At 46.6% G+C, this 142,547-nt stretch overlaps 6 protein-coding genes and 1 non-coding gene across 14 annotated transcripts in view; 3 read left to right on the top strand and 4 right to left on the bottom strand.

Annotated features, from left to right (window-relative positions):
• The window catches only part of igf2bp1 (insulin-like growth factor 2 mRNA binding protein 1), a 59,519-nt gene extending 31,246 nt beyond the window's left edge, over nucleotides 1-28,273 (top strand). Inside the window, exons 3-15 of one of the 4 annotated variants that reach the window (XM_086184890.1) lie at nucleotides 6,607-6,655; nucleotides 9,047-9,098; nucleotides 11,637-11,700; nucleotides 13,018-13,311; nucleotides 15,790-15,924; nucleotides 16,323-16,445; nucleotides 17,457-17,592; nucleotides 18,275-18,391; nucleotides 19,613-19,729; nucleotides 20,301-20,375; nucleotides 20,498-20,629; nucleotides 21,056-21,169; nucleotides 21,658-28,273. In XM_086184890.1, coding sequence (XP_086041016.1) covers nucleotides 6,607-6,655; nucleotides 9,047-9,098; nucleotides 11,637-11,700; nucleotides 13,018-13,311; nucleotides 15,790-15,924; nucleotides 16,323-16,445; nucleotides 17,457-17,592; nucleotides 18,275-18,391; nucleotides 19,613-19,729; nucleotides 20,301-20,375; nucleotides 20,498-20,629; nucleotides 21,056-21,169; nucleotides 21,658-21,807 — 1,558 coding nt within the window. In that variant the 3' untranslated portion in view covers nucleotides 21,808-28,273. Of the gene's footprint in view, nucleotides 1-6,606; nucleotides 6,656-9,046; nucleotides 9,099-10,489; nucleotides 10,786-11,636; nucleotides 11,701-13,017; nucleotides 13,312-15,789; nucleotides 15,925-16,322; nucleotides 16,446-17,456; nucleotides 17,593-18,268; nucleotides 18,392-19,612; nucleotides 19,730-20,300; nucleotides 20,376-20,497; nucleotides 20,630-21,055; nucleotides 21,170-21,657 lie in introns of those variants that run through there. The other 3 variants (XM_086184888.1, XM_086184892.1, XM_086184891.1) reach the window with 3 other exon arrangements.
• A 2,672-nt stretch (nucleotides 28,274-30,945) lies between these two features.
• On the bottom strand, nucleotides 30,946-38,943 carry prr15la (proline rich 15 like a). Of its 2 annotated transcripts, XM_086185077.1 has the most exons (3): nucleotides 38,825-38,943; nucleotides 34,193-34,473; nucleotides 30,946-31,655 (listed from the first exon to the last, which is right to left on the bottom strand). In XM_086185077.1, exon 3 carries the CDS (start codon nucleotides 31,644-31,646, stop codon nucleotides 31,308-31,310), a length of 339 nt encoding a protein of 112 aa, XP_086041203.1. In that variant the 5' UTR covers nucleotides 31,647-31,655; nucleotides 34,193-34,473; nucleotides 38,825-38,943; the 3' UTR covers nucleotides 30,946-31,307. The 2 variants fall into 2 exon arrangements, with proteins under 2 accessions (XP_086041203.1, XP_086041202.1); XM_086185076.1 differs by lacking the exon at nucleotides 34,193-34,473 and having other exon boundaries at nucleotides 38,825-38,893.
• A 42,145-nt stretch (nucleotides 38,944-81,088) lies between these two features.
• Nucleotides 81,089-81,161, bottom strand: trnak-cuu (transfer RNA lysine (anticodon CUU)). Its single transcript has one exon. It is a non-coding gene; the product is annotated as a tRNA-Lys (tRNA).
• A 677-nt stretch (nucleotides 81,162-81,838) lies between these two features.
• On the bottom strand, nucleotides 81,839-100,839 carry copz2 (COPI coat complex subunit zeta 2). Of its 3 annotated transcripts, XM_086186046.1 has the most exons (10): nucleotides 100,755-100,839; nucleotides 94,081-94,149; nucleotides 92,654-92,738; nucleotides 92,003-92,094; nucleotides 90,584-90,639; nucleotides 89,499-89,576; nucleotides 89,283-89,334; nucleotides 85,561-85,599; nucleotides 84,833-84,865; nucleotides 81,839-82,789 (listed from the first exon to the last, which is right to left on the bottom strand). In XM_086186046.1, exons 1-10 carry the CDS (start codon nucleotides 100,770-100,772, stop codon nucleotides 82,742-82,744), a joined length of 570 nt encoding a protein of 189 aa, XP_086042172.1. In that variant the 5' UTR covers nucleotides 100,773-100,839; the 3' UTR covers nucleotides 81,839-82,741. The 3 variants fall into 3 exon arrangements, with proteins under 3 accessions (XP_086042172.1, XP_086042175.1, XP_086042174.1); XM_086186049.1 differs by lacking the exon at nucleotides 84,833-84,865 and having other exon boundaries at nucleotides 81,840-82,789; XM_086186048.1 differs by lacking the exons at nucleotides 81,839-82,789; nucleotides 84,833-84,865; nucleotides 85,561-85,599 and adding an exon at nucleotides 85,611-88,212.
• Nucleotides 100,163-109,248, top strand: praf2 (PRA1 domain family, member 2). Of its 2 annotated transcripts, none has more exons than XM_086186044.1 (4): nucleotides 100,163-100,373; nucleotides 102,162-102,447; nucleotides 105,602-105,819; nucleotides 107,193-109,248. In XM_086186044.1, the coding sequence occupies exons 1-4, from the start codon at nucleotides 100,352-100,354 to the stop codon at nucleotides 107,330-107,332; spliced, it is 666 nt and encodes a 221-aa protein (XP_086042170.1). In that variant the 5' UTR covers nucleotides 100,163-100,351; the 3' UTR covers nucleotides 107,333-109,248. The 2 variants fall into 2 exon arrangements, with proteins under 2 accessions (XP_086042170.1, XP_086042171.1); XM_086186045.1 differs by having other exon boundaries at nucleotides 100,164-100,373; nucleotides 102,264-102,447.
• Nucleotides 109,249-111,547: 2,299 nt separating this feature from the next.
• On the top strand, nucleotides 111,548-127,830 carry nfe2l1a (nfe2 like bZIP transcription factor 1a). Its single transcript, XM_086186043.1, has 9 exons — nucleotides 111,548-111,708; nucleotides 113,603-114,246; nucleotides 114,324-114,509; nucleotides 121,670-121,819; nucleotides 122,502-122,567; nucleotides 122,643-122,792; nucleotides 122,894-122,987; nucleotides 123,732-124,388; nucleotides 124,493-127,830. The coding sequence occupies exons 2-9, from the start codon at nucleotides 113,965-113,967 to the stop codon at nucleotides 125,476-125,478; spliced, it is 2,571 nt and encodes an 856-aa protein (XP_086042169.1). The 5' UTR covers nucleotides 111,548-111,708; nucleotides 113,603-113,964; the 3' UTR covers nucleotides 125,479-127,830.
• Nucleotides 127,831-128,612: 782 nt separating this feature from the next.
• Nucleotides 128,613-133,192, bottom strand: cbx1a (chromobox homolog 1a (HP1 beta homolog Drosophila)). The gene is made up of 4 exons (XM_086185034.1): nucleotides 133,051-133,192; nucleotides 132,664-132,835; nucleotides 132,419-132,513; nucleotides 128,613-131,694 (listed from the first exon to the last, which is right to left on the bottom strand). The coding sequence occupies exons 2-4, from the start codon at nucleotides 132,772-132,774 to the stop codon at nucleotides 131,544-131,546; spliced, it is 357 nt and encodes a 118-aa protein (XP_086041160.1). The 5' UTR covers nucleotides 132,775-132,835; nucleotides 133,051-133,192; the 3' UTR covers nucleotides 128,613-131,543.
• Between the last annotated feature and the right edge of the window lie 9,355 nt (nucleotides 133,193-142,547).

Here is a 142,547-nt window from a genome sequence, read left to right as displayed (position 1 = left end):
TCCTCCCACTCATTTTCGTTACTGTCTATTTAAAGCTCTCCTGCGGCGCTCCTTCCAGTACAGCTCTCTCTCCAGCAGCCACGGCCGCTGTGATGGATGCGGCCACTCCACATCCTATGGAAATATGCTAATTACATTCAAAAGAAAACATACACCAAGTCTCCCTTTTCATTTCACTGGATTAATGTGTGCCTTAATAATCCTGCTGGTGCAGTTGTGGCGTTAAGTTGCGATCGCTCCAGGTTCTGATAAACGGGTCGGACCTGTATCGCCCCGGTAGAATCTGCTGGACGCTCCTGCATCCCACAGCTGACCTTTCATTACCTGACCACAAAGCCCTCCACCTTGCACACATGTTCATTCATGCAGCTCATAATCTATCTAATTCATCTGCTCCCGCTGACGTGTCCAGGCCAGCCGCTCTCGGTGGGAGGGTGGCAGGACAGGTAGGTGGGGTCAGATGATTGGAATGTGGCTTGTAACCAGGTCCGTATAAATGTTGGATAATGGCGTCTGGTTGCTTCTACCCACTTGCTCCTCACCATTATCAATAAAAAATGTATCTGTGATTTTATGCTGGTTGGATAGCGCTCATGAAATATTAAGCCCCTGCACCTCGGTGCTCCTCGGCCCTGCCTCCAGTGTTGGCTTGCTGCTGTGAAAGCTGAGCGGCTTTGCTGCAGGCCGTCTGTAATTGAAGCAGGTGTGTGTGCTTGAACAGGACAGCACTCCTGTGTGTTACTAAACAGTAGTTGGAGACCAAACCATTAAAAGTATCCTGGAATTTTTTCGCGGGAAATATAATTGTTGTTCAAAGGATCAGTGGGTGCAGGAACGAGTCCTCAGACCTGGAAATAAGAGGAGTTGTTAACTTTGGGTTCCCTCATCTCAAAGTCACCAGGGTTTTTATACGGGTTTGTGGTTAAAGGCAGGAAGTGGGTCTGTTTCAATATTTTTTAAAGTTTTCTTTTATGGCAGAAATTCATCAGTGTCTAAAATGGTGGTTGGTGTCATGCGGCTGAACGTGCATCGGTTGTTGAGGGCCAGCGTGTTGGCGTGAAGACTGAGGCTGAAGAGGCTCTCCAGCAGTCTCAGGGATGAGTTGCATAATGGCTGCAGGTCACATGGTCACATGTGTAGATAACATTTTTGGCGATGCAGATTTTTTTTGCCAGCTGCTCGCTGCTGACGTCACGGCTGAATGATTCACGCGCTTTAACTTGAGCCGGTGGCTGAAAGAGAACGGGCCAGTTAGACCAGAGCGCTGCTCTTTCTCTGTTGACTGAGTCTGCGATGCTCGTTTGTTAAGTCTGGTGCAGGCAGGACGCCATGTTTGATTGTACTGAGTTTTGGTGAGGTTACGCGAGACCCTGGCAGATGTCAACCTGTTGTGGACATAGAGGGCTTTTTGGGAGCTGGGTACCGAACAGCTGGAACAGTTCGTGCACTTTGCACTCTTGTGTGGCGGCTGCAGCGGCGTCAGCTGTGGTTTGGTCCGTCTGTGTGTCTAGGCTCCTGTGGAGAAGAACTGTTCACCGATGACGCCCAAGTATTCATTGAAGTCTTTTTTTTGTGGTCCTTTCCATATTTTATATATGACCGTTACAGTTATGGATTCTTTAAATCAGCATTTAGAGCAGAATTATAGGTTATTGGCCTTGGCGTCTTCTTTTTCTGTCAGGTGTGTTTCATTCCAAGGAATGTGTTTTTATTCTTCTAATACAATTCTGTGTAAACACACGTAACCAGTAGAACAAGACAAATACAGAGAAAGTAGATATCCACCATGGTTTCCACACCGACAACACCACTTTTTCCTACTTACACAAAGGACTTGTATTTTTACTCGGTATAACATGTAGAAATACCCAACACCTGCCATCTGGGTTGCGTACACTCGGCTCGTGAGGAGCTGTCAGTCAAACCCGTCAAATATGCCTTTTTATTTGGCACTGAAAATTCCCACCGGGAGCAGTGAGATACTGCCAAGACACACATTATCCCTGGTTCCCATAATCATATTTGATCTAAAAAATTGGACGGCATGCGAATGGCATGAAGACTGTGTGTGTGTGTGTGTGTGTGTGTTTTATTGTATGAATGTGTGTCTCTGTGTGCTGCTCTACCAGTCTGCTTGGAACACTTTTCATTGACTTTGCAGTTTGTAATCTGTTTCCGTCGGACTCTCGAATAAACCCCCCCCCCCCCCACACACACACATTCACAAGTGGCATAGATGTTTATAGGAAAGCTAGTAAACCACAGCTAGCAGTTACCAGTGCTTTGTTGCGTGTTCACTGGATTAATAAGTCTTGACCAGAGACTCAGGAGTACTGTCACTGACATTTGTAGTACAACGGTACGTCCTAGTAACAGTACATAGTTCGCTACTCTCTCTCTCTTCATGCTGAAACCAAAAGCACACCTGAAGCCTGTTTTTATCATCACCTGTAACATTCAAATCACAGGTGATATTACGCCTGAGTTGGTTGGCAGGAAATCCCACGTTTGTGTTTGTGAAATTTGGTTCCACGCGATACATGAATAGAACTCAAAGAGGAGAGCTTTACTAGAGTCATAAATAAACTCTGATCATGTTTTTAGTGGCATCATTCATGTTCACTCTTTATTGGCCCTTTTAGTGCATCTCTTTGTGGGAATTTCTAAGTATCCTTAAATTAAATGGTTTATTCAATGTTCAACCACAAACGAGCCAAGATTGTTGGTAGCTGTTTTAATTATCGGTGGAGGCTGAAGCTCATGTGGTGCTGGGCTCTGGCTTCACCCAGCAGCAGCAGCACCCAGCAGCAGCAGCGCCCAGCAGCACCAGCGCCCTCCCACGAAAACGGAGGAACATTCAGGATCTCATTGCTTGGGTGTCACTGGGTGCGGTCAGTCTGCCACTCGTCTTTTCTTCCACTGTGGCAGAGGGAAATAAATTCGTGAGCCGTGTCTGACAGCAGGTCATCAGGAGGAGGAGTCAGAACGTGAGCATCATGTCAGAAAAAGTCTAATTCTTGTGTTCATCTGTTTACAACTGGACTTAAACAGCACATGGGACCTCATTAGACAGAAATCCTACTTTCCAAAGCCAGACATACCTGGATAACATGCTTGGAATGACCCCTGCGTGTGCGTACATTGGTACCTCCCGACCCATTCAGCTGTTACCCGCCATCAAGCAGCAGATAGAAGGTAAAGTTGTCCTCCCCTTCTGTCCAGAAATGTTTTGTCCACCACGGTTATCCCCCTTTGACTGTGCGCTGTTGGGGTTCGGGGTCTGGTACCACCTAAACCTGTAACTACGGAACACGTGCCGACCGCAGCGTGTAGATGGCGGAGGTGTTCAACCCCCCGCAGGTACGGCAGCATGATTCGAAAAGTACAATTTCTGTGGAACGAAGGTTTTTCCACGTGTGGATGGTTGGCTTCTCGGGGAGGCGTGTTTGTAATCATGACCAACAGGACGTCCCTTCAGTGTCTGTAGAGTCTGAGGTGAGATGACCTTACATTTGTCACTTTTTATTGGATCTTTTCTTCACTGGCGTCGTTAGGTCTTGTCTTTCTGGTTGTGGCAACAGGAACCTCAGCTGCCTGTGGGTGTGGCGACGCCCCCTGACTTCAGACAGCTGCGTGTGCGTCTCATGTTTGCAGGACTCTTGTTCTGGATGGATTCCATCTCCTTTTTCTCCCTACTTTCACTATCTGCTTCATCGGCTTCACAGTCAACAATGTTTGTGCGCTCAAAAAAAAGAATTGTCTAATTCCTGTCCCTATCCTGGTGTTGTCCCCGTGTCCTCTTCTTTCTCCTCCCCCTCCTCTCCTCTGTGCCGTCACGCTCTTCTCTGTGTGTTTTCATATTTACATTTCACTTTGTTGTTTTGTTTTTTTGGGTCATGAAAGTGTGAGGCAACACCCTCCCACACAGACACACACCTGGGTCCTGGGGCTCCCCTTGCCTGGGCTGAAAGGGCTGACCCTTAACCTCTGACCCTCTTTCTCATCTCCTCACCTCCTTGAGGACCACACTCTTTCCATTCTCTCATTTCTTTCCTTTCTTCACCAGGTCTTTGTTCCTCTGCTGGCTGGAGCTTAGCGTGGATTTAATGCCTTCACAGCTGAGGGAACATCAACAACTCAACAACGTTGCTCTTTCTTCTTTGCATATCAACAATTGCTTTTTATAACGGCATGATGAGACACTTTGGCTGAAATGAGATTTATGTCTGATTCTTCCAAACTCAGTTGTCACATCATCCAGTAAACAGCACGACATGGGGCTCCGTGTGAAAACAGCCTTGTTAATCTGAGTGATCAGGGATTTGCTGCTGTTTTTTGTTTTGTTTTTGCTTTTTGTGTTTGAATCAACGCCAAAGTTTCATGTCCAACGAGTCTTCTAAATTATAAATTCTAATTCAATCATTCTAAATTACTCTGTATTTTAATGTCACGTCTTTATGGGATGTCTGACTGCTGAGGGCCCGGCGGTCTTTGACCAGTTGAGTGAACAAGTGGGTAAGCAAATGTTGCTGGTTACTTTGTTATCCGTCCGCCTGCCCATCCATCTTCTTTGCCCGCCTATTCCTAACCCGTTGCCATGGTTTCAACCAATGGAGTTGCAGGCGGTGACAGGAGGGGTCAAATAAGTTCACTGATGGTGGCTTCATGGGGGTTGGGACGTGAGGGTGTGGGGTGGGCAGGGCTGGTGTGAGGAATGGCACCGATAAATATAAATGGGGAATTCATGTGTTGATAAGGTGTGTGTGTGTGTGTGTGTGAGTGAGTGTGAGGGTGTGTATGTGGGGGGTCATAAAGGTTTTGGTGTGGACGGGGGAAACGTGGAGGTCTGCATCAGGGGCCTGTAATGTGTCTTTAGAGGCTTGGGGGCGGAGTCAGTGACGGCCTGAGCATTGATCGAGGATCAAAGGACCCTCTTTTTTGGTTGGGATGGGGGATGTCAGGTATTTTGGATGCACAAAGGACTATTCATCTGTGCTGGAGCCTCCTGGGGGTTTGGGTGGGGCCTAGTATAAGATGGGAGGGGGGGGGGCTGGTTGTTGTTGATGTGCTGGGACTGTTGACGCTCAGTTGGGTGGGTTCCATGGTAAAGAGCCATAAAGATGGAACGTCTGTCGCTCCGGTTCGTTATTTGAGGGGCGTTGTTGTCCAGAGCGACTCCCAGCGAGGCTCACAGCTGAGCTGCTCACAACTGGAGACGAGCAGCTTCACGCGTCAGCCCAGAAATTCCAGTCAGGTTGTGTTTCGCATGTATTGACCAGTCCGAGGGTGGGAATCAGGAACCAGAATGGAAAGAGAATCACCATCTTGAGCTGTGACGACTGACCTCCAAGCTCATCAGTTCCTTTTATCAATGCTGCTGTTTTTTTCTGACACCAGGACGGCGGTGTCGTGTGTCCACGCCGTAGAGAGGGACGAGTTTGGCAGCAGTGCTGTTTGTTAGAACGCGGGCAGACCTCGGATACATTTTTATTCCACACGAAACATTCAGAAACCTGTGTCGCGTCCTCGCTGAAGGAATCGGAAAAGACTTCAGACGCTAAGCAGAGTCGAGAACGTCCTCAGCATTGTTTGTACTTGACAGGCATTATTTGGAAGTGTATGTAATAAATGTTATGAGTCAGGGGTTTCACAGACAACTGGTCTGGAGGGAAACAACGCAGCTGACTTCAGTTCCGCCCTCTGTCCTTCTGATAAACAGAATTATTAACAAAATATAATTCTTCCTTTACCATGTAAACAGCTTAGTGGGAGTATAAGAAATCAGAGTAGTAGTGGAGTGTGTGCTGAATGAATCATTCAGTCTAAGATGTATTTTTCTTTGACATGAAGTGTACAAGTACACATTTGAATCCACTTCTAGTACTGCTGCAGCACGCGCCCAGACCTCTAGCTCCTCCCCAAGGCCTTTTGTTTTGTGTTTGTTGTTTTGGGGTATGGCAGTGCTGTCCTCACTGGTTCTCACATGTTAAGAAAGAACTGGACGGACAGTGAAAGTCTGTACTTGTGTTGAGAAACCAGTTCATCTGGAGTGTATCTGCGATTTTCCGGGATGTCTGGGAGTTGTCCTGTGACTGGTTAAGGGTGAGCTCGGGCTGGACAGTAGCCTCAAGCTGCTGTTTAGGGTTTCCTCTCAGAATTAATGAGCCGATAAAGATGATGCATCAGGAGTCCGAGTGAGGGTGCAGTTAGAACGAAACTCTAAAAAGACAAATATGCTCTTATATGATTATAATGCTTTTTACAAGAATGGAAACAACAGACACTGACACCAGTGAGAAGTGGAGCGGCTCCAGATGCTGGTGCTGAGTGTCCGGCGTCAGACATGAGGCTCGTGTGTGAGGAGGGTCAGGACACTGTTCTGATTTAGTGTTGGTAACAAGGGAAGTTACTTCAAACACACTCGCTCCCTCTTGCTGCTTGTTTGTCTCTCAAGACACGTTCTGACCCCATTTAGTGTCCTCGTCTCCTTTCACTCTCCCTCAACCACCAGCCTCACACTGGCGCAGTCTGCTCAACTCCTATAGACAGACACACTCTTTCCGTTTGCATTTTATTCTTAAAATCTTTTCCTCTTTCTCCCCACAGGACCAGGAAACTGCAGATCAGAAACATTCCACCTCACCTACAGTGGGAGGTGAGCTCTTCTTCTACTATTATATTTCCTGCAACGATCATGAACACATTTCTTGCAATGACCCTTCTCCTCCTCAGGTATTCATTTTTTTGCTGCCTCACGGGAGTAGATTACTGCCGAGGGAAATCCAGATTTGCACATTTCCGTCACACAGGCTGCATGTGATCTTTAAGATCATAAATATCTACACTGCAACACAATTCCACAGTGTCGAAGTAACTTGGAAATCATCTCATCAGGCTTGAGGTTTTGCCGTTGCTTTACCAAGCAGGTTCCTCTGAGGAGATGGCGCTCCAGCGAGCGTGCTGGTCCAGAACCAGCCGGGAGGTCGCTGCCGCTTTGAGACTGTAGCGCAGAACCCACTTTTTTACAAGTGAAAGAATGTGTTTTCTACCAACTTCAGCTTTTATACATTTTGTTGTATATTTTTGTTGGATCTGACAGTTGGCTCATCCCACCGCCTGCCGTGGGTGTTGGGGAGAGTAAATTTAATAGTGTAGTTCTGTGAAACAAACCATGTGATACATCAGGTTAATAAATTGTTAGGGTGAATGCAAGATTAAAAACAAAAAAACACCAGTGGAAAATTTGAGTCCTCTAATTAATATCCAAGCTTTTTCTTTTAAGATTTTTTTTTCCAATAGAATTAATTAAAAAAAAGCGTACTTGCCGAAATGCCTGGGTAAGAATTTGCTGTGGTTTAACTAACAATAGAATTTGATTATTTTATTTTCTATATGATTATTTAAAATGATTTAAAAAAAGAAGGTGGTGACAGGTTTATGTATTTCAATAAATGAGCATTAGCAATCGAACCTTCTCAGTTTTAGGTGACGTTTCTCTGCCATGCCAGATTAAAGTGTTTCCCTGAACTTACTGGCACTGCGTTGTGACAGAGAACAGAGTGACCAGGAGCTCCACGCACAGACTCACCGTCTCCATCGCTCCGACAATTCCCCCCCCAGATGTCTTCATGCCAGATGTTTTATTAAGCTGCTGTTTAAGGGTTACCCTCCAATGTGCCATGGACGACTCGTCTCCAAATGAAGAATCTGCTTGTGTTTGGCGCTGGGCTGGTGTCAATAGTGGCTAGCATGCTAACTCTCCCCTCTGAGTGTGAGCTGTGCTCCGGCTGCAGGAGTGATGTAAGTTATGCACCTGCAGATATGGAGAGACGCAGCACGTCGGTGATATTTACTACGAGTCACTGGAGGACAAGAACAGGAAGGCCGTCTTGTGTGCTGGCGGAGGGAGATGAATGCATTACCTCCATGTAGTCCGTTTAGTCCTGGGAAAAAAAACGACATGGCTTACACTTCATAATTTTGGTGAGACATGAGACAAAAAGACTAACATTTTCATAAATACAAAATAAACCCCAACAACAGTGTCCCCTATCACTGTGTGGTATTACTCTCTATACAAGAAGCCAAATGAAACCCGTAGAACTTTTTGTTCTCAATCTCTTCTTGAACGCACACGACTTCAAACCAGCGCAGACCAAACAGGTCCGGTGTGCGTGGACGGGAGCAGATGGCGTTAAAACTCAATCATGGTCTTGCCACCAATCTGCACTTTCATGTAAAGGAAGAGTGGCGGCAGTGCAGGCATGGCTGCTGAAGACCTGAGATGTGCAGGAGAGCAGGCGAAGCAAAGACGTGAGAGGCCTGACACTCAGGCTCCTGAAGGGTGGTGTCCCTCCACACTCCAATGCATTCAACAGCTCAGGTTGATTAGTCACTGCTGCTCCGCCCTGAGAAACCACCCATTTGTTCCAAATAGGGTTTAAAAAAAACCAAGCTTGTTTAAAATGGTCACCATGGTGTTGTTGCTTGATATCAGGAGTGAAAAAGCGGGGATCAAATTTGCTTCTGTTCATCAAGTCAGGAAGGCCGTCTCAGAAGCGCTGCGACCTGTTTCCATGGCTCCTCCTCCGGAGCCCTGGTTGGACTGGCTGAAGCGCTTCTGCGTTCCCACTGGCTCCTCGATATGAATCTGTGGATTCATCAAACACGGCTGAGTGGAGGAGACGGGAATCGATAGGTGCAAGTGTGGTGTTTATTTTCTGTGTGTGCAACTGTACTGTTCTTGTGTTTGCGAGGGCGTGGTACGCTGCTTGGCTTCTTTGGCAAGCAAATGGCTGTGGGATTGTGTGTGTGTGTGATTTGAATTAGTGCCAGCTTCCGTCTCCGCACAGCGCCGCCTCCATCCTGCGGTCTGCCTCCACACGGGGGCGACAGCTCTCTGCTGAACTGCATGAAACGAGTCATTTACGTTCCTCTGTCACCATGAGAGGGTCACCCAATCCCAGACAGGCGTGGCGACGCAGCAGAGGGAGATGAGAAGATCCCTCACATGAACTCACCCCTCTTCTCTCTCCTGCTCTGCCAGGTGCTGGATGGTCTGTTGGCCCAGTGTGGAACCGTTGAGAACTGTGAACAAGGTACCGGCGTCACTCACGGACCTGAAGGTCTCCTTCCTGTTGCTGTGAAAATTCCAATAGAACTTAGAGAACCTTCAGAAAGTGCACAAGTCCAGATGCAGAATATAAACATTTTCATCCTGATTGCCTCTTGGAGTTAATCACGTGCTCCTTCTAACATAACCTTGTAATCTTTCCTCTTCATTTCAACAAAATCCGTTTGGCTGGTGTTGGCCTCTTTGGTGGAGGTAGAAGTGAAAGGAAGCTGAGGCTGAAGCTCTCCAGAAACGGTTGCTTACCTTCTCAAAACCGCCAGTCGATCGGTTCGGCCGTGACGGGGCTGTGGTTGCTGCAGGTGTCTAAATGTAAACGAATCAACTCAACAATGCCCTCAGTGACTCCTGCTCTCACAGAGGGAAGTTCCTGCCTGCCGGGGTGTCGGAGCACATTTATGTTCGCTAGTTCTCTCCTTTGATTGGTGTTTTGAACAAATTATTAATCACAGATAATTATTTGTCTTGTCGGTGTGGATGTGGCTCATTTTTTTCTCTATGATTTCACGCTATTTTATACATTCCTCCGGTGGCTACATCCTCCACTTCATCATATTCTTATTGTTAATGAGCAGAAAAGTTTTGTAAATTTACATCAAGTTGAGTAGATCTCTGCAACCCCCCACGTCCACACGGAGGCGTCCTCTGGGTTCACACCGAGAGGCAAATTCTGTTTCCAGACGGACGTCAGCGTTTTCATCTTTTTTTGGGGGGGGGCAATCAGACACATTTATTTGATTTAATTAGATTTATTTGAAACAAAAAAAAAAGCGTTGGTAGGGCAGGTTTTTATGGATTCACACAGTATAAACAGTAAGTATTTGCTAGTCATCGTTTCTGAACAAAGGTGGTCATGTGACCACGTCTATTTATTTCAAGACTGTTGTCGTCAGTCGCTGTGAGTTTAACACCTTTAAACTTTGAGTTGAAACGTATTTTTCTTCAAGTAGGGCTGAAAGGTTAAATGGGTGGCAGAATGCAGCGTAGCCAACTGTTCCTCTCAAATTCCTCAAAGGTGCCGTATTTTTTGAAGATCTGACGGGGGTAAAAATATCATTTTGATTCAAATATATCATTATTATTATTATGATATAATACAGCTATGGTTTCAGTGTTTATGTGCATGTATGTAGAGCCTGTGACACGGGACGTATTCCTGGTTGGAAAGGGTTGCCTGCTCCTCAGGAGCGGAGAACGCCAGCAGGTGACTGCGTTTGTCAGCGGTGTAATTAAAGACTGCTCAGTACCTCTGAGTGACAGCTGCCACTTTCCGTGACGGTTGCTCGTTGCAGGGTTAACACCCAGACCGAACTGAGCGAGGGAGCAGCAGAGGAGCGGAGTCAACACGAGTCCCGCTCATGGTCTCGCCTCGCGTCCATTCAACCTGTGGTTAAACGAGCTGAAGGCTAATGAGGCAGAATCGAAAGCATCGAGGACCCTGCAGGTCTGCTGCATTGATAGGCAGCAGAAGCTCAAACGTTTTCTCATGGCACAAACAGCGAGCACAAGCATTCCTCCTCCAATGAGCGGAAGCACCAGAGCACAAGCTGGACGGGCGGCCATCTGCCTCCACCGGTTTGGTGAAGAGGGGGCGTATCTGGCTATGGCACCCTCAAGCAGCATCTCTGTGAGAGGAGAGGGCACAAAGACTCAAGGTAGTAACATATATGTATGGAATATGATGAGTCCAGAAGGAAAGAGAAGCCCAGTGCATCATGGGAAATCCCCCAGCAGCGTAGGCCTTTAGTGGCATAACAAGGGGGCGGGGCTAGCCTGAACCAGGCAAAAATTGAAGTTTGCTCTCAGATGTATAGAAGGAGCTGCCGGAGCCCAGGAGGCTGTAGGGGGTCTTCCAGTTGTATCTCGCCTTTACTTAACCAGAGGGGTCGGTTAAGAACAGCTGTCACTAGTAATGAGGACGGGCAGCAAAAGACAACCAGAAGGAAACATTCATCTAAACAAGGAAGCCAATCTAGTCCATGATTAAAACAACGTAAAATGTACAGAATATTAAACAACAATAATCCCAGCAAAACCAGTTCAGAGGCGGGTGCAGAGTTCACGTTCAACTGGCTACTAAAGGTGCGAAACTGGCTGACGAGGAGCAGCAAACTGGAAGGAGCGAGGCCCAAAGGAGGAGCTTGTGCCTGACACCTCTGGAGTTTGAGCTGTGGAGATCTCTCGATCCACTCACCACCAGCGGCATCTCGGTTTGGCGCTGCCGCCATTTGTGTTCAGCCCCAAGTTGGTCAAAGTGACATTTTCAGGTCTCAACTTCCTTCCATTTCTCAGCGACCACCAGGCATTTAGTGAAACAGACCAAATCCAACTGTAGAGCGCGAGGAGGCCACGAGGACATCTCCCTGTCTCTGTTGTCTTTTAGTTTGACTTGTCTTTTAGTTTGACTTGTCAAGTATCAAAGAAAGCCTCACAGTAACTAAATATTCAGCTGCATCGGACCAGGGTCTCCGCCGCCTCACACTCCGTCTGTCTCTCCTCCTCTCAGTGAACACAGACAGCGAGACTGCAGTGGTGAACGTCACATACGCATCCCGGGAACATGCCAGGCAGTGAGTTTTCATCTTTTATGGACTTTTTCTCTTTTGCTTTTTCTTTCTCTCTAATTTTCTTCTATTAGTTTTGCTTTTCTGCCTCCTTGTGGAGTCACTGTCTCTTTTAGAATCGTGTCAGCGTCCGACCGTCTACGGCAGGGTTTCCAAATGTCTCCCTATTTTCAAGTGAATTAGTTCTGTTCTAAAGAGACAGTATCTGGAGATATTTGGGTTCCCTTTCATCGTTTTGTTGTTGTAAATTCTTGAGTAATTTGAGATTAATTTGTCGATCACCGTTCCTGAAGTAGATTCAGTTGGCAGTGAATGAGCAATGAAGTACCCTTCTATTAAAATAGATTTGTATAAAACAATAAAAGAAAAAAATAGTCCTAAAGTAAGAAACAATTAAAAATAACAAAAAAACAAGTTGATTGCATTTGTAGCAATTAAAAAGCTGTAGTTAAAGGTCAGATGAGTGATGCTGTGTCACGGGTTGTGTTAAATTCTGTTAAATGCCTTAATAATGCTTTGCTTCAAGCAGTCGTGTTTTAACAAGCTTTCAAAGAAGAGCTAAATTCTGCTGCCGAGCCCGGCGCTGTTGACAGCCCTCCTTTCACTGAATACCTGCTGGAGAATGTCTTGTATTGTCATGTTTTTTGACTTTGCGGGCCAGTAAATCTGTCTTAAATTCTCTCAGAAAAAATCCGGTTAATAATTATAATCAAAAAATATAAGAATTTAATCACAGAATCAAATACTGCTACTACATACCTTTTTAGTTATTACTTTTAACAAACGTTCATAAGTAAATGTCGTCATTAAACTGGTTTTACATTTCCCACCCACGGGTGCCATCTAGTGGTCATTTGGTATAACGGCAGATCGTTCAGCTGCGCCCTGACCAGCTGCCATATTTGGTTAATCTCGTGTTGTGCGTGAAGTTGTAAAGACAATTTCCATATTAGCGGGTTGCACTTTTATTCAAAAGCGTAATCTTTGTTATTACATGATGTAACCCTGAGTGAAAGCTTGGCCACCACTGTCCATGTGTCCTCATTTTCTACTCAGAAATTCAAATGTACACATTTGTGAAGAAGATGATTTGGACGTTCACAGACAAAGAGTGAGATGCAATTTGGTGAACCTGGTTTATTCTCTTTCACGTCACCGTGATTCTGCTTCGCTCGGTGTGATGACGTTGTCGTAGCTGTGAGCAGGAGCTCGCTGCCAGTGACTGTCACCAGGTGCTGAGAGTCTGTGACCACTCGTGCTGCGTTATTGATCAGGAGTCTGGTCAGAGCGCTGGTGTGATATTTGGTCTGCTGCTCCTCTCAGAGCCATTCAGAAGCTGAATGGATACCAGTTTGAGAACAACGCCCTGCGCGTCTCCTACATCCCTGATGAAACCTCTGAGCTGGAAGGAGGCCACCGGGGGCCTGATAACGGCCGGCGCCCTGGTTACGGCCCCCGTGGCGGCCCTCGTGGTGGGTCCCCGAGCTCCGGGATGCCCCCCAAACCTCAGCACGCTGACATCCCGCTGAGACTGCTGGTACCGACACAGTATGTGGGAGCCATCATTGGCAAAGAGGGCGCCACCATTCGCAACATCACCAAGCAGACGCAGAGCAAGTGAGTGTCCATCATCATCATCATCATCATCAGACATGTCATCATCATGTCAGCAGGAACACACCCTTTTCCTTCACCTACAACATAGTCTTGAGACGGTTTTCAGAATTTGGATAAATGATTTCTATACAATAAAACGGCTCGTTTGACAGCGCAGCTCATCTTGGCCATAAAGCAAGTAAACGTTGCTTCTGCGTGTTCATCTTCCCTCCACGATCTCTACTCAGGCTCATCTGACGGACGTCCAACCCTGCAGACATGCGTGTTGCTGCTGCCAAGCAGATTTAGTTGAGAGTGTTTCTGTCTGCTTCTGAATGTAATTGACATTTGTAATGAGACACAAAGGTAAACTCCTTGTGGAGAGGAAGCACTGGCGGCGCCAGCGACGCTAGCAGGTCGGTGCAGTGGAGGAAACACATCCTGATCCCTCAGTCCCAAAGCTGACGACCATAGATGAGAGTTGGAATGTGAATCCGAAATACTTTATTGATGCGTGCATGGAAAGGTTGGATTATTATTATTATTATCGATCAAGTCAAGTGAAGTCAGGTCAAGTCAGTTTTATTTCTTCAGCCCCAAACCCCAACCAAAGTTCTGTCCTGACTCTGTCCAAGTAGAGCAGGTCCAGCACCTCCCTCCTTCAATGAACCTCCACCCAACAATTCTCCATCAACAAGCACATCCTGCAACAGCAGCCACCAGAACCTTCCTTTACCAGCAGGAAGGTGGAGCAGATCCAGGATCAGTGGGGACGGAGAGAGAGCAGGAGAGCAGGACAGAGACAAAGACAGAGAATGGAGGAAGACAGAGAGACAGTAGGAAAGAGGGACAGAGATAAAGAGAGAGTAGAAAGGAGGAGAGACTGATGGACAGAGACAAAGACAGAGAGACAGAAGGAAAGAGAGGGACAGAGGTAAAGAGAGAGAGAAAGGGAACAGACTGATGGACAGAGACAAAGACAGAGAATGGAGGAGGACAGAGAGACAGAAGGAAAGAGAGGGACAGATATAAAGAGAGAGAGAAAGGAGGAGAGACTGATGGACAGAGACAAAGACAGAGAATGGAGGAAGACAGAGAGACAGAAGGAAAGAGAGGGACAGAGATAAAGAGAGAGAGACAGGAGGAGAGACTGATGGACAGACGAGGACGTGAGCAGGTGGAGCTACGGGTGGCAGCTGGAGCCTCTTCAGGTCTGGAGCCTCCTCCAGCAGCACCAGGATCTGGGATGAGGGGAGAAGAAGAGGAGTTAGTAACACGTATGAGGACAGGAGGAGGAGAGAGAAGCCCAGTGCATCATGGGAGATCCCAGCAGGCTGAGCCTAGAGCAGCAGATCTAAGGGCCAGCCTAAGCAGTCCTGACTATAAGCCTGATCAACAAGGAGGTCTTAAGTCTGCTCTTAAACCTAGAGAGGGGGTCTGGGTCCTGGACTGAAACTGGGAGACGGTTCCACAGGAGTGGAGCCTGATAGCTGAAGGCTCTGGCTCCCGTTCTACTGTTAGAACTCTAGGAACCAGCAGGAACCCTGCATCCTGGGAGTGAAGGGTTCTAGCTGGATCATAGGGGACTAGGAGCTCTGTCAGGGATGAAGGAGCCTGACTGTTGAGGACTTTGTATGTTAGAAGGAGAATTTTGAATTCTATTCTAAATCTGACAGGGAGCCATGCAGAGAAGCAGTCCAGGAGAGACCTGGTCTCTTCTACCAGTTCTAGTCAACACGCGGCAGCAGCGTTCTGGACCAGCTGGAGAGTCTTTAGGGACTTATTAGTCCAGCCTGGGAGGAGGGAGGTGCAGTGATCCAGCCTGGAAGTGACACACATTCATACAACAGGCAGGAGGAAAAGTCAGTTCTTAGTGAATTTTATTAAGTGTCCAAGATCATAACGATGTTACAGTACACATGGAGCAGACTCACAACCAGCAGGTGAACATCTGCTGCATTCTAGACACCATTCCCAGTTAAAAATCATGACCTCTGACCTCAAAGCATTCGAAGTTCATGTGCATGTAAACAAAAAACATGGCTGACCAGCACAGATTGATTTCTTCCTGGTAGGACAGCAAAACACCAGGAAGAGCAGCAGCCCTGACCTTTTTTAATTGAGCAGTTCAGTGTCCATGCGCCTCCACACCAGGAGATGATTTACAAAAGTCAGCAATTGTTGTCCATTTCCTGATATTTCCCTTTCCTCCCTCTTGATGTGTTCCTGAGTAGACGTGTCAGAAATGCCCACGTCAGTGTTCATGTCGAATGTACAGAATGTTTCTCTTCTGAAGCTTAGGAATGGTACAGTCCAACCAGGAGCACAGGAAGTGGAGCTGGCACTCTTAGCCGGAGCAACCTACAAGTTCCTCCTGGCAGAAGTTTCCAGATATCTGACAGTAGAATGAATACAAATACTGATAATGCTGTTTCTGATGTGCACCCTGACACGACCAGTACCACCTGAAGCGATGCTGATCTGTTTCCATCACTGCAGGATCGACGTGCACCGTAAGGAGAATGCAGGCGCTGCTGAGAAGCCGATCAGCATTCACTCCACTCCCGAGGGCTGCTCAGCTGCCTGCCGCATGATCCTGGACATCATGCACCAGGAGGCCAAGGACACCAAGACGTAGGTTTCAAAGAGTATTCCAGCAGGGATCTTTTCATTTCAAGACCAGTGGAAGGACTTTTAGGCAAAAAAAATGGAATGAACACGTTCAAATTTTGTCAGTGGTGCAGTGGAAGCCAAAGTAAAGATGGTGTGGCTTTTCCCAAATGGAAATTCCTAATGAGGGACGGATGTTTTCAGACTGACACAAGACAGTGCTTGAGAGGGGCGGGACATTCAGCTGGTGTCATTCTGCAAGTTCACCACCAGATGGCACTAAATTCTGTATACTGGTCTTAAAAAAAAATGCCTCCATTTGGTAAAAGATCCAGTTCATGATTTGAAAATTCATATGCAGACATTTAATGCAATGTTTTAAAAATAAAACAAATGAGTCAACAGTGAATGTGGAACTGCAGGGCTGACGAGGTTCCTCTCAAGATCCTGGCTCACAACAACTTTGTCGGGCGCTTGATTGGGAAAGAAGGACGGAACTTGAAAAAAGTCGAGCAGGACACAGACACCAAGATCACCATCTCCCCGTGAGTGACACACACACACACACACACCCCTCACTGCTGCAGTGTCTGTTCTCCATCAGGTTGGCTGGAGTGTCGTCTCCATCCATAGTTCATTGTTCCCTGAGGCTACTGATCAGAACATCAGCTGATAACAGCAGTTTTTTGCAAAAAAGCCACGTATAAACGCTCATGTTTTTTTTGGGGGGGGCTGGGGTGTTACTAATACTTTGGCTGACATTATGAAGTACGGCCACAAAGATGTAACAGAGGAAGAAGCCGGGAATCTCTGTTGCTTTCTTGTTGAACGACAACATCAATGGAAACAGCGCAGTAAAACATTTAGAACTCTGCTGATGTGTCATCTGACCACTAAATATGGACGAAAGTCACACGCAGAGCGTGGAGATGTCAGCCATTTAGAGGTGTACGTGAAAGTACTGAGTGAAACGTGTTTCAGTGTCAGCTTCGGTCTCCGTGAGGCGGCTCACTGACCTGTTTGTAAATTACACACTACAGGACACACACTTCTCATGATAGTAATAATCTAAGAGGACAGCAACCCTTTCACTGTGACCCTTTCAAAACAGCAGAAGAGAATCTGCAGTACAGGAAATGACATCGTTGTCACACACAGATACAGGTTGGACCTTCTCTTGTTTCCACGGTGATGAGTCAAAACACAGTTCCACATCCTGGTGGCTTGCTGCAGATGAGGAGCTGCTTTAACTGTGGTCGTCTCACCTCGGTCTATATTCACCATGCGCTTGTTGTCATGGTTTAGGGGAGGACAGGGCAAAAAGTTGGAGGAGAGGGAAGCTAACTGTGGAGCGCTGGCCTAACAAACTAATGTCAACTAATTTTAGAAGTAGAATCAAAAGTGTGACAGCTGTATTGCTACGGTTCTTATTGAGCTGCCGGACAGTAACCAGACTTCCCTCCCCATGAAAGCAGCTGAAGCCACTTTTAGATAAGCTGATGATTCCTCAGCTGTGTGTGTGTGTGTCGCTAACAAGGTCCCTGTGGTGTGTGCAGTCTTCAGGACCTGACGCTGTACAACCCGGAGAGGACCATCACAGTCAAAGGCTCGATCGAAGCCTGCTGCCTGGCTGAGGTGGAGATCATGAAGAAGGTCAGAGAGGCCTACGAGAACGATATTGCTGCTATGAATGTGAGTCTACACACACGCACGCGCGCGCACGCACACACACACACACACACACACACATACAGTGACAGTTTCTATTTTTACAGTATCTGGAGGGTGATGGGCGCCACTGTCGTTCGGTTGCGTATGAGAAATAACAGAGTTGAGTTTTTGTTAATGCAAAGTTTAATGCAGTTTGGATTTATGAGAAAATCTAAAAGTTCTATGAAAAAAAAAAGAAATAAAGCAAATAAAAGAAACAGAAACAGACACAGCCAACGTACATTCAGCCTGACTCAGGTGTACAGCGTTGGCTTTACTGGCTTAAAATGCACTTACCTGGATTATAGTGCCACCTGCTGGTAGATGTTCACCAATCTCATGCATTTTTACTCGGGTGGGATTTTCTAGCTTGTTTAGCTTTTTGAAACAAAGATGAATTTGACGAGAGAATAAATCCTGTGAGGACCTTGGCAGCTCCCTGTGCTCAGGCTCCAAGTGTGAGCTGAGCCGTCTCAGCAGCTGATTGCAGATTTTCACAAATAATCAATGAGTGATTGAATCATTAGATTTACACAATGTGTTCTGATCATTCGGTTCACATTTTCTGTTCAGTTTAACAAGATGAGCACTAGAACCTCAGATTCTCACCACTCTTGTAAACCTTCTGTCGGTTTCTAACCTGCGCTCTTCTCCATAGCAACAGACCCACCTGATCCCTGGTCTCAACCTGGGCGCCCTCGGTCTCTTCCCCTCTTCCTCCAACATGCCCCCACCTCCACCTGGGAACCCAGTTGCTGGAGCCCCTTACAGTTGCTTCGGGGTAAGGATGCCTCCTCTCTAGAGTTTGAGAGTGAAACCACCACAGGAGGAGAGGAGGTTTCAAACCAGAAACTCATGATGTCAACAGGGGGCGGACAGATGTTTTTCAGCCTGGAGCAGCACTGCGGTGCTAAAACGACTCTCCCACCCTCCTGTGAAGGTGGGAATGTGAACCCATCTCTATTGTGGGTTTGATAGGTAGCGGTGCAGCGAGGCCAGCACAGGAGAACCACCTCTCTTACCAGTTCTTGTCAGTACACACAGCAGCATTCAGGGTCAGCAGGAGGGTCTTCAGTGACGGGTTCAACCTGATTATAGTGAACCGCAGTCGTGAATCCTGGAGGCAACAAATGGGTGCAGGACTTCTGTCCTGCTATCCAGGGTAGTGATGTCATTACTCAGACGTCTCTGGTGCTCAGGGCCAAGTGCCAGAAAGACTCTGTCATTCTGCACCGTACAGTTGACCTACACCAGTTGACCTACACCAGTTGACCTACACCAGTTGACCTACACCAGTTGACCTACACCTGTTGACCTACACCAGTTCACCTTCATCAGTTCACCCACATCAGTTCACCCTCACCAGTTCACCTACCTTAGTCCCTCTGCTTATGTAAACAAACACATCCTCCACGCCAGTTTCTTTGTAACCAGCAGGAGGCAGCAGTGCACAAGTCTGGTCTGCCTGGAATTAAAAGACAAATCTGGGCTGTTTGACTCAACCAGGGGGCCCTGAGCTGAGACAACACAGCAGGTCCATGCACACAGACTCCTCTGCAGTGTGCTACTCTGATGCTGGGTCAGTGCATTCACCTCAGTCTGTCTGTATTGGCTCAAGGACCCCTGCTGAGCACCTTCTCAGATCAGTGACCAGGTCTGTTGTCGTGGTTTATGAATGTCAGAGCAGAGTTTGTGAGCGAGGAGTAGAGATTAGCTCATGGCTCTGTTTCCTGGGTAATGGTACCTGGCACTGCTTGTGTTCACTCAGAGGACATCAGTTGAGTAGGCGGTTCTTCAAGAGCACCAAGGTCACATTGGCGTTCTCACCCCTGTATGTGGCCGTAGCACGTTTGGTTTGCCTGTAGGGTCGCCCCACAAATAAAGCTTTCAGCTGCTATCTTTTTTACATGGAGTTTATCAGGATCGGTTTGTATGTCAAGATTTCTTTTAAAGATGTCGTGACAGCGCCATAGAGTGAAGTCTTCACTTTGTGTGTTTGTAGGCTCCAGAGCAGGAGACCGTGCACGTGTACATCCCAGCCCAGGCAGTAGGAGCCATCATCGGGAAGAAAGGACAGCACATCAAACAGCTGAGCCGTTTCGCCGGGGCCTCCATCAAGGTCTGCACGCTCTGAGATATTCTCCTTTCACGTGCAGGAACTGAATATCTTAAAAACATGAGACAATAAATGACTCTGTGTTTGTGAAGATGATGCATTTACGTCATTTGTGGAATACTTTTGAAACGCTCTTCTTGTCAGTCAGGGCCCTGCTAGCATGGCTGTGCTTGCTTTCACAGCACAACTGAGAAAGCAAGCACAGCCTCAGCGGATGTAAAGTCACTGGACTGTTTTGAAATCAGGGCTGCACAGTTGAAGGATGAACTCATACACGACTGATGAAAGACAATCCAAGTGTGATATCCAAAGTGATGTTTCGGTGAAGGTAATGAACGAAGCATCGTAGGGTTATAAAGACCGAAACTCAGGACTCAGCGATTCCACCAAAACAAGGAGTCGTGGTTCAACACAACAAATAGACTGAGAAGCTGGACCAAGTCCTTCCACGCGTGCAGCACTGAGAGTTGAAGCCTGCCGAACATCATGTGTTGTTGATTTTATAATCATCTCAGCTTGTCTCCTCTGTAAGTACAAAGAAAGTTCTGACCAGCGCTACCCCCCCCCCCCCCAGATCGCCCCTGCTGAAACTCCAGACTCTAAAATGAGAATGGTGATCGTGACAGGACCCCCTGAGGCTCAGTTCAAGGTGAGCACCAACAGGACGCTGCTCCTTTGGTGGACCGTCACACTCAGAGACACTTGGTCATTCTAGGAGTGCTGTTGAAGGTTTCCAGAGTGACTACGTAACTCTTGATCTCCCTCTGACAGGCTCAGGGCCGAATCTACGGTAAACTGAAGGAGGAGAACTTCTTTGGTCCAAAGGAGGAGGTCAAACTGGAAACTCACATCAAGATGGCTGCCGCTGCTGCAGGGAGGGTCATTGGCAAGGGCGGCAAAACAGTAAGCCAGCCGTTCTTTACATGCTGGGCCGTCCACCGTTTCACTGAGCTTGTGAGACACACTGATGAATGAGATCACGCGAGAATTCATCCCACCAGGAGTCAAGTTTCACGCTTGCGTCCTTGTAAAAAAGGGTTCAGCCAGTCGGAGTTGTTTTAGGGGATCAAGACTGTTGGTTCATAAAGGTGAAAGAGGAGCAAAGAACGCCACTGGAGGCTTTTCGCTCTTCTACCTACTGGCTTACTGACCTGCGTGAGTTTGTTGATCTGATTGGTTGAAGTTAGCCCGTCATTGACAGATGGTTCATCCAGTCACCTGCTGCTTATTCCTTGAAGGTTTCCTCCCTTTTCCAAACAGGTTCTGACCGGTGTGACTTCCTGTCGTCGTGCTGCTGCCTCTCTTCAAAACCTCCTTCTGTGTTTTCAGGTGAATGAGCTGCAGAACCTGACAGCTGCTGAGGTGGTGGTCCCCAGAGAACAGACGCCTGACGAGAACGACCAGGTCATCGTCAAGATCAACGGACATTTCTACGCCAGCCAGGTTGGTTGCCCCTTCGTTTGTGTTGTGTAATTTTGACTTGACACATCTTGACAAACAGTAGATTTGGGTAATGGTTTTTATTGGAGAGAAAAAAACACAAAATCCTTAGCAAGGCGTTCTCCTGCATCCATGAGCACAAAGTCAGCTTTGGCACGTGAGCTTCTTGGACGCCTTCAGCTGAAGTCCAGCTTGCAGGCGCAGGTCCTGTCAGGAATCCCTGCAGGGTCTCAATGATGCTTGATTTAGGGGTTCAGGACCTCCAGCTTGCACCCATGACCCCATTTCAGAGGGAGGTGTGTCTCTTGATTTCTCCAGTGCTGTAGAGGTAAAGCAGGCTGTCCGGTAATCCAAAGTTCGCCGGTTCGATCCCAGAGGCGGTGGCCCACTCACAGCTCCTGACGCGTTTGGCATCGGTCAGCGACGATGTGATCAAGTTGTGCTTCACCCTTCATTTAGCTACAATCCCATCCCTCTCTTCTGTCTTCCAGCTGGCTCAGAGGAAGATCCGTGACATTCTGACTCAGGTCAAACAGCCACAGAAAGGCGGGATGGGCCCCGGCCCCCAGCCCCAGGGCTTCACTGAGATGGGCAGCCCCACACAGGGACTGACCCAAGACCACCAACCACGCAGGAAGTGAGGGTCCCCACATTCTCCTCACACATTGTGGGGGTCCCACCACCTGACGGACGGACAGACCGACGGACAGACACATGCAGAAACAGATAAGACAGACAGACGAACGGACAGACGGATACAGGAGAGCGACACACGGATCCAGCGATAGACAGGGAGAGATATAAAGAGGGAGGGAGTACGCCCGATAGCCGGAGAGAAAGATAGATGTTTAAAGATAAGATGAATCAAATCAGAAGATGAAATGAATAAAAAAGAGAATTAAGATTAAAAGAAACTTGAGAACAGAGACCAGATGCCAGGCCAGAAGAGTGACTGATTGAGGATGGAGGGATGAAGGAAAGGAGGGATGCAGAGAGGGAGGGGTGGTGTCCTCCTAGTGTGCCTTGTTTGGGCTGCAGCCAGCTCCTCATCTGCTGCAATCTTTGCAAATCCTGCACCAGATGGGTTTAAACAAAACTGGCTGGCAATACTCTCCAGGTAAGGACGGAGCCTTACTGCTGTTGTTTTACCTGTCACAGGTGTTAGACCTGTTGCAGGGGAGAGGCTGGCTGGAGGAATCACACTAGCAGGGGTCTATTTGTCCCTCAGTCGCCCCTAACAGACCTCTCCAACCATCTGCAGTCAGTCCGATATTTCAAGGGTGGTTTTTTTAAAATAGAGATATATGTATAGAAATGTTTTATTCAGAGCTATTATTGGTAGAATGCAGTGAGGCAGAGCCGGGAGAGGGAGCAGGAAACCTGCTACAGTGGCGAGGGGGGGGGGGGGTCTTGGGTCACACCCACTCCTAACCCCCCCAGCCAATGAGAGTCTAGAAGAGGGGCTGCAGATGCTAACACTGCTCTTTAAATACTTCTCCAAATAATGGAGAGATTAGGAAAAAAAGAAGAAAATATGAGGTTGTAAATATATAATCTTCATGTAAATTGTAAGAAATGCTGTGTCTGGCCACTTTGCCTTTTTTTAAAAAAAAAAAGGGGTCATTTGTTTGCCAGTCCCTCGTCTGTGATATGTAGCATAATGTAGCCTACAGCGAGGCCAGGGGCAGGCGAGACACTGAGCACCCACGTTTAGCCACGTGGCAGAAGGCACAGCAAGAGACAGTTAGGGGGGCGGAGGTCGCAGCTGGTCCTGCAGTTCTATTGCAGCGGTTCAGCTCGCAGATGTTCAACCATTTATAAAACAGCCAGCAGCTATGCTAGCTGGCCAGCGGCCCGCACCTTAAACGGCATATTTTATATATATTATATATATATGATATGTGAGTTAGCCCGGCCCCTCAGGTGAATGTACTGAAGGCAGCCAGTCAGGCGGGAGGCTTTGCTACACCCGTATGAATGAGTCCTGCAATGACAGACAGACAGAGACGTGTCTGAGACGTTCTGCTCATTGTCTTGGTCCAGCACCGACGCTCAGGGCCAGGCTTGGACCGGAGGAGCCGGGGTCTGCTAGACCCCCCTCCCAGGCAGGAGTATCTTCTAATGCCTGTTGGGATGATAAAGGTCTGAGCCTGGCCTCGCTCGTGTGTGGGACCCACAGGCAGAGTCTTCAGAGCACCTTGCCTTGAGCTCAGAGAAGGTAAAATCAGAAGGAAGGGAAGCAGCTTCCTCGTTCTCTCTCCCGATTTGCCAAAGGCCTGTGGGCGGAGCCTCCAGACCCTGCCTGCGTATGATAATGAGAGGCAGGGTCTACGCCTGGACGCTCTCGCCAAGATTAGAACAGATTACAGAAGAAATGAAAAAGAAAAACCTACCTCAGGGTAAAGTTACCTCAGTATTCCTAACTTTTTTTTCGCTTGCTGGTGTTTTATATAAGAAGAAAAAAAAAGAAGAGAAGAGCTGATAGTCCTGAATATTTTTTATTTTTTTAAGGAAAATGTATTTTTTTTTAGGTATTGTCTTGTTGCTTTGGTTATTTTTTTTTCTGTTTTTTTGATGTGATGATGGTTGAATGAGCTCAGGATGACCAGGAGGTGTTCTCTTTTTTTTTAAAGCAGAGTGAAAATGCTGGTCTAGAGAGGAAATAGGTCGGAGTGCCATTTTGCCTTTTTTTAGGTGAGAAACATGCTCTCTGTCTTCCTGAGGTGTGATTGGAGCAAAAAATACTTGCCAATGGGGAGTGTTAAGTCATGAGGGGGTCCTAAAGTGCACACGGTGACCAGAAAAGGCCACACCTTCATATCTGTCACACACCTGCCTCCGGCCAGGCTGATTCAGGAGACTCGTGAGCTCCTCTTCAGGTCACATTATGTAACTGCAGCGTCACACCGGGACACCCTGTGCTCTGATGGACTTTCCTCTCCTGCCTTATTGTAACGAGATCATCCTAAACATAACGAGCTGTGACGTTTCTCCCCCACAAAGAGGACGTGGGAAAGAGATTCACCCTGTCTTCCTTGACCTTTGTCACCAGAGTTGTGTTGAGCGCAGCAGCAGCAGCAGCAGTCCATTCTAACACACACACACGCACACACGCACACACACACACACACACACACACACACACACCTGACCTAGCTCTGACTCTCTGAATGTGAATGTGTAGAGACCTGTGCACTGACCGTGACACCTCAGAATGCTCCCTGTTGGCTACGTGCACGCTTGGCGAGTGAGTGGGAAAGTGAGTGTTTGTGTTTGCTGGTTTTAGATGTTCATTTTTTTGTCAAGGGATGTGGTTGGGTGAAACTTAAAAAAAAAAAAAAAAGCAGAAAAAAGTAGGAATAGAACCTATGGCCCTCTGTTTATGACCGAGGAAGGAAACATCCAAAATCCTTTGAAAAAAATGGGAGCAAAAGAGAGAAGCAAGAGAGTTTAAAAACAGCATAAACATTTGCTTAGTAATAGATTCCCACCTGTACATAAGATGTTCAAACGGTGATCATAATACTTTTGTATTTTTGGAGAAAAAAAACATGAAAAATCTGAATGGGCAAAGCCGAGGAGAGAGGAAAGTTTGCGCCGAAGACACTGCCAGATAATTCACTATCTTCTTCTGTCTTGCCTGCGCTTGGCGACTCCAGCGGCCGCCATCGGCCACCAGCTCACCACCGCACAGGGGAAAGTCTATTCTACCGTGTCTATGCTTCCATTTTTGTCCAGAGGGGGGAACTTCACAGCTCAAGTAAAGTTGTCCTGTGTCAAGTTTCCGCCTCTGTCCAACCATAGAGCTCTGTTCACAACCACCAAGACATTCAGGATTCAGCCTGCAGCCATTTGAATTGGTTAGGGTTCTTTTTTATTTAGTTGGTTTTATTTTAGTTGAATAATACAGCAAGCTTTATTTGGACGTGACATCTGGGGACATACTGTTGCACTCATCGATTAAAAATGTAGACAAATTATCAGAACGACAGAGAACCTCCTGTAACACCAGAAACTCAAGGCAGATTTTTTAAAAACGACAAAAGCGGAGAATGAAGGGAAGTAGGGGAGGAAGAGGAGGAAGACCCTCGTTCCTTCTAGAAAAGTCACCTCTCGTTTCTCCCCTCTGCTCTCCAGGAGAAGAAGTTTTGATTTCCTTCGAGTAAAAAAACAAAAAACAAAAAAACATTTCATTTTTGGAGCGGGCGGGAACGTCAGGGTCCCTCGCCCTCTCTTGCGCTGGTCTCCATCGTGTTCGTTTTGCTCACTTCTGTTCAAGACCTTTTGATTTCTTACTTTAACCACATTTTTTTTTTCTATCAATGTTCTGACTTTTTTGGGGGTGGGGGTGGGGGGGTTCTGGGGATGGAATTAGATAAATTTGATCATGTATTTTTTTTCTTTTTGAATGCACAAATCTATTAACAAAACAGCTACTAAATATGATGATCTACTAACACGTAGCTCCGTATACGACAGTTGGTGTGCCAAACACACAGAAAGGGTCTCAGTCCACCGCGCAGACGTGTCGAGCCCAGAACCCGTGAGCTGAGCCCGCTCTCACTGAGGTGGCGCTCTGGTGGAGTCACTAACATCCGTGATCGCCGTGACGCCGGGACTTGGCGTGCTCCCCACGTGCAGCTCCTGCTCGCTGGCGGAGAGACAGGCTCACTCCAGAACAGAACCACCGCGAAGGTTCTGCATCCTGAATCAGTCGACCGTTCTCATGTTTCATCTGGTGTTCCTCTCTGACCAGCCTCGAGGAAATCAGAGCCGGTTCTTAAGGGTTCAGTTTGGGCCCAAAGGTGCAAGTTGGCGATATACAGATAATTTGGATCGGCTCGTGGACCCAGTTACCACAAACTGCATCAAACTTTGACGATGACATCACGTCAAGCTTATTCCATGTGTGTCTCAAGGACCGTACCAGTGTTCCTCTCATGCTTTGCCATCATCTGGAAAGAACGTTGTCGTCTGGGTTCTTTTCATTCCTTCACGATGTGAAACAGAACTTCCTCTAAACAACCAAAATTCTATGGAAAAACATGAATGTATTTTTTCCCCTCAAAGAAAACATCAGCAAACATAATTTTGGTTGTTCTGGGGAACTGCTGCTCAAATCCAGACGGCAGGTTCAAACATTTCACGGCGCTGTGTAATATTTCCAGTCCAAACTATGTTGCATCACCAGCAACGTGACGAGTGGAATCTTCAAAAAGCCACTTTTGAATAATAGTGACGCGTCTGGTGATGCGCCAGCGCTGCGGCGAAGGTCTAGACAGGAAGTGATGATGGTTCAGATTAGAGGGGCAACAGGAAGTGAACAGTCTCTGGTGCTGCTCATCCACCTGCTGAACTCGCCTGGACGCCGCGTTCACGTTCCCATGCAAGGTTCTGACTGGATGTTAAAGGTGATGGCAGCAGCTTCAAGAGGACGACCGAGCCGTCGCGGACGCAAGTGAACTCACTGGTATTGTTCTTGGAAGACTCTGCAACAGAGCTGCTGGTCAGACAGCAGTCTCACGGTGTGAATAAGCTCACAAATTCAGATTTCAGGGTGAACACACTGGCCCGACCTCTCGTTCGGGGGCTTCGAGACTCCTGTTAATGCAATCTCCTCCACATCGTGTATCCCCTGTCCCTCCGCAGCAACAGGCTACAAACACAACACCTGGCAGAGGGACACCCTACCACGAAGAAACAAAGAAACCTCTCGACACATAACTAGGAACGCTACCTCAAAACATGAAGCAAACTCAGCTAGAAGATTGTTTCTTTTATTTTATTACAGACGGCAAACAGTCGCACAGACAAGCAGACAGAAAGGACGGACAGTCTATGTTATTAGTCGCAATTTTGTTTTTTTTTCACTCTTCTACATTAATTTATTTTTCGGTTTTCAAAAATTTACCTCTCCAGCTTAGAGATGGGACTGTAAAAATAAATAAGTAGGAAAAAAAAGACTTAAAAAGACAAAAAACCCAATATGGACACATTGTGGTGCAGGGTGTGTGCTGCCAGAGCAGCCGGGGCGAGGATGTCTGATGGCCCCGTTTAAACCAGCTTTGGGCGTAAAGTTAGGCAACGACACGTTTGAGCCGGCTAAGCCGCTAAGCTAAGAAACCCGGGATCCTCCCCCGGCCACGCCCACTGCTCCACTCCCCCACCTGTGATCTCACCTCCTGAATCTAGGGGCACGACACCTGTAACCATGTAATTGTTTTGTTGATCTACCTCTTAGGAAAAAATAGGTAAATGGTATTTTTTTTTTGTTTTGAAAAAGGACACAAAAATAACAAAAAAAAAAAAAAAACGTTGCTCAAAAGAAATATAGGTAAATGAATAACTGGGTAGCGGCATCTCCATATACTGTAGTGGATAGTCTATTAAAGGAAAAAGATACTTCTTCCAAAGATGATTTTGTTTTCTTTTGCCATTCTTAGTTGATATGGAAGGATTATGAAATGGAATATTAAACTGAAAGGGGGTGACAAGCTCACCACCTGTTTTTAATTTCTTCTTTAAAAACCCAACATAAATGAGATTTCTTGATCCAATTTGCATTTATTTCATTAAACTTACACTTTTTGTTTCAACTTCAAATTGTTTTCCTGATTTATTTTGGTTGACTTCTAATTTTTCTTTCTCTTTTTTATGACAGCAGATTGTATCTCTTGTGTTTGGGTGCATTTAGCATTTTTTTTCTCTCTATGAAAAGCCTGCAAGAGTTAGAGCGCCCTGCAAGGACCTCCTACACTGATCGATACTCTATATTCACTAATGAGTCATTTGAAAGGAAAAGGACCTGTTGTTTTAGCCGACTGTGTAGCTGCAGGTGGGAGGAGGGAGGCCCAGCAGGACGGGCCTCCATCATGGTCCCGTCTCACGCTGCTCTGAGCTGGACTCAACCAGTTTGATCTGATTTAGGCTCCGCCTCCAAACTGATGAAGATGCAAGTCTGTATTTGCTCTGATCACGCAGCCTGGAAGTTCTCCCTTCTCCCACCAGATGGCGCCTTTAGTCTTTACAGTATATGGACTTTCACCCTCTGCCTGCCTGATTCCTTTAGTCTTCATCAACACTTGTTTTAAACTCCTTGTAAACAAAACAGAGCATAGATATGAATGTGTTATTAAAAGACAAGAAAACGGATCATCTGGGCTCCTGCTGCTTTTTGTGTCTGTTTTTTTTAATTTCATATAAAGTTCACTATAATAGACTTCGACCTTGCACCAGGAGATTCAAGGTAAAAACTGAGTCGAGACCCTGCTTCCCCCTGATGAAGGACTCGTCTGGTGGGGGGACTGTCTGAGCCAGGACACACTGACACACTTGTAATTTTTCTTCCGTCCACCAGGTGGCACCGTGGCAGATGGTTCCAACGATTCTAATGAAACCTGTTTTAATGTAAGTAACAAATCGAAGTTGTGAACGTTCTCAGAATTCATTAAGATTGTAACAAGCTTTCGTGTTCCCACGGTTGTCAGGAGATCTACTCTGAGCCAAGGATGAGCTCGCGTAGTGATGGTCATCATCAACGCCTTTGAGAAACAATCAATATTCCAAAGGGTCAAGAAATCAATCACGTGACCCCTCATACGTCTTCTACTTGACAGTTAATACAGAGGCGAGTGACAAACCAGTGTCTTTAAAGCCTCAAGCCTTTAAAGAAGCGACGCTTCTACATCTGACTACTGTTGTCACGTCTATTTTGTACTTTCCACGGATATAAAATGTGACGTGTATTTTAAAGAGCAGCGATTCGTCCCTCAGCACCAAACGTGTTGATTGAAGCCCTGAGGAGTCAGGAGAGGTCTCCATACGGGGAGAGAGGACGCCCTCTTGTGGTGTGAAGGGCTCTCAGCAGCTCGACACAGATGAAGGGAGTCCATCCTCCCTTTATCTGAGGGGTTCACCCTGGACTGTCACCAGGGCCATCAGGGGTTCAGTATCTTGCTCAGGGACACTTGGACATGGTCACTGGGGGACGTTGGGATTGGACCAGCGACCCTTTCGTTGCTAGACGGCCGCTCTACCTCTGAGCCACGCCGGACCAGATCAAGGGAGTCCTTTTTTTCCACTGTGCTTGAGCGTTTGAATCCTTTGCCACAGCTGCTATACCTGCTATAGACCAAGGTCTTACAAAGTTATAACATTGAATTAAATATGAGAATCACATTTTTGTTTGACTTCATTTGCAGAAATGATGAGAGGCGTTTAGTATTGAAAAGAAAAACCACATTCTCGGATTCGTCAAAGCTGTGTGGGAGGCAGCAGAGTCTGGTCAAGTTCTGAGGGAATCCGACCCGTTTAGAGCTCAAAGATCCAAACCTTCTGCAGGCAAACCAAGTCGGGTTTGGACCTGGTCAGTCCTCAGAAGCAGCACGGCAGCGTGACAAGAATAAAAACGTCTGCTGCCACTGTTAAACACACCCAAGATCACCATCAGCAGCAGAGACACCATTAGAGCTCCTGGTGCCTCAACAACCGCAGCACAAAATCCAAATTTTCTATCATCGTCTCGGTCCCAATGAAGTCAAATGACAGGAAGTTACTCTTAAGTGGTTCCTACTGTTACTGTATGCTTTAGTATGTCACCTGTCCTGTCAGAATTAGCTCTAAGTACTTTAATGGTAGGTAAAATCATTACGTAACTTTACAATCCCTCCAGAAAAGTTTTAAGACCTAACATGTTGAGACGATTTCACAAAAGAGAGGCAAGTATTTGTCTCCATCCTCGACTCTGACACTCTGATTGTGGGTCCCAGTATATGACTCAGACTTTATACTCTGAAGGTTTCAAGTTGTGTGGTTGAATATTCGTTTCCAAGCAACAGCTGTGACGTCACTATGCACAGGCGTTAAACAGAGAACAGCAGCCGTCAAGCATCAGCATGGGTCCAACCAGAGAGGACGACTGCGGCCGACATGAGCGACTTCATCCATGTGCAGGCTGCTTCCTCTAATTACCAGTAAATTGCTTTGAACCTCACATTTAGAAATATAAGCTAAGTGGTCTTTTCCCCACTCTTTTCACCTAGCTCCCCAAATAAGACCTCCACATCATGGCTGCTGCTAGCAACATGCGCCAGCACCCCGTTTGTGGCTGGTTGCAGTATCGTTCGTAAGTCCCGCCCGCTCAATTTTGGCTGAGGCCCAAACTAAAATGTAAATCACGCATTGAATACATGTTTTCTAAAGATGGCTTAGTTCTGTCATTGAAGTTCCTTTCATGCTGCTGAGTGTTTTTCAGTTAATGTTGGTTTTAATCAGTGATTTGATGCTACAAACCAGGGTGTGCTTGAGAAGGCTCCAAGCTACAAGTCCCTACTGCTGTCAGCTGTTTCCAACTGGACAGTTGTTGTTCTGCATTGGACTGAAGGCTCATGACGAAGGGGGGCGTGACCTCGGTCCGGCGGTCCCTGATCACTCCTGCACAGTCTCAGGTACCACGTGATGTCAGCAGTTCAAGATGGTGGCGCCCTCATCTAGAATATCTCACCTCCAGTTTCATAAAGTTGGAGGAACGGGTGGGGAGTTTTGCTTCATCAACAATAAAAACCATCATTTAGAATAATTCATGTTTATTGACCACACATGTGGGCGGAGCCAAAGAGACAGCACCAGTCCATCACAGTAGCGCTCAGTCTCTGTTCCCAGTTACTCTTCCAAAAAGTACTGCAGTGTATTTCAGACATGACCCACGCTAGGACAGTGTCAGCTGCAAAACCAAGAGTAGGATTTTAGTGAAGAAAGCATAAATTAAGCATCCATTTGGCAATAAGTGGGCCTCATGTTTAACATGGATTTATTCAGGTTGGGCGGAGCAGATTGGTTCTGAGAGCCCGACCCACGGATCACGGCCAAACAGTCTGTGGGGTCGTCTCGCCGGTCAGCTGCAGCTTCACACTGTACTTGGATACGATCTCATTTCTACTGTCCTGTGGTCATAATCACGACGGCCACTAGATGGCATCTGTCACGTAAACGTCTACCCCGCTAACTTTCACCTCCTCCCTACATTTATAACCCATCTGGTTTATTTCATTCTCTTTCCTCTCCAGTTACCAACAATGGAGGCAAAAAAACCTTAAACGTTCCAAATAAACTGTCTCTATGAATATCCGGGATTACTGGTGAATCACTTCCCCGCCCTCTGGTTCTCATCCCTCGTGAGGTCACTTCCTGGAAACATCTCTGGGTTCTCCAGCAGTGTGGACCGGACTTTCTTCTTCTCTTTAAACCTCCCAGAATTCGACACTTTGACGTGGCGCCCCTTGCTTTTATCCACAATACGCTCTAGCCGAGCGTCCAGCTGGGGGTCGTGGACGGGGTCCTCAGGGGGGGCCGCACCTCCAGTGGCTGCACCGGTGGAGGTGTTGGAAACGGCCTCTGCTGGGATTTCATATAAAACCTTAGGCTGGGATTTTTTTCTTCTCAGGAAAGTCAGTTTCCACCAGACTGGAGATGGATCTGCCATGATGGACGACTGAGGACAGGAAGTGAAAATACGGTTGTGAAAGGAATTAATCCAAAAGTGATGACAACACTGGGATTAACCTGGACTAACTGGTGCAGCCGTCTTAATACGTGTGTGTGTTTGAGCTCAGGCCCTCCGACCGCGACGCTGTTAATATTTCAGTGTAATTCAATAGTTCCCATATGCTGTGGATGCACACAGGCTCCGGTTACCTCAGGTGTGTGAGTCACACCATTGAGAGTGTGCGTTCTGCAAAGATGGAGAATAGTGGAGGGTGTGTATGCGTGTGTGTTTGGGTCAGATTACAATTTACTGGCTGTTCATTTTCACTTTTTGTCAGAGAATTCCCTTCTGAGACATGGTGAGAGTGCTGTTTCCTCACAATGAGGCAGTCGCACAACTGCGATACTCAGCCCTTACGCCAAAGCCTGCATAGTTTATTCACCATTGCTTTGATTCCACTTGGACCTGAGAGCAGGTCAGTGGGGTCAATGATCTACGCCCCCTGGAACAGCCTGATCATTCTGAGTTGGTTGGGTCCTCGGGCTCAGTGACTGCCCCCCCCCCCCCCCCCCATTTGTCAGCAGCTGAGTCAACAGAAACTCAATCATATTGTTTTATTGTTTCTTTTCTGCTCAGCTTCCTGATTGTTGTTCAGCTTCCTTTTGTCCCTTTCATGTATACAACTTTGAAGTGAGGGCGAGTATCGACTTCCTGACGGGGGGGGGGGGGGTGGGGCTTGACTTGATTTCTTACATAATGTTATCAAGCCTTGGTGCACCTGCTGAGTCAGAGTGAAATTGCCACCGGCAACATGAACCATGAACCTGAAAACACTCTTTACATTTCTCAGGAAACTCACAACTCTTTGAATTCAAGTGCCATCCATCAAGGTGCTGGATGTCCTCAGAGAGAATTTTACATTCTTTTCAGCCACATTAGCTTCTCTTCATAATTCAGTTCGCCTCAGTAGAGACTGACAACGGGGGGATTTTCATTTCTGTACGTTGCAGTTGCTTGAGCGAGTGTTGTGTCTGAGCGTGAGTCTGTTGTGTGTGAAGCAGTAACACACACACACTCTCACACAGGTCGCATGTTTGTTCACACTTGGCAAATGAACCGAGAACAGCTAAATAAGAGTGTCATAAGGAAAATATGGTTGCAAACTAAAGTTATTTTGAATAATTAATTGTAGAATTCAGTAATGAATCAAAAATGTGTGCCCAATAAATTGCACCCTTGACCTCTTGACCCCAGGTGTCGCATAAGCTTGTAAATGGAGTGCAGGGTGTCATCAGTGAGTGGGGCAGCATCCCAGCTCAGCTGCATCTAGTTTTCTGGAAAGAAGAAGAAGAAGACGACCAAGAAAAAGAAGAAGAAGAAGAAGAAGAAGAGGAAGAAGAAGAAGAAGCCTCCTCCATTCCTAAACATGGAAGCAGAACACAGGTAGAATACTGATGACTCTTGCTCAGTGTTTTCTTAAGAATCCTGCGAACACGTGTCACTTTTGAAGGTGATATCTTTTTGCGTTTCAACCTCAAACTGGTTTTATATTCAACCGTAATTCAAATTCCCGAGTCTGAGGGTTCACCTGCTGCCAGCTGAGCTGCGCCAGTCATACATAATAAAATTGATTATATCTTCATTCATATGATGGTTCAGATGAAAAATGATCCATCCATCCATCTATTTTCCAGCTCTTATCCTGTTAAGGGTGTGGGGGGGGTGGAGCCTATCCCAGCGGCTTTCTGGCTAGAGGCGGGGTTCAGCCTGGACGGACACCCCATGTCCTCCTAGTGTAGAAGGCTACAGTGCTGCATCAGGTCAAGGCTCAGACGTGGTCCTGGAGACGGGTCAGAGCCAGTAACAGAGGGTGGCGCACAAAAATAATTCCAGGAGGCTGATTCATTCGTATATGATTAAAAAACATTAACATCTTTGGAAATAATATGTATTTTCAGATTAGTTACTTAGAGACATTGATTGTTCTGCACTCAGTTGAACTCCAAAAGTGAGAAACAGGAACAGACAGTAAAAGTAAGAGGGAGTGAAGTGAAGGAGGAGGGTTGAAGGAGTTTCTCTGTGACTACGACTGCTAGCAGCTGCCACGGGAGCCGGTCCAGACCCTGATGGACCACCAACCTGCCCCTGGATTCTCAGAACTGTTTTTATTTCCAGACTTTGCTCCTGCACATGGATGGGTGAGGATATGTGAGGTGAGGTGGGGTGGTGGGGTGGTGACGTGGTGGTGGTGGTGGGGGGGGGTCGGTTAGCAGGACAGTTGCAGGACTGCTTGATCCTTGACGTCACTGTCACTCAGAATCAGCTGAGAATCAGGCACATCTTTGCTGCACATCTTTGTTCAGAACTGATCCGGATCGTTTTGATGAACGCTTGCGCCCCCAAAAAAGCTTGGGAGGCAGCAGCAGTCAGGAGGGTTTGAGTCTCCTCACACCTCATCGCTTCATGAGAATACTCAGTGAGAATCACCCATAAAAGTCCTTAGGTTTGTGTGGATATCTCTAACTGGCCTGCCACAAACTCACCTGTGTAGACCAGGTGTGAGCCAGCTGTCGCCTCCCTCCAGCTGTGAAGATTCGTCAGGTTACAGCTTCTTCACCGCAAAACTCCTTCAACTCCACGACTTCTGTGTGCTCCGTGAAATCTCTTCCCGCTCACGACGTCCAGTCCACATCAGCGCTGGCAGTGAGGCTGCGCTCTATAAATGGTGCGTCTTTGCAGAGGAGAGTTGATCATCCATGTTCACCCAGCGCTCGTCCACTGACTCTGAGAGAGGAGGGACCCAGAGGCCTGGATGTGGTCCAGCCTGGTCCAGGACGGGGGGTAAAGCAGCTCAGAGAAAACTCTCCTATTATCTTTCGCTCAGGAGGTGAGTTACAGGTGCTGCCCTCGGCTCCTCCCACTGACACAATCCCTCTCTCACACACACCCACAAACACACACACCTTGCTATACCCGTGAGGACCTTGGCTGAGCTCAGCTCAACGACAGACCGGGTCCTTGAACTGAGCTGAACCTAAAGGTACAGTTGGTAACCCGGACAAGCTATATTACACATTCCATACCAACAGGGGGCGGTATATCACTGGCTAGTCTGTGTTTCCGCCACTATCGTAACACGTAAACACAGAGGCATGGGGGAGGAGGAGCCGCTGCACCAGCTGTGCCCCCTCCTGCCGTTCCCACCCACCAGCTCCCTGACTCCTCAGACGTATTCAACCTGAGGGTTGAATCTTTGGGATCAGGCTTTATTTGATGGATGACATTGAATGAAAGCACGAGCCCCACCAGGCTGCCTCGCTCTGCCTCTGAAACGATCAGGTACTCGCGTCTGACTGCCCCCTCAGGCGCTGCGGCAGACTTAAGGGAGGGAGAAAAAAACTTTCAACAATAAATGCAAATATTCAATCAAGTTTATGCTTGAAAACGGTTTCTCTTTCTCAGCTTTTTGTCTGAAAATGACCGTTTTTGATGAAACAAACCTCAATGACTGATGAGAGAATGGAAGGTCGTCAACACTTGTTTGCTTCTTCGACTACTCACTGATCCGCTGCTCCATCACCCACGCAGATCACATGACCCCTCACTGGTCATCTGCTGCTAAATGATTTTCTCTAGGAAGTCAATGATCGACTCTCCTCAGGATTCAGATCTGCTGCGTCTGCCTCAGCCAGGAGTTAATCAACAACCACCTGGTAATGGTCATGCTAACAGAAACTCGGTACACACCAAAACACACACACACACACACGCGCGCGCGCATGCGCACATACACACACCCAGGCACTCCCTCTCTTTTTTTGTCTTTTTTTCTCTGCTCTTGTTCATACACAAGACAACACACTCCTGAAGCAGCTGCAGGGTCACTTGATGATGTGATCTTGGTGTCACCAGTGAACAGAGCAACAACAAACACACCTCTAAGTCGTTCCATTAATCTTCTTAGAACGAGAAGGAGCTTCTCTGAGGCTTGAAGGAAACAGGGAGAACTAACTGAAGACATGTTTTTCTCTTAAAATAGTCCGATCTGAAAGTGGAAATACTTTCACTCTCATGCTGTGGACCACAGGTTTAGAGGAGGATAGGAAGCGTTGTTGTTCCAAATGTTCCTTCTCCTCATTTACTGTTGGACGTGTCAGTTTTGAATGTCTGGCTGCCAGGCTGACATGGCTCAGCTAACCTGGAGCCTCCCCTAAAACGTCAATGCAGGTTAGCGCTGAGAAATGATTGACGCCGAGACTTTCTTCAACCAGAGAGGAGATGTTCCATTGCAGCGTCAAAAACCTCCTTTGCCACTCTCGCAGGAAGCTTCGCCCTCTGCTTTACCAAAGACTGACGTCTATATAATCCAGAGAGGGAGGGGGACCAGGTGTCTTTGGGTTAAAGTCCCATACTGATCTGAACAGGCAGACACAAGTCCTCCTCAGGACGTGATAGTCAGGTGAAACACAGGTGCTAAAATACAGTCAGGGCATCGTGTGACACTAGTCACATGACGACGTCACGAGAGAAACATCAGTGTCTGCAGTGAGCAACTAGAGAGCAAGTCATCAGTTCACGCCAGGAGGTGTCGCTCTGCAGCCGCACGCGAGGAGCGACTGATTCTTTTGTTGTTTTTACTTCAGCTGATGGGGTCTGAGCAGGACAGAACAGGATCACGGCCCCCAGATCTGCTTCAAATGCCACTAATAAAATCAGATAAGTGACGCATGACTGCTAAATCACTGAAAACCTGATCCTGGGCCAGCCAGCCTCTCTGAAGACTCAAGCTTCTGCTGTCTGCACTGACACAAAAGTCTGCTTGATTCTGAGTACTAAAGACCCAAACAGGGCCGTGTCGGCTGAGGAAGCTCTCTCTTTTTGTGTTTTATTGAAGCCAGCATGCAGAGGTTTTGTTTTCACCACTTGAGGGCAGCGTAACAAATGGTGGCTCGTCACCTTTACATTGGTGTGCTGAACTTGCGAGCAAACTGCTGCTTTTTCCCTCATATTTTCATGTTTCTGACCATCTCATGGATGTGATCAGCAGACGTGGACATTATCCAGCCGTTCAATGGCCATCATCATCTACAGAGTATATTTGAGATAGTATCTAGTTGTCGGGCGCCGTAGCAACCATAGTGACCAGTGTAAATCAGATATGAATGAATCGATAGATCAGCGGGTGTGTGAAGGAGTCAACAGCTGTCCCCTGAACAATGGCTGCTGACGCTAATGGATGCTAAATGTTGTGTAACTGTCAATCAAGACTGGCGTAATATGTTTAGGAGGCTTTATGAACGGGTGGCCCGGTGAAGCAGTGGTCCTCACTGTGGCCCCCAGCAAGAAGGTTGTGGGTGGAGCCCCGGCTGCAGCACGGGGTCTTTCTGTGTGAGTCTCCATGTTCTCCCTGTTCCTGCTGGGTTCTCTCTGGTACTCCAGCTTCCTCCACAGTCCAAAGACATCAAGAGGGGACCAGGTTAATCCAGACTCTAAATTGACCGTAGGCGTGGCTGGGAGAGCCAATGGTTGTCTGTCTCTATGTGTTGGCCCTGCCATGGACTGGAGATCCGGTCCAGGGTGAACCCCGCCTCTCGCCCGTAGCCACTGGGATAGGCTCCACCCCTCGCGACCCTTAATATATATATATATAGGAATAAGCGGAAGACAGTGGATGGATGGACTTAATGAACACCAAGGCTGCAGTGACAATCAGACGGCGTGCTTACAAGAATTTTTGGATTTGGTGGCATAATGTTATACATGTGTATGTATTTATATTATATTATTATTATTATTATGATTATTATGATTATTATGATTATTATTATTATTATTATCATTATTATTATCATTATTATTATTATCATTCTATGTTTTTTCCTCCTGGTGTTGCTCACTGCTGAGAACAAGAGAAAAAGAGCTGGCGTTCATGCTTCTGTTGACTGCGCCTCATGCAAACCAGGAGTGATAACAGAGGTTTTCAACCATGTGACCTCACGTCTTCATCCACATCACGATGGAACTGCTATTCCAGAGAGAGAATAGGCTCCTCTTTGCTCCCTCATGCTTTATTTCCTGTATTAAAATGAAGCTTTGAGCAGTGGCATATTCACAGACAGGAGACAGGATATGTGCACGAGATGTTATCAGTGGGACTGATAAGTGCATATGATGGAATAAACACAGCCGCCATCAGACATGCAGGAGAAGTAGCAGCCTGATGGAAGTTCCCTCATGATTTACTGCTGCAGGAATAAAACTGACTCCATCATTTCAGGACGGTTTGACTCAGTCAAATCTTGAGTCGAATCAAGGAGACATGAGAGGAGCAGAATGAAGCAGAAAGATGACAAGATGAAAGAAAATAAAGGAAAAGTGAGGAAATCAATCAAATAGATTATGGTGCATTTTTGAAATCGGCACTATTGAATTTCAGGCAAAGATGTGCATACACAGGAGAAAAATAATCCCGAAAAATCTAATTTAAGTGGATTTAAGTTTTCAGTCTTCAGTTCACGGGAATATTCGTCTGTTGAAGAAACGTTAATATCACACAACACTTTGTCTCCCCAATTTTTGTTGCTGCATCACGTATCATAAACCAATACAACTCCTGTTGCATATTGGAGATGAAACATGCGGGCACACACACGCACACACACGCGGCACTATAAATGACTACAAATGATTGACATTCCTTCTCAGGTTGATGCGTGAGGCGCTACTGAAACACTGCCATCATGTGGTGAATTAGGTGACGTGCACCTCCTCCGCGTTGTGACTTGCCAATCACAGACTTTCAGGCGAAAGTGAGGCACGTGACACGCGTTGTGGTGGTGTCTTTAGCGCTGCACGAGCCTGACAGTGCACCTTTACGAGAGCAGGTCATTCATCTGCTCAGCTGCGACATCAGCAGGTAAACAACAAACAGACAAAGCAGTCTTCGCGCTTGTATCTACAAAAATAAAAGTTACAGAAAATACAATCGTCTTACACCTCTTCCTACAAGTAAACGAGAGAAACCTCTACGTCACCTGCTATTGTACATGCTGATGATTGATTAATTGATTGATTACCAATGAGAAACCAACCAGCCACACACAGCGGTCTGTCACGGTCACACACTCATCATGGCAGCACCGTCGATGCTGCAGCGTCCATACTCTGATACTCACGCTGCTCATGCGATGCCTTTCACCTCGTCTGTGTCACACCAGGAAACCTGGCTGTGAGGCGGCGGAAGCCCTCAGGCCCATGGTGCCCACCATTAAAGGACAGCTGATTAACCTTCGTTTGTAGGCGGCAGGCGATTCTCAGAACGGCTGCTGATCTTTGGAGTGACTGGAGACCACTTGTGACTAAATCGTAGTATTTGTGTGTGTTCATGGTAATTCTCAGGAATAATCAGCTCAGCCAGCTGGACTCTCCTCTGACTCGTGACGGCATCATGGCAGGTCGACACTTGATACTCTTTATGATGTGACATCCTGTAAGTTTATGACATGTCAGCTCTTAATCTTATATTTAACCACTGTATCTATGCAAATGACCAGACTTGTGAACAACTATTCGTAGTGTTTCTTATCCCAGTCTGTCATTTAACCGCCACGATCTTACAGGATAGAAGCATGTAAGTCTGGAGAAACTCTGTCATGACAGGGACTTCCAACAGAACATCTGCGCTTCCCACAAATGGCCGGTGTAATAATTAATCGCATGTTTTAGTCATTTAACTCCAGATATTCTTTAAAAGAGGGAGAGGCTTAACTTAATTTTCTTTCAGTAAAACAGATTGTGAAGGGGACCAATAATGCAGCAATCCACTTTCTGACTCTGCTCCTGACTTTGCCAAAACCCCTGATGTCACAGACCCATTCTCCCTCTCCCTCCTGTCGTCCCTCATTCCCTCCTCCTGTCTCTATTCCTTTCTTTTTCTACACCTTCTCTCTGTAGTCTCTCTCTGTCTATCTACACCCTGTCCCACCCCTCCACCCCTCCACCCCCTCCATCATATTTCTCCATTAGGCCAGATTTCAAACCAACTCTTGTAGAAAGTTCTGCATCGCTTATGATGGCTGGCTATCAGTCATTGTCTCTCACACACACGCACGCACGCACACACACACACACACACACACAGAGCTATACTTGTTAGGACATTACACTGACATGCATTCATGTGTGTCCCTAACCAGAACCTCAGACATTAGGACCGGTCTTTGGTCCCTATGAGGACTACAGGTCCTGATGATGTCATTGATTATACCAGAAGGTAATGAAAAAAAAAAACATTGCGGTCTCTCTCTCTCTCTCTCTCTCTCTCTCTCTCTCTCTCTCTCTCTCTCTCTCTCTCTCTCTCACACACACACACACACACATATTCAAGGCACCACTATGGTGTGAGGGTCCATTTGTCACCGTGGTAACGCATGGCTGTGTCCCAGGAGGAAAAGGGATGAGATAGAGGGATGCAAATGGGTGAATGAGAAAAAGAAGAAGAAACAAAGAGAGAGGCATGGAGAACGAAAGAGTCCGAGACGGTGAGGAAGAAGAGTCAGGGGGGTTAAGGATGGAGGTGTGGAGAGAGGGATGATAAAGGGAGGCATGGGAGGAGGACAGAGACGGTATCATTAGTCCTATTTAGCTTCCATTATGAAGATTAAAGTGGAGGCTGCCGGGAGGCTTTAACCCTTTCCACACCCTGGTGGAGCCTCCAGCAGCAGAGCACGGCCCAGTGCTGCTGACCGGAGGCTCCCAGTCTGTGACACCAACACCAGCAACAGGCTACCTGAGGACAGAGGCGCAGCCAAAGGTTTGAGCCAAAAAAACGTAGTGAGTTTTTATGAATAATTGGTTCATACAAATACGTTCATTCACTCATTCCTTTAACCAGATAATTTACCTGCTGAGATCTCGATCTCCTTTACAAGGTTGGGCTGCAGCACACAACATAATAAACCCAATAATAAGGATCTTAATTGTAATGAGGAGGAGGCTGCAGGGTGGAGCAGTGGTCCTCCCTGTGGCCCCCAGCAAGAAGGTTGTGGGTGGAGCTCCGACTGGAGCACGGGGTCTTTCTGTGTGAGTCTCCATGTTCTCCCTGTTCCTGCTGGGTTCTCTCTGGTACTCCAGCTTCCTCCACAGTCCAAAGACATCAAGAGGGACCAGGTTAATCCAGACTCTAAATTGACCGTAGGCGTGGCTGGGAGAGCCAATGGTTGTCTGTCTCTATGTGTTGGCCCTGCCATGGACTGGTGACCTGTCCAGGGGGAAGGCTGCTGGGATAGGCTCCACCCCCCCCCACCCTGAACAGAAGAAGAGGGAGAAGATGGAGGGATGGATGGATGGATGGTTAATTAGGAAGAAATCAAAGGCTCCACAGTTCCATCCTTTTCCAGGATCTTTTGATGAAATCTCCTCTCCTCTGCATGCGCTGGCGTCTCTGTCCACCAGGGTCAGTTCTGATAACGCAGCAGGTGATGAGGCCGGTTAGCGGCCAGGATCCTACGCCTACAGTGTGCTTTCCTGCCAGTATGGACGTGTTTGGACGTGGACTGCGTGCTGGGATTGTGGGACTTCAGCAATTATATTCCAAGCAAAGATTTGTCTTTTCCAGCTGCAGTTTTTGTTTATAATGCCCGGCGACCTCAGTGACCCTGACGCTGACCCCAGCAGCACCGGTGCTGAATCATCTACACTTGATGATGACTGCGATTTTTGGTTTTATGGTTGACATCAGTGTCTGAACGGAGGTTTGGCTCAACCCTCCAGTATTGTATCCGTGCCACATTAGTCCAGATTAGTCCAGACACACCTACCGCTGTAAACACATGCCTGTAGTAGACACACTCATCTATATACAGAGAAAAACATCAGATTATTCACTAGAAAGCATGCACCCTCTCTCTCTCTCTCTCTCTCTCTCTCTCTCTCTCTCTCTCTCCCTCTCTCTCTCTCTCTCTCTCTCTCTCTCCCTCTCTCTCTCTCTCTCCCTCCCTCTCTCTCTCTCTCTCTCTCCCTCTCTCTCTCTCTCTCTCATACGCACACACTAAACATACATCTTAAGTATGTGTGTAGATTAGGATTTAGATCCTTCTCTCTCTCCCTCTTTCATGGCCCCCAGGTCCCATTCCTCCTCATTTCTGTCTGCTCTGTTTCTCATGCTTGCACACACTGGCACAATCACACATGCATAAAATGCATCCTAAAACACACACACACTCACACTCACACACACACACACTCACGCATGCACGCTTACACACACTTGACACACACTCCTTCATGTGAATCAAATCTCAGTTGGCTTCCCAGCTTTGGCTCTGTAGCTGTATGCAAATGCCAAGTTAATAATATGCTGGATAATGAATTCATTACATGCTATCAGACACACACACACTCACTCACACTCACTCACACGCACACACACACACGCACACACACACACACACACGCACAGCTTTGTCCCTCACATTTCTAAAAAGTGGATTTATGGGAACCCAATATCTTTTGTGTTTAAAAGGCGCGTGAGGAGCTGCAGGCTCCCCTGTCATTGAGGATCCGTTGGATGGAGGCGTGAGCACACGGAACGCTGAGTAACATCTTTAGTTCACGGTAAACATGAAAGTTGTATTTATCAGGACATTGATAAAGCACATTGACAAGGGTCTGAATGTGCTCACAACAAAAATCACTTGCAAAATGTCATGTAGCATGAACACTGGCATGAGATGAGTAGTATGGGTTTGCACACATTGACCAGCAGGGGGCGTTTTAATCAAGGTAAACACTTCTAGGCTTGTAAGTTCCCTTTTGGACATGGAAAATATTTTCATGCACACGTTCCCTGTAGCGACCAGGGCCTCACGTTCAAGGTCACGCTCATTTTAGCATTTCAGAAGTCCAGAAGAAGAAGAAGTCAAACAAACTCCTTCTTGGCTGTGAGGAGGGTCTGAAGGAAGGTTTGCCTGTAGGCTGAGACAAAAGCTCTTTTCTTTGCATTTTGTCTGAAAAAGTGTGTTATTTCTCCATGACAATGAATGTTCAAATACTTGTGGAATACATTTTTCCCCTGCAACATAAAATTTGTTTTTAAATCAGATGGATTTAATCTTCCGCCGCGTCACATATGCTGCTGCTGACACCAGGTTGTGACCCAGAACCGTCTGTTATTACCAGGGTCCATCAGCCTGCCCGGAGACCTGAGGGCAGCACAGAGTGGAGAGAGTTTCAAAGCAAACTTAAGAACAGCTTTTTTTTAGTCTGGCTGATAACTGAAATTGATCTACTTATTTATTTAGATCTGATCCCCAGTTCCTGTAACAGCTTACAGTTGATATTTAACATTCTATTTGTTAGGGGATCATTTTATTCTTATTAACATTCATTTATTTATTGTTTTATCTGATGCTCCTACCTGCTCATCTAACCCCATGTCTTGATTTATCATCCTATTTATTACAATATTTATTTCTTACCTTTACCTTAACCTTGAAAACCAGGTTTTATTCTACCATTCTAGGGTTTCTTGACCAATGATGGCTTTTCCTAGGTTTGTACGCCCACCTTGCCAACAAATCTATGGCATTTAATGTGTGTGGGTGTGTGTGTGCGTGTGCGTGTGTGTGTGTGCGTGTGTGTGTGTGCGTGTGTGTGTGTGTGTGTGTGTGTGTGTGCGCGCGTGTGAACATGGTTTCTATTTCAAGACAGACTCCAGCGATGTTCTCTGTTGGAGGAAATACTCTCCAGCTAACTGATTCAAGCAGCATCCCCACAGGGGGCGCTGTTGTTGATAAACCACACCCCCATCTCCTCAAAGAACAGTGGCTGGCTGAACTTTCACCACAACAAAGATCAAAAAGCTGAGCAGTGGTTGTTGCTCGCTACCCGCTCGTCTCCAAGTCTGCGGCGTCCGTCCTCCACAGCAAGCTGTTCCGATCAGTCACACTGTCCAAATCGTGTGAGGTGCAGAATCTTGAATGTGGTGGTCTGCTGGGGTTTGGCTGGTATGTTGCTGGGTGCTGCTGCAGAGGGAGGCTCATTCAGAGGTCTGGAGTGTATAAACCTGACTAACTGGGTGGGCAGGACAGACACCAGAAACACAGGCATCCATTCAGTGGTGCAGCGAAGGACAGATTTCTTTCAACAAATTAAAATTTGTAATCACGGTCCGGATGTAAAGCATTTAAAAGATGACCCTGAGAAAGGTCAAAGGTCACAGTGCAGAGGACATGAAAGCAGTGAGAATGAACATGGAGGTGGACGACATGCTACATGCTACATGCTACCTGTAGTCAGAGATGCATTCTCAGCTAAACCTGACAGAAGTGAACACCACTAATTGTTGAGTTGGAGACATTTCCTAGAAAACAAAATCATAGCAGTTGGAGTCTGACTGCTGAGCTTTAGCGCCACCTGCAGTTGATTAGACTTCGTCTAGTTCATCGCCCTGGAGTTTTGAGTTCAACATTGCTGGAGATGGACGTTTGTGAAAACAATTGAATTCAATGTCTGAATTTGAAACTGTCCAACGTGGCGAGAGAAAAATTTAGGCAGAAAAGCAGACAGGTGTTTAGGAGTGCAGCGTCCATCCACCAAATATTGTCTTAATGGTTCCAAATAAATCAATAGGTAAATAAATAAAGAAAAGGTATTATTATTATTATTATTATTATTATTATTATTATTAGTGAATAAACAGTCACATTGGTGCCCTCATGTGGCAATGGCCAGTGTCACCATGGCAGCTTTACACACTTTTTCACAGGTAATCTTTCATTTATCTCCTTTTGATTTTGAGTCTCTCCATTCAACCCAAGTGCATGCTGGTAACCCACAGGGATCGTCCAATCAGGAAACAGGAGGGCCACAGGCACTTCCTGTCAGCAATCAGTGCTGGCCAGGTGTGATGAATGGATATGACACTGACACACACACACGCACGCACGCACGCACGCACGCACACACACACACACACACACACTGCTGGGTAGGGTGGTTGAAACTAACCAGCGCTTGGCGTGTGACACTATCATCCATTACACTAAAACAGAAGTCTGTGTTCCAAAACCTGACACTGCACAGACCCTGTGTGTGTGCGTGTGTGTGTGTGTGTGCGTGTGTGCGTGTGTGCGTGTGTGTGTGTGTGTGTGTGTTTGTATCTTATTGTAAATTTTTCGACAATTGTACTTAATTGGTCCTCATCTCACGCCGGCCCCCTCCTCTCATAGACCTGCGCTGGTCATTGGCACTCCTGAACGTACCAGCGCACTTCCTTCGTGCTCCCACTGCAAATCAGTTATGATGGTACAGATCTTTGAATGTGAGCTGTAAATGCAGTCAACATTTACAAAATTATATTTATAATTTCAAATTCCTATTAATAATTTATCAAAATAGATACCTCATAAACTGCAGTTTGATCAAGAATGAAACACAGAACACAGTCACATCAGCATCACAGCCTTTAATTTACACAGCTCAACAGCAGGGATCTAACACTCAGCATCTTTGTGAAGGACCATTGAAGGTCAAAATATTTTAGATCTATGAAATGAATCCAATTAAGCAACATGAAGATCTTTTTCCAAGGCATCCTAAATTGTTAAAAATGTCTGAAAAGTCTGTTCCAAATTTGTTCTGTACATTTAGGGGTCACAACCAGCAAGCGCCTCCTCCTCCCTCCAGCCTGCAAAGCACCCTTCGCTTTATCTCCAACCAGGTGTACTGTAGGATTTCTTTTCATCAATGTCATTTTCTCAAAGTGCACATAATTATATGTTTTCTTTGAAATTTTTCCCAAGTGTGTGTGTCTGTGTATATCAGTGTGTGTGTGTTTATGTGAGTACCAATACCAGTTCATGAAGGAGCGAGTGTGAACAGTCACCTCGTGTGTCTTCCTGTGCAACCATGAATATGAGTTTCTAAATGAAATTATACATAAATAGTATTTTCATTTAGAAATATTTTTTTGTGGAGGGGTGTTGTAAGGTGTGTGTGTGTGTGTGTGTGTGTGTGTGTGTGTGTGGTGGGGGTGCTGTTGACACTACGAGTTGTTGAATGAAACGGCGCGGGGAGTCGGTGAGCGCAGATAAAGCCCTGCTCATGTATCAGCCTGCTCACCTGTCTGCAGCACGACTGCTGTAATGGATAGACACAAGCTGCAACCATCACTCATACTCACGCTTCTGTGCATGCGTGTGTGTGTGTGTGTGTGAGTGTGTGTGTCTGAGTGTGTGTGTCTGAGTGTGTGTGTGTGCATGCGTGCGTGCGTTCCTGCGTGTGTGCATGTGTGTGTGCATGTGTGAAAGAGAAAGAGAGAGAGGGAATGAGAGAGTGGTGGTGGGAGCGTGTGTTCTGTATATTTGCTGGTGGTGGGAGTGATTATATGTCTGCATGGTTGCATGACTGAGAGAGAGAGAAGGTGTTGTTATGTGTGTGAACGTGTGTGTGTGTGTGTGTGTGTGGTTAGTTGTGTAATTCTTGTGTGCCATTCTGTCATTTTGATGGATATATCTAACACTGACACCATTTTAGCTGAAGTTTCTCTCACTCTTTCCGTGTGTGTGTGTGTGTGTGTGTGTGTGTGTGTGTGTGTGTGTGTGTGTGTGTGTGGGAGGGAAGGGTTATGGGAAAGGGTCAGTGTTGGAAACTGCTGTGATGGACAGCTGGCATGAAGCTTGGAGCGGTGCAGCAGTGAGAGGCGGAGGGTTTCTCTTGTTGCTATGGAGTTGGCTTTCGAACCAAGCTGGGGAACACACCAGTGACTCCACCAGGCTGAGGGGAACATGCACTGCCATGTCAGCGCTCATTTAAAGTGTAATTTCACCACAATGCGCAGCTACAAATATGTCCCAGTATTATGAATGGGTGAACCACATTCTGCCTGCTGCAGGAGGGGCATCAGTATCAGAGAAGGGTCTAACAGTACAGTACTACAATACTACAGTACTACAGTGTAGGTCAGAGGGTTACAAATCATCATAAAATCACACTCAAGAAAAAACATGAAAATACAAAGAGTTCGGTTATAAATCCATGCAGGTGAGCGAGTCAGTAACAGTCTATTTGGGCTTGTTAGAACTGATGCAGCAGCAAGGATGAGAGCGTTTCGGAAAGTTCTTGTTTTGGACAGAGGTGCTGTGAAGCAGCTGCCTGATGGGAGCAGAGAGGAGTGACGTGTGGGGGCTCCTGCTCTTCTTTTTACTGTTCAGCTCTGTCGCTTGTGTTTGAATGGTGGTTTTGGTTGCATGCTTGATGAATTTTATGAGTTTTTCTTGCTTTTTTTTCTGTGTGGAGGTTTTGCATGAGTGTTTTCTGTAGACGTCGACATGCAGTGTGATGGTAGGTGGTCGATCTCCTGGGAACTTACAGGAAGACAACAACTTTCTGGGAAGTTCAGCTGCTCTGTGAGCCTGCTACCAATGCAGAGTGCAGTAAGATGTGAGACATTCCAGTTATCAACACGCTTCCCTCTTGCTTCAGCTTCAGATTTAGTCAACAACCGACACCTCGTCAATGTGGAGTCACGTGTTCCCCAGTTTGAGAATCACGGACCAAATAATGAAATCAACAATACAATACAAGGATTACAGCTTATAAGTCTGATTTGTTTTGACCCCAACCAGCCCATCCCCACAGCATGGACACATTCCAAAAGATAAGGAGTAAAAACAGCGTGGATGCTCACGGTCACGTTACAGTGTTGATTCCCTGCAAATCGGAGCGTGTTTGCCTCCATTCTGGCTCCATGAAGCGAGCGATCCCAGGGCGATGAGTTTGTATTGGACTCAGATGAAAGACCGTCTCACGCGCCGACGTCACTTTATTGGCTCACGTGACGTGGCTGTCGTTCAGTTGTAATCAGCTGAAGCTGCAGAGCTTCTCTCTCTGTCAGTGTCTTTGTGGAAGGACCCGGTGGAGATAAATGTCAAAGCTGAAACGTTAAAGTATACACTCGATATACTGTAAGATCAATGTAGAGTATTAGAGAGTATTACACACCAGATACAAGGCAGACAGAGCATCTTTGTTCCGAGCCAGATGACCCATGTCTTCTTTGTCAAACAGCAGGAATCATTGCCATGCAGACCCTCGAGACCTGACCTCTGCAGGGGTCACAGGTCAGCCTCCCTTTCTGCTGCTGTTGCCACAGTGATGAACGACATCCTAGTGTGTGTGTGTGTGTGTGTGTGTGTGTGTGTGTGTGTGTTTTTGTGTGTGTGAGTGTGTGCTTGTGTGTGTGTACATGCATGTGCATGCATGCATGCATTTGTGCGTGTGTGAGAGTGTGTGTGAAGTTGAGTGTATATATAGGGGATATAAAATGTATTAATGAATCTGCTATGCATGCGTGTGTGTGTGTGTGTGCGTGTGTGTGTGTGTGTGTGTGTGTGTAAGAGAGACAGACTTTGTTCTTGAATTGAATTCTGTTAATTTCATTAGGAATATTACAATCTGATTATGAGACAGCAGCAGGTCCTGCATTTAAATGGGCCGAGCACAAGGCCACACACAGAGCAAGGATTTTATAAACACACCACATGTGCGTGCATGTGCACACGCACACGCACATATAGACACACAACTACTAAAGGACATGTACACATTTGAGACATGCAGACCAACAAAGGGCCATGTCTCCAGACAGTGAATTTTGCCTCAGGCCACAGGAATGATATCACTATGGGAGGTCAGAGGTCATGACCCTTGGGGTAGTGGTGCTGTGGATGTTTGGGGCAGAGAAAGAGAAACAGGAGAGAGATGTAGCTTTTGTTACACGGGAATTAGAACACGGAGGGAACAACTCTGCTCTGCTGCTTCCTGCCTTGTTCAGACTGATGCAGCCGGAGTCCCGGGAAACATTTGTGGGGAGGCTGAGCGTGGCCAAGCACGACAGGAGCTCATGAAACCCAGCAATATTTTTAATACCAAAATACTCGCTTCACACAGCACCCGTGGGTGAGTGACATGCAGGACTAATGTGGCCCCCAAACTGGAACAAACCCCGATAGCATTCATACTAATTGATTTTTGGGGGCTTTTGGAAAATTTCCTTGGACTGTGTGAAGCAGTTCTTGAGCTACGGTGTGAACATGGTAGGCGATCGGCGGCGGTGACAGTGGACAACATCGCACCAAGGAAATCACACAGTTTTCCCAGCCAATCATAATTTCCTTTGAACAACAAAAAGTAATGAAGCAAATGCGTCAAGGAACATAGAATATATTCATTCTTTACTCATGATTATTGAAAATGTGTCCTAGAAAATTTTTGCAGTCTTGAAGTGTAGAGGAGACGAACGCATCTTCTCACTTTTCACTGGCTTTCCTTTTTATTGAGAATTGTTGTCATAATGTTAAAACTACATAGATATTCAATGAATATTTTTGGATTCCTTTCGTTTTCACGCCTCACTTCAGTACAGAGTAAAAGACAGTATGTGACTTCCATACTGCGTGTCCCATAGAGCCATCACACAAGGATCTTCCAGTTTGGTCCTCAGCAAACTCAGATGAAGTGATTATTGGACCAAACTGATAATACAGCAGAATCATGGTTTGGCTACAAAATCTAAGCAATGAGCAAAAAAATGCTAATGTTCTTTGTCCTAAATCATAGGACAACCATGTTACCGTGTATGTACTCCACACGTGAGGAAGTTCCTCCTCCACGTTTCAGCACCAGCAGACATTTCTGTCTCACTTTACTCTGCTCACTAAAACGACACACAACCTGGTACTCACCATCACTCATTTATGCTGTTTGAAGGTCCAGCTGCCGGTGCATCGTGACACTAGGATGAATGTCCATGGTGATATGTATATTTTGTGTGTGTGTGTGTGTGTGTGTGTGTGTGTGTGTGTGTGTTTTTGCCTGTGAGTGCATTCAGCAGAAGAGATGAGTTTACGTCTGCAGAGAGACACACTGGGCTTTTTCCTCTAAGAAAATAGATGTCATTAGCTAGGTCCTGCACACACACACACACACACACACACACACACACACACACACACACACACACACACACACACACACACACACACACAATGTGCACTCAGACGCACACACATACACACCGAATAAAGCAAAATAGATATCATTAGCTGCCTGTTTAGTATTCATAACCAGCCATGCTACCTCTCCTGCACACACAAGTCGTGGTAGAAATTAGCCAGAAGCACCTGACACTCCATCATGATGTCACAGCGGGATTTGGGTGTGTAGGTTTCCATCTGTGTGTGTGAGTGTGTGTGTGTATGTGTGTGTGTGTGTGTGTGTGTGTGTGTGTGTGTGTGTGTGTGTGTGTGTAAAACACATTAGAGGCTGGGAGGAATAAAGAGCCTCCAGCCATTAGCTACCTAACACACCCTCTGCATCCTGGACAGACAAAGAAAGGAAGAGGATGGATGGACATTCAGACATTTGGACATACAGTGAAGGGGAGGAAGAACAGAGTATCTGTAGTACCCAAAGACACATATATCTCTGAAAAGATTTCTCTCTTTGACCGTAGAGTGCAGGTTGGAAATAAAACTCAATACTACGATGCCCTCAAGACTGAAAATCCAATGAATAATCTGACATTTGTGTCATAATTTCATATTTTCACATCCTTAGGGAGTGCTGGTTAGAATGGAATAGACGAGAATAGAATCAGCCTATACTGTCATTGCAGAATACAAGTGCTGTGCAGCGACATTTACTGTAGTTATGGCTCTGTACAACAATGCAATATGAAAAAACAGAAGGAAATAGATGCAGCGCAATAAACGCAACAAATAGATAAAACAATGCAATATAAAAAACAGCAGGAAATAAAGAAAGCGTTAAAAATAGCTACAAACAAAATTTTACACATTGTGCAAATAGTGTGCGATAAAAAGACTCATAATAATTCAACAGTGCAAATCCTAGTTTTGGTGAATGCTTTATTTTCAGATAGCAAAAAGTAGTCTGCCCAATCCTCACATGTTCTTACTCTTGTCATATTTAATCAATAAATATCTTTCAGGTTAAGAAACTTGAAAGTCTATGCCAGATTTTTAATTTGAAGGAACCCAAATTTTGGGGGTAGACATGTTTTTGCCATCCTCCAGGGCCAGACAAGAGCACAGATACCCATCCGTATCTGCTGAGTCCCACAGAGACTGGCTGTCCGCTAGTTAGCTTAGCGCAATGAATGGTAGTGTATGGGCTCCATCTTGCCCACTCAGCATCCTGAAACCACACATGTAGGTCTGTGTGTTCTGGTTAAAGTGGATCAGGTTCAGGTTCTTGATCAGCCTCACCCTCTCTTACAAAGTTGACGGTATTTAGCAGCAGTTGCTAGCCCCAGAGCAGCTAATGTCATCCAGTGGCTCAGCTGGCTAGTGTCTGATAGCACCCAGTAAAAGTGCATGTTCTCACACTCTACACAGGCTCTGGTTCTTGTTAGAACTGTCCTAACGACCGTTTTGGAAGGAAGGGTATTTGTTGAGCTTTGATGGAGCTGTGCTCAGTCCATGGAATGCTATTCATTGTGCTAAGCTAACAAGCAGCCAGTCGGTGCCTGTGGCTCCTTACTGTGGCACAGATGAGAGAGGGGTGGTGGTCTGGGGAGGATGGCAAATAGGCATATTTCTCTAAAGGGTGGTGGGTCCCTTTAGGCACAATCCTTGGTTTAAATCAAGTTTCCATTGTCACTGTTCATACTGCAGTTTATTTTTGCCTGGAACATTGATTTTCTTGCACCGAGCTCCTAAAGACCTGATTCTGCATAGAGGGACAGTCATTTTCTGAGGTAATCCTGAAGCTCCAGTGGATGAGCTACGAGATCACCACGTTCACATCCACCCATACGCTGACCGTGGCAGAGGGGCTAGGAGAGGTGCTAACAGACAGATGACAAATGTGCGCTATTCTGCACTCTAGCTTGGATATCAAAAGCCTCTCATCCTGCCTGGTCTGACCTGAGGTTGTCCATGACTCAGCTATTGATCCGTGAGCCCTGTATTGATGGACTTTACCAATCAATGATCTTTTCTTCAAAACCCTCCAAGTGGGAAAGATAAATCGATTTGTAGGTGGAGAGCAAATGACATAAATGTATTTGTAACGATATTGTGAAACAGAGGGGGGATCAATATGAATGCATATGCAACATATACTGCACGGACAGAAAGGAGGAGTAGGACAGAAAAGACACTCGCAGCAAGAAAATCCCTTGTTGTCTCCCTTAACGATGAAAAATGATCTGCATTACTAAATTCACAAGTGATGGTTGAGGATGTGATTCCAAAATCACAGATGCTATTGAAGCCCCCCTCGTCTGATTTAACCCAGTAAACACATCACTACATTTATTACTTATAAAAATACATCTATGCCCGGTGTTACAGGCCTAATACTTATGAACTGAAGTAGACGCGGCTGGCCTGTGACCTTGGCGATCTCAGCTAGCAAGCTAATTATCGATAGTATTCTCAGAAACATATTAAATTACATTTTTTGGTCTCCCAAAGTAACAACAAAAAATTCTCACAACCTCTTTTGGCATGGAAAGTCACTTCTGTTCTATCTTTACTTTCCCCAGCTGTCCAGAGACCTGGACCAATAAACTCAAACCAGAGAAACCACCTGGCAAAAATGATCACCTCCTCAAGCTGAACAACAAAACTCCACCAGTCGTGTTGTTGGCCCTCACCAGCAATGTGACTCATTTTGACTTGGTCTTGGAGCAGTGGACCAAAGGTCTCGGGTTTGGTGTGGGCCGGGACGGCACTGCTGTACTTCAGTCCTTTTAGACATCAGCTGAACCCGGCTGTGTCTCGTGTGTTGAGCATTAATAAGACTAATCTCATACATGTGGTAACAGACACGCTAAGAAGAGGAAGATTCACAGATTGAAAAGATGAGCATCCCAATTTAATATTTTCCTGATTACTGATTCATGACGTCCTCCACTTACGACCAATCAACGATTCATCAGAAAGTGCACGTTTCTGAGCCAACTGGTTGAATTCAGCTAAACGTTGGGACAGTGATTAAAATAGTGGATGCACAGATTGTCTTGTCCATGGGAGTGCGGGTGCTGAGGGTGCAGGTGCTGAGGGTGTTGCAGCCTCTGAGGCGTCTTGACACAGTCTTGCCTCTCTAGCAGTGTTTGGACTGTCTTGGTCTCATTTTAGGTGATCTGGAATATCTGGAATATCTGGAAATCTGGAATATCTGGAAATCTGGTATACGCTATTCTCTGCTATCATATTTGTAAAAAACACACGTTTGTAAAGTTACTTTTTCTGTCAGAGTTGCAAAATGTAGCTGTACGACCACTGCAAACATGTTTTATATGAGGATTTTCTTCTTAGTGGAGGGAAAATTTAGTGAAAGCTTAGGAAGAAGCCATATTGACTGTTGACTAAAAACATGCTGCAAACCGCAGCTCAGTGACGATTCCAGGATCTTTGACTTCTTTATGCAATCAGAAAAATAACATGTTGTCTTTTGGATCTTCTGCCAAGCTGCCAGTGTTGTTTCCCTGGTGAGGTTAATGTCTGCTAACGAAGAACGGAAAAGTTGCGGCAGGTAAACACCAACAAAATACACTTACAGGTCACCAACGTAAATGTAAGTTTATAGCTAGAAAGCTGCAAGCAGATAGAAGCTGGCCCTTGACCTGGTGCACGTCAGGCACCGTGACGACACCGGAGATTTTTCTGATTTTGCATAAAAGAGCAGACTCATGCATCCACTGCTGCAAATGCCACTCCCACACCAAACGTGATGCTGCGTCGACATGACGACAACACACTGTTATTTTGACTTTAATCAAATGATGTTGCTGACATCAGACTTAGTTTGCATAACCGCTAGGTGGCGCTAGGACTTAGCTTGTGGACGTCTTCAGGTCAGGACTTTCATCAAACAGGTGAAGTCTGGTAAAGACCTGACCCCGAGGAATCCACGATTAAAGTGTCATGTCGAAATACCAGCATTTGCTGCCTTCAGTTACACTGATTGACAAAAAGCCAAAATCTGCAGTGCCCTGCGATTTAACGACACCAAGCTCTCGTTTACTTGCTGCTCAAACGTGAAGAGAATCCTTGAGGCCTTTGGAAGATGGGAAAAGATCCAATGCCTATAAACAACAATCAAAACAGCGCACTCCCTTCTGGATTGAGCTCATGGCTTCGCTGGACTTTCTTCTTGGTCTTTTCACTTTTACAAACAAATTTTGTGCATGTATGTAAAACACAATTTTTTCCACACCAATACAAGAAAAATATAAAATATGTACATTTTCACCTGGTCAGTTTGCAGTTTCACAAGTTTTTTTTGTTTAGCTTGCTTTGTTTTATTTATTTTCAAGGAGGAAAAGGAGAAGAAGAATTCCCTGCATTGTATAAGAGGCATCGAGACACTGCTGAAGACGACCAGGTATGAACAACCAGAGAGAGACGGAGAGAGACAGAGAGAGAGAGAGAGGGAGAGGGAGAGAGAGAGGGAGAGGGAGAGAGACGGAGAGAGAGAGAAAGGGGGAGAGAGAGGGAGAGAGACGGAGAGAGAGAGAAAGGGAGAGAGAGAGGGAGAGAGAGAGATGGAGAGAGAGAAAGGGAGAGAGAGAGGGAGAGAGAGATGGAGAGAGAGAGAAAGGGAGAGAGAGAGGGAGAGAGAGAGACGGAGAGAGAGAGAGAGGGAGAGAGAGAAAGGGAGAGAGGGAGAGGGAGAGACGGAGAGAGGGAGAGAGGGAGAGAGGGAGAGGGAGAGAGAGAGACGGAGAGAGAGAGAGAGGGAGAGAGAGAAAGGGAGAGAGAGAGGGAGAGACGGAGAGAGGGAGAGAGAGAGACAGAGAAAGGGAGAGAGAGAGAGATGGAGAGAGAGAGAAAGGGAGAGAGAGAGAGAGGGAGAGAGAGCAAGAGGGAGAGAGAGCGGGAGAGAGAGAGGGAGAAAGAGAGAGAGAGCGGGAGAGAGGTATGTAGGTAGAGAAATCTTCAACATGGCAGAATATTGACATCAAATCAGACAAATGCAGTAACTGTATTGGAAGCAATATTGGAGTATTACCTCCTTGTCATCGCTTATCGGGCTGGATTGATGCTGTGAGAGCACATATTGATGGACACGCCCAGTGGACCTCTCTTGATTGTATGAAGAGTGCATGAAAGAAGCCCAGAAGTTCTCTACATGTGCGCCGCACATCTGAATCGTTTACCGATGCTGGCTGGGATTCACAGCAGCTGACAACAGGAGAATGTCTTTCTGGGTTCACCAACATCTATCAAGCTCAAGTCAGGGACTCCTCCTCCTCCTCCTCCTCCTCCTCCTCCTCCTCCAGGCCAGTTAATCAGTAGTTTAATGAGAAAAAAATTTAACTAAAAGCATTTTGGTTGCATCCCACATCACTCACTATTTATTACAAAGTCCCGTATGTAGCAAGCTGTCTATTTTGTGGGGCTGCTCAAATGTATAATGAATGCTAATGATATGCTAGAGCCGATATAGTTGACTAAGTGTATCCCACATGACTGCGGTACAGCCTGCAGACCATGGTCGCTAACCAGAAACAACTTCCCATCATGCATTGCGCTTGCTGACAGAGAAGCAGCAGACAGACGAGAGGAGAATGAGCCGCAGGAGACCCATGTAGTGTTATTTTCATTTTACAGATGGATTCCTTCCCTAGTTCTCTACTTAGAACCCCTAGATCGTGAGTAGGGACGAGCGATCACTGTAATTAGGTGGTTCCCGACGCCGCTCCTGTTTGTGATTGAGGTTGACTGCGATGGCGCGACAGTATTATCTGTCACTGCCTTTCATATTTGACAGTCTTTGAGCTTCAGTAGAGAAAAATGTCCGTCTCTGCCGTCGTTGGACTTGTGGCAGTAAAGCAACGTCAGGTGAACACTTTCTCAGTGTCTTTGCTTGATAATCACACACCAAACCTACAAAATCTGTTGCCACATCTGTCAGGGCCGAGGCGCCTGGGTTTGGTGTTGCATTAAACAGAAGTGTAGCTGAGCTCTGCTTCAGGTACGGCCCGGTGGGCTAGGCTTTCGGTCAAATGTGGTCATATCAACAGTTCTGAGGGACACGCTGGATTTTAGAGGTTTTCATTCTGGGCTGGACTGGAATGAAGCCTAGTAATGTGTCAGGGGCTGAGTGACTACATTGAATTTGAAGACTTTTATTGTCACAAGACTTCTTTTTTTCAGGGTATTTTTACTTTTACTTTAGTAAAGGAACTGTGTGCTTCTTCCACCACTGCCCAGAACTGACACCTCCCTGCTTTTCTCTCACCAGTAAACAAGCACTCAGCCAGGGGGCTTGGGAACATCATCAGCCATTACTTCCACCTACTGCCACTGCAACAATAACACCTCCGAACCACAGCAAGAATCCTCACCAGCAAGACGGAATTCCTCCTCAAACAAATAATTGCAAGAACCCATTTTGGATGTGCAATCAAGACGCATGCAGGGAGCAATCTATTCTGTGGAATATCAACTAGCATCCAGCCAGCTAATTAACCTGCTAGCCCACAGCTTCCGCTCCTGGGTACCAGCACCAAGCTCAAACCTGCACCCCTGACTGGATACGACCCAGCAGCCCTGCAGTCATTAGGTTAATGAGCTAGCTTGCTGCCTGTCCACCGTGAGCCAGTGAACCCACCTCCACTCTGAGGGGTCCACAGGTCTGGTCTTGAGAACTTTTGCTTGGTTTCCTGCTTGTCAAGGGGGGTCAGGAGACAACACAAGCATCATAACTACTTTTTTTAATCCAGTCCTCCCTCTTTTTTGTGTGGTCACCCGTGAATCCGTTACTCAGTCAATCAGTCCATCCGTTGGACTTTAGTTGGGTTGTTTCTTTCAGTCTGTCAGATCCTCTTTAGTTTGACTGTTCTGTCCCTCCCTGTGACCTTCGTCAGCTGGTTCATCACCTCAGTCAGCCTTTTTGTTCCGAGGTGAAAGAGACTTGATGAGGATGGAAAAGAGACAATAAAAACAATAAAAAGACAAGAGTAAAGCACAGGAGGTGGAGGAGTGGGTGATGATTTGTTCCTCCTGCCTGGAGTGTTGATCTGTGGTCAGATTTGCATACATAAACGTGTACAAAAGAGATTCACCATTACGAATACACACCGTGAGCACACACCAACATATTCATGCATGCAAGACCGCCTATGTGCACTGAGTCACACACACAAAGACTCGTGCATGCATGCACAGTGGGAAAGAGTCTGCTCATGTGTGTGTGCAGCCTTGGCACAGCTGCTGCCGGGGTTGCTGATGGGAGGGGGTGGTTGGGGGGGTCTGAAACTGTAGTGCCTCTGGGTAGTGGTGTACTCTGGTATTGTTTGTGTGCACAGTTGTGTGTTTGTACACATTTTAAATGCTTGATACAGTGTTGTGAGCGTGTGTGTGTGTGTGTGTGTGTGTGTGTGTGTGTGTGTGTGTGTGTGTGTGTGTGTTTGTGTGTGTATGGAGGGTCTTGACCCCCATCGGTCTCACTCAGGACTCACTTATCAGCACCAGAGGGGGCCTTCAGCAACACATGAGCCAGTGTTTGGTGCGCATGTGTGTGTGACAGAGAGACGAAAGATGGGGGAGTTACTGATTAGAAGATATAGAAACACACACGCACAGAACACACATGCTCACACACACACACATACACACACACACACACACACACACACACACACGCTCACACACATATGTAGATTTGCCATTGACTTCTGTTCACGTGGACAGCCTAACCCAAACCCCAATCCTAACCCTAAACCTTATCCTAACCCTAATCTCAATCTAACCTCAACTCACACCTTAACTCCAGTTTTAGCCAGGAACTCAGAGCTTAGGTGGTGCTGCAATAGGATGGTCTTTGGTCCCCTCTAGGACTAGAGGTCCTGATAGACCCAATTTATACCTGAAACAGGTCTCCAGTGGGTAAGAAAACCAGGTACACACTCTCACTCACACGCACCCTTAGAATTATAAAAATCGGACTTGTAATGAAAAGAATGTGAAGTGGTTGGAGCGCTGGGTTCCATACTGCCTGCTTTATGTGTGGTAATGTGATATTTATCATTAAACCCAGGCAAATAATTCAAACAGACAGCACTGAAATGCAGCGTAGGCTCTGTGTGTGTGTATGTGTGTATGTGTGTGCGCGTGTGTGTGCGTGTGTGTGTGAGAGAGAGAGAGAGAGTTGCATGTGTGCTGTGCTGGGGGAGTGGGTGTGTTCCAACAAGACAGGATATTCGTTAATTTAGGAATAATCGATCATCGGCTTGAAACTGTTATTACTCTGTGTGTGTGTGTGTGTGTGTGTATTGCTGTGTGTGTGCATGAGTTTGTAAGGGTACAAAAGTAACTTTTGTCCTTTTTTTTATTTTGCCTGTAAAAATGTAATTATTTTGGCCTTTGAGGAATGTTTGCCCCTTTTTCTGTCATGCCTCTGTGACCTTTGACCTCCAACGATTGGTTTCTTGTAACTTTCACGATCAACCATGTTGACCTCAGTCTCTGTGGATGAGTGAGAAATTATGAAAATGTGAAGTGTGGGTTTCCACCCAGAGGCCCTACTGTGGGTGAGGTAAACGAAAACAGAAAGCATGTGGGAGAGAAATGCTTCAGCACCCCTAAAGAGTGACAAATATTTGTCCTGCCTCATTGACAGGATGGATGCTGTTTTCAAATGGCTTCCCCCTCTCACACGTCCTGCTATTTCCCCCGAAAACTCCCCACACCCAGGTCATACCTCAGGAAAACTTGACATACAGCCGACACACTGCGTCCAACTCAGCAACGACAAAGTGCTCTGATACAATTCTTCAACCAAACTGAGAGGTGTGGCATTGCTCTGGTCTGCAGCAGCAAACTGATGGGGGGGGGACTGTTGGTGCCCACCAACTAACTGCCCGAAGAGGAATTCCAGTTTAGAGTCAAAGCTGGATTGTTGGCAGAAACGGCACTTAATCCTCAGAACTATGTTTCATGAGTGGACAATTGCCTTAATGTCAGAATATTAGCATTGCTGTTACTCATATAGGATGTCCTCTTCCAGAGAGTCCACGGCGTTGCATCTGGACCGTCTTGTGTGTTTTGTGTGGAAGGGTTTGCTCTGGCTTGTCGTTACGCTTCTGTTGTCATCCTTATTTAAATGACACGAGAAGAAATCTGTTTAAGCTCTCGCAACAAGCTGGAGCGTTCTGCTTTCTTCTCCTTGGTGTCTCTTTTCCCTGAATGCCTTCGTGCTGATCGTGGTGGCACCCTGAGATCCCGCCGGCGGACACCAGGGGTGGAGCAGCAGGAGGAGGCCTAGTGAAAGGGAGGGAGGGCACGGCCCAGGCTGCGTAGAACGGAGGAGGTGAACTGCTGACCCAGTTGTAAGCATCACTTTGAGAGACTCGGCCCAGCTGTCTCTGTGGTGGTTAAGAAGCTCCCGCGTTTCAGTGAACAGATTCGACCACAGTGGACACGTTATGAAGAACTGAAACAGAGGTTTTACTACAGTGCAGATGATGGAGAGAAGACGACGTAGAGGCCAGCAGAAGTCCATTACATTACAACCATCTGAACTGGAAAAGTTGAGGAAACAACAAACAAGCTCCTGGTGGCAGACAGATTACAATGTATTCCCAGAGGCCTTCAAGGTGATAAAACCCCAGACTGGCACTGACGACCTTGGCTCAGGGGGACTGGCTGGGTCTCAGGGAGAGCAGAGGGTGAACCTTCTCTCAGTTATTCTTTACCTGAGAGCCATTTGTTTGGTCAGAACCCTCCTGCCTAGCCTGTCTGAGGGCGATATATCGACCAGGGGGGCCTCCTCTGGAGTGGTAGCTTACTCTAGAGGTGGTACTGAGCACCCCTGCAGGGTGGGGTGAAGCTTTTTACTTCTGAAGTGACAAGCCTTTGTCCCCCTGGCTCTCCAGGTCAGAGGATACCAGCCCTCAACAGCAGCAACGAGTGGGTCCATGCCTGTCTGCTTCGGCTCTGCTTCAGCTTGGCGTGAGGCTCCTTTCTCAGCCAGGGGACCAGGGCTGCCAGTCCAACCCTGGCTACCTTCAGCTGTGCACTTGGCTTCTGACCCTCTACCACAGCCGCCAATTCTATCTTGACATGTTAGAGTTGATAACAACATAGTGGCGGGTGACAGGCTGGTATACGATTCTGAATATTTGAACCTGCAGTGTTCATGTACATGTATTAATATATATATATATGTGTGTGTGTGTGTGTGTGTGTGTGTGTGTGTGTGGTTTAGCTTCATTGCTAGACCACATTAATTTTGCATTTTGCCAACATGGCAAAATGCAAAATTAACACCAAAAAGTTCATTGAATATTGTCTTTCTTCCATTGAAGACAAACATTTATTATGGAGGTTGTTGAGTAAGTTGAAGGAGGCTGGTGTTTTACTTATGCCAGTCAGTATGTACATAATACACTCTGTGTGTGTAACTGCTGTGGGGAAGGTTGTCCTGATGCACTGCCACCTGCTGGTCACTCTGGTTGGCCATCAGACCGTCGTAGCTTGTGATGATGACGTGCTGTCTTCTGTCTCTGTCCAGATGGCCCTCTTTTCATTAAATGCCTCTGAGTGGATGAACATTTTCAAACATTCGCGTCGTGACGTTTCGATAAGGACTTGGGTCCTGCGGGGAGACCAGTTGAGAAACTGAGCACCAGCTCCGTCTCCCAGCACCTCTGGAGATTTTCTAGGCTCAAAAATTGATTCATTGCTTTGACTTCAAAAGTAGAATAAATAGAATCTATTTAGATTTTCTTGGTGCTTAACAAATAAGTCCAGGTTGTTGATTTCTCTACAGGGCATCGTCTCCCCCGCTTGACCCCTGCTCGCCACACAGACCCAAATCACATTAACTTAACAACACCAACTCAATTCTGGGGGGGAGAGAGAGAGAGAGAGAGAGAGAGAGAGAGAGAGAGAGAGAGAAAGAGAGAGAGAGAGAGAGAGAAGGGGTGGGCACACAGGCTTCATGGCGCCACCACCTCAACTTCTCCTCAGTCAACGAGGCCCCTCTGGATGTGTTCCTGCTCGCTAACTCAATCAGGACATTACGACTAGTGTGTGTGTGTGTGTGTGTGTGTGTGTGTGTGTGTGTGTGTGTGTGTGTGTGTGTGTGTGTGTGTGTGTGTGTGAAAGAGAGAGAGCGTGTGTTTCTGTGAGGACCAATTTTAGTTTTGTACCTTCTTAACGTGACTCTTTGGGAAAATGAAACAAGGCTTGAGTTGAGCTGTCCTGTCACTCAGACCCCGCAGGTTTGATTCCCAGCACCTCACCTGCTCACAAACTGAACTCCAAAAGTGAATTAAATAAAAAAGACTTTTAAAGTCGCTACCGTCAAACATGTTCTTAGCTCCTTCCTACATTTAAGTGTTTCCAGCTCCGGGTGCACAGTTGATGCAGTTTGGCTGTTTTTACTGTCATTTTAAATTCCAAACATTTGTTTTGAAGCTAGTTAAATATTGTCCAATATTTTAGAGGTAAGTATGATGAGAAATCATTATTATAATTATAAATATGAAGGAAACTTGAAGCCTCTGGTTGACAAAGACTGAGCTCGGACTCTGGGGACGCAGGACACATCTTGTGTCCTGCACCCAAACTTGTGAAAATAAAAATGTACACATTTTTATTTATTCTTTTATTTAGGGAGAGTTGGGGGCATTTTAATGCTCGTGATAATTACATCTAATTTTAGATATCTCGATGCCAAAGACCGTGTCAGACACAGAGATTCTTCCGGTGTTTCGTCTCAGTCTTTTGTGAAAGTTGTGACGTAAATTAATTCCATCCAGAATTGATGAATATTTTAGTCGCGTGTAGCTCACTAAATGATAAATGATGGAGGCACATTCTGATGCAGTTAAATTAGATTTAGCAAATTTCAAAGCCATGATTTTATAACTATCAAAATCACAAGTGAATCCTTTCTGATTCATCCACCAAGAACAGAGAGAAAACTGAGTTACGATCAATTTTCTGGAATGTAAATTTACTTTAAATAACATTTTATTTTTTCCTTCAGTTATTTCACCGTTGCGCTGAAATTTATGTTGAAACAGAATTTTTTTTCCATCATGAAATAATAGTTACTTGAAATAAGTTCCATTTTCTTGCTTCCCCTGAGAATGACGGTGGAGTTACACGTTTTATTAAATTACTGCTACATTTTTGTAACATTACAATCGAAACCAACAAATTATATATACAACAAAATGATGAATACTAAATGATTTACAATTTAAAATATTAAAGACTTGAATAATTTTAAAGCTAAAGACTTTCATTTATTTTACTTGTCCTCTGCTTTTGTTCATTACTACAGTTTGCACATAAATAAAAGTATAGATTTTTATGTAAGTAGTATTTTTCACCCTTTTACAAATCTGCTGAATGATGCTGATCTCCTGGTTGAGAGCGAGGTTTATTTGTAGTGAATGAGGACTGTCACCTGTTTTCATTGTGGGATTTAAGATTCGAGGCCGACTGGCTGAGAATGGTGTTTTGTTTTTTTTATTCATAATTTTTGAAGGAATTCTGTTTGGCATTTTCATTCCCCCTATCAAACACAAACACACACGCATGCACGCGTGTGTGCACGCGCACACACACGCACACACACGCACACACACACACACGCACACACACACAAACCAGTGAAAGCGATTTACTGATGTTCCACTGACACGTAACTGAAAAAACCTGACAAACTGAAACACAAAGGGCCCTGTTTCTGTCCCTCTCTCTCTGTCTCAGTGCATGAGGGGCGATCAAGCTCCACCCTCTCCCTACCCCTCGCCATTGGTGAAACAGTCTTAACTCTGCAGCGTGATTGGTTAGCTGTCTCTCTCTCTCTGTCTCTGTCTTTATCCTCCCCTTTCCCTCCCTCCAGCTCTCTTGCTCTCTATTTCTGTCCAATCGTTGTCTCGGCTATCAATCAGCTCTGACAGGATGTGGGGCCCTCATGAAAAGAAGAGCAAGAGAGAGAGAGAGAGATGTTAACCTCCTTTCTCTCTCTCTCTCCCCTCTCTCTCTCTCTCTGTCTTTGTTCTATTTTTTTGTTTCTCTTTTGAGGGAAGGTGGAGTGATGGCAGGATGGGTATTAATCAAACTAGCCCCCTGGAACGGCCACACACATACACACAAGTACATGAGTGTGCTCCTGCACACACACACACACTCACACACACACACACACACACACACACACACACACACACACACACACACACACACACACACACACACACACACACACACACACACACACGCGCCCGCGCGTGCTTGTGCTGGACAGTGAGTTTGCATGGACAGATGCTCCCTCACTCTCTCTGAGCTCAGCTGGTGGTAGAAGTGAATTCAATTCCCAGTAGAAGAGGAGGGCAGCTGGCAGGGCTCTGTGTGTGTGCGCGCGCGCGCGTGTGTGTGTGTCACAGAGGACATGGGTCCATTGGGGTCTGGTCGGCTAGGTACCACCTGACACTTACAGATAGATAGATAGATAAATGTGGCACTAAAATGACGAGTGGAGCCGTGAAAGTGATGCACCGCGGGAGTCACGCTGCCCTGCTAAGCTTGACATTGTGGGAAGTGGGTGATGTGAGGGGGGAGGGGCGGTTGGTCAGGGGTAAGAGCAGAGGAGAGATGACATACAAAAGAAGAAAGGAGGCAAAGAACATGAAGAGAAGTGAAATAAAACAATCTGACTGAATGGACACAGTGAAGGAGATTCTAAAAATGTCTGCGGACTATAGCGAGCCTTCAGGTGACACCTCACCATCTGGCAAGGCCTCTTGGTGGTCCTCTGCTCAGCAGAAACAATGGCTGCAAACACGTGACTGTTGGCTTCAAACTGAACTCATTAGTGCATTTTTTGACATGTAAATGTGAGCACTCTCTCTTCCTGGTAGCCTTTAGGTTCATGACCACATTGCTTCTAACATCTGACAACAAAAATGGCTCCGCTTCACCCGAGTGTTTTTTGGACAATGTGTCAACTGTAGCGACGGTAGCTTCAGCCGCTGGCAGAGCTCAGATTTACCAAGAAATCCTGATCTCTCCTGTGTTTTGCTTCAGTTTGGAATCCTTTTCTCCTCTTTAGCGTCACGCATCACGCGGTGCTTCTTCACTGCAGCTGAAATCGTTTGTGTGGGAGCCTGTCCTCTCTCCCCGTGGAGGTGCTGGGGCGATGAACATTCACCAATATCTGAAAAAGATATGTGGAAGCAAAATGATTTTATTCCTGCTTCAGAGTATTTATTTTCTTATTCAATTTGTAATTTATACTTTTAAGTAGTTGGTGCTTGAAAGTCAGACTGGTATAAAATTGTTTTTTTATATGTGCACATCCTAAGGAGCAGCGTTGCATCTCATTGACCCTGGTATCATGACAATAAAGGCATTCTATTCTATTCTTTTCTATCTATCTATCTATCTATCTATCTATCTATCTATCATCTATCTATCTATCTATCTATCTATCTATCTATCTATCTATCTATCAATCTATCTATCTATCTATCTATCTATCTATCTATCATCTATCTATCTATCTATCTATCAATCTATCTATCTATCTATCTATCTATCTATCAATCTATCTATCTATCTATCTATCTATCTATCTATCTATCTATCTATCTATCTATCTATCTATCTATCTATCAATCTATCATCTATCTATCTATCTATCTATCTATCTATCTATCTATCTATCTATCTATCTATCATCTATCTATCATCTATCTATCTATCTATCTATCATCTATCATCTATCACCTATCTATCTATCAATCTATCATCTATCTATCTATCTGTCTATCATCTATCTATCCATCCATCTATCCATCTATCCATCCATCTATCTATCTATCTATCTATCTATCTATCTATCTATCTATCTATCTATCTATCATCTATCTATCTATCCATCCATCTATCCATCCATCTATCTATCTATCCATCTATCTATATCTATATATACATCAGTATATAAATATATATTCACATATATATTTATTTATATTATATAGTTAAAAACTGATACATATATAAATAACAATAAACATATATATCATTTATCTATATTTAGATGCATATATACTTACACACTCATATATATATAAATATATGTATATATATTTATATATATATATATAAAATGTATAAATGTATTTCTTGTCATGAATGTTTCTATCATTATTTGAGAGAACTTGTTTTTTGAACATTTCTTGAACATCTTTTTTTTTTCAGTTCATGGGACCTTTAAAATGTTATAAAAGCAGGCGGTATGAGGGGCAGCTGTCACTCTGAAGGACCCCTCAGCCCCTCTGTCAGACAGGCTCTCAGATGTCGGGTGGGGGGCCGAGAGGCTCCTGAGCTGCTGCTCATCCTGTCAGAGGAGCTGACGTCTTCATTTATCTGTCTGGTGAGCTCTTAATCTGGGACCTCGCTTTTGTGTGTGTGTGTGTGTGTGTGTGTGTGTGTGTGTGTGTGTGTGTGTGTGTGTGTGTGTGTGTGTGTGAGTGAGAGAGAGAGAGAGAGAGAGAGAGGGAGAGACCTATTGATTGTGTGCAACTACACAAACCCACAGACACTTGCAGGGATGCAAACCAGACTCCTGATGAACTGGAGGGTAAAGTCTTTTTGGGGTTTGAGTGGTTTGAGCTCCGCAGCGAGGATGCAGCTTCTGGAGCGACTTGCCTTCCTCACCTGTCGGAGTCATTCATTACACTTCTCTTGTTCTACTGCTGACTCAGAAAGAGCGGTACCAGTGTGTACCTGCGGAGGGTCGTCACTGAGGACTACAGAGAGCCCTTCAGTTCACCTGTACTCTTTCCCTCCGTCAAAAGTCGTGCTCCTGACCCCAGGAGGCAGTTACTGCAGTTTAGAGGAGACTCATGTACCTCTGAAGGGACGTTCTTTGGTTCCTGTCAAACTTTTGTCTCATACTTCAATTTCTGAGTAGATTTTGTCATTTTGTCATGTTGTTTTTAATGTGATGCCATTGTAGCTCAGTAGGAGAGTTCTTTTTGAACTGTTAACGCCAAATCAAAAACCATTAAAACAAAGCGTGCGTGTGTATTCTCACCTATGAACTGATCAGCTGGATAGAGGACGCTGAAACACTTGAATAAGGAGGAGTACTGGGGGACTCACAGGGACATGCAGCATATCAGATCAATACATAGCAGCGTGTGCGCAGTGTGGCGTTGCACGTTAAAGCCGTGCTCATGGTCAAGATCACTTCTGAACTATTTGGAATGGTTTTGGTTCGTATTTCTCTTATCATGATACAGCAGCCTGCACAATGGCAGCTGCTGGGTGAAGCATATGAGGCTTTACGTTCTGGACCAAAGCAGTTTAGGGGGTCCAGGGGAACACGCCTGGAATGTCTGAAACATAAGACCCTGAATGGTGACTTCTTGTCAATCTGGGGGACAAAAATCGACCATCTGACATTTTAAAGGTAGAAGAGAAACCCTCCCCAGATATCACATGGTACTGGATCAGATGACGACGATGATGTAGAAAACACTGACTTTCACCGCGACAGTCAGAAGTTGTTTAACTCGGATGCATGAAGCCAGAAACGTCAACTGAAAATCTGAAGGTTTTACTCTGCGACAACGTCGTTTAAACGGTCCAGAGTCAACAGCACCATGTTGCCTCATTCACACACACTCACGGGGGGATGGTGGAGGGTGGATGGGTGCCCACCCACTCACCTGGGGGTGGGGCTTCAGTATCTGACACCAGGATTAGGCAAGAAATGGTCTGACAGAACAGATCTGGATCAGTTCTGCCATTTAGTTTTTGTCGAACTGGAACTGGAACTGTTGGTGACATCGAGGCGACTCGCTCATTTTCCATGCGAGGGCGACGTGAGAACATCTGACACATCAGTGGTATTGCGGTGCTAATCTCCAGAGAGCGAGCAACATTTAGACAGCCAGATTGTTTCCTTGTTGATTAAACAAGCCACATGGCAAATAATCCTGAAGTAAATAGCATCTACACACATTGGTTACATACCAGCGGCTTTTAACAATAGTGTCAACAGAAGCCGCAGTGACAGTGATGGATGGGGGTGGATCTACAGAGGCCAGAGGAATGACCCCCCCACCAATCAGAAGCCAGCTGTTTGACCTTTGGACCAATCATAGCACTTGAAGGTCAAATGTGACTGCAGGGGGAGACATTCTCTCCATCTGGGAACGAGGGGACTGAGAAGAAAAGTGAGAATGAGAAAGACAGAGAGCCAGAGAGACACATCATAATCAGAGGTGCAGCAGGGAATGTGGGAGTGTCTGGTTTTAAATCCATCTATGTTGCATTTAGCTGCTAACGCACTCCTTGTTGAATTACTTAAGAGAATATCACAATATTAAACTTCCCAGCCGGAGACCTGCACATACGGACCTGACGTGCCTGCAGTTCCACCCTCTGACCAGCAGAGAGGAGTCTCAGTGCTCAGTTTCAGTTCAGTTTTATTGGCACCTGAATTAAGAGCAGATTGTGTCTTGAAAGCAAACGTTCAGATAAACAGGTGAAGCATCACGTCTAGTAAAGAGTGTGCAGGTCCACATGGCAGTGCTCCCACTTTTTGCTGTAAGTCCTCAAAGTTGCAGGGACGACTGTTTTTTCTTTTAAAACCAAGTAAATGGGGAAGCCGCAGTTTTATGAGAGAGAAATGTGACAGAGTCTCAGCTGAATTCAACAAAGGGCTTATGATCTCCAATGTTTGTAATCTTCATGCGACCCTTCTGTTCTTTGGGAGGATTATCAATTATTCGTTTTGGTTTTCCTGAGTTTTATTGGGTTTTAGTTTGTTATTCCTAAGTTTTCTTCTGTAATTTAAACGTTCTCGTGAGCTGCTAGGATGTAGTGAAGCAGCTAGAAGCTAAAGTGATGTGAGTCCAAGATCAGAAAACAGACCTCTTCACTGGACGATCGTCTGAGGACTCGTGTAGTTTTTTGTAGTAATTCGACAGCAGGAATATCTGTGTGGATCGGACATACTGACTCTATTTTCCCCTTTGGGTTCCTGAGACTACGTGATCTGCTGCTGGGTTCCCAGGTGCTGCAGCACATGAGCTGAACAATGGACTGCAGCACGGGGAGGAGGCGAGGCTGCCGGTTCAGGACAGATTGATTCCATAGCTTTCCTCATTTGATTGTAGCTCTGTTAGCACTGGAACCATGATTCTGTCTCAATGAGCTGATGACACACCTCAGTTTTCTTTTCCCTTCTGTTGGTACTTTAGTTACGTTCTTTATTGACATTTTAAAATCATTTAATTTCGGTTTTAGTATGATTTTGTTTTGTGAAATAATAACAAAAACTCCTGTGACTCTCAAGCGTCGGAGCTTGGTGGACATTGACAGGAGAGCAGCACATTCAGACCCTCCGTCTGATTCGCCAACTTCACGTCAGCTGAACGAAACCTGCTCACACCAAGATCAGCCATTCCATATAAAACTTGGGAAAACTTGAACTTGTATCCATGTGTTGCAGGAAACATTATCTTCACGTTTTCACAGTGACAACCATGTGTTAGACATTACAACCAATCAGAGGGGCTAATAATCACTAGCACACACACACACTCAAACACATACGAACGCACACACGCATTCAGATTGAGTAGGCAATTCATGGCTGGTGGACTGCGGCACGGTCAAAATGATGGATAGATGCTGGGACTACTTTCCTGCTTCTCATTCTACACTAGCCATATGGAAATCACACACACACACACACACACACACACACACACACACACACGTGCGCGTGGAGGTATGTTTATTTACAGCTACTGTCAAGCATCTCAGATTGATTATAAATGAACACTGACTCTTGATCATGTGTGTGTGTGTGTGTGTGTGTGTGTGTGGATTTCATTGAATGGTAAGTTAATAATGACCGACGCTGGTGACTGACTGTGTACAAGTGGTAACAATTAGCTGTATTTTGCTCATAAATTATGCAAACACATTTACAGCTGGCATGTGGAGCACGTCCGTATGTGGTAGAAGCCAGTTTATCCCACACACACGCACACTGACACACTGGACTGGTACTGGTTTAGAATATTCCTCATATGGAAAAAAAAGACTGACTTATACTGGAGCTGTACGATGTAAATTATTTATCTTCACTGCACATCATCATCAAGACCAAATAACATGAATAAATGAATAAATTACGTTGGTCAGCTAACGACCCTCAGGTTTGTCGAGGTGTGACACCCGGACCTGACTGGTCTCTCTGCCTCGTATTCAAACCAAACAGTTCTCCAGCTCACTGATTTGTTGTTGGTGGTACGGTGGAGTCGCTTTGTTTTGATGAAGATTGGTTTCTCTCTCGACCCATTTGGTTGAGGCAGATGGCCGCCTGCCAAGAGTCTGGGTTGTTAGGGTTACAATTCATCTCATTTAACTGAAAATAAATAAAGAGTGAGCAGAGTCATGTTGGAGATTTGGTGTGGTCCCCGAAAAGAGAGCAATCATTCCAAACTGGAGACGTTTACACCTCACTTGTTGAGGCTGGATAAGTCGACCTGGAGAATTCAACAACTATCAGCTGCACCCCAACCCTTCAGAGGAGGTGGGCTTGGGTTGGTGAGCATGTGATCCACTTGATCCAACTTGCAGGCTGATGAAGAAAGTCGGAAACATAGAAGATATTTAAAGAAGAAGGCAGAACCTTCTTCCTGTACTTCTCCTGCCTTGGAGACACCAGACCTGTAAGAGGAGGGGAAGTTCTTATATGGTTGGAGGCGGCATATTTGGGTTCTGAATTACTGCCTTCATCTCAGACACGCACGCGGACTCACGCACACATACACACACGCACACACATACACACATACACACACACACACACACACGCACACACACACATACATACTCTACCCAGCTGCCACAACATGTCAGTCAAAGTCTGCCATGACCAATCAAAGAGGTCTGTCACGCCCCCTTTGTTCCAAACACCCTTTGGTCACTTCAGACAAGCAGAACTGACAGCCATTCATTCAATGACTCTGTGTGTGTGTGTGTGTGTGTGTGTGTGTGTGTGTGTGTGTGTGTGTGTGTGTGTTTGTGTGTGTGCGCGTGTCTGAGGCGCCACAGTTGACTCGGCAACTCATAACTTGATGGTGATGACAGCATAATTCTAATGAACGCTCGTACTCACACACATTTACTCCGTCCAAGTCTTGTATATCTTGCAGTTTTGACATATATTCACATACGTGTTCCAGGCCTGTACACATCATGGCCTCCTAGCAGTCGTTCTGAAAAACAAGTCAAAGGAGTATTCCAGAAAATGATGTGGATATGGCTTCCTAATCAGTTTATATATGTTTATATTTGGTACTGAAACACAACACATCTTGACATTAGGACACCTTCAATAACACATTTGATGTAATATGAGTTCATATGTAAGTTCTAAAAATGGCTTCAAATGTACAATGCAGTATTTTTAGTAACTGTGTGTAATATCACACTAGTGTGATGGCCAACCACTGACACACTCCATAATTTGTATTCGACACACAAAAAAGAAACAACTTTATCAGTTAAAACCTCACTGAACTCCTGAGACATGAAATCAGCCTAAACGGAGAACTTCCACCTCTCACGCGTGTGAGAACGGCCCCATCATGGTCGCCTTGTCGTGTTTTCTTGGTACGATTTGCTCTCTTTCATGTATGAAACATATTCTTGAGAGCATGATCCCTTGATTTCACTGTTGCAATACATTCCATTCAAATCCTCATGTATTGATCCGAAAATTTCTTCCTGACAACTTCCAGTCAAAACTTTCACTTCTTCGGTTATTTCCTGTCCTGCAGCTTCAGGAAACTCACGTTCCATTTGTTGCTGTTAGGTTTTAGGGTGGAACCCCGTTCATAATCTACAACCAGCTCCAGCGGCTGAGCATCACTGCCACCTTGTGGACACTTCTGTGTGTGTGAGGGCAACTCCTGGAATGTCCCTCCTGTCCTCTACATCCTTCATGCACAAGACTTCTCATCCGACAATAAATGATGGAGTCGTGTGTTTAAGAGGAGAAAACCCTCGACGGAGAGATAATTGAAATATCTCAACTGATGAAGACACTCTTCAGAGCAGCTTTCCAAAAAACGATATAAACGGTAAAAACCCACCAAATAGCATCAGTTCATCAGTAAGAGCATCAGCATCAGTAAGAGTTCTTTAAAATATATGGTAAAATGCTCTTTACTGGGGTTTTAGATGCGCAGGTCTGTGCTGTACGTGTGGAAACTGGATTTTAGCATCATCTAGTGGTCAGAAGAATAAAGTACATGCATCACAAACGTGACAGCAGCTTTAGAATGAATAATTTAAACCTGTCCAGGTGGTGGAAACATGCTGTAAAACGATGATATTAATTCAAATACATTTAGTTAATAAGAGCCAAGAGCTTACAGAGAAAATTTAGATTCTCAAATAAGTTGTTTCACTTCAAACGAAGTTCCAGGAGGTTCTCCTGAACTCTCCCACGAGTAACACTCAACAAAATAGGTTCCCAAGCAGCATGAACATTGTTTATAGCTGATTTCTCTGTGTAAAGCACAATTGCTGTGTCCGCCATGACTGGAAAGGAAAGGACAGTGATTGCAAACATCAGATATTAATTTGGGTACGGCCCGGGACAGGGAGGTTCTGCAGCGAATGATTAGAACCACCCAGAACGCCTCTGCCACTCATAGTGAGCCTTGTTGGGGTGAAGTTCCTGCAAAAATCCCAAATGATGCTGGAACAATAATCAGCAGCCACAGCGTCTCCATCCTGCACTGTCTGGCGGGACCCTCAGTACCAGCGGACCCCGGAGCAGCTGCATCGCTCCTCAGCTCATCCTCCACTCTCCAAAAGACACCCAGCTTTCTTCCATCGACGTCGTCTTTAGCAGACAAAAAACTCAGGTGGAACGTCATTTATTTTTTCTTGGTCAACCCTGACAGATTTTTGTGAAGTTTGTGTGCAGCACTGCCCCCCCCCCACACACACACACACCTCCCCCACCTTCTTCTGCTCCAACCAGCCTCTCTGTGTTTACCTCCACACTAGGATAAATGGTGCGGCTGCTGCTAATTGCAGCTGTATGTTTTTCTGTTGGCTGGTTTTGGGTTTCTCCAATCAGAACTCAGATCCTGCGTGGAAATCATTTGTTTTTTCAAGCACATGGGATCATTTATAATGTCTGTGTGTGTGTGTGTGTGTGTGTGTGTGTGTGTGTGTGTGTGTGTGTGTGTGTGTGAGAGAGAGAGTGTGTGTGTGCATGTGTGTATTATTTCATACTACTCTGCATTTTGAAAATGTTTCACTCAGTGCAGTAAATGTGTTTTTCCAAGACCTCATACTGCAGTATGAGACCAAAGTTCAACCTTTAAGGAGAGGTTCAACTTTAAGGGAGAAGATAAAGTTTTGACTCTCACTTTCTTAAGTATGCAACATCATTCAAGATGTGACGCGTGTGGCACAACGGAAGAACACGCGTCTGCAGCACTGGTGAAGTCATTCGTGCTAAGACAGGTATGTTTACTCTGTAGAGAGGACTTTTAAAATCATTTGTAAGTACATTTTCAGGTATCTGTATGTACTTATTATTTTTTGACAGCTATTTACCTTCAGCCCCACACATTTCAACAAGCTTTCTACTTCTCATTAAAAAAAAAAAAAAAACAGGCTGGTTTCACGGCAGAGAAAACACAGGGAGGTGGATGACCTTCACTGAGTCATTCATCTTGGTGAACACATGATCTTTGGCCAAAGATGATGGCATAAGACCAGGGTTTTATACACACACACACACACACACACACACACACACACACACACACACACACACACACACATACACATATATGAATATATATGGAGAGGAAGACAGAGTGAGATGCTTATTTGTCTTGGTTGTATTCCTAGGAAGAGCGCTGCCCAGTATGTGGAGGTCATGTGCTGTGTTGCCCTTTTCGCTGTTGACTGAGAAACGATTGGAGCTGGCAAAGAACCAGTCAGATGTGAACTGAAACAGAACGTGTCAAACCAGTCCATTTGTTGAGGTTTGTCTAAGCGTGTTTTAATGGGATCTAGAGATCACTCCAACTCAAGACAGGTTTGCCATTTTCTGGTTCTGTCCTCAGGACAGGTTCTGGTGTCAGAGGTTTCTGGAGGCCCGTTGAGGTCTGTTATTTCATTTTAGAGGCAACTAGAGTTCAAGGTTTTATTGGATTCTTAGTGGTTTTTGAAAAATGTAGAGATTCTGATTCTCCGATGTACAGTTGTTAATGTTTGAGTACCACACAACAATCATGAAACGACTCAGTTCACATAATTTGAGCCATCTGGTCAAATAAATGAGCAAACTCAAGAAGATTCATTTTAATCATCGGCACTCAAGTTGGTGAACGTTACCTGGAAGCAGCCAACCATGACCTACTCTGGTGTTGCTTTTGATGAATAGTTTTGAGCTAACTGGGAGTAGCCAACTCAGCCAGCACAAGTCTGTAGTTTGAATGATCAGGCTTCATCCTCCCAGCTCCAGCTGCAGGAAGAGTTATCAGCTGTGGTGATGTTGGGACCAAACAACACAACTACATGAATCACTGAAGCTCATCACACACACTGTCTGGTTCAACAAGGTCATGTGATGCTGTGCGTGGTTAAAATGTAACATAGTCTGCACCGGTGTGATGGTCGGGGCTGTAGCTCTGTTGGAGTGTACAGGCTGTGCAACTTTAACCAAAGCCACAAGGGTTCCTTCAACTCAGCCAAGTGTTTTTGTACTAAAAATGACCAGACATGAATGGACTCAATTTATAGAGCACTCCTCTCCTTTAGCGGCGCTCCAAGCTCTTCACAGTGTCGTCTCATTCACCCGTTCACACGCACGCACACACAAACACACACACTGATGGTGGAGGCTGCCATGCAAGGCACCAACCTACTCATCAGGAGCAATTATGGGTCCAGTATCTTGCTCAAGGACACTTGGACGTGGTCACTGGGGTTGAGGATTGAACCAGCGACCCTTCGGTTGCTGGACGGCCACTCTACCTGAGCCACGCCGCCCAATTAGCGATAGAGTCATTGAACCGGGGACTTGGTCAAAGGATCCTCATTGAGTTCTGACTTCAATGAATCTACCCAACAAAAACTGATATCTCTGTGTCATTATTTGGTTTTATTATGTATTTTTGTAAGTTTAAAAGTTGGTCACCTGCCACCTCAGTTGTTTGGGAGGTTATTGCAACATTTCTCCTGTGAAATCCAGTTTTGTGGACCAAAAGCTTCACCCATTCTTCCATCCGCAGTACAGTGAGTAGATGATGACTGCGTTTTCAGTTTTGGGTGAACTGTCCCTTTAATGAAGTTTTCACTGGCTCTCTCTTTGGGGTCTCCGGGGGTTTTCAGATTTCTCTGGGGTCTCTCGGTCTCTCTGGAGATTTCGGGGGTTTCTGGCTGCCAGCTGTTGTTGGCAGGGTCTCCTCTGCTGTCACTTGTCTCCTTATGGTGCCACGGACTCAGCATTTTGAAGGTGCTAATTAATTTTTACATCCAGAGCTGTTCCAGCTGGATCTTGCTGGAGGAAAACAACATAATTACATTTCCACAGCACATTAAAGGTGATGGTGAGCAGGCAGAGTTCTTGGCCTGATAGAGAGCTGAGATCCCCGCTTTTACGCCACTGCTGTTGAAATACAACTTAATCCTGTTACAGAACGTTAGAAAGTCTCAGCAACAGAGACAAAACAGCCTCTCACAGGATTTCCAAGTTGTTTAATCATTCTTGACAACCTGCTGGCTTTGTATTTTTGACGATTGACTCAAAGTCTGTTTAGCTGGAAAATTTATGGCCGAGTGGAAAATGGACTTACCTCAGTTTAGGAACAAAATGTTATGAATCTGCTTTGAACGCTCTGTCTAATCCCACTGCACGTTTTAAGGTCACGTCAAAATTGTCAGCGCTTGAGAGTGGAGTACATCGTCAGTTGTCCTTGTGTTGGTCTTGTTGTTTGACAGAAAGAAAAATGTAGATTATGGTCAGGTTTGTGCTCCAGTTGATCTGATCTCAGTGCTGTCGTAGTCACGAGCCAGCCAAACACTCCTGTGGGTGTATCCACCCAGCAGTGCTGAAGTACGGGGTCACAGCACATAAATACATGTATTTATTCATCTGTATATTCATACATTCATCGAAAGGGGGAAATGTACATCAATGAACATTTCAGCTTTTGCTCCCAACCTAAACGTGCAGCCCAGGGTGAGGGTGAGTCACCCAAGTGACACTCTAGGGACACACAGAAAACACAGATTTGATCATCCAGGATGCAGAGGGACGTGGTCACTGCCACTCGACAGTACGCCCAAGACCAAAGTCCTTGTCATACATGGTGGACTGAAATGAAGAGCACTGCTCTATTTTAGTTAAATGGACTGGGAGAGAGAGAGAGAGAGAGAGAGAGAGAGAGAGAGAGAGAGAGAGAGAGAGAGAGAGAGAGAGAGAGAGCGAGAGAGAGAGAGAGTTTTTACCTCAATGCAGATATCTCTCTCTCCTCTATAGTATGGCGGCCCAGGGTCCCTCCCACTCTCTCTCTCTCTCTCTCTCTCTCTCTCTCTCTCTCTCTCTCTCTCTGACATCACAGTTTAGGAACCCAATCACCAGGAGGTCAATCAATCACTGTCAAACCTCTACCCAATCAGGAGCTCAATGCTAATTTCCTCCAGCCAATGGCAGCGAGAGTTTCTTTGTCAGGGTGATATATAAAACCGAGGAAGCTTCAAGTGAAGTACACACAAAAACACAACACAAGGGAGAGCAGGGGGCCGGCGTCACTGTCAAGAGAAACAGGAGGATGTGATTGAAAGGTGGTCTTTGGGAACAGCAGTGTGGAAAGAGGAGACGTGTAAAAGAATAAGATACTTTTGCCTCTGCCACTGGAAGACTCGTTGAAAAGCACACGCACACGCATGCACACACACACACACACACACACACACACACACACACACACACACACACACAAATACATAAAGGTTTGCTGTCCTTAGTAGCACATTCAATTGACGTTCCTTGACATGAACAGCCTGACCTGAGCCCTAATCCTAATCCTAATCCTAATCCTAATCCTAACCTTAACTAAACTCAGCTCACACCTTAACCAAGAACGCCCACCTTGTTTTGCTGCATTAGGACTGGTCTTTGGTCGCTATGGAGATCAAGGCTCCTGCTAGAGTGAACACTTATACCTGAGAGGGCTCCATTAGGCAACAACACCATCACACATGTTCTCACACACACACACACACACACACACACACACACACACACACACACACACACACACACACACACACACACACACACACACACACACACGCATACACACACACACACACACACACACACACACAAACATGCTGATAAAGTACTGTTGTTTTAATTTCCTTTATTTCAAATACAAACAGCAGCCATGTGAAGCAAATACACAGACTCTTCAATGATTCAACAGTTTTTGTTTTATCAGCAATAAACAATAAACATAACAACTCATGATGAACTGGTCATTTGGAGCCTCGTTTGAAAAGCCTCAACAGCCAGTTTCTCTCCTTCTTCTTGCTCTTCTTCTTTGTCTGCTCTTCCTGGTTGTTCCTTTTACTTGAGGACTCCAGATCGCTGGTCTTGGTGGCTAAGATGAGCTCCTGCTCTGACGACTCCCTGTGCTTTGGCAGTCGCGCCCTCATGTCCAGGTCTTGATGGGCTTTTCTTGCTGTGCCCAGCTCCTCCTGAGCTTCATCCTCCCTGGTTCCTGACCTGACCTGGTCCACAGTCAGCTCCTCCTGTGGCAGCTCCTCACAAGCCTGACCTTCCAGCATCTCCAGTTCTTGCTGCTGCTGCCAGAGGGTTGACATGGCCTCGTTCACGGCCTGGTCGTTGCTCAGCACCTCCCCCTGTAGCTCCTGTATGTTGGCCCTGGTCGGCTCCACAGCCAAGTCCATGGAATGCAGCTCTGTCCTGGTCTTCTTGAGAAGCCTCTGAAGGAGTCCCTGAAGGTGCTGGGAATGTGACCTGGCCCCATGCAAAGCCTGGTCCTTGTGTTCCAGCTCCTTCTGGAGCTGACTGATGGTGGTGCAGGCCTGGTTCACAGCCAGGTCCTTCAGTTGCAGCTCCTTCTGGAGCTGCTCCACCTTCAACCTGGCCTCATTCACAGCGAGGTCCTTGTGTTGCAGGTCGTCCTCTAGCTGCTCTGTCTTGGACCTGGCCTCAAGAACAGCCAGGGTCTTTTCTCTCAATTTTTCATTGGCAAGATTCCTCATCGTCTCCAATGCTTCCTGGAGCTTCCTCATAGTTGACTTGGCCTCAGCCACATCCTGCTCTATCACGTCGAGCTCTTCCTCCAGGCAGGACACCTTCATTTCCGTCTTTTTTCTGAGAACCTCCTCAGCCGTCAGTTTGATCTGCAGAGACAGTTTCTCTTCGTCCTTCTTCAAGGCCTCAGCCCTCAGCTCCTGCATTTCTAGCCGGAGCTTCTGAAATGCCATCTTGAGGGATCTCAGCTCCTGGTTTTCTGCCACCCTCTCCTTCCTTATGAAGCGTCTGATGGACTTCATCAGGTCACAGTTTGTCTTTCAAGCTCTGAGACTCTCTGAGGTTGTTGTGTCTAACTGGATGTCCAAGTGTGAGAACATTTAACACCGACGTATTCTCATATGTGCTGACGTCCTTTCTGACATCATGAGGTTCTGAGATAAATTCCAAACTCACGAACTGACGAACCCTCTCTGACTGATGTCTTTGATCTCTTTGATGTGGTCATTGGCATCATCTGTCTGCCTTCATCACCAACATCCAAATTCCGACCTTGTTCTCTGGCCGACTCTGGAGTCGTCTCAAGATGGCGTCCAATCACAACGTCACCTACAGACAGAGGAGCCCAGCTGGTGCTGCATCAGACTCACCTGATCAATCATCGTCCGGGATTCATTTCCACGATGAATCGAGATTTTAATGGAACTGTAGGTTCCTGATCTTTGACCCCATGAGCTTGACGCTCTCCTCCCTCGCCTTCCACTTGACGAAAAACAAAAAAACCTCCACACGAATCCTTCTTTGTCGTTGGCAGTTTACTCCAACAAACCAAGCACGATACAAAAAATTCAACACGTTAAAAATGAAAGGACAGAGAAAAAGAGGTCTAAAAACTGTGCGGCTCCACTCCATAACGACTGACCCGACCCTCTCACATCAGCCACCCACCCCAAAACCATCCGCGTTAAAGGTCATGTATGCGACCTTTTAACTTAAAAACATCCACACATCTCCAAGTGAAAGGAATTAACCTGAACCTCCTTACAACACCTGTCAATAATGTAAATAACCCCTTCATCCACATATCAACCCAAATTATTATCCAAATATTAAATCAACCAAAAATATCATGTAGGCTCCAATAGGAACTGTTACACAACCAGTGAGTTTACACACACACACACACACACACACACACACACACACACACACACACACACACACACAAATACATAAAGGTTTGCTGTCCTTAGTAGCACATTCAATTGACGTTCCTTGACATGAACAGCCTGACCTGAGCCCTAATCCTAATCCTAATCCTAATCCTAATCCTAACCTTAACTAAACTCAGCTCACACCTTAACCAAGAACGCCCACCTTGTTTTGCTGCATTAGGACTGGTCTTTGGTCGCTATGGAGATCAAGGCTCCTGCTAGAGGGAACACCTATACCTGAGAGGGCTCCATTAGGCAACAACACCATCACACACACACACACACACACACACACACACACACACACACACACACACACACACACACGCGCGCACACACACACGCACACACACACACACACACACACACGCACACACACACACACACACACACAAACATGCTGATAAAGTACTGTTGTTTTAATTTCCTTTATTTCAAATACAAACAGCAGCCATGTGAAGCAAATACACAGACTCTTCAATGATTCAACAGTTTTTGTTTTATCAGCAATAAACAATAAACATATCAACTCATGATGAACTGGTCATTTGGAGCCTCGTTTGAAAAGCCTCAACAGCCAGTTTCTCTCCTTCTTCTTGCTCTTCTTCTTTGTCTGCTCTTCCTGGTTGTTCCTTTTATTTGAGGACTCCAGATCGCTGGTCTTGGTAGCTAAGATGAGCTCCTGCTCTGACGACTCCCTGTGCTTTGGCAGTCGCGCCCTCATGTCCAGGTCTTGATGGGCTTTTCTTGCTGTGCCCAGCTCCTCCTGAGCTTCATCCTCCCTGGTTCCTGACCTGACCTGGTCCACAGTCAGCTCCTCCTGTGGCAGCTCCTCACAGGCCTGACCTTCCAGCATCTCCAGTTCTTGCTGCTGCTGCCAGACGGTTGACATGGCCTCGTTCATGGCCTGGTCGTTGCTCAGCACCTCCCCCTGTAGCTCCTGTATGTTGGCCCTGGTCGGCTCCACAGCCAAGTCCATGGAATGCAGCTCTGTCCTGGCCTTCTTGAGAAGCCTCTGAAGGAGTCCCTGAAGGTGCTGGGAATGTGACCTGGCCCCATGCAAAGCCTGGTCCTTGTGTTCCAGCTGCTTCTGGAGCTGACTGATGGTGGTGCAGGCCTGGTTCACAGCCAGGTCCTTCAGTTGCAGCTCCTTCTGGAGCTGCTCCACCTTCAACCTGGCCTCATTCACAGCGAGGTCCTTGTGTTGCAGGTCGTCCTCTAGCTGCTCTGTCTTGGACCTGGCCTCAAGAACAGCCAGGGTCTTTTCTCTCAATTTGTCATTGGCAAGATTCCTCATCGTCTCCAATGCTTCCTGGAGCTTCCTCATAGTTGACTTGGCCTCAGCCACATCCTGCTCTATCACGTCGAGCTCTTCCTCCAGGCAGGACACCTTCATTTCCGTCTTTTTTCTGAGAACCTCCTCAGCCGTCAGTTTGATCTGCAGAGACAGTTTCTCTTCGTCCTTCTTCAAGGCCTCAGCCCTCAGCTCCTGCATTTCCAGCCGGAGCTTCTGAAATGCCATCTTGAGGGATCTCAGCTCCTGGTTTTCTGCCACCCTCTCCTTCCTTATGAAGCGTCTGATGGACTTCATCAGGTCACAGTTTGTCTTTCAAGCTCTGAGACTCTCTGAGGTTGTTGTGTGTAACTGGATGTCCAAGTGTGAGAACATTTAACACCGACGTATTCTCATATGTGCTGACGTCCTTTCTGACATCATGAGGTTCTGAGATAAATTCCAAACTCACGAACTGACAAACCCTCTCTGACTGATGTCTTTGATCTCTTTGATGTGGTCATTGGCATCATCTGTCTGCCTTCATCACCAACATCCAAATTCCGACCTTGTTCTCTGGCCGACTCTGGAGTCGTCTCAAGATGGCGTCCAATCACGATGTCACCTACAGACAGAGGAGCCCAGCTGGTGCTGCATCAGACTCACCTGATCAATCATCGTCCGGGATTCATTTCCACGATGAATCGAGATTTTAATGGAACCTAATCCTTAACTAAACTCAGCTCACACCTTAACCAAGAACGCCCACCTTGTTTTGCTATCCATTTGATGCAGCTTGGTCCTAGTCTCCTCAAGCACAGTCTGCAGGTGGTCCTCCAGGTGCTCTACCTTTGACCTGGCCTCATCCAAAGCCTGGTCCTTCTGTTCCAGCTCCTTCTGTAGCTGACTGATGGTGGTGCAGGCCTGGTCCACGGACAGGTCTTTCAGTTGGAGCTCTTCCTCCAGGAAGGACAGGTCCGTCTTTTTTCTGAGAACCTCCTCAGCCGTCAGTTTGATCTGCAGAGACAGTTTCTCTTCGTCCTTCTTCAAGGCCTCAGCCCTCAGCTCCTGCATTTCTAGCCGGAGCTTCTGAAATGCCATCTTGAGGGATCTCAGCTCCTGGTTTTCTGCCACCCTCTCCTTCCTTATGAAGCTCCTGATAGACCTCAACAGCTGAGAGGGGTTATGTTGTTCAATCTGGCAGAGGTCTGACCTATAATTATATAATTATCATATTCTTGTTTTGCTTTCTGTGTCACTTCAAATTTTTAATATATTTTTCAATATTTTCTTGACATTTGGTGGTTAATTTGCAACAAAAAACCTCAAACTGAACTTTTTATTTTAAAGTAACATATTAACTTACTTATGATAAGCCTGTCATACCAGTATAAAATTTGTCAGATGTAGCCGGATCAGATTTCTAGTGTGTAAAGAACTCTGAATGAGGGTCAGAAACAAGCAAAATTACTTCAGGTGGCATTATAAAGCATCAATGCTTGCTTTTTGGAGGTCAGAGAGTTTGAATGTTTAATAACTGTCAGTTTTCAGACTCCAAAGAGGAAACGTCTGCACCAAGTACGAGACAAAAAGAACAATGACGCCCAACGTGGGGCTCGAACCCACGACCCTGAGATTAAGAGTCTCATGCTCTACCGACTGAGCTAGCCGGGCTTTCGCACATACCGTGGTAAAACTTATTAATCGCTAGAGGCGCTGTTGTGTGCACCAGGTTGCGGGAAGGTATTTGTGTAAAGATTTGACAAAATTCCGTTAAGAAACGAATGACAGCTTCTTGAGGTAAACGTCGTCCAGTCTCTGCCTCGCCCTCCCAGCTGACACGCTGCGCGGCCTGGAGGCGTCAGCTGCGTTTCCACTCTCATCGTCGTTGAAAGCTTTCCAGGCGTCAGTATTTATTCTTCAATGTCCTGCAGCTGAACTTTCACAATCCGGGTTTCATCCGCCCCGCGTTGCTGCCACTGTCACGCAGGTGCCTCCGTGTGTCGGCCGGTGACCGCAGGAATAGCCCCTCCCACCAAGCACGCAGAATGACGGACGGCTGGATGGGTGCGTGGACGATGGCAGCCGGCCAATGATGTGAGGGGATCATAAATCCATAACGAACCATTGGCTGCTGCACTGCTGGGTTTCTGCCAATAAAATAACCGACTCCGCCCACTGAGCCAGACTCTCCCTCCACCGCTATGAATATTCATCACCGTCATCGACGCTGGATTCTGATTGGAGGGTAGAAGAACGGGGCGGGATGAAGAGTTGTTCCTCTCGGTAGCGGCGTGGTGGAAAGATTTAAGTGTTAAAAAAACAAAAACAGCAACAAATGAAGGAATAAGAAAACTGAAAGCAGAAGTTTTATTATCAGCCCAGCAAACAGCTGATGAACCACAACACAGCATTGCTGCCCTCAACCACATGTTAACAAAACAACCTCTTTGGCTTCAACTACGAAAATACTTCTTAAATATCTGTCAAACATCTGGAATAATCTCTTCTACTAAAATAGACACTTGGAGCCCCGGTCCTGTCCTCTCACTTCTATTTACAGATATTCATTGACCTTCATGAGGAGCGGCAGCTTCTTGCCTCTGACACACGTCAGGAACACTTGTTAGCGTCTGCAATCATCAGTGTATTCTCTCATAATCTGTGTGACACCAACATTAAAGGGATTTAAGTGGCGTGAATCATCTGTAGTCCAGCTGGCGCCAGGCCCACGACTGGCCCCCAGGAATGTTTGCAGCTGGTACTTGGAGGCTTCCTAGTGCCTTCGTGTTTGTTCCACAATGTTAGAGGGGATTTTATTTTCAGGTTAATCCAGAGTTTCAGCATCAAAAAACCAACTCAGAAGTGCTTCCACATGAGGCTTGGAGTTAGAGCCTTTCAAAATAAACCCTGCACTGATTCACACATGGCACGCTGTTTAGGAGAGTAGAGAATTTGTCTGTGTGTGTGTGTGTGTGGGGGGGTGTCTTTGTATTAATTGTTATCATTTGAAAAATAATTCAGGAATATGCTAAATAACTCAAATTAATTACAGACAGGTTTTTCTTTTGAGCGTGGAGGATCCTGCTCCATCAAAATAAAAGCAGGAAAATGAACAACCATTGTAACAAATACCATCAAACAGAGAAAGGGACCTGCACTACCAGCCACTGACATCACTTCACCAGCTTCCCTTATAGAGCTGGACATATTCCCAAGGCATCGACGAGGATCCTGAACTTGTCTGGTCCAGGTCACTTCAGTATGGACCATTTGATTTGCTCCTTGGCCGACTGCAGGACCTGGAAACACAGAGACACAACGGTCGAATAAAATGAAACCACAACTCATCAAAGTCACCAAAATCTGCCCAGCACGATAAATACTGAAAAAAGAAAATATACAATGCACTGTAAACCAGTATGAAGCGTTTCCCTGCAGAAGCTCATGATTTCTGTTATTACTGTGAGTATAATCACTGAATTTGAAAAGCAGAATAGAAAAGTGAGGAGCTTCTGATGAGAGACCATTTTAAAAAGACGGGGCGGGGCATCGGGCGCGCATCAGCTTCTGTCCAGCGTTTAATCCGTCATGGATGTTTGGACGTAACCACTGCAACAGGAAACCGCTGTCCAGGTTCCAGCTGTTGTACTGAACTGAGACTTTTTGAAGAAAACGCATTGCAACCTAAAAATGTGAAATGGCATCATCAGGACACAATTCACTGCTTTGTTCAGCTCACACGTCATGAACTGTGTGACTGACAAGGACTCAGCGACGGAATATCTAACTTTTTATTGTATATGTGCAAAATGTTCAAGCCAGAGAGGAAGAAGAACGCTACTTGACGGGAGGTGACTAATTAAAATGGACTTTTAGATGAAACGCATAGGAGCGGCTTGATGGAAGCTTTACTGATTATAATTATTGGCTTTATTTTACTATCAGACGCAGGTCAAGGTTGAATGATCCGTATGGAGTGGGGACCACTGCAGTGCTCCGGTCTGACCACTAGGTGTCAGAGTGAGCACACGTTTCGCAGGCTGAGCAACCGCCATATTGGAGAAAAACCCTGGGTTTAACGAAGATTGTTGCAGTGGATGACAGCAGGCTGCTTTTAACGACGTGCGCTCCAGCTTCACTACCTGGAGCCAAATGAGCGCCGAGGGACGGTGTGGGATTCCCAACGTTGTTACATTGAAGAACGAGGACAGATCATTTTTAAATGCCTCTATTCGGTTCGGGCCTACACACACACGTATTGAGGGAACTTTGTTATCCCCCTTTAACCCCCATTTTTGACTAAATGTAAATAATAATAATAATAATAATAATAATAATAATAATAATAATCACCTTTTTGAAGGTTTTTTATTGGTGCAATAGCAAGACACGTGAGGAGAGTTTCATTTCAAATATGAAAAATATCTTTGGTTTATGGCTGAATGTGTAAACACACAACTCTCTCTCTATTCCAAGAATGCGCCTGTAATTAACAGCACAATTAAAAACCTGATCATTCTGATTCAGCACCAGCTCAGGTGGTGGTGGTTCGAAGCCCTGACAGTGACCGAGCTGATCGTCTCTCTTTACCTCTCTGTCTGTTCACACCAAGTTAAAAGTACTTGTCCTCCACATCTCCATCATTGCTTCGTTTCATTTTATTCTATTTTCCCCAGGATCAGTGAAGCAGTACGGATTGAGGCAGATAGGTGACTGTTCCACATACTGACAGCAGGGGGCGCAAGGAACTGAGATAACACGCACCAGAGTTTTGGGAAAGACGAGTGACAAGCAGACGAAATGTAGGAAGTTGGTTAAAATCAATGTTTAGAGTGGTCATCATCATCATTATTATCATTATTATCATTATTATCATTATTATTAGAAAATATTAGTGTTTTTTCTTTAATCAAAGTTCCAAAAAAGAAATGTTCAAAAATGTTTGGAATGTTAATCCTACATCAACTCCAAGAACGTCCACTGTGTCATGTCAATACTGTTACTGCGATATAAAACTGCGTACAGCGATAGAAGACTTGTCCTCCATCCTACACAAAGATTTGCAACCTTACAAGGTTGCAAGACAGAAAGTTTAATGTAAAATATTGAAACTTCTCAGGAGTTTACAGGGACTGTGTCATCGAGCTCAGCTTCTCTCAGTCCTCTGGGTTTTATTCACTTCTACAGTCTTTGTCACTCCTGTCCTGCTCCTGTATCTGGACATGTGAGAGGGACTCCTTTCCCAGGCAGGGATGACAACACCCCGTGCTGTAGCATTCCAGCCTGTGTGAGGCGGCGTTGGAGGAGTGTGGTGGTGTGGTGTGGCGTTAGTGATAACTTACGTTAGTGGTCAGAGCCAGCTTCTCAGTTATGTGCTGTCAGGGTTAAAGCAACAGATGAAGAGAAGCTTAGAGAGCTTGTGCACAACACAGAAACATGCTCATTCCTCTGCGAAGGCACCGAGACACGTCACTGCTGCTACAGACCGAAGGAAGAGCCAGTGAATGAAAACACACAAGCGGCAGAAGCACTTCTTCCCTCTGATGAAATGTTGAAATAACAGTGACGTGATCAGTTATCCATCACCCGCCAACTAGTCGCTAGTGCTAGCATGCAGCCTGCAGGGTGGCCCACTGCCTCTTGCTGGGAGATGTGCATGTTAACAACATGCAGTTTATGCAGCCACAGAGTGAGTTGGGATTAATGTGCAGGTCTAACGATTCTATAGCTTCATGTCTATTTGACCGTCAGGTTCTACGTGATGTTCTTCTCTGATTTCAACCGAGCTGGAGATGACAAGTTGAACATGGAAAAGGTGAGACATGATGTTCCTGACTGAACAGCTGGTTGGAGCAGGAGACACTCCAGTCTCTTCCACATTCAGATAATTGTTGAGTCAGACTGATCTGATGAGAAATTACTGAATTAGTGTGTGTGTGTGCTGTGAGAGAGACACACACACAGACAGACAGACACAGAGAGAGAGAGACAGATGGACAGACAGACAGAGAGACAGACAGACAGAGAGAGAGACAGACAGACAGACACAGAGAGAATGAGAATGAATTACCTGGGCAACACTTTGTTCAGATAAAGGGTTTTCATCCGCCTGTAAAAAAGTAAAAACAACAATAATAATTTAAGGAAAAGAAAAAAATTAGTTATGGTAGCCAACTTCTCACACACACACACACACACACACACACACACACACACACACACACACACACACACACACTGCAGCAGAGCACTGGAAGCAAACACTTGTTTAGCAGAAACAGCCTTACATCCTGTGAATCAGGTGAGTCAGGTTAGCAGCTACCAATCCCAACTCAGATTAGAATGTTTCACAAGTGCAGATTTCACTCCAAACACACACACACACTCTGTATTAAGGCCAGTGACTGGACCGGCTCGACAGCCGTTGGTTGCCCTGCACTACGGCCAAAGCGTTTACTGACTTTTGCTCACTGTGTGTTTCTGTCATTCTAACGCCAAATGCATCCGTTTAGTTTGTCACCTCAGAGCAGCTCGCAGTCGTGTCACAGGTCTGCCGTTACTGCTGCAGTTTGGGAAGTGACCTTGAAGTTAGCAGGGGTGGATGAAGTATTCAGCTGTAGTACTATAGTAAAAGTAGTAGTACAGCAGTGTAATGAGATGCTACATGTGTGTAAATGTCCTGTATTCATAATCAGAGAAGTTTAACAGCGAGGAGTACCTGAAGTTTGAATGGTAGGGTGATGCAGTACACTGCACCCTGGGAGTGCTGGGCAACCATTAGAGTCGTAGAACTGGGTGATGACAGCAGACGCTGGACAGTGTCACCATCAACAAGCTGTCATATTTCACCACGCTTTCATATGCGTTTATGTAAAATCACGACCAGCAAAGCAGCTCGTAAACGCAGCTGTGAAATAAACGCAGTGTAACAGTGAAATGGAAGAAGTCAACAAGCAAATGAAAAGTCAAGGTTTTTTTCTGAAGTCGGCGACTTCAAAGGTGAACAGGTGACTTTGATCTTCAAAAATCCAGCACACTGTTTTCCTGCAGGTCCAAATCGTTGATCGGGAGAATGATGGTGGAATCAGTCGAATATGACAGCTGGAATGAGACACTTATCATCTGACACTGACTGACGAGGACTTATGACCTAACGCTTCCACCGCCGGCGCCAGGACACCATGTGCTCAAGCTAACAGCGCTCATGCTTGTTCTTTAATTCAATAAAATATTACCGTGACCAGCATCATGTGCATTCACCTGACTCCTCATTTGGACCTTGGAACATGGGAAAGACTGTGACCCCTGACCTCTGACCCCCTGACCTACCTGGCTGGATGGGGGGTTAATGGTAAACACAGGGCTTCAGAGACGAACTTTAGGAGCTTCAGATGTAAAGGATAAGTCTGGTCATATTCCAGCATTTTATAATAAATGTCAACAAATCTGAGGTAAAGATCAAACCTCACCATTGTTGTCTCTCTCTCTCTCTCTCTCACACACACACACACACACACACACACACACACACACACACACACACACACACAACCCTGCTGCCACAAATACTACAGCAGCAAATGTGGAATAATCTGCTGATGAAAAATAGTCCCCAGCAGCTGCACTAATTCCTCCTGGATGTTTGCTAACAACAGCTGCTGTTTTAGGGAATGACTGAGCACTTTTTGAATAAATGAAATGTACAGTGGTGACCTCACAGCAGAGCAACCGAGAGATTTGTTGACAGACAGAAAATATCACAAGTCTTATCCTTTGGAGCGCTGTTAGTCAGCAGACTCTCACCATGCATGTACTTCATCTGTCTGACAAGGCTTGGGCGGTATGGAACTTTTCACTCACACCATCACTGAGCGTGTGTGACAGAGTCTAGCTGAAAGTGTGTGTGTGTGTGTTTAAAATGAAATTCACCTACACAGAAGCCCTGCTGGGTTTGAACGCCCTGTGGCTGTGGTTTCACGCCGCTCACACTTCTACCCAGCGGTGGGGTGAACCCAGCTGATGTGTGGGTGCAGCGTTTCCCACTGAGCGAGACTTGGAGTATCGGTGGAGGCTGCTGACACGCCAAACAACGCGCGCCGCGCTGCAGGGCAACAAACTGCAGCTCTCCTGCAGCTGCTGTGGTGATTATGGTGATTATATTCAGTGTCGGTGTTTGGTGCTTTGGTGAGGTTTTATTTGGCTCCAATGTCATCTTTTATCCCCCTCTATGGATTTAAGAAGACTTCTTTGTTTTTTTCCAATGACAATGAGAAAAATGACGTAGGTTTTAGTGTCACAAGTCAGTGGTGCACCAAACTACACACCGGTTCAGTGATTGGCCGTTTGCACGTCAATCGCAGCACGTTTGCAGCTGAATTCACTGTTGTTTTTTGTGTGTGTGAAACGCCATCATGAAATTAGCTTTTACTTGTTTTGAATGTTAAAAAAAATCACGGAGTCTGTCAACGCTCATGAGAGCAGTGTTGAGGAGTGCAGCGAGGGTCGCACCGTGGAGGCATCCAACGCTCGCTGTACCGTAACCTCTTCATACCAGCCAAGCCTCCGTCTGACCATCCCTCCTTCACCCCTTTGCTCTCTATCTCACCCTCCGGCTGTCTGTCTGTCTGTCTGTCTACAGCAGCTGGCTCTTGTCTGTCTGTTCCTGTAGGTTACCGGTGATGTAATCAAATAGGACGAAGCCATAGGCTGGCTCGGACATGAGCTGACATCAATCAGAAGAAGAGAAGAAGAGGGAGAAGAAGGGTAAGCAGGTAAGAGGCAAAGAGCCAGAAGCTAAAAGACCAAAACGCATGGCGGGTGATAACCGAGGCGCGTCCACGATGGCGTCCAGACTTCCCATGCCCTCAGCACCACCGGTGTTACTGGTGGCAACATCAATAAAAAACTATTTACATCCTTTCTGATAACATAGAAGCAAACTTTATTCACCAAAAAAAACAAAACGAGGTTAGATCTTACTTCAACAATGTGTAGGTATCATGTCATTCTGGGATAGTTTAAAAACCCAGGCTGATGCTTCCGGCACCTCAACAAACCAAAAAATGACCGTTGAAGGGAAACCCTTCAGTGTGTATTCAGCCGAAACTACACACACTCTGAGTTAGAGAGATTCAAGGCTCGCTGTCAACACTCCAAATACATTCCACAAAATGCTGGCTGTTGCAGAGTTCAACAGTTTCTGCGTGCGTGACCGAGGCTGAGACAGTCGTCACGCCTGCACATTCAAACATAGATGTCCCTTAGTACTTTTCATTTATTTTCTACTTATTTCCAACCAACTTTGGGGGAAGTTATGGAGATTCTCGCCTGCAGAGTTCGCTCGTGTCTGTGGTCCAGCGTCACCTCTGGGGGACACCCTCCATCTCCAGGAGTGAACTAAATAAAGACGTGTGTCATGAAGCAGCTGGAGCCGAGTCCCCTCGACGCCAATAAACGCAACTCCACACAGGCGGCGCGTCTAGACATCACAGCTGTTTGCTGTATTTTATCTCTCCTGTCTTTACTGAAAGTTTACAGCCATTTTATTGCCTTCACGCTCCGAAATCGAAACCAGAGTTGAAGCATCAAGGCAGTTTGACACGCCTCAAACGGCTTTAAAACAGTCGGTGGACGCGTCAGACACTCGCGATGCGTTTGGCCTCCAGTATGAGACTCTGAACATGCCAACAAGTGTCTAAATGTCTTAGAATATCACATTGTATTTGATGTTGTAGTCATTCAAATCCTTCAATACACAGTCTGACTGGTACTGATGAGTGACCGCCATCTTACCCTGTAGTTGACCTTCTGTAGGACCTGCTGGGGGTCGCTCTCCAGGATCACCCTGACAAGAGAGAAGAGCTGCTCACTGGAACTGAGACGCTCCAGGTATTACCTCGCTTTCAGCAGTCGACAGGATAAACGTTCCCAATTTTAATTTCATCTCTGTCTTGAAACATTTTTCTTTCTAGAAGATGTCTCAATATTTCCCCCCGTCCACCTTCTTACCCTCCGTCAATGATTTCATCAACAACAAGGAACACGCCGTCCATGTTGTCAAGTAAACACCGGCGCTCCACGTTCTTCCTGCAGGAAAAACACAATCACACCATGTTTTCATTGATCTACAGTTTTCTTCTTCTCAGATTCATACAGACGATCGACAGAAGCATTCGTGAGGGTAGCAGGTCTCATGTAGGTCACCACTTGTTAAAATGACTGCGTTAAAGGGTTGAGGTTGTTAGCCTCCGTGATGTGTGCCTGTCGCAGGGACCTTGACCTTTGACCACAAACAGCTCCAGTGCATCCTGGAGTCCCAGTGGACATTTGAGCCAAATTTGAAACATTTCCCTCGAGTGTTGGCACAAACAAGAACTGGACAAACAGACGGATGGACAGACAACCGGAAAATATGACACCTCTGGTCTACAGCTGGAGGAGTGGAGGAAATTCGGCTTGTGGTTCCCTGAAGGAATTGCCCTCAAACCAAATTACAACTCCATAACAACAAGCGTGGATTATCTTGAGTTACTGGTCGTAAATTTCAGGGAAGAGAGAATGTTGTCAAGTTTCTTTCATGTACTTTTTAGTGTTTTGAGCACCACAGCAGAATGCAGCTCTGCTGTATTCAGGAGCCTCACAGCTCCGGCATATCTGCTACTGTACTCTCTAATCTGGATATTTACATATTGCACAGTGTCATTTCGAATAGCCTCTAATCCTTCATACTGTATTATAATATAATCTCTCCATGTCTCCAATGCTCACACTCTGCATTCGTGCTGCATCAGTTCCCATGGCAACCGCAGCAGCCACTGTTTGGATGCTAATGTTGCAGTCAACAGTGAAGAATCCCGGTGAGCAACATGTGTATACACACACACACACACACACACACACACACACACAATCTAGCACTATCAATCACAAATGCCTTCCAGATAAAAAAAGAACAGGGGGGTTGGGGGGGTATTAATATTGCAAATGAGAAAAGAGCTAAATATCAGGACGGTGTGTGTGAGTAACCAGTGAAAACGCTCTGCAGTCTGCCAGTCCATTAGCACACCTCATGAATGTAGGACCTCGTGTGTTACCTGAGGATCTGGCTGAGGGAGTCAAACAGGCAGGTCAGCACCGACATCAGCATCAGCTGGAGACAGAAGACGGCAAAAACTGTAGCAGTCACATTTAGAAAGGAATTCGTGACACTTGGGAATTACAGCACAAGCTAGAAATGCCAGGTTTGTATGGATGCTTGTGTATGTGAGGCTGGGTTAGGCTAATATTTTCGTGTCATTGATTACATCATAATATTCCAGGTTCAGGTGCTGCTATCCTGCGCTGGCGATGTCAAATAACAGTGTGTCTGACACGTTGCATGATGGGTTTGGATTGGTGTTTCTCTCCAACATGTCAGCATTGTTCATCTCCTTTTTGTTACCATTAACTCAAGTTGACTTCCACCAGTTCTGAAAAAAACAACCTGCCTGACTGCTACACTCTGTTGGATACCGGCTGTTTGATGCTGGGCATCTGGTGGATTTTGTATAACAACACAGTCGCTTTTTTGTCTTAAAAGCATCATCAGGCTTCATGAAGTCACTTTTAAATCAATCTCAAATAAATTAAATTGCCCAGTCTTCAGTAGAGAGTGAATCAATGAGGAAAAATACTGAAAGCTCTTCATTCATCCCCTAACAACACACGAAGCACTTCAGCCCAAATCATGCAGTCTGGTGTGGCGAAGACAGACATCACACTCTGTTCATTTGAGATGAGAGGGAAACCCTTGAAACCACATCGGAACACAAGTTCCTTCAGGGACAGGTCAGTACACACAGTTGCGCTACAGGGTTGACATTCTATTGTAACACTGGGTTTTTGAATGAAGCTGGGTATTTGTAATAACACTCACAGTTTTAGTAAAGCCTGGAAAAAAGTCATAGAACGTCACGTGATGGTTGGAGGGGGCTTCATCAGGTCTGCGAGCGCCGACGAGAGCTTTCAAACTCCTCACGAGGGAGGGACAAAGTAGCCAGGTGCATCATGGGACCAGCAGGATACACTGCTTCTGCTACTTTCACTGCTCTTTTTTTAACTGATGGATGTAACCCAGTCTGGTTTGATCACTCATAAGTACAGTAATATTGGAGTATGGAACAGGTACTGAAAATATACAACTATTTCTGAAGTGAAAGGTCAGGGTGAAGGTCAAACCTGCTGATTGTCCACAAAGAGGGGACGTCTTTCATTTCATGTGATTGACTCATGTCCCTGTCTGACTCGCAGATGTTTCAGCAAACTCCTGTGTCCCAGTTGAAAGTTCACATTTGTGAGTTGTTTTAGAGGATTTTCATTGTCAGTGGGAACAAACATGGTGCTGTCAGTCTCCACCCGACCCAAGTGTGCAGGGTCAATGAGCGCCATCTCCCTACAGTGGCCGTGTCTCCAAGCTTCATTTGAATATTTTTTGTCAACAGAAGGGAAGTGTTTAGGGAGAAACAGCACGCTACCTCGTTCTCCTGAGCGCTTCCCACCACGTAGAAGAGGAGATCGATACTGCTCTTATAAACAATGGTCATTCCCTCCAGGAAGGCGATCTCGTCTGGAAAGGAAGAAAGAAAAGCAGCACATGGCGCTCAGTGGATTTTGATTCAGATCATATGTATTTCACTTAACAACTCTGTCACAAAATATGGAGTTAAGTAGCCCATGAAAAAGACATGAATAGCAGGTTTGTTTATTCATTCAGGGAGGTTAGGAGTGGACGAGAGAAAGAGCTGAATACTGCGATGGGGCAGGGACAACAGGGGGTGGGGGGCAAGAGGGTATAGCATGACAGGGGAGATGAAAAAGAGGAATGAAGGAGGAGTGTAGAACAAAGGGGGAAATGGGTGGGTGAGAACTAAACCAGAGGCAAAGACTACTGTAAGCTGGGTGAAACTGTAACTTTGAACCATTCATCCAAAAATACATTATTAATAATAAGGGAAAGCTTAAAAGTTAACAGAAAACTCAACGAGAGCACGTTTCCTTCAAGCACGGTTGGAGAGCAGGCGAACGTAGCTTCAGGCTTGTAACAGGAGCAAGTGCAGGCTGTGGGACTGACACTGGAGACGTGTGAGTGGGAGACACAATAGGCTGGGAACACAGAGGCATCTTACTGTCTGCTTTGTGAGTCTTGTTGAAAACGTTCTTCTCAAAATTCTTCTGGTCCTTCATGGAGGGGTAAAACTCGGGGTCGTAATACTGCAACACCCAGGGTGAACAAAGAGACATATTCACGCATGGAACTGTGAATGGACATTCATGCAAATGAAGCTTGTCATTAGCCTCGAGTCACATTTGTTGAAAACAGCCATGAAAGACATTCTGACTCTAACCTGATCTATTTAGAGCAAACCAACGGTTCTGGTCTCATTTGAGGAGACGCGCCGCACCTGTCAAGTGCGACGGCCACTGAGCGGCAGAAATGTTTTATTCTCAACTGCACAAGGACAGAGCTGGGAGATGCTAGCTGGGACCCCAGATGAGGCCGAAGCATCAAGACTGAAAACTCCACAAACGTTTCCTCAGAAGTGCGTCAGGCATTCATGACACTCAGCACCACCCAAGCCTCACATTCCATCACAGCTCGGGCTAATTTTTATGATGATTAATTATTCAATTAGTGTGTATATGGATTGCCTGGACCATTGATGACCACTGGATTAACTAGTTAGTCTCGTTGATTGGCACTATTGATTGTTTGGTTTCACGTTATTTGATAAATGCACTGATTGCTGTAGTTTGCATCCATAAAAGTCCAACTTTGGTCCTTGTCCAAGACAGTCTGGATGGGACAGAGCTTCAGGACAGGTTAAATGAAATGTTCTGAGTGAGACCTGGATGGGAGGGTTGATCCCATCCTCAGATCGGGCCTCTGAAAATCTCGCATCGTCCATGAACAGCTGCTGTGGAGCAGTCAGCTGACAACTCAGGCAAGACTTCATCTTCCATTTGCCAGCTTGTCTATGATGAATGCACACAAACTAAAAGGCTCAGTCATTGTGAGTCGTTGCAGGCGGGCTGTGGGATCGTACTTCAGCAATCAAAAGGGGGTTGTCAATGGCCTACGACTGGAACTACAAACCAACACCAGAATGCTTCCAGTCCCAAAATCTTCTCCTTGCCTGCAGATTCTTCAGTCAAAGTCTCTGGCCAGTAGCTGGCTAGCGTATCTTAGCACAACATCAGGGAACAAGAGGAAAGAGGCTGGCTGAGGCCAAAAAGTGACAACTTCCACCTACTGTTACCTGTAGCTAGCTGGAGCCAACTAGCTTCAACAGGAAGTCATAGCCTAGGAATTACAAATTCTTAGTAGTGTGTATAATGTGCGTGTGTTTTTGTATGTGTGTGTGCGTGTATATGTATATATACACATACGTATATATACATATACACATACATACATACACATAAACATACACACATTATGTGTTAAATATTATAAATAATTACAGACCCATCGATGCACTTCTGTAATTTAAGACAAAACTGATGAAGAACTTGGAGGTTTTCCATGTTGTCCTGATTAGCGTTTTAAACGTACCTTTGACAGAAGTCGGTTGCCATCGTTGTCCAGAATGAAAACAGCTTTCACTGTGTAGAGGGAAGGTTCCTGCAGCAATAAAGAAGGAAGGAGATCTTAAATATTTTAGGTCCTGCTGAGTGAGTCAGCGAAGCCTCTAGGATGGAGATGTCTACTGTAGTGCTTCTACCAGAACCTGACAAACATCTTCCATCAGCCGCCGTCATCCAGACAAAGCCTGCTATTCAAGCACCAACCCTCTTCCACGTACTCACGAGCTGCCCAGTCTGTGCACTTGACCCCCGGCCGACTGCACTCACTAGATATTTTATCCAGATGTGGAAGTAACCAAAGCCTCCTCCTCCTCCCCCTCCAGTCCATTCCTGTGAAGAGTTTGTAGACCCGGGACAAAGTTCTGTTATGCACTGACTAGCATTGATTCACAGTCAGAGTGTATCACAGAACTTGGACCAGACGCTTCATTTTAGTTTCCATTTTGCCTGGGCAGCATTTCTGCGAGGGTGAGGATGGAGATGACGGAGAGGGGAAAGATTCCAGCGTGGCTACCTTCTCAATCAACATGCAAGGATCATGGACTTCCGGATTTTGGTCTGGTGACCAACAATCACTGATACAAAGTCGTCATCAATGCAGTACTTAACCCCTTTCATGAACACACAAGTTTGGCTCAAACACGTTTTCCTACTGTATCACTTTTGTCACTGCAGAACGCAGAAAGAGCCGGCCACCAACATTGAGTGTTTGTCATGAGGCTTTGACTTCAGCCTCAACTAGGATCCAATATCCTTCTCAACGTTTCTGCTCGATGATGTAAGATCTACCCCAGGTAGCGCTCGACGTCATTCATACATCAAGTAAGAGTGATACATCAAAACTTGGTTCTTATATTAAGTTACAGAATACTACCAACAAGCTGGATACTTCAAACCCGACTGTCATGTTGCCAGAACATGCTCCAGGGTACCAGGCGGACCCTGGTCCAGGTGCAGACCCAGACACCGTCCTTTAACCAATGAGTCTTTAGGGTGCTTCATGACTGTGACGCTACCCGGCCAATCAAAGTGTGTGTGATCGATGGGTGGTGAGAGAGATGGACTGAATGATATTCAACATATGAGAAACCAATCTATCTCTCCATCCATTTTCTATACCACTTATTCATGAAGGGTCGTGGGGGGGGGGGGGGGGGGGGCTGGAGCCTATCCCAGTTGACATTGGGTGAGAGGCAGGGCTCACCCTCCACGGGCTGCCAGTCCGTCGCAGCAGGGCAGAAAACAGAGTTGTGAATGAAGGAGGGACAGACTGACTGTCTTCATTCAGAGCGAACTTCAAAACCGGTGCGTCTGGAACGATCGCAGCAGCCACGGGGAGCAGCACTGCCATGAGATCACACCCTCTCATGTCTGAACCGTCCAATATGATCAGATTTAGTCATCGCAAAATTGTGAGAGAACAGAGACACGATGGAGGTTTGAAAGAGCAAAAGGGAAACTCAAGCTGCAACATTTTTCCTTTCATATTTCTAAACTCAAGCACTTTATTAAAAAATGTATTAAGACAGACTATTTTTTAATTTTTGTGTTACAATGCATCCAAAGTATTTTTCAAATATGATATTTATGAAAAAATAATTTCTGCCGATATGAATTTCAGGCCGTACCCTAAAACTAAATCATTAACTTGCTCTCAACTAGATGTCGTTGTTGACAACATTCAGCGCGACTCTGAATCACGATGCAGCTCACACACTCTGCTCTCAGAGGAGTGTGTGAGCTGCAGGGAGGTTTACCTGGTGGCGAGGAGCCTCAGGAGGAGTGTGTGAACATGCTGGGAGGGAGCTTTAATGTGACAGACATTCATTTGTAAAAATATGATGCACTACAGCTTCAAGAGCAGAACTGGTTGGCCTGCATTTATAGCAGCAGAGAGGGTCCTACTGAACGAGTTCATCTGCAGGAAGTCACTGACGCGTTCTTAGAAACCCAACTTTGAGCACAACTGAACGACGATTTTCTATCCAAATATACTAAACTGCATAGGTCCACTTGAAAGATCGTAGCCAGGCACTCGCGTAAAAATGTAAACAGGAAGTCAGGAACACAACTGATTCGGTTGGTAGTCTGAGGTTAAAACTCAATTACATAAAATGTGTACAAACTTGGACTCCAGTTACTGGGAGGGTTCATTTTCAGAATTTCAGTGACCTGTTGAGTGAAACTTCACTAAATCACTCAAGAACATTACACACACATCCAGGTGATGTTGGTTTTATGCTGGTAAACTGGCGTTTTTCAGCACTCGCCTCTTCTCCAGTTCTTTGAGTTTCAGAGTATTGTAAGTTCTGCATACTGCAAGTTCTCTAGTCCACAGGAAGCTTCTACCTGGTCAGGCGATGACCAGCCAGCCTTTCTAACACATAAAGCATTGTGAACGCGTCTGTTTGTACCCAAACCAGGATCTTCTCAAAACCTAATCAGGAGCTTTTGTGGCTCAAACCCAAACAAACTGTGCTAGAATTTAAAACAAAGACAATAAAGCAACAAAGTTTCAAAATTCGCTCTAACAGGATTTAAACCCGCGTGTCCTGGGTGTTTGACCCCATCGTCCACATGTCCTCAGTGCTTAGTTTACTCCGCGTGATTTTACACCTCAAACTCAACCTGAGGAAACTCATTAGAGGCCAATCAGCCCTCGCACACTGGTGCTGACTCAACGATTCCCAACACAGACAGCAAGATGTGAAGTGTGAACTCTGCACACATCTGACACTTTTGAAGTTGCAAACATGGCTGAAGAGGATTCGGTGGTAGTTTTACGGAGCAGCAATATACACGAGCACGGGATGGACCCGACCAGAAAGAACAGTACACTGTGACTCGAACAATAACGTCCAAACTGTGACTCGAACAATAACGTCCAAACTGTGACTCGAACAATAACGTCCAAACTGTGACTCGAACAATAACGTCCAAACTGTGACTCGAACAATAACGTCCAAACTGTGACTCGAACAATAACGTCCAAACTGTGACTACGACTCAGATCCTGGACTGTGACCCCAGCACCATGGGCCACTACACGGGCAGCGTTAACGTCAGCAAAGCACTCATCAACACAGCACCGTCCATGTTTCCTGTCACCCGCACAAGAGTCCAAGCTGTCCTGGTGAGCTGTACGAGTAGCTGCTCTTCTAGGTGACCAGTGAGCCGACCCTGGACCTCCGCAGGCCTCTGGCTGGCTGGGTCAGGCACCAAACTGCTGGAACTGAATTCAAAGGTGGCTCATTGACGAAAATTGAACAGTTACAAAGGCAGCGATTTCCCGAACTGACATGCCAGCTTGACCCATCATGATTTCTCTCCAAGCCCACCTGGGACAGGTGTGGCATTGACACGTGATCATTCTAGAGGCTGTGGGACATTCTGTCGAGCCGTCAGGAGGAACACCTGACCACGGCTTCTAACCAGCATCTTGATTGCGCTCACACCTGAGAGTCGGATTATAAGAAATGCTTGAGCTCACAATAACATAAACACATGAATGTGAAGACTTGAGACCTGACTGGAAGACATCAAAAACTGTGTCCAACCCGACTAAAAAAACAGGCTGACAAAATGAACTACGATCTTCTTCGATCTCAGTGAGAGGTGCAGTGTGTTCTCCTGTCTCACTCTAGCACCATCCGTGGCAGACAGAGACAGAGCTGGTGAAACGAGAGGGAAATGCACTGCTAAAAATCAGACAGACAACGCTTTATTTTGGTCTTTTAATAGACATCGTTAAAAAAGGAGACATCTGAATACATCCAACCCCATGATTTCTGAGAGAGTCTCAACAGCCCTAAACTCTGCTGGGTTCCTCACATTTTGTCCAAAACCTTCCAGGCTGCCAGCTGGCTTTCTGTCATACAGCCTTTTCACAAAGAATCTTCAGGGATAAAACAGCAAATCATCCGAGCTGAGGACTGTAACCAGTGACCAGTTATACTCAGGGATGTGATGGTGCCTGGGTCCGTAAGCATCCGCCACGCAAGCGACAAGGGGAGCGCTTTGCAAGAGAGCAGTAAGTGCGGTTGTGCACTCTGGGGTAAAAGTCTCCCACGCCTTCGGATTTTAAGCACACGTACAGCATGATTTTCTCCTCACGGCTCCAAAATCGCTTGTACGAGACATTTTCCATGAAAGTTCTTTGACTGTCCTCGTGAACATAGGCTTGTGAGGCTGTCTGCAGTCACGGCTGTTAGCAGAGTTGTACCGCCGTCCACGGGTCTCAGTCGTGAGCAACTGGTGCAAGGGAAAGCTCCATCCAGGTGACGGGGAAGCGCGAGACACCCAGTATGTTTATAGGCACATTTAATTTGAGCCGTGGTTGCACGTATTCAAAAGCACATTGGCATCCGTGACACCAGGTGGCGGTAGACCTATTTACTTCAGGTGACAGACTTTCCTCTGGTTCATCTTTTTTTCCTCGCAAACCAAAAAAAGTAAACCAACAGTGAGGATTTCTGTTGGCGGACGTAAAACCAAAGACTATTAAAGAAAAACTCCTGAGGGTGAGACGGTTGAAGTTGCAGAAATTTGACTCCCAACTGCAGGATCCAGGGTTGTCAGGATGATTTCAGCCCCGCCATGTTTACGTGTAGTTCAAAAGTCTGGTTTTAGTCAGATTCACACAATAAATCGAAACCATGGAGGGGAACTTGTTGGTGGATGTGGTTGTGAGAGAACAGTGACAGAGAACAGACTCCAGCTGTCCTCCTCAGAAGAACCAGCGAATCTGAGGGGTTCAAACACCTGTGTTCCTGTGACAGACGCCATCTAGTGGTTGTAGTAACTATGACCACACAAAAGTAGGATGTCACGTGATGTCAAAAAAATAAAAGATAGATGGATGGTAGATGGAGTGATAAGATGGGCGACTGGAGTGCAAGAACACTGCTGATTACGCAGAATACAGAAGATGTAGATTTAAGATGCTTACATTTGGACTCAACCGCCATCTTCCCCTGAGCTCCAACGACTCACACGACCACCTAACGAGCCTAGTATTATGGCCTTAAGCCCGCTTGTTGTTTGCCACCACCCACCTGGGGGGATGTATACCTGATACCTCCCACCAGAAATTTAGAACTGAAAAAGCTTCTTGGATGAGAGGCGAAACGTCTTCGCTTACAAGAGGAGAGTCCAGGCGCCTAAACTGATTGTTCTTGAGAGTCACGATGACCTGCACGACTGAGAATACACACAAATACTTCCTGAACCAAACCGAGTGGTGGTTTTGTGCCACAACTCCCACAAACTGAGCTAAAATGTGGACTTGTCCTGTAAGATCCTGGACTGCTGCTGCGTGGTTCGGTCCAGAAACATGTATCATTGATTTATGATGATCAGAGGCTCTAATATTCATCCATGGCTGTGAGGGGTGGAGTCACCCATGTTTTCAAACTAAATCATAAATCTGATGTGACCGCAGAACTTCTGACAGTCGCGTCAAAGACGAGGTTTTATTACAAATAAAATAAAGGAGTGATGTCAAAATGTTGGGGAGTTTTGAGCGATGTGGCTGGCACTCTGCAGGATGCAACACACATCTGGATTGGCCGGTCAGGATCAGAGTGACAGCTCTCAGCATCTGTCAGTTTAAGTCCCGCCCACCAGACCCGTTCACCAGCTTTTACATTTGCAAAGAAATATTCCACATTTGAATTCATATATTTATCTTCAGAAATATGTTTGATGGGCAACTGACATCTTTTTGTGTCAATAACGGTGGCCTGGAGCCAGTTTATGGGTGGGAATCTATGCTACATGGTTGTTCTTCTTCTTGTACTTATTTCAGTAACACTGTTCACAACTAGAGTCCTCAGCTGTGACACAGAAATAACGAACATTTGAAAAACTACTGAAACTTACATGGACTGAAAGTTCAAAATAATGTCGATGGAGGGAGAGAGAGAGAGAGAGAGAGAGAGAGAGAGAGAGAGAGAGAGAGAGAGAGAGAGAGAGACAGAGAGAGAGAGAGAGAGAGACAGAGAGAGAGAGAACGGTGGACGTGGCACCTACTCCGCTCTACACGTCAACCGAACACAAGCAGAGATTTAAACAGCCCGGAGCTGCTCGATCTACCAACAATGCATCAGTCTGCTCTCGCGCTGGCTTCTCCAGACTGGTTCCACAAGTGATCCCTGAACATGACGCCCGTGGCCTGTTGCGCTCAGTTCTGGACTGTGTGGATAAGTGGATAACAGCTGGGGCTCAACCAGAACATTGTAATGGAGTTAACTAAACACCCTGGTAAGTTGCTCGCACGGGAACCAGAACAGGCCGTCTGGACTATTTTTACACGCATAGAATGAAAAGTGTGGTGAGGAGCGAGCGGCTGGCTGTCAGGTCAGGCCTGCGCGCCGCCACCAGCGACCAGGACGGCCGCAGCCACCGGGCTGATCCCCAGAAACCCTTCAAGAGAGAGAAAAGCTACTTGTGATACGTCTGCAGCCGCGCTCCCTCCCGACCCTGCTCTCCCGGAGCCTATCACACACCACAAAAACTGTCAGAATATTGCAAATGTCGTACACACGAGTAAAAACATTTTAAAAAACACTCCATAAACTGCCACCCCCCTCCCCGCCAGAGAAGCGCGTTTACCCAGCCCGGTGAAACGGCGGAGAAGCTCACCAGAGACGAGGAGTCCATCGCCGCCGTGCTCGCTCGGTGTGTTGACGTGGACACCTCTGAGCTGTCACATCCAGCTCTCGGCTTCGCCCGGGCGCGCTCCCGAGCCCGCAGCAGCCAATGGGAGAGCAGCACAGTGGCCACGGCAGAGCGCGCCCCCGACACTCCCTCGCCTTTCACAGTAAAAGCCGCTGTAATGACTCAGGCTGGTAGAGTTGATCAAGATTACAAGTCTTTTTGAGTGTTTAAGAATATAATAATGTATTATTATTAATTGTTTATTATGGATATTTCCCAATATGACAGATCCTGCACTCCATTATAATGGGGAACTTTACAGCCTACAAAGTGATTATACGTTAAATAAGAAGCCATTATTTTGAAAGAGTAAGTTATTAAAATTACCTCCACTAAGGTCATGTTCCTGCTGGTGTTTCTCTGTTTGCCTTTCAGCAGGATTACACTTCAGTAAACTATTGTAGTGGCAGAGTCGGAGCCAAGGAAGAACCCATAACATTGTGGGTTGGATGGGTCATAGCACCACCTGGTGGCAACAGGAAATGACATGTTTGGTTGCTAATTGCAACCCCTGAGCGGGTCGACCAGATCTATCTCAAATGTGGTCAGAGACAACATTAGAACTTGTGAAGTGTTACTGCCAAGACTCTTAGTTTAACTGCATTTCCATGATGAGGTGGCCATCTTCGATAGTTGGTTGTTGAACAGGAAACCATAGTAACTGGACTCCACATGGTTAGGTCCCAGTCTGAGGACTTCTACAAGTTGACTTCAAGTCATAGTGCCACCTAGTGGTTACAGGAAGGAACCTGATGAAACAGACAATTTTATTAGATCAAAATGATGCTGTGCTGTCTTCATGTGATGTACAGCGCCACACAAGTAGTGATGCCACATGCAAAATCCAAATATTCAGGTGTCACATCTTTCTCACTGTGCAAAACAACCGAACACCCAGACGCACAGATGCGTGAGGCTCCATTCATCGCTGCCTGTGGCTTTAACTGATCCAAACACAAAATGACCAGGAGCAAACTCCCCCTGAGCACTGGTCGGTTCTGAGATGCTTCTATTTGCAGGGAGGCTCGTCATAAGTCATTGTTTTCAGATGGTAAGTCCTTATTTTGACAGACCAGGTTGTTATTTTGAGATGCAGCTCTCAAAGTACATGAGCTGAATTAAATGGATAAAAATAAATACATCTAAAAAAAAAAAAAGAGAGAGGGTTGGCTTTTTTAACGTCATCTAACACGACACCAGCTCCTTTTATATTAAATATAGACATTACTGATAAACGTTTCGGTTCAACCATACATGTCTGTTAACTGTCTGAAAACATAAACTGTTGAATTATTTCAGTGAATTTTTTCTTGCTCTGACTCTCGGTTTCAGCTCCTTCTTTTACTTTGCTGGTCCTCTCGTCTTCGCCTGCACCCGCCTCTTTGCTCGCGTTGCAGTCTGGGAAACCAAGTTTTTTATTTTTTTTCCGCGTAGAAAAGATGGCAGGCGTGCAGCCGCCACCCCTCCGGAGCCTGGACGATTTTCTGCTCAGCTCTGCCCGATTCGCTGTGCCCGACCTGCGGGATGTGGACCGCTGGAACAACCGCATCATCAACAACCTTCTGTACTACCAGAGCAACTATTTTCTGTCAGGACTGGGCTTCCTGCTGCTGGTGGGGTGAGTGTCGGTCCTCTGACGTGGTCATCTCCCTCTCATCCTCCTCTCCACAGCAGTAACAGCAAGTTACGAGATGTTTTGAAACTAAAGTATCCGGTTCTAATCAGGAGAGAGCGAGAGAGAGCGAGCAACAAATGTGCCTACCTTGATGATGATGATCTCAGTCTCTCTTGACCCTCTCCTGTCCAGATGTGGCTTCAGTACACAGCTGTAGTCATGTAGTCCAGTACAACTCTGCTCACGCTAAAGCAGAGAAGTACTTAATATAGTACCAGCTTATCTGATCAGGTACTCGTGCTCCATGATGGCTGTGTACTGCAGTGCTTCGGAGCGTTCAATGATCGAACCGTTGTCCTCCAAAGGTCACGTTACTGTACTCTTGTATGTCTTCCAGTTGTGTTGCTCTGGTTGTGTCCTCTTGAAGTAAAAAGTACCATATTAATTTGAAATGTAGTGGAGTGAAAGTCCCCTCAAATACAAATATTCAAGTACAGATACCTCAACAATCTTCTTTATAGGACTTGAGTCACACGTCGTGATGTCAGGTTCGGCCTGACGGCAGGAACACACAACCAGGGTGAAGGTTTCCGCGTGAGACGTTGAAGCTGAGCGCCACTAACGACCCTCACGGTCCTGCCCCTGGGCTTCATCAATGATGTAAACAATCTGAGGTCTGGCTCTGTGGGTTCAGACCTGATGGGTTCATTGGCCAAGCTGTGTAACGGCGTGAATCAGCCTGCCCCAGATGGGTCTGGGCCGTCACCCAGCCAGTGTTAGCCGATCCCTGCTGAGGTCAACTCCTGTTGGCGCAGGTCAAAGTTGCTTGGGTTCATTTGGAAATGAGTTCTTGCATCCTTTGTCCAGCAGAGCACGCTGTGCTCCTCCAGTGCTGACTCAGGCCATTTTGGACAACTAAAGATAAATGTTCTGTGTCACTAGTGTGTGTGTGTGTGTGTGTGTGTGTGCACGCGCGCGCACAAAGAATATCAGCTAATGAATTGTTTGTTGGAATGTAGTACTTCCTGACTCCTGTAACGGCATCGCCCCGGTAATCCCGTATCGGCAGTTACCAACCTTTGAAGCCACGGATGTTGGATTAGGCTCAGTAGTGGCAGCTTTTCATTGATAAATTAGTCTTTTAGATTTGCCATATTCTTGGCCTTTAGTGTTTTTGCCAGCGTGCCAGTTTCAGCGTGTTTGCTAAGAAAAGAATTAAGAATAGTTTGTTTCAATTGAGAAAATGAACGTGGACCAATTCACTAAGCTGATCTAATGAAGAATGGCTGATAATCCCACATGCTAGTTTTTGTCCATGCTTGCTTTCTGAAGCAGTGGATCGTTGGACAACCCTAGCCACAGTAAAGAATATCAGAATAAATATTCCAATAACGGTCCGAGAAGTTAGAGTTCATCCATGAGGGTGCACGGTTTTGCTTGTTCATCCAGAGCTGGTGTGGCTGTGGAGAACGTGTGTGCTCTCAACAGCAGGACAGTCCCATCTGTGACGTTGTTATGGCTTCGTCCCTGTCTGACCGCCCCAGGGTGCCGGGGTCCCGGTTTGACCACCACGTTGGTTATGAGATCCATGATGTCTTGTATGAGGGGGTCCTGCTACACTGCCAATTTCACAGTGTTGGTAATGTTCTTACAGCCTCCATCCAGCATCACTGGTGTCACCAGAGATGCTGGGATTTTCCCAAACAGCAGAGCTCAGACAGGAAGACGATGCTGCTGTCTGATAAACGTGTGTTTGCCCAGGATGTTGTTTTCTGCTGTCACCCAGTGGAACAGTCCTGTTGGCTTCTGGCGGAGGGAAATGTGGCATAAATGAATTCTTGAATATGATGTTGATCTTTTCAATATTGTTGCTGCTGATGTGTTGGAGTCTGAGGTTCCATCGTGAGGCTGTCATGAGGCACACACAACTTGTCATTATAGAACCAATTGTACACAAATGCCTTTGATTGTGTTCATTAGATCATCATGTCAGCTGTGTGTGTGTGGATCAGTGGCGTGTTTCATGTTAACAGGTTCATGATCCAGGGGAAGCTCTCAAAGTCTGGATCAGAACAAGGATCAGCACCACCGTAATGGCAGCAGATTCTGATCATCTCGATCCGATACGTCGAATGAATGGATGGACCACCTGTTCAGACGTGGCCAGCGACATCAATTCTCACAAACACATTTATGTTCCGTGACTGAGGGGCGACGTGTGAAACTGAACCATAAAAAAACATATGAACACACAAGCCGAGGTTCAGTTTGCGTACGTACACCACAGGTTTTTAGTTTCACAAGGAACACACACACACGCACACAGATGGCTCGTCAGCTACGCCCTGGCTGAGAAGGTGCAGAGAATAGCGGCTGTGGTGATTGATGTACCCACGCTGTAAACGTCTCTGCGTTCCTCTGTCATTTGCTGGTGATATTTTTCTTCTGATTTGTACAAAATAAATGGAACCCACTGAGCAAGTGATGCAAAATCTGCAGTACAAAATGAACCTTGGGCTTGCTGAGCCATTTCTCACACACACACGCACACACACACACACTCACACACACACACACACACACACACACACACACACACACACACACACACACATGCACCATCCATAGCCATCTTGTCCAGTTTGACAAGCATGATTACTAATGAGACATCCAGGTGTGTTTATAAAAGATCCTTTTTTTTTGATAGGAAACCAACAAATTGTAGTGTCCATGCATATTGAGCGATTCAGTCTTACATTAAACCTGTGCAACAAGTGGTAAATAAACTATGTATCTTTTATGACATGGAGAATGAAGTCCTCTCAGTCTGTGTGTGCTACGTTAGTGTCAGAAACGTAGAGAGAACGTGTGTTGGGGCACCAGCTCCTGCAGGCGCGACCACCGCCCAGCTTCTCTGCTGGTACGCTGATGTCAGAGGCAGCGAACTTGTCTTGATTGAATCTGATTTCTCATCCTGATCGCAGCTCATGTGAGAGGTTTCTGGGAGGTGGGATCATTCCAGCCACCGTTAGATACCTGGACCTACACCTGCGGACTGGATGGACCCACAGGATTAATGTCACGGAAGGAGCGCTCACATGTCTAGGATATCTTCCTGTCGGGATGCAATTCATGGCTTCCTTTTCTTGGTTCTCAGGTACTTCCAACCCCTCCAGTTGTTAGTTGGGGCAGTGGTGGTCTCTTCGCTGTTCCTGGGTTTTGTGTGGGCTGCCGAGAACCAAGCTCCCATCCGCCGATTCCGTAGGAAACACCCATCAGTGTCTGTGTTGGCCATCCTACTGGTCAGTTACCTGCTGCTGACGGTGCTGGGGGGCGTGGCTGTCTTCCTGTTTGGGATCGCGTTCCCTATACTGAGTAAGACCCCAACACACACACATGCACACACATCCAAAACAGATTGAATAGTTTTGGTGTTTGTCCATCATTGCTCTCTCCCTACAATGTCAGCATTCATTGCGGCTAAGCTAACCAGCAGTGGGCCATTTGTGGGGTGTCTGGAGACTTCCTGTGCAACAGAGAGGGGACAGGGAGGTCCATCTGTTTGTCGAACATTAAAGATGATGAATAATAAGCACATTTCACAAACGTTTGCCTCTTCAATTTTTATCCGCGCTTCAAATTATATCTTGCTTGGCTGGACCATCGAGCATTCTGCACTCCAGAATGCAGAAAGAGCCACGTATGTTTGGCTGAATGCTGCACAAAAGTGTCCTTTTAGAAACTCTCAAGGTCATCATCCAGCATAATCCACAGATAGACCTCCTGGGTCTACACATCGCGAGACGTGAGGGTGAGCTGATTTAACTGACTGCACTCCAAGTGCTGCTGAACTGAGAGTAGGGCTGGACTAAGAAGAGGAGGATTATGCTGGACAATGACCTGGAGAGTCATTATGAGGACCTGGAGAGTCGTCATGAGGACAGATATTTTTTGGACAGTTCAGCTGTTGTTAACTTTCAGTCTCCATTAGCTTTGAGTTGAATCTACATGCCTGTTCTTTCTGCATTCTGGAGTCACAAAGAAGTGATGCAGGAGGGAAAAACATCCAAGTGACCTCAAGACTCCTATCAGGGCACGTTCCCAATGGCTCACTTTAGCTCAGCTCAGTACGGCTCAGTACAGGTGCGTTCCCACTAGCACCGGTACCACGTCAGCGTGGGTGGACTCAGCGGCCATGAGTTCCCCGGCGTCATTTGTGTACGACACAACAACAAAAGTGGAGGACATGGAGGCGGCGTGACGCCTGCTGCTCGTCAGGGTTTTTTTCTTAAACTAAAAGTGAGGGAGGACAGACAGACGAGGCTTCAAGCACAAAACAGAACCCACAAGAAAAGAATAAGAGACTTCACCGAGCCAAGACCAGGATTCCACCGAGGCCAGGAGGATAGGAAGTAGACCACATAAGCAGGTAAGTGAGCCAATCAGAGCCCCTCTATGTATTCACGTCACATGTTAGTCCCTGCTTGACTCGCTTGGAACCCCAGCAGAGCAGGGACCAAAATGGCAATGGTTAGTACCGTGTTGGGGGCAGTGGAAAAGGGGCCAAACCCACCCAACCCGAGCCTCAGTGAGCCAGTGGAAAGGTGCCCTTAGTGAGACCTTGTAGGGCAAAAAGCCCTATCTGGGTGAAGCCACTCTTGAACAGCTAACGGTCAGGGAAGGCTAACTGCCTGAGATGAAGCAAGCTGGTGACTCTTCATCCCTCTCTTGCTGTCCCTCCTTTCCAGTGGTCCTCATCCATGCATCAGTGAGACTCCGCAGTCTGAAGAACAAGCTGGAGAACAAGCTGGAGAGCATCGGGCTGAAGAGAACCCCCATGGGACTGCTGTTAGAGGCCCTGGGGCAGGAGCAGGAGGCTGGATCCTAGAGAGGAAGAGGAGGAGGGGTGCAGCGGTGAGGCAGTCTGAGGGAACCAGGTAGAGAGTGAGGGTCAGGAAAGGTGTGAGGAAACATTATGGCAGGGACAGATCAGAGGGAGGGGTTTGGGTTGTAGAAAAGACCACTCGTGGTCTGACAGGACGAGGACAGACGGAGACATTAAATCACCCTCATCTGCTATGCTGGGGCCAAATCTTGCACTTTAATGACTAATTGTTTTTGTTTTTTTGCATCTTTATTTTATCATTTTGCTTTACAGAAGAGTGCAGCGGTGTCACCATGTGGGTGCGGCGTGCGTTCTTCTGTCTAATCTCTGCGTGCAGTCTCTGCGGGTCTGCCTGTGGACGTTAACTACCTGGCACTCTTCACAACTGTTGACTCCATAAAAGCTGAAACCTTGAAGGAAAAACAAAAGATGCAATTAGTGACTAGGTTTAATTAGTTTGGGTCGTTCATGTGGTCTGGTGAGATGAGGGTTAATCCCACAGAGTCTCTGACAGGTGTAATTCAGAGTCCACTGGTGGACGCACTTTTTCACCCCTGAAGTCGAGTCTTCTCTTTATGTGAAAATATTGTAACATTTTGAGTTGTAATTTTACATGGAAGGGTGGGAGACTTGAACAATTTAGTGAAATGTTACCAAAATCACAGCATGGCCTGTTGCAGTATCCAGATAGCAAGAGAAGGCAAACGTGCCAAAGTTCCACTCCAGATGAAGTGTTGTGGTGAACTATGAGGTACAAATCCCATTCTGCTGACAGATCCCTGCAAAAACCGCACCGTGATCAACTTGTCACATCTGAAACTGTTGTAGGAACGATCGCTCCTCTTGATGCTGCCAGTGAAACTGCAGTATCAGCAGGGCAATCAGCAGGGTAACTGCAGTCAGATCAGTTTTACCAGTTGTTCAGGCACACACATCGTGACCTCAAGCTGTAACTTGGTCACAAATTTGTCTTTTGAAAGTATAAGATGACCATATCACAGGTTTGGTTGTTTTGGGGTTTTTTTTGGGAGGGGGGGGGGGGGGTCGAACTCTCAAAGCGAAAAAGCAGACGACCAGTGTGTCCAGTCGGTGTGGACGCAGTTTTTGTATTGTCCAAAAATGTCTCATCCAGGTCAGCCACAGGAAGTTTGGTGCAGTTTCACCTGAGTGAGTGAGAGTCAGCTTGAACACGAATGATGTGTGACATCAGGATGTATTCACCCACTGCTCCCACACCGCTGCAGGCTGACGTGAAACATGAAGCCCAACATTGATGCAGAGGCCAGGAGGTCGTGCTGAGGCTGTCTATGAAGGAGAGGGTATCAGTCAGTAAAGCGTCTGTGCAGGAGAAGTTGGACGTGAAGGTGCAGAGAGGAACTGAAGGGGGGCCAGGTCTCTTCTGTACAGACTCCATGTGGTTTGACTTTGTTCCAGACCAGTCAAGGACGTGGATTGAAAGGCTTGAGAACACTTGCATGTTGGGACAGTTCCTCCAGTCAGCTTGTGTGTTTGTATGTGGATTATTGATCATTAATTGTATTATTTACCATTGTGCCATGAAGAAACAAATATTGTTGTTACATGTTGGATTTCCTGAATCATGCGGTCATGTTTTTTAATGATCTGACGTATTTATTCAAGCTTCACAGGGGACTTGAACCTGTGTCCCCCGTGTTACATGTCTCTCTAACCACTCAAACTCTACCGCAGTGGTTTGTCTCGCCTCGAAGACAAAACGCACTTCAGGAAACGCACTACGTCTGAGTGTAGAAACACGCATGTTGTATTTTATAATCAGCACTTCACCTAATTCTCTGAACTTTGAACCCTCCTGCTCGGCACTGCGCCTCCTTCTCATACTACAGGCCGCTGCCTTCCATTCAGCTCAAGGTTGGGTTTTTCAATAAAAGAGTCATGTTTCGCAACATGTATGAGTCGTCTATCCTCATGCCCCCCCCCCCCAACACACGATTGCACACACAAACAAACCACAAGTGAAATCATAGTTTTTAATACGGAGGCAGGACGACAGCAGTGAAACAGAATTATGAACACAAATGCGATGTCTGAGGGGCTCAGAGCTCAAGAAAGCGAGCGATGCTCACCTTCACCCAGCATGTTGCTGCATCGCTGGAGTTGGTGCACTTTTGAGAGTTGTTGGGTGTAAACTCAGGGAGGAGTGTGATCCCAGACCCGCTCGCCTGGTACGGTGTCATGAGAGAACTTTCACTGTGACTCCAAGCGATACAAAGAAAACTGCCTTGACTTCCTGTCCATCAGCAGGGGGAACTGTCATCGAGGTGAGGCTAATTAACCACTGCCCCACTCTGACCTCACGTGCTCCTTCTTTGAGTTCAGGCCCCCTTTTCTTTTTTCCAATTTTGCAAAAATATCTAAAGCGCACTTTTATCAATCTCAGAGCAATCTGAACGAAATGGCTCACGCACCATTGTCGAGGCCTCAGCTACCAACTCGCTGAAACTGTTTGGATGGTGAGAGTCCCAAACCGCAGTCTGACGTCACCGTGAGTCCCTGCGGCCAAAAGAGCATGGAGATTATTACAGTAGATTTATGGTTATTGCCTAAAATAAACACTGGCATAGAAAATTCACAAAAACTTCTTTATAAAAGAACTCCTCTTTTCAGAGTCACCACACTTGTTTTCTGAGTCGCCGCCGCCTTAAAATATCATCTTGGTCATTTTTTTTTCAAGTTTTTCAGAAAACACAAAAAACTGGAGACAAAACACAAGGAGTTGTTTTAGGCAACTACAAAAAAATGATCAAAAAATGGCTGGCAATTATTTTAAGAAGGTGCTGATATGCAATGAAGGCTCTGAGCAAAGTTTGGCCACCAGGTGCCACAATGTCACACAAAGCTGCAGAATGAAGAACTCCATTGTCTGGACCGCAAGCTTGACTCGGCCTGTTTCTGACCTCACTGATGGGTCCTGAGCAGGCGGTGTGTTTGCTGGCCAGTGTGTTGAGACGCTCAGGAGGGGGAATGAACAGCCTCAATGAAGGGCCTGTCTGGCCTGTGATGGAGCAGACCACCGTTCCTCAGCTGCCAACTGCTCCTCATGCGATTCATTTCATATTTCCTCCTTTGTCCCAACTGCACGTCCTCTCATCGAAGGAACCCCACGCCATGAATGGACGGACTGAGCACGAGCAGCTGCAGCTGCTGAGGGACGCGTCCAGGCAGGACTCTCAGGGGTTTCCCACCTCGACGGCAGGTGTTGCTGTTCCTCTCTCCCTCAAACCTCATCATCAAATTTAGCCCTCACACTGCTCGTCCTTGAACTGTCTTCCTCTTTCAGTTCAAATGATGAGTGAGACAGTCAGACCGCCGTTACTGACGCCAAACATCGTTTTGTAAATCAGAACAATGTGAAAACATGCTGAATTTTTTACTTTCTTATTCCACTTTTTTTTTAAACTGAACTAATGATTCTGGTGAGTCAGAATTATCAATTAACACAAATGTCTCCTCTCAAAGTCCTTCCTACCCCGCAAGCTGCTGGCATGAAATTGTGACGTCATAAATCCTGCTGATGGGAGGTGCCACGGACAACCAGACAAAATATGGCTGTGGTGCTCAAACATCAGTCTGCAGGAGGCATCTCGGACACGGTCAGCTGACCACGGTCACGTGGTTCAGAGGTTGGCGCTCTCGTGTCCCGATGGTAAATGCTCGTCATAGTTTCATTTGAAAGAAAATGTTCACTTTTAAATGCTGATAACACAGATGAGCTACAAAAATAGAACAAGGTGCGGACGACGCGCGTTTGTGGCTTCATAAAAGGAACCGGTTCGACAAGTTCTGCTCCAGAATGAAGGCACCAAGATGAGAGGGCCGTCCTGTCTAGGGGCCCCTGGTCACACCCTCCGATGATAACATTGACAGCAACAGAGAATCTAAAACTGTCAGAAGAAATAAAATCACTCCAAATCTCTCCACTGCATGATGGGGCTTCCACCTCATGGTCCTCCTTCCTTTACTCACTGTATAAGTTGTAATTTCATGTTAAACATCTAAAATCAGGCAAAAGCAAACCAATTGTGTTGTTGTTTTTAGCAATAACGTGATACACATTCATGATCATTGATCATTTTTGGCAGCCTTACGCCTCCGTAGCTCTGAATGTCTTCAAGTCCACTCTCACGTCCAGCCAACACATAAACGCCAGCGCTACACTGATTGCGTCACACAGTTTTTGGTTCTCGCGTGTTCGTGAAGTTTGTTTTCCAAGGGAAAGGTTGGTGTGCTACGTCATCGCGGGGTGTGGTTTAAAAGCTCCACCGCCGGCCGGTGCAGCTCAGAAGAGAAGGAACAGAAGCCGGGAGAGAACGAGCATCCACGCCGCTGAGACGCCTCCGGTAAGCTCGCTAGAACCGCTCCTCACACCCAGCTTGCTGCGCGGCTGGATCATGACAACACTCGTTAGGGTATGTGTGGAACTTCCCTGTTTACTCCCGTAAATGACTGCGTTTGCCTGAGTTTCCTCCTTCACGGCGCCGTAGAGTTACCATCAGGTCAGTGGTTGTTCCACCAGTCGCGCCAGTTTGACGTTAACTCAAACCGCAGCGAGTTGGTCCCAGTCTGGTCTGGTGGGGGACCAGACTGGGACTCCAGTTCAGCGACTGCACAACATTGTTGCGCACAGATTTGCGGAAGCAACCACACTGACAGGAACTCAGCATAAGAAGAATGAGAGCATGGAACAACAACAACAACAACAACAACAACAGTGATTCAGAAGCCTAAGCAACGTTTTAGTGATGAATCGGTGAACAAGTCAAAGGCAGATGACCTCTTGGTGTTACAGTCCCTGCCTCCACTCTAAAAATAGCAACATTGGCTATAGGTTGTTTACTGCATCCTGGTGCTTTCACTGTTAAACGCCTTTAAAAAGTCAGCTGCTCCACTGAAGCCTGTGTAAACAGGTTACCATAGGAGCCGGTGGGGGCCTGGGAGGGACCAGACTGGAGGGTTTTTCCAGACAAACACCAGCAGTTACATCATGTGGCTGCAGTGACTAAATCAGAAACTGTGGAGCAGGCAGGTGGTTGCCAAAGCTCACAGGAAGTGGGACAAAGTTTCTGAGTGGCGTATCTTATCTGGTCTGGCCAACCCCCAGCAGCTGCCCCCAGAGGCTGCAGCACGCTGACAATGACAGATGATGGTGGATAACTGGGAAGCCGTTAAGATTAGCATCTGTGGACAGCAGGCCTCTCCTCTCTGAGCGTCCAGCCCATAAAGAGCTTCAGAGGCGCAACCAAAACTATTCATGAGATGTGTGTCTCCTTAGTGACGAGATATGAGGAGAGACGTAAATTAATTTAACCTTCTTGCGCTGCCTGGGGTCAAATTTGAGTCCTTTCAATTTTAATAATTCAATAAGGTATAGTGTCTTGTAAGTGAGGTCTTGACCCCAAATTCAAGGAAGTAATATAAAAATGATTGTGGTAAATTGGAAAAAGGTTCACTAAAAGAGTTCAACACAGGATTTGGAGATACTAGAAACTTTACTACTTAGAAACATCAAACCAGACTGAGTCCTTTTTGACCGCAAGAAGACAACAAATGTTGTCGATTTGACTTTTAGCTCAACTTCACGTATTTATGAATAGTATCATAGAGTATGAACACATCTGTAGTACAGAACACATCTGTAGTACAGAACACATCTGTAGTACAGAACACATTGCACACTCGCTCATCAAGTCACATTTGTCATTATTGACACATCTTTATGCAGCTGATTCTATGATTGTGTTCCTGGCCCGACAGTGAAATAAGCACCTTATACCACAGCCAGTCATGATTATTGCTCATACATGTACAAGCTAGTGTTGCCATCCATGTCCTGTTCCAATGCTGATAGTAGTTCAAATGTGAACGGTACCTGTGTGTGTGTGTGTGTGTGTGTGTGTGTGTGTGTGTGTGTGTGAACATTGAGACGTCTGACTGGGAGGAGCAGCTCAGTGTGAAGTTGGTTTGATGATGAAAGTCTAAATGCCAAACAGGAGGCCACAAACCAGTGGGGACGTCTCACCCCAAAATTATTATCATGTTCAGATTCAGGGGTTCGTTTATTCAAACGCTCATTGGTGATGCTACTGAACTGGGGGGGGGGGGGTCTGAGTGAGGGTTGATGGCACGTCACGCATGCACACATACGTATCTGATGTACACCGTTTGTGTGGACTTGTCTACTGTGTGGCCTCCGCAGTCTGTCCTCTGTGCTGAAGTGGATCTCTTTATTCACAGGGAGGAAACCCTTCAGGAGGACCAGGAAGCTCTCCCCCTCCGAGGATCTGCCCGAGCAGCTGGGTGGATCCGTGGTGCAGACTAGAAGCTGCAATTTAACCCACTTGTATTCGTCTCCTCTACTAGATCCAACTGACTCTATATTTAACGGTCTGTCTTAAAAGGAAAGAATTTCCAAACTGGTTTTAGAAAAACTACTTGGAGCAGTTTAACATCGGCCCCTGAGGTCCAGGACGAAGACTTGTTCTTAAATATTGTGAGACGCTATAGTGCTGTTAGACTACAGTGGAAGAGGCACCTCCCGTGGTGGTGACCAGACCTGAAACCTGACAGCTGCTGAGCTCCTCACATGCGGTCAGGTCATGCTGTACCTGAAGAAGTACTTCACGGAGGGCCTCATCCAGCTGGCCATCCTGCTGAGCCTGTGTGGTGTGAGAGTGGACGTGGGCCTGGAGCCGTACTTGCCCCCCTCTTGGCATGAGATGATCCTGGGTCCAACTTCAGCTCTGACTCAGACACAATTCCACAACCTCCGCAACCGCTTAGAGGACGGCCAGGGCCTGCACCCAAAGAGTGTAGACCTGGATGGGTTCTTCACTACTCGAAGACTGCTGGGCTGGGTGCGCTCTCTGGACAGACTACAGGTAGGCCCGCTGGAGAGCAGGTACACCTGAGGAGAAACGGCCATCAAATTTTGAGATGTTTCACGACTTTCTTCCAGGTTCCTCATGCAGAGCTGGAGACATGGTTGGTCCAGCGGGAGCCGGAGTCTCTGTCGGGGGCCCATCCAGAACAGCCCTCCATACTGTCCAGAGTTCCTTTGGTGGTACATCGAGAGCCAGCTGGCCCACCTGTGGAGCCCACAGGTAGAGCTGAGGAAGAGGAGGAGCAGCCAGATGATAGAGAGGTTCAGTTGGTTTATTCATTCATGTCTTAGAATGTTTGCCAGAATTTGTGTGCACGCATTTGCTTTCCAGAAAGAGTTAGATGAAAATAAAAAGCCCCCATTTTATACCTGGCATTAAAACTAGTGTCCCCTTTACATCCTCATCCTCCCCTACATCATGGTGGCGAACCCGCCAACCAGTTCATCCCCATCACTGTTCATGAACAATCACGTGTGAGGGACAACGGCCAAAGGCGAACAGTTGATCAGGGGAAAGAATCCCTCGGTATGGGCCCTGGTGCAGCCCCCCATGCAGCCACGCTATGCTACAGGTGCTACCTGGTCCCAGCCTTAATTAACCGATTGCAAACCGCTAACTAAAGCATCATTACTAGCCTACAGAAGTCGTTTTAATTACCAGGAAATGTGCATTTTTCTACCCAAAGAAAACCTGCTCAGAGTTCTCAAGACAAAAAGCTCTGTGTCAGCATGGAAACCATAAAGCCAGGTTTTGATGCAATTTTTTAAACCTTCTGATGATAGTGAACATTCCAGTGGTCATTTTGGATGCACCAGTGAGGGAGGGGGAAGCAGGAGGGGACTGCTGTTACAGTGCGTGACTGCGCTCCAGGTCAGGCTAACCCACTGGCAAGAGCGTGTCTTTATTCAGAAGATCATTGCGGGTTCAAGGGTTGTCGTGGTTACGTTTGGTCAGATCGGTTATCAGCGGTGACCCTTGTCAATATCACAACAAGTCTATCAGACGGAGGCCAGTGTGACAGGTTTTATTGCTAGAATGTGAAGCTAGCTCATTCAGACGGTCGCGTGTCAAGGCTGGTGGCGAGCAAGTGATGGAGAGATGAGAAGAGATAACCGGATGTGGCGATAAGTTCTACAAGAGTTTGACTACACACGAAGCTCTGCCAAAGGTCGTGTTTGCTGAAAGATTAACAAAAATATTAGGAGTTAGGATCACCAACAGATCGTGTGTGTGTGTGTGTGTGTGTGCGCGCGCGATGGTTTTTGGAGCTCTGTCGTAACACTAACAGTTCACTATCACTTGAAATATGTGGGGGAAAATATACCCTTCATGATCAATTAGAGCTAAAATACCATAGAAGAAATGAGTTATAACTCCGTGTTCAGGCAAAGAATTCTGTTGGTGTTTTTGGGTTGAACGTCATGTGAGATAATGAGTCATAAATAGATGAGTCACCAGGAAACCTCACCGCGCCACAGATGACCTCAGCAGGCAAATGAAGAGTATAAATGGTACAGTTGAAATGGTAGAAACACCCGGGTGACTACACCCTTTGAGTAAACACGCACACACGAGACAGGAGTCAGTCTCTTATTGTGCTCACAGCTCAGTAACCTGGCAACTGCTGCTTACCTGGACATGTGGGATACGCTGATATTTTGAAATATAAATAAAATATTAAAGCTGCAAGCAGCGTTGTGAGGGCCTGAGCCCCCGCGCGGCCTATGGCCGCGTCCTTGACACTGGCCCGAATCCAACGGTGTAATCGGCAAATCCCTGGGCCTTGTAGTTTAGGAGATACGAGCCTCAGTGTTCTGCACAGTGTGACTGCAGAGCTGAGAGCCGGCCCTTTAAGAGCCCCTCCCCACTGCTCTGTCTTTGATCTGTGCTAGAGTGGAGAGCAGAGCTGAGAGCTGGCCCTTTAAGAACCCCTCCCCCACTGCTCTGTCTTTGATCTGTGCTAGAGTGAGAGCAGAGCTGAGAGCTGGCCCTTTAAGAACCCCTCCCCACTGCTCTGTCTTTGATCTGTGCTAGAGTGAGAGCAGAGCTGAGAGCTGGCCCTTTAAGAACCCCTCCCCCACTGCTCTGTCTCTGATCTGTGCTAGAGTGAGAGCAGAGCTGAGAGCTGGCCCTTTAAGAACCCCTCCCCACTGCTCTGTCTTTGATCTGTGCTAGAGTGAGAGCAGAGCTGAGAGCTGGCCCTTTAAGAACCCCTCCCCCACTGCTCTGTCTTTGATCTGTGCTAGAGTGAGAGCAGAGCTGAGAGCTGGCCCTTTAAGAACCCCTCCCCACTGCTCTGTCTTTGATCTGTGCTAGAGAGAGAGCAGATCTGAGAGCTGGCCCTTTAAGAACCCCTCCCCACTGCTCTGTCTTTGATCTGTGCTAGAGAGAGAGCAGATCTGAGAGCTGGCCCTTTAAGAACCCCTCCCCCACTGCTCTGTCTTTGATCTGTGCTAGAGTGGAGAGAGAGGAGGATTAAGAGAAATGTAGTGTGTAAAAGCTGAATAAGTCGGCATACGTTGGTGTAAAGTAACACAAAATACCATATTTTTGTAGGGATTTTTGTCAGGAATGCAGTGGTGTGTTTTTCAAAGCTGTGGGATGGATGGTGTAGACGTGAGAAGCATTTGTTTGACAGTATGTACCCTGAGAGGACACCGTCTCCCCATAGGCTTCCATTGTAAGGTGAAACGTGTCTCCCCCACTTTGACGGCTTATAAAATCCAAACCGAGCGCGTAGTATATTAACCTTTAACAGCTTTTAATCAGCACAGTTGGGGGAGTAATGTGTGAAAGTTTGGAAGCGCTGCCATTTACGGTTTAGGAGAAGATAGATTTTGTTCGGGGAGTAAAAAAAGTCAAGATTTTGACAGTTTTGTCCAATTTGTGGACATTCTGTTGTAGATAGGTGAGGGGTCAGAGAGTAAGAATTTTTCGACTTGATGAGACGAGTCCAACGGTGTTGGTCCCATGTTTGTGAGACTTTTGTGGGAGGAGTTATAGTGCGCGAAATTAAAAAAAATTATCTTTTTTTTTGTGTGGCTCCCTAGGTGGCGCTATAGACTTTTGTGGTGTTTTTGTTTTTGATTAGTGAATGTTGAGACAGACCGAACGATTGTGCCGAATTTCAGCGAATTTCATGCATGTTCAGGGGGTCAAATTAGATTATGCGCATATAGCGCGCACTCATTGAGAGCAAGAACAGTATCATACCAGGTTTTGAATGGGTGTGTATGTGAAAACTGGCTCCGGGCCGTCTGACCCAGTTGCCTCATGGGTGTTGGGGGGGCCTGGGACACTGGTTAGTGTGTGTTTTTAGTGTTTTTAGTGCTGCTAATGTGTTGCTCTGCCGAGCAAACATAATAGGGTCTTCGCCAGAAGTACCTTCTGGCTCAGGCCCTAATAAATTCGTGGGCGGCGTGGCTCAGGGGCAGAGTGGCCGTCTAGCAACCAAAGGGTCGCTGGTTCGATCCTCGACCCCGGTGACCACGTCCAAGTGTCCTTGAGCAAGATACTGGACCCATAATTGCTCCTGATGAGTAGGTTGGTGCCTTGCATGGCAGCCTCCACCATCAGTGTGTGTGTGTGTGTGCGTGTGAACAGGTGAATGAGAGGACACTGTAAAGAGCTTAGAGTGCTGCTAAGGTAGTAAAGCGCTCTATAAAATTGAGTCCATTTACCATTTTTTACCATTTATTGGCATGTTAGTTTTCCTTGGCCGTGTAAACCACTTTATCTGAACTTTGTAAATGTTGTCGGTGCAACCACCAGCCAATCAAGACAGGAATGACATGCCACGCTAATGCTTGCTGGAGGCCGGAGGACGTGGACACTGACTGGGGGTCCGATCGTATTGGACAGATCGGCAGAGAAGCTTGTTCGAGTTTACATGGGACCCATTTGGTGCGGCACGCCACTATGGTGGATTTGTGTACATGTAAATGTCTCTGTATAGAGGGTGAAGCTGAAAAATTAAATTCAGCTAATAAATGTACTCCATTTTATTTACTTCAATAAGTGACATACTGACAAGTGAGAAAACAAACTGCTGAAGTGCACACACCACAAGAGGACACACACTGACACACAAGCAGGCAGCGCTCAGAAACAGACTGTACAACATATAAATAGGCCACACGCTGGCCTGCATGCCCAGTCAGGACCACGCAGACTGGACCAGAGTCACGTGCAGCAGTGCAGCACGGCTCCGATGTCACGGAGAGCACCGCTGGTAAAGGCTGCTGGATGTTGGAATCAAATATTCCGTCTTCATGAAGAAAGAATCACATGAAACCTGACACCTGCCGCCGTCGGTGTGACTCCTAACTCTTTGGTCTTTACGACATGTTGCTCAGTGTTTACCTGAGCAATCAGGAGGGAACTAAGGCCGATGGGTCATATTATATTTACTGTATCTGAGCCAGTGAATTTGGGCAGTGTGGACACCGAGCATCCATATTAAGGAATGTACAATCACATCTTTTCAAGGTAGGAGGACCACAGGCCGTCTGGTCCTCTAAGCCTCTTGCTCTGCTGTCACTAGACACAAAAAGTATGAAAAGACTTTATTCTCTGTTTAACTTTAATATGCTACATCGAGTGGGATGTTTCCTTGATAATTGATAAATATATAAAAAAACATGCAGCTTTTCCTATGTGATCATTCAGGAAACAGAATAATCTCACGATTTGGGCTGTTTTGAAACCAATCAAGTACTTTGACTGAGCAACTTTGTTCTCTCTGAAATTGTAATTTCAATTAAACTGAATTTCTGCTGCTATTCTTTGCGATTTTTCAGTCTTTATGGTTAAAAAAAACAACAAAAAAACCCATCCTGATATTTGCTAATCAATATGGCAGCTTCCTCGGCCGGACATGCACACACATACAAGGAATCTGATCCTGTTCTTTCCTCTGCTCTCGAAGCGATTACACAAACGGACATCCAGGCAAAACGAGAACAAGAAGGGCAACTGATGAAAGCAGGGAAGAGAGATAAACGTCACCCGTGGAGCCTCCGTGTGTCATGAGGAGCTGCTGCCCAAGCTCAGTGTCAATTTACAGCTGGCTGAAATGTATCTATTTACATGCCAGAGACACACACACACACACACACACACACACTCTTCGTCAATCTGAAAGTGACTGTATGTTTTCCGTGTTTTTGAATTCTCCTCGTGTATTAAATGCCACATGTACTCACATCCATTCCCACAAACACACATAAAACACTTTTTTGGCTAAGCCGTGTCCTTGTGACGGAGCGGCTTGTTTTGAAACCTAACCTCTTGTCCATTGCGTCCTGACACACATTCACTCTCTTCAGTTTTGCAATCCCTCCTGTTTACTGCATCAACACACGCACACACACACACACACACAAGTAGAAAGAGGAAGATAAACAAACGCACCCGAGCAGCTAACTGGTGGCACGACATGAATGTCGGGGTCATCAGAAGACAAGTCTTCACACTACATAACATTCTGTCCTGAGCTGTGATGAGACTCTAAACTCTTTTGTTGTAAAAACTTGCATGTTTAGTGGTGCTGGGAGTGACCAGAACTCTGGGTGGGACAGGATCCTCTCTTCCAAAAATGGATGTTCCCGGGAAAACAAACGGTCCAGGTTGGTTCTGTCATTCCTTTAACAATCGGCCCCTTTTCCCCCTTTGCTAATCTTTGGTAAGACTACTAAACTGGACCGGAAAACTTTTATGCTCAACATCTGTCAAAATAAATGATTTGGATATGGAGTTGTTGAGTTGTTTATTTGTTTTTCGCTGTAAGTGAGCAGTGGTGGTGTGTTGTTGGGATACTTGGAGATGGGAATCATTGAGCGCACGTAAAATGAAGAGAAGGAAAAGACCATGGGTGGAAGAATGAGCCGGGGTGTCGTTGCTCACGTCTTTATTGTTAAGCATTTCTGAGATGTTTCCTCTCCTCCTGGACCGTGAGATTTGAGTGAATTGTGCTGGAAAACCTGTCCCACTTCAACAACCTTCACACCAAGCATAGCCTGGGCTAAATGGATGAAATCACACCATCATGGGGAGGATACTGGAAGTGTGTGATGAGGGAGTGTAACACGATAATTGTTATGCTGCACTAAACATCGATCTGACTTCATCTCATAGTATTTTAACTATTTGGTGGGCTGCATTCATGTTTCTCTGCCCATGTTCGGGGGGGTTCCTTTAATTCATCACTCGTCCGTATGATCAAGACGTCAACAAGACTAGTTTCTTGCCGGTGCAGCAGTTGGGCCTCGCTCCTGGCTGGCTGTGGTTGCTAGCCTGCTATGTTTGCCTCCATCCTCTGTTCATGGGACAGTCAGAACTCACAATATCCTCGCCAACAGCCCCAGGCAGGACCACCAAGCTTGTACCCGCGTCGCCAAACCATCCGGAAATCTACTGCTCGCTCGGAAAGGGGGCTTTCCGTTGCGTCTATACAGTGAAGACAGGGATACGTGCACAGGCTGGGCTCCTATTTATTTAAAGCCACATACGTGTCCTGGCTGGCCAGCTGCTGAGGGGCTCCGGGTTTGTCTGTAAGCCCCCAGACGGGTCAAGGGAAGGTTAGAGTTATTCTAAAGCTGCCTGTCTGTCTCTGGGTAAAAACTGTACAAACTGTATATACAACATGGTAATACAGGACAGTGCAGTGGTTTTCTAGTAACTGAAGGGTCGTTGAGGGTCTCCTCTTTAGCAAGCTTGTTCTTGCATTATTTGGCTCCTTGCATGACACCCTCCCCCATCAGTGTGTGTGTGTGTGTGTGTGTGTGAATGAGGACGCATTGTGAGGTGTTTTGAGTGATACTAAGGTAGAGAAGTTTTATTTATATACAGTATATGTATGTACATACGTGTGTATCGTCCATTTACTACAACAGTGCGCTTGGGCACTTGTTGCTGCTTCACCTGCTGTGTTGTGGGTTGCTGCTCTTTAGACACGTCCTATCATATTGTGATTGATTTGGGTTGTTGCTCTCCCTGTTGTTTGTTGCTTGATAATTCTTTTCTTCCAGTGTGTATGAATGTGTGGAAACATGATGCTTAGCTTAGCACACGTTTGTATAGAAATTGAAGTGTGAAAGTGTTAAAAAAAACAACAACCTCTAACTAAAGTCTAAAATTCATAAAAATCCGTCCTCAATACTGTGAGTTTTCCAGCTGACAGACAAACCAATGCTGGTGATCACATGACCTCCTTGGCTTTCCTCCTGAACCGTGACGCTGTTCTGCCACCACTACATGAAAACACCTCGTGGTGGCAGATCAAACCTTAGTTCACCCCCTGTGTGAAAACACACTCAACTTCCTTGATGAGTGTGTTGTTCCGGTGTCGGGGCGGGTTTAGACCCTGTCACACGTGAACTCTTCTGACTCAATAATTCTGAACTTTTGTCTGTACTACCAGGAGGGAGCGTATCGTGAGCTGAATCACAGCTCTGCTCTGGATGAGAGAGAGCAGCAGGAGCAGGAAGACCTGGCCAGGTGGGCAGGTAGAGGAGGAGGAGCCTACCATGGTGCCAACGGCAGAGAGCAGACTCAGAGTGAACTGGACCAGGTAGGACTGCCAACATTCAGTTCTAACTGTACAATGCTGTCTCACGTGTTCTACCCTCTCAAGACAATGCTAGATCAGCGTCAGATTAATATTACAAAACTGGGAGGGCGTTAGAAGGTGTTTGAAGGATTGTTATGTGGTTCTAATAACGTTTTCGATGTCAGACACTTTCTGGTATGTGTGTGCTCGTTGGTGTATGTGGAGAGGCAATCTTTCTTTTGCACCTTTGGCCGTGTCTGTACCTGTTTTGTTTGGTCATTTTTATTAAACTGAATTTTTTCTGTCATCCTTCCTGCTTCACTCATTTCTCATGTGACCTGACAACAGCTCAGTGGCAGGCCGGCGCCAACGTAGTCTGTCAGCTTACGGGATCTTATCTGCCCCAAGCTTGGGTTATTTCCGAAAAATGAAAAAATAGGAAAGTGAAAAATATTGTTATAGCATATCAGAGTCATCAGCAGAAGCTGCCAGACAGGCTTTAGTGAAAACTGAGGTGCATCTGCTGTGCTTGGAATCAGAGCTGGACGCTTCATCTTTAAACGCTGTCCTGCTGCCAGCGTGACAGAGTACAGCATCATGGATGACCCACTGCAGCAGCTGTAGCTCAGAGTGCATGTTACACCCAGGGAAAACTGGCTAACATGTAACATGCATGTGTTTTTCTATTTCCTTGTGTTTTCAGACCTCCTCTTCACTCGAGGAGTGCTTGAGGCTGTTGGAGGAGAACTTTCCCTTCACTGAAGAACAGGTACTGCCCCGGACGTCCATTCTGTCTAGTCCTCCATCTTCAGCTGGCACTTCAACCTGCTTTCTTAACCTGTAGGCATGTCATGTTGGTGACAGAAGGGGAGGCCTCGAGCAGCAGCAGCCCCCAGGCAGGGAGCCTTTGCTGCCCCCCGTTATCCCCACTAGTATCTCCTCCATGGACCTGGAGCTCCACTGGCAGGACCTGTTGGCTGTGATGGAGCCTGAGGTGACTTGGAGAGTGAAAGATGGTGGCATTTAAATGTGGACACAAATAATCCTGATGAGAGGACACCAGTTTAAAAAAGATTGTTATCAATTTGTTTCCAGAACATTGATGTTGACATGGCGTCGTCATTTGACGGTGCTGCTGGGTTAGACGCTGACCCAGTGGGCCATCTGATGGAGACTCCCCTGCAGGAAGGTAAGGGATTCATGGAGGACATCTCTACTCTGAAATTACTTCTCCAAATTGAGTTGATGGTTTATTCTTGACTTTAGGAACAGCATCCTTGGGGTAAAACAAAATCCTCAACACAAATTCCTGTTTAGCGTGCCCAGGTAGCACAAAAATCTGCAGTTCCCTATCAACACGGGGGCTGCTGGCTCGGATACACTTGTTGCCTCCGGTTTGTTTGGGTGTCCGTACAAATAGAATTGGCCGTGTCCGCCGGTGTGAAGCCAGATGCGGGTTTGTGTCCGGGTCACTGCAGTGGGGTCTTCTCTGGTCGGTCATAGTGCTGAGTTGGGGGAACCTCGGTTAGAATGATCCTACTACATCCTGGTGATGATGACTCCACCTGTGACAGGAAGCAAGTGGTAGCCCAACAGAACACCACATGGTCCAGCTTAATTATTGCTTCATCACATCCACAAGATTCAGTAGAAAGTTTATTGAGTTGGACCATACTTGGTGAATTTGTATTTGCCAGGTTATTTCCCAGATTTTGTATATTTACTTGACCCCCCCCCCCCCGTTGAAGGAACATGTGGTCTGTCAAGGAGTAAAATTAAAACGTAGGAGTTGCAGTACTTATTGCAGTACTTATGAAACCTTTTAAAAACTCACAACAGCAGAACTGTGTCTTTCCTGAAGCTCCTATGAAAAGTCAAACCCAAAGTGAAATCGCCAGTCTTTTCTTAATACATGCCCTTTGTCTCGCTCCAGCTCTGGTTGGCCCTGAAAGGCATTCAGAGTTTCAGGCACCTTTGCTTCCACTCACCCCCAGTACAGACTTGGACGACCACAGCTCAGCCTCCAAAGCAAGGGACACGCTGAAGACTTCGTCACCAGGCAGTGTTCCAGACCACAGAGGGCTGCTTGCTGAGGATCCTTCAGAAGACTTTCTCTTGGGACTAAACGGGGAACATAACTCGAGTACCTTGAATCTGCTCCCAGAAGTCCTTGTAGATAACATGGAACTCTCCCCGTGTTCCCAGTTTGCCTCCTGTGCTGACACCCTTGCTAACTGTGATGCTAGCCCTCAGTCATGTCACACCACACCTTCTAACTTCATGGCATCTCTGGCGGGGAATGAAGTGACCCAAGACCTTCTGACATCTTGTCCCACTTTATTTCCTGGTGAGGAAGATGAAGATGGTCTTCTTAGCCCGCTTACTGACCTCCTGGATGATGCATCCATCCTGGATGAGATTAGACTGTTGGACCTGGTTCTGGAGGATGGGTTCAGTCAGGTGGCCAGGCTAGAGGAGGAGAACTACCTTGATGGGGAAGTAGAAACTGGCCAGCTCAGCCACAATACGGCCAGTGAGGAGGAGAGAGATGAGCAGCGGGAGCAGAGTCGACCAGAAACCCACCAGCAAGGTAACTGAGAGTAGAACTAGACTTTCCCCTCCAGTTCCCTTTGTCTCATGAGAGGTGTGAGTTCTAGTTTGTCAAACTGACCTTTGCTTGTTCCATCTTCCTAGACAGTGAGGAAGAAGCCGACTCAGACTCTGGACTCTCTCTGGACTTCAGCCACAGCCCCTCGTCTCCATGTGCTTCTGAGTCCTCCTCTTACTCTTCTTCCTCCTACTCTTCCTTAGCCTCCTCTTCCTCGAGTGTTTCACCAGTGGGAAGTCCCTTCTCTGATGATGACAAATCTGCTGAGGAGGGGGGTGTTGTTTCAGAGATGGAAGTGGAGGTGTCCATCAAGCAGGAAGAGGAGGAGATGGGGGCAGTCGGAGGAGACTTTTCTGAAGACAAACTCTTCCCTCTCAACTGTGGTGATTACAAGCTGTTTAACGGTTTTCCATGGCTGGAGCATGTTGGCCATGATCACACGTACAACCAGCCCCGGTCCTCCAGCTCCCCTCCATCCATGTGCAAGATGACTACCAAACACACCAAATCCTTTCCACGCCATGACAGTAAACCTTACAGTCGCTCTTCTCCCAGGCAGAAATCTGGAACCAAACTTTGGAGCCGGGATGAACGGCGAGCTCAAGCCCTGAAGATCCCCTTCTCCAACGAGCTGATAGTGAATCTACCAGTGGAGGAGTTCAACGAGCTGCTCAACAACTACCAACTTAGCGAGGATCAGCTCATCCTAGTCAGGGACATACGGCGCCGCGGTAAGAACAAGATAGCTGCCCAGAATTGCAGGAAGAGAAAAATGGGTGTGCTGCTAGAACTGGAGGACGATGTGTCAGAGCTGCAGCGCCGTCGCTCGCAGCTGCTCCGAGACAAAAAGGAAGCTTTGAGGAATCTTAAGGTTTTTAAGCGCCAACTCAGCATTTTGCAACAAGATGTGTTTTCCAGGCTGAGGGATACGGAGGGAAGGCCGTTGGACACGACGCAGTATTCGCTTAGCTTTGAGCCGAACGGTAGCGTTATATTGGTACCACACCAACAAGGGGCGGGGCTTCCAAGATCAAGTGAAAGAACCAGTAAGAAACACAGGAAGAAGAAGTGAGGAAGGCAACAATCCAAGAAAATGTTTAACACATTTGAACATGCTGGTAAAAGCAAAACCTGATGTGGTGGTGACTGACGGGACGCAGGAAGTGCTCATCTGGTGTAAAATACTATGATTCCCAAGACACTCCGGGACCAGGACCCTGAGCGTCCGGTGACTTGGTGGATGGGTAGAAGACAAGAAGAAAAGAGATTTCTTTTAATGAGGAGGCGACGACCACGATACGGCCGATAACCTAAAATATCCGTGAGGTTGTTCTGACCTGCTTGAGCCAAGTGAATTCAAACAGCAGAAGGTGGACGATCCGGGACCAGCATTGCAGCATGCTAGTCCAGTGCCCAGTCGGGCCTCTGTTACATCAGGCCACCTTTTTACCTAAGTTGTAAATCCCCCACAGGTCCAAGGCATCAGGCACCATCGCGGCAAAATATTCTCAAATTCTAGCAGGAGTAATTGAGCCACCTCGGCTGCGTGCTGGCTGTCTTTGAAGAGCGCCTGGAAGCTAAAGCAAACTTCAAGTGGTCCTGGAAAACTGACCATCCAGGGAAGAATGCCCCTCCTCCTGACAGGCGGCGTCACGGAAAGCTCTCTGCACAAACTTGTCCATATAAGCTATGTCAGAATATGACATCACTGGTAAATTTGAAATATTACTTGCTGCTCTTTGTCTCCTCCAAGGACGACGAGCTTTGAAGTGTCTGAGAACATGAATTCGCTGGATTGGGAGCTTGTAAGCAGGCTGCAGAATCTGACAATCTGGCATCAGTCATGGAAAATCTCCCTGAGGTGGATGTTGAGGAAACAAAAAAATGCTATGTATTGAGGGAAGAGAGGTCATGTCGACAAAATTCAACTTCCAACATTGACAGACGAAATAACCAGTGGTGAAGCGAGACGGGAGGGACAGAGTTACCATGACCTCAACTTGCTGACGAGATCATGGCTGCCACCATTTGGAGCCAAGGATCCTTGACGGAGAAATGAGATGAACTGGAAACATGCGGGAGGCTTACCTGCCCCCAGATATCCCTGACACTTGGACAGGAAGCCCCTCCTCCTCCTGAACACCTTGGTGATTTGTTCATCTGGCCAGGTCAGGTTTCCTCCAATGAACTTTGACCCCCCTCCCAACACCTCCGGTGCTGCCAGTCCAACAGCGTTTGTGTGTGTGTGTGAGGCTTCTGACACGCCTGAAAGCCTTTTAGCTGTAAAAGTGTGCCTTTGGTTGCGTGCACTGATTAGGGTTGCACTTTATTGGACAGTTTTGATTTTGCTGATGCAGATATTGATGTCAGTGTTGTCTGTATAAAACAAGTTCACATGATATTTACATTTCAAAGATACTGAAAAAAGCATGGAAGCATTTTTCTAATTTTTGTATCCAAATTGCAGGTTAGATTTGGCAAATTTCTCAGGAATACGCGGAGCAGAGAATTGGTTCCCCTGCAGGTTGGTCACGAAGCCACTTCAGTTTCAGTTTGTAACGCATCATTTTTAAGACAAAGATGGCGTTGCCTCAGGAGCTTGAAGCTTTAGTTTTGTTAGACAACTCTATGTGCCTGTTCTTTAGATGTCAGTGAAAAGTTCCTACTCACAAATCGGTTCTGACACGCTGCAGGGCTGTTTCACAGACCCGAGGTAAAGCCTGACATCAGGTCGCAACTGTCAGCAGGTTTGCAAAGACTTCGAGACAGAATAGAAGATACTAGAAGAGGAAAGCGATGGATATCAAGAGTTAAATTTGTGGGATTAAATTGAAATTTGTGAGGGTGAAATGAGTCCTGCACAGAGTTCAAACACAGCTTTGCCACAAAATTTCCATGATTTTCCCACAAACTTTCAGCGCTGTTGAGGAAAATTTTCATGGCCGTACGTTCTCTAGAACATCAGTGAAAAAGAAAATGAATAAAAAAAAGAAAAGCATGTCAAAATGTACCGGAGTTTATTTACTTAAGATTAGCGAGGCGCTACATGCTTTGACACACATAAAAACACATCTCTACGTTCTCTGGTACGCAGGTGTTTCTGAAGCAGATTTTCACAACATTTTCCAGGCCTGGAAACAACCTTTCAAATACCATGGCGTTTCCAGGGTTTTCAGAACCATTGAAACGCTGCTGTGGTGTGTGAGAACTCATTTGTACGTATTATACTTCATGAATGTGTCTGTCGTGGCCACTAGAATCCTGTCTGCCTGTTTGATGACGACGATGTGCACTTTTTTACTGTGGAAAACCAGCATGATGTAACGCTCTCATTGGTCAGATTTTTACACTTTGTGGATACTCAAGGTGCTTGCTGGTATTCAAGGACTTGGGACTCTGCCTTTTTTAATATTAAAAAAATAAATATATTTCTTGTCTATTTTTATACGTGTGTCCTTGCTGGTTAGGGTTGGATTACTTTCAAAGACTGAATTCTAAAACATTTGTGATGAATACACTGAACCAGTGGAACGTTCACTGGATTCTCCACACGTGAAAAGTTGAACACGATCATCAACAGACGAGCAAATGCTTCTCTCCGGGGTTCCTGGGCGTGTGGGGCTGAGGTTCCCGGGTGCCCCCCCAGGGGCCTGCCAGCTTGATGCCCTCATGAGTTATGGTGTAACCAAAGCGGCACCTTGCTCATCAGCCTCTAGACTGGTGTGCACTCGTGGTGCCCCTCAGATCGCGTCTGTACACACAACAGAGCCCAGTGGCAGCAGGACCGCGCGCTGACTCTAGAAATCAAGATTACTGGACCAATAGTGATTCACACCATGAATCCATCGACCAGAAATATTCACAAGAGAAAGCTTTTCAAACTAACAGACGTAGAAGAAAAAGTTGTATGGACTACGATGAGCATGACTGCCCACTGTCACTGCATCTCAACTTTGCTTTAGAACCGTCTTCCAAACGAAGTGGTGATTCAGGACAAACGTCATCATTCTGAACTGGTAAGAAGTCACAAAACTGATCTGAGGGAAACGTCATTGACGCCACACAAGAAAGAAGACAGCTTTTGTGTCAAGTCCAACGTATGAATGTCAATCCAACGTTGGCGGCCTGATCCTGAACCCTCCCACAGCTCTGCCAGTCACAGCTTTCATATGATAACATTGAAAAAAGGACACTGACGCATGAAAGTACAAATAGTTACGAAAATGAATTTTTATTGTTCAAAACAGACAATTAAAATTAGATCAGCTGTGATTTGACATTGCAAGGTAAACAAACATGCAACAGGACAACACATGCTAATTCACTAAATACAGAGAAAAGCCTCAGACTCAACCACTAGCTAGCAGACCCAGGATCAGCTGCTTCACTCCCTCCCACAGCTGCAGAGCTCTTGAATACTGACACACATGCTACCTTCATCTTTGGGGACTGGAGTCCTAAATAAGCTCCACTTTTCAGTGTGTGGTGCTTTCAATTAAAAACACAAGCTGAAGGGTAACTCAGGTTAACTGCTGCACCGTTCATGTCCAGCTGAGCCAACTTGCTCTGATGAACAAAGCCCACCTAAAACTATCACTGTAAAAATAGGAAAATATTTAAAACAGCTGCTGTGCTGAGTCCAGTAGCAGGTGAGGCTCTCAATGCGTCGCCCACTGCAAATCAATACGCGCATTCCAGTGAGACAGAATACGTTCAGCGATGCATTTTCACTGCAAGGTCAGTTCTCCCATAATTCTATCAAAGCATCTGTTCTGGGAGGGACTGGAGCTCGCCGACCCGGGCCAGGTCAGAGAGGAAGCTACTATGCTAACTTTAATACAGTATCAGAGAGAAGCACAGCCGGGCAACAGTCAGCACATCCAACAGCACAACACAGCAGAGAGAAGCCTCAAACGAAGCGCTCACATCACACACAGCTGAACCCAAACGCCTCCATCAGGTTCTGTTTGGTAAGAAAAGCATCAGAACCGTTGTGTAAGTGAGGAGTATCGTGAAACACTCAGCCAGAGGCGTCCTGAGTGCTGCCCGGCCGGTGCAAGCTAAAAATAATACAGCCAAGTAAACACACGAGCAGGTATGTGGATGAAAGGTTAAAACAAATGAAGCTTCTTTAACACACTTTCAGTCAACTCCATCAGCAGTAAACTGTTGTTACTGAGTCACAGGATCGCCATCTCATCAGAACCCACCCCCACCCCCACCCCCACGCGCCAAAGAGGCGGGAGTGGAAGATTTAAAGGCCACTTTCACCCCTTCATTGGCCAGTCTAGCTAGTTGGTGGATTTTCTCCCAACATGGCCGACAGAGTGGATCCAGGTACAACGCAGCTGCTCGCTGAACACAGCACCGGGGTCGGGGTAGAGCCCCCCCCCCCCCAACTGCTGTCCAACACTGTTAGTACGATATGAGTGTACGTGGTGCACATGTTCATAGGAACTCTGACAGGAAGCGTCCTCAAGGAAGCGTGTCAGCTCAGGTGTGAGGTTAATATGTTTAGAGAAAAGGCAGAACTGAAATGATCAACTGCGTGTGGAGCGTTACGAGGCTAAAGCATGTTACTTGTACATGATCTACCAGCCACTTCAGCAGGTAATCCACCAGTTTCAGTTGCATTAAAAAATAAAATAAAAAAAATTAAGTGATAAAATCACAGAACTGGCACATCCACAGCAGCCAGCGGATGATGGCTCCTGCTCTGGTGGCAGAGCCCAGGCTAGAGATTTATCCATGCTAGCAGCACCAGCAAGAGGTTTACGCCAACTGGAACTCATCATGGCTAAACTTAATATCGGAGTTCCGGGCGATCAACATTTGTCATCATCCACCAGGATATGGAGAAAATCAGGTTTCGCCGCCCCATCACCTCCTGCCCTACGTGTGATCATTTTGGCTTCCTGCGAAGCAAATACTTCAAGGGAATCAAGGGGCCGGAAGGGTCGACATAATCAAAAAATAAACGCAGTTAGAGAATAAACCCCAATTTAGAGCACCACCTCTGATTGCGCACCACCCTCAAGTGTGAGGGCTGGATGGGACATTTACTTTCCCAGAAAAGCCAAAGATGAGACTCCTTAAGTTCACCAGGACTTTACTGATGCGTCAACTGAGGAGGCGGAGCAGCAGGAGCTTCACCCATGGCCGCAACAAGGAGGACAAACAACGCTGACATCTGAACGCTGGCTGCTTGGCTGCTGGAACCTGTCAAAGCTGTAACAGTGTCAGAACGCAACACTCCCATCATTCTATCCACGTCACAGGGAAATGCACAATCATGTGGTGTTTGACTTCTGAATGAGAACAGTGTCACATCGGTGAGAACGCGGGTGGCACAAGGAGAACAGATGATCAAGGATGAACGTCCTTTCATGGTATTCCAACTAACTGCATTCTCTACAAAAGAAGTTCCCTCGATGTATCCTGACGCGGCAGGGCAGGGCACTCTCCCAGCTGCCAGAATTCACTGGCCACCTTCCCCGTTCTCCCAGCCAGCTACCTTTATCAAACAGGACTTTTGGAAGGAGAGACCAACTTGCCAGCCACAACCAAACATTCAGTTTCCATCCCAGCTGAATGAAAGGCTCTGGCGCTCTGCAGACTGAAGAGGTATTTTGACAGCTTTGTGTTCTTGTTGTGTTCCGGTGTTTCCATCACCAGGTACAATCGTTTCTCTGTATTCAGTTCAATATTCCACTTGTGGTGACGACGAAGAATACAAGCAGAACAAAGGCACCAATTCCCGATAAGTCACACACTCTGGAGTGAGGAGGCCCATTCAATTTAGATCAGAGTGACTGTCAACATACCTCTTAAAAAACACACAAAAAAACCCAAACTAAAAAACAACAAAAACCACATTTTTGGTCGAGATACAGGTGGGAGCATCTTTTGAGAAATGTGTGTGTGTGTGTGTGCGTGTGTGTGTGTCCTCGCAGGGCAGGAAATCAAATCACCTTTTCCTCTGTCAGCTACGTTGGCACTTAACTCCTAACTGGAATTTCTAAACTTTCATTGCCAACATGGCTGCTAGAGAAGAAGAACCACTGCTGGTAACTTGATTTCCCACCCTGCGCCACTTCACTTCCTTTTCCTCTTTGCACCTCCTTGTCCTCCACTTATCTAGTCTTTTTTCTCCTCGTCTTTCTTCTCCTCTTCCTCTGTGGGGTACGAGTGCCAGGTGAGACGCTCCTCGTAGAAAGAAATGACCACCTGGGGGCACTTGACGTTAGCCTCCTTGGCCGGGACCAGGTCGGCCTCGTCTGAGTTCTTCCTGTTAACGGGAGAGATGGAAGGGAATAAGGAGAACCAGATGGGGGAGGAGGGAGAGAATGACAGGAGAGATTTAGAGGGGACGAGGGGTCACCACCTTATTATGCTGAGGTGCCTAGAGTGGTTTTTCCAATACGTTTACAGGTGGCAGCAACACTGACCAGCACATTCCCATTTTCTACATTTTACTGGACCTCTTTAGAAGCAGTGAGCCCACTTCACTGTGGAGCCGCTTCCCCACAGGTAGACATGAGGTTGCCTCCTCCAAGTGAACGACACCTATCCAGTATTTTTGACACACCATGGAACAGAGCGTCTGTGCTGAGATGCAGTCCCTTTGCTAGCTGGTGGGGAGCGCTGCATTGTCTGCTGCTGCGTGGTCAAATCTTTCTTTGTGGCCAACGCTTGAGGCCACGGAGAGAGGATACAGAAGAGGGCAGGGAGTTTTGTCAGAGTGATGGCGTGGCAGCTCACTGAGAGACGGCGGTGCAGACCAGACCACATGGAACTCACAACATTGCCAGTTCATTAATACAGATGTTCAAAAATGTGTGTGCTTTGTATTTGACATCCGTCGTCCAAATGACACCGAGCCAGACCAGCAGGAAGGTTGCACCCCTGGTGTCTCAGGCTGCCCAGACTCACGGGTCCTGAGCTGAAGCAGGAGATGAAGCTCGAGAGTTAAGCAGAGGACGAAAACAACACCAAGATAAAGTAAGACGCACCACTTCATGAGGAACATCAGCTCTCCGCTGGAGTCCGTCGCTCCGATGATCCTCTCTGGCTGCAGGCCTCTGCCGAACCCTCGGGCCTTCTCCCCCTGAGACCCAGCGGTCACAACAAGCACAGGAGTTAGCGCCTCAGCCAGGCATCAGAGAGGCTGTTACCAGTACACTGCCAGTACAACAACTAGTTAAAGATGTGGTAGTTAACACGTCACTCCTTGATCCCTCCTGTCTTCTTCTCTTACCTCTTCCTTCTTCCTCTTGCTCCCTCGCTCCTCGTTATCTCCCGACGCCTCACTGGCTGCTTTCCTCTTGCCTTCCTTCTTTTTCTCCTCCTTCTCTTTATATTTCTGCATGAATTCTGCAATGAGGTCAGGGCAGTCCAGGTTCTCCTCAGGCTCCCATGTATTGTCCTCGCTGGACATGTGGGTGCAGACAGGACACATGATTTAGTTCAATTTCAGTCAGGCTTTCTTCAGACGACACATTCTCAAAGTATCCTATCGTGCTTCTTATCTTGGGATTGAGAGCAGATCTCAAGACTTCATGATGACGATTATCAATCACAGAACCCAGAGACCAAGCAGGTTTGGTCGTGCGGCCACTTAGATAACCCAACATGACATACTCACTCTGAGAACCCCTTCCATTTCAGCAGAAACTCCACCTTGCCCTTCACCACACGGCGGTCCAGGACCTTCTCCACCACATATTCCTCCTCTTCCTCCTCCTCTGGTGCTGGTGGTGCTGGTGCTGTTGCCGCAGCTTCTGGTGCTGCAGGCTGCTCCTCCTCCTCCGGCTTCTTGGCCTTCTTTCCTGCTACGGTTGCCAGCTTGACGTGTGCTGAGGGCGCCTCTGGTGGATCACAACAAAAATGCAGCAATAACGCGGTCAAAAACTGATTAACAGTTCAGCACACAACAATGAGAGCTGCCTCTCAACTCAATGCAATTTGCAAATTGCAGGAAAGTGCTGGGGGGCTGGGTTTGTGAAGGGGATGCACTGATCCCAGGCCAGGGATTGATACCTGCCAGTTATCAGCATGACCAGTAGGTCAGTGTCACCTATTTCCGGTTCCTAGCCGGCCACTTGCTGGCGCACCGCTTCGCCTGGAGTAGTGGAAAGTCTATTTTTGACAGATAGTGAGTCAATCTGCACAGAGCAGATCAAGCCAGACAGGAAATCTCCACTTGAATAGCATAGTTACTATGTCATCGTATATCTGGTCAATTTTCAAAATAAAACACCACCTGCAGGCTCCTGATTGTAAAACCAGACTTGAAAAGAACACAGTATAAATACGCGCTCCACATGCAGGTGATAGAAACGTGTGCATCAAGAGACGACGACCAATCACAAGAATCTGAGCAAGTTTACAAAGCCAGCGGCAGCTGGAGACTGCAGCTGTGTGGACCGACGTGACCGGTGTCACAGTTGGAACGCGGTGCAGCCGGGGAGGCGGAAATCCAGTCCTTCACTCTGAGTGACGGGGATATGAAGCTCACAAGATGTAAAACATGAAAGGCCAAATACAAACAAACCTAATCGGACACAACCAACTGCATCACCCCAGTCTGAGGAAGCTAACGAAGGGAAAACAGCTAACGCCCAGAACCAGCCTGCAGCCTCTCCCGTCCAACACACAGCAACAAAGAAAACACCCGAAAAACAACAGTGACGCCCGTTCCCGAGGTGAACCGCCAGCCCTGAGGGGGACTAAGACGCCATTCCACCTGCAATCACTTGAACCACTACTGTTGAGACCTGGTTAGTATATGCACACATGCTAACAGATGCTAATATTAACAGCATGAAGCAGATTAACCTGACTTTGTGGAGGACATTTGGACCAACTTCTCTTTCTTAATGTGCTGCACTTGTAGAAGATGTACCCCCCCCCCCCCGCTTATTCACAAAGTGGATTTGTTTAAAGAATGCAATACTTGTAATAATCACTTAGACACTTAAGACTCCTTGGGTACGGCCACAATAACTGGTCAAAGGTTGCGTTATGGTAGACACTTGGACACCCACCCACTGAGACAGAGAAATAAACTGAATATTAATAACAACAACTTGGATTTATGTTGCACATTTCACAGATCCAAGGTCACTTTGTGGAAGAGTCCACGCTGCTCAGGTGATAAACTAATCAGACATGCTAGCAAGGCACTGCAGCCTCAGCAGCTTTTCTCTACTGTGAATACACAGAATAACGGACAGGACAGACGGACAGCACGATGACATGAAGCCGTTTCTGAATAACAAGCAGCAGACCAGCGACCTGCCATGATGTCAGACAGGCTGTAACCGATTTATGCAAGTTTATCTCAACATAAAGCCTCTCAGTGTATGGGAGCTCAGTCTGTTTCTGGTTCTCTTCATCAACCTAAACATTCGCAGGCTGCTTGTTAATCTACCATTTTCCTACGCGTGCGACCCGGGCACCATGGCATTGGCTATAGAGGCCCCTCCAGGGTTGAAAGGTCATTGTTGGCAGCAGCTGCAGGTGTCTGGCGCTGTGTTTCATCTTCATGTGCTTGTGCTGTCATTTGCACAAAAATAGTAAAACCTTTCATTTGGAAAAACATACATGTGAGGTTTTTAGTAGGTCACACACTCATCTGCTGCTTGTGTGTTAACCGGTTAATAACCGTTCTGAGTGCTGGTAGACAGTTCAAGTGGCCATCCTCAACGCGTTCTCCCCTTCAGTCGGTTTGTCGTGCCTGGTTTACAGGCTGGTTGACATGATGAGTTTCAGGGTGAACATACATGGCGATGAGGGTTAAAAAGGTAACGTGCTTTAAGACTCATCGGCAAAGGTTAGGGCCAAACGGATGTAATGACCAGCAGATACACCGCCTTTATCAGCTTATCACAGGCGTACCTTATCAGCACACTGTTTCCAATCTGTGTCTCTGATATTTAAAACATTTTTTAATCACACATAAAAAGCAGAAAATGATAATTATGGTGATTTAAAAAGAGTGTAATGTAGTGTGTCCAGCAGAGCGCACAGGCACCTCAGCCTTTTTTATTGTGCGATTTTATTTTGGTCTTTAATTAAATGCTCATGCATGGTAAAGTTAAATATTGTTGAATACAGTTATTTAATTAACAAAATAGCCTTCTATCCTTACATAGTCACATCAGTACAAAATTGCAGTTAAAAACAGAAGGGGTCCAGTTTCAGCCCAGCACAAACATTTCCTTCATCGGCTGCACACACGAGTAACCTGTGATTTTTAGAGCTCCACTCAGTCGCAGCTGCTCAGAAATTCTACAGGCTTCTTCCTCAAACGTTCTGGTGCTGTGGGGGCGCTGCACTGAGGAGGAACGCTGCACTGAGGAGGAACACTCCACGTACGCGTCACAGAAAGAGGGACCTTCAGAAACTCTCCAAATGCAGGTTGGAGACCAAGCACTGATTCTGTCCTTGCTTTGTTTGTGTTGTGACGGCTGAAGAGTACAGGTAGAATTCCCATTCGACGGTTTGTGAGTGTAAATAACCACACAGAAACGATTCCTTGTTTCATTAAGTGATGCTTTGATAAGGCAAGGAAATGGCATGCTGCCATTGGGGGGGGGCTCGTGCTGTCACGCCCCCTACTTTAGATTCTGGAAGGCTTGGCGCCGCTTGTTGACGCGTACATGCAGTGGTCTCAGGTCACTTGTAACAATGTTGATCCCTTATCCCTCCCTCACCCTTGATCAGATGTATAACCACACACCTGAAGTCATTGCAGACTTTGGGGTTTTCTGATCACACAGTTTCAAGTTGCGATGTAAAGTTGAAATTAATTAATTGTTTGGTTCTTGATCACAAACAGTCACACACACCAGCCAGTAGGGACACGCCCCTGCAGCAAAGAACCCACATGGCTGCCTGCCTGGTGTTGACGTCCAGCTGCTGACGGGTTCTTCAGTGTGACCCAGGACACGTTTGTGTTCACTGCTGATCTCTGAATATCTGGAATGGCCCCTAAGAACCCGGACCAGCCAACCACCTGGTCCTCCCTGATCTCAACCACCGGTTGGACCACAGTTTGATCTGATACAGCTTCAATTTAGCTTCAAGTCCATGATATTTACCATTGATACTATAACTGATAGATTAGTGTGCACTGTCCTCTTTAGATATCTCGCACACACTCGTCACTGAACAAACTCATTCGGAGTCGTTGGCGACTGCCTGATGACAACTTGCACTGATGGAGGTGTGAGAATGAACAACACAACCCATTTCACCTCCAGCGCCACCCGACCAAGCTTCAGGTGAGTGCTGTGCAAATTTGCTGCCCTTGCAGTTTGGAGGAACACACCCCTCCAGAGGTTCGAGTGTGTAGCGGGGGTTTTTCCAGCAGCAACCATCAAACACGCTCCATGCTGCAAGTTCTCATCAGGTAAAGTTGCACACGCGAGCGAAACAAAGCACCTGCAACCATCTAATCCCACTGGCTTTCGTTGCAACCCCCAAAACGGTGTGAAGGTTCCACAGGAGGCGCCGATGCTAGCGTGCCCTGCACCGTGATCGCCTCTGCACGCGCTCCAGCCTCGCACATGCTACCGATTCTCTCCTCCAACGATACAAACTTAAGGTTTTACGTCGCACGAATCCGTCCGACGACGTTTTTGACTCAGCTGCCCTGCACTTTACTGATACCTGAGCACAGAGACGAGCCAGGCGGCCTCTGCAACCAGAGGGCAACATGGCTGGCGTGTGGTCCCTGAGAGGCTTCTAACAAGAGCCTTACCTTTACGGAGAAAGCTGCGGAGCGCTTGTATGGACTTGCGGTAGGCCCGAGTCAAAGCACCGTGCTTCGGTGTCTGCTGTCCGCCAATAACCGGCCGGGGACGGGGTAGTAGCGACACACAACTACTTAGAGGCTCGGCAACGTGCTTCGGCTCCCTTCCCCTCAATATTCCCAGCTGCTAAACAACACAATAGCTTCGGTGTTGCTAATTACCGCCACCGATCCTCTGCCCGCCAACAGCACCACCGGATGTTGCGTCAGTGGCTATGATGGGCAAAGGCTTGTGGGAGATGAAGTCTTATTTTTCTTCCTTTGGTATTTAGGTTTTTAGCATCACTGATATTGCTGCTCAGCGCCACCTGTTGATCGGAGGTGTGTAGTATGCTCCAGTGCTGCTCGCTCTTGTGTTACGAACATAACGTCGACATCTGGCGCCTTCCTGGAACTGGAACTCGTGGCAGCCATTTGCCCACAGAGGTTAGGCAGCACCATACTGCTGCCCCAGCACGTGAATGTAAGCAGGCAAGATGTTTCTCATCGACGCTGGTGTTCTAGTGAGCTGTTCCAACGTCATCTTTGTCTCTGTGCAGTACTTTTATGCTGAAAACAAGGCGTTACGTATTTGCATATTCTTGAAGGTATGAGAAGGAGAGGCTAGACCATGTGACCTGTGACTTGGCTGCTCTGTAGCACCAGATTTGCTCGAAACCCCACAGCCAGCTAGCGTTGTTGCAGGCTAATTGCAGACCACAGGTCTACATGATCATGGATCGTTCCTTGATATTGCAGCGCTGTAGTTGTTTGTAGGTCAGTGTGGTGCCGTTGTTGGCTTCACCAGCATAGATCGTCCAAGGCAGGACAGGCGACTCTGATGCGTTTCCTGTTACTGCTGCTTTGGGGGGTGAAGTCCTTGTTGCTCTGAAGGTTGTGTCTTTTTTCCTGTTAAAAAGAAATATTTTCCTAGAAAATGGACACAGAATTTCTTTGGTGGGAAGAGACAGGGAAAAATAGATTCAGATTCAGATAACTTTATTTATCCCGAGGGGCAATTAAAGATCACAACTCAAAGCCTGATACAACTATCACAAGCCGTCACAATTATTACAGATTGAAAGTAATAATGGTACACTTCAGAAATTTAACAACAGCACATATACATTTGTTGTGTATGTACGCTAAACTTGAGCAGTCCGTTGACCCAATGGAGGCAAGTGAGAGTGAGGCGTCGCAGCAAGAGCCGCGCCAGCCAAGCCCGGGCGGGGCAGGCTGCAGCCAACAGGCGCTGCCACCCCAAGGGAGGTGGAGAGGGCAGAGGCGGGGGTCAGGAACACACGGGGGAGGGGGGGATAGTACGTGCCATTTGCATCACCAAGGCAGAAGGAGTTCTCCTGGAGGATAAACAGTGGGCAGATGACCTTCAGTAGCCGATAAGGTTGCTGTGTTTGGGTTTGGGCAGAGGAGCACACATTCCAATCTGTCTTCTCTTTCAGTCCAATCCAAATTGTAAGTTAAAAATTTTCTAGTCTTCAACATCACTCTCCTCTTCGCAAAGCGGCCAACTGCTCCGAGATGGTTTCCATCCTGCGTTTCAGTTCAAGTTTCAGTTCAAGAGTCTGTTGTTGCCCCGCTTTGCCAGCCTCAATAATTGCGTTGTAAATGACGGTCAGTAGTGGAGGTCCAGATCTGGTGGCAGCCGTCGTCTTGCCAATTTTGTGGTATGTGAGGGCACCTCCAAGTCCGAGGAGGAGAAGCCCCACAACCATGAACCCAAATAAGTAGAGATCCTCGATGTCCTCCACGGAGAGAGGCGTCAAGCACGCGGTACGCCATCTCCCCCAGGAATCGAGAACGTAGCCCGCAGTGTCGGTTCCATGCGGACAGGCAGGCTCCTCCGGTCCTGATTTCCTTGTCGAAAATATGGTGTCAATAGCGTTGAGAGACCAGCTGATCAATTCCATGATTAGTTTTTAGGTAGAGAGCTCACAGCTGCGTTGGATAGGAGTTGAGACAAAGAATGATAGTCAGACAGAAAAGAAGAGGAGGAGAGAAGAGGAGTGCGACTGCTCTCGCCGAGTCCCAACCCAAATATGTAGAGGCCACAAAATATACCTGAAGAGAGTTGGTCCAATCACAGACCCCGCAGACCCTCGTAGACTCCGCAGACCTTCGTAGATCCCGCAGACTCTCACAGACCCTTGTAGACCCCGCAGACCCTCACAGACGCTACAGACCCTCACATACCCCAACAGACCCTCACAGACTTTCATAGACCCTCAGAACCCACAGATGTCACAGACCCCAACAGACCTTTGTAAACCCTCACAAAACCCCAAAGATCCTCACAGAACACCACAGACCCCTGCAGACCCTCACAGATCCCTTCAGACCCTCACAGACCTCCATAAACTCTCACAGACCCCAAGAGATTCTCACAGATCTTCACAGACCCCGCAGATACTCAAGGCCCCCGCAGATATTCAAAGGCCCCGCAGACCCTCACAAACCCTCACAGACTACCACAGACCTTAAAGACCCTCACAGACTTTCGTAGACCCTCACAGACCCCCGCAGACCTCACAGACCCTCTCAGACCCTCACAGACCTTTGTAGACCCTCATAGAACCCCACAGACCCTCACAGACTTTCGTAGACCCTCACAGACGCCCACAGATTCTCACAGACCCTCACAGATCTTCTTTGACCCTCACAGACTCCCAAAGATCTTCACAGAACCTCACAGACCCTCAAAGAAGCTCACAGATTCTCACAGACCTTCATAGACACCCACAGACCCCAACAGATTCATAGAGACACTCACAGACCCCGTAGACCCTCACAGAACCCTGCAGACCCTAACAAGAATTTCGTAGACCTTCACAGACCACCAAAGATCCTCAGACCCCTGCAGACCCTCACCGACCTTCGGAGACTCTCACAGGCCCAAACAGATTCTCACAGACCCTCAAACACCTTTCTAAACACTCACAGATCCCAACAGACCTTCAAAGACATCTGCAGACCCTCACAGACCCCTTGCAGTACCTCACAGATCTTCGTAGACCCTCACGGACACTCAGAGATGCCCACAGACCCTCACAGAACTCCGTAGACCCTCACAGAACCCTGCAGACCCTAACAGACCTTCGTAGACCCTCACAGACCCCCAAAGATCCTCACAGACGCCACACACCCTCACAGACCTTTGTAGACCCTAACAGACCCTCGCAAAACTCACAGACCTTCACAGACCCACAAAGATCCTCACAGACCCCCAAAGATCCTCACAGACCCCCACAGACCGTCAAAGAAGCTCACAGATCCTCACAGTCCTTCGTAGACCCTCATAGACCCCAACAGATTGTCACAGACTCTCACAGACCCCTGCAGACTCTCATTAGACTTTTGTAGAACCTCACAGATCCTCATAGACTCCGCAGATCGTCACAGAACACCACAGACCTTCACAGACCCCTGCAGACCCTCACAGACCCTCAAAGAAGCTCACAGATCCTCACAGACGTTCATAGACCCTCACAGAAACCCACAGACTCTCAGGCTTTAGTAGACACTCACAGACCGCAGCAGACATCACAGACCCTAATAGACCTTCGTAGACCCTCACAGAAACCCAAAGATCCTCACAGATCCCCGCAGACCTCACAGACCCCTGCAGACCTTCAAAGACCTTCGTAGACCCTCACAGACCTTAATAGACCCTCACACACCCCAACAGATTCTCACAGACCCTCACAGACCTCTGCAGACTTTCATTAGACCTTCGTAGAACCTCACAGATCCTCACAGATCCCGTAGACCCTTACAGACCTTTGTAGACCCTGACAGAACCCCGCAGAACTCACAGACCCTCACAGCCCTTCATAGACCCTCACAGACCTTAATAGACCCTCACAGACCCCAACAGATTCTCACAGACCCTCACAGACCCCTGCAGACTTTCATTAGACCTTCGTAGAACCTCACAGATCCTCACAGATCCTCACAGATCCCGCAGACCCTTACAGACCTTTGTAGACCCTGACAGAACCCCGCAGAACTCACAGACCCTCACAGCCCTTCATAGACCCTCACAGACCTTAATAGACCCTCACAGACCCCAACAGATTCTCACAGACCCCCAGAGATCCTCACAGACACTCAAAGAAGCTCACAGATCCTCACAGCTCTTTGTAGACCCTAACAGACACCCAACAGATTCTCACAGACCCTCAAGACCCCTGCAGACTTTCATTAGACCTTCGTAGAACCCCACAGAACTCACAGATCCTCACAGCCCTTTGTAGACCCTAACAGACACCCAACAGATTCTCACAGATCCTCACAGACCTTCATAGACCCTCACAGAAACCCACAGACTCTCAGGCTTTAGTAGACACTCACAGACCGCAGCAGACATCACAGACCCTAATAGACCTTCGTAGACCCTCACAGAAACCCAAAGATCCTCACAGATCCCCGCAGACCTCACAGACCCCTGCAGACCCCTGCAGACCTTCAAAGACCTTCGTAGACCCTCACAGACCTTAATAGACCCTCACACACCCCAACAGATTCTCACAGACCCTCACAGACCTCTGCAGACTTTCATTAGACCTTCGTAGAACCTCACAGATCCTCACAGATCCCGTAGACCCTTACAGACCTTTGTAGACCCTGACAGAACCCCGCAGAACTCACAGACCCTCACAGCCCTTCATAGACCCTCACAGACCTTAATAGACCCTCACAGACCCCAACAGATTCTCACAGACCCCCAGAGATCCTCACAGACACTCAAAGAAGCTCACAGATCCTCACAGCTCTTTGTAGACCCTAACAGACACCCAACAGATTCTCACAGACCCTCAAGACCCCTGCAGACTTTCATTAGACCTTCGTAGAACCCCACAGAACTCACAGATCCTCACAGCCCTTTGTAGACCCTAACAGACACCCAACAGATTCTCACAGACACTCACAGACCCCCGCAGATTCTCATTAGACGTTTGTAGAACCTCACAGATCCTCGTAGACACCGCAGATCCTCACAGAACACCACAGACCCTCACAGGCCCCTGCAGACCCTCACAGATCCTCACAGACCTTCATAGACCCTCACAGAAGCCCCCAGGCTGTCAGGCTTTCGTAGACCCTCACAGACCCCAACAGATTCTCACAGACCCCAACAGATTCTCACAGACCCTCACAGACACCTGCAGAACTTCACAGATCCCCACAGACCCTCATAGATTCCTGCAGACCCTCACAGACCTTCCTAGACCTTCACAGCCCCCCACAGACACTCACAGACCCCTGTAGACATTCACAGAACCCAGCAGACCCTAACAGACCTTCAAAGAAGCTCACAGATCCTCAGA

Source organism: Aulostomus chinensis, chromosome 18 (assembly GCF_037954235.1).
Source record: "Aulostomus chinensis isolate RoL2024-O1b breed Wild chromosome 18, RoL_Achi_v1.0, whole genome shotgun sequence".
NCBI lineage: Eukaryota > Metazoa > Chordata > Actinopteri > Syngnathiformes > Aulostomidae > Aulostomus > Aulostomus chinensis.
Note: the sequence above shows the minus strand (reverse complement) of the source record. Positions and strands in the feature narration are given on the sequence as shown.

What these genes read in the sequence shown, in the direction of transcription:
- praf2 (XM_086186044.1), top strand. Translation starts at nt 100,352, where the DNA reads ATGGAGTTAACTAAACACCCTG. An exon ending in GGAGTTAACTAAACACCCTG is followed by an intron (nt 100,374 to 102,161) that starts GTAAGTTGCTCG and finishes TCTCGGTTTCAG; the next exon opens with CTCCTTCTTTTACTTTGCTG. An exon ending in GATCGCGTTCCCTATACTGA is followed by an intron (nt 105,820 to 107,192) that starts GTAAGACCCCAA and finishes CCTCCTTTCCAG; the next exon opens with TGGTCCTCATCCATGCATCA.
- copz2 (XM_086186046.1), bottom strand. An exon ending in GAAGCGCTCAGGAGAACGAG is followed by an intron (nt 90,640 to 92,002) that starts GTAGCGTGCTGT and finishes TTCTGTCTCCAG; the next exon opens with CTGATGCTGATGTCGGTGCT. An exon ending in GATGAAATCATTGACGGAGG is followed by an intron (nt 89,335 to 89,498) that starts GTAAGAAGGTGG and finishes CTCTCTTGTCAG; the next exon opens with GGTGATCCTGGAGAGCGACC.
- nfe2l1a (XM_086186043.1), top strand. Translation starts at nt 113,965, where the DNA reads ATGCTGTACCTGAAGAAGTACTTCACGGAGGGCCTCATCCAGCTGGCC. An exon ending in GGAGACTCCCCTGCAGGAAG is followed by an intron (nt 122,988 to 123,731) that starts GTAAGGGATTCA and finishes GTCTCGCTCCAG; the next exon opens with CTCTGGTTGGCCCTGAAAGG. An exon ending in ACCAGAAACCCACCAGCAAG is followed by an intron (nt 124,389 to 124,492) that starts GTAACTGAGAGT and finishes CCATCTTCCTAG; the next exon opens with ACAGTGAGGAAGAAGCCGAC.
- cbx1a (XM_086185034.1), bottom strand. Translation starts at nt 132,774, where the DNA reads ATGCAGAAATATAAAGAGAAGGAGGAGAAAAAGAAGGAAGGCAAGAGG. An exon ending in GCAAGAGGAAGAAGGAAGAG is followed by an intron (nt 132,514 to 132,663) that starts GTAAGAGAAGAA and finishes GCTGGGTCTCAG; the next exon opens with GGGGAGAAGGCCCGAGGGTT. An exon ending in CTGATGTTCCTCATGAAGTG is followed by an intron (nt 131,695 to 132,418) that starts GTGCGTCTTACT and finishes TCCCGTTAACAG; the next exon opens with GAAGAACTCAGACGAGGCCG.